Here is a 144179-nt window from a genome sequence, read left to right on the forward strand (position 1 = left end):
ATTACTAAATATAGACGTGGATTTTAACGGCTAGGGTTTTATTGGCTAGGGTTGATATTTGATCCTCTAACAATTTTTAGCCCCTACAATTTGCATTTATGAAGTGTAATCACTTTTTTCCATTTGCTTAAATTCATTATTGCTTTGTTTCAAAATGCAAATGCCTTTTTCGCATTCAAATCACTCAGCTATGCATTTGAATACCCTCTGACATCATCTTATATTCCTTATGACCATCAATATTTTTCAAATAAAGTTTTTCTTGCTATTTGTACATAGGGGTTGTATGTGGTGTAGAGAAGGGGGTGTTTATTATGCCTTGTCAATATTACAACATACCATAACTTCCCATCGACAAACATTACTCAATACATTTTCTTTTTGGGGGTTGACCTGACCCATATATATCTTCTCATCATAAACTCATAATTTATTGGACAGATTTAGTGTTAATTGTATTAAACGATTCACTATGTTAATATATGTTGTTTCTTTTATATAATTTATTGGATAAACATAAAAGGGTGTGGGAATTAGAAATTGTGGGAGGAATAAAATGCGGGATTGTGGCTGCTAAAGTTTTATGAAGTTTGATTAATATCATAAAAAAACAAAGGCAGACCGATCAATAACAATATTTGTTGATATTAGGCATTCTATAGATAGAGAGGGAAAGAAGATGGACAGTATTTACTTAGATAAAGACTTAGTGAAAATCTTCCTTATTTGAGGACTGTGTGGGAAATTTGTATATGAAACAATCACTTCAATTCAATGATTCACTATCCATACAGATCTGGTATTGCTGGTTAGTTTTATAGAAATACAAACGAGTTTAATTGTAATGATCTTAGCAAAGGAAATGGAAGTGCAAAATATGATTCTAGATTAAGAGAAAATAATTTTAATGTTTATACTTAATTATCTAGCTGTTCTAGTTGCTTATTTGTATTAAAAATTAACGAAACTTGTTATACCACTCAACAGGTTTCTTTCAATTGTACATTAGTCTTGTGGCCAGAAAGTTGTTCTGTGATTCTGAAATTCTCATAGTTTACTTTTTTAAATCGGAAACTGGTACATTTGTTATTTAGAAATATTTTAGACTATTAACACAATTTTACGGATTTTTTTATTTTGCTTAGAATTTAGAGGACATTATGTATTTTGTATGGAAATTCAAAGATCTTTCAGAACCTTTAGCGCTGTCTATTTATTGGCATATTTTTTGTAATAATGTATTTTTCCTTAATGTTTCTTTTTACATATCGGAGAAATTTTGGAAGAGAATTTTTAAAATTATTTAGTAAAAAATATTTTGCAGGCTTATCAGAGTGAAGATTTATTATATTAAAGCGTGGTTTTAATAAAACTATTTTTTTTTAACATATCAAAGTGTAGATTTATGAAACATATTTTTAGATAGAAATATTGTCGAATATATATCAGATCGTTGATATATGTTTTAATTATTGTTTGGAAGGTCCATTAATAGCACGGATTTGAAGTTATTCCTGCAAGGTCCATTATATGTTAATATTTTTGGAGGTCAACAATATGTGTTTATGTTTTACAAATATTTTTTATTGAACGTTCATCATAAATGTGGATAATTTGAAAATATTTATTGAAAGTCCATAAGAGGGGCGATTTTTCAAAAAATATTTTTAAGGTAGTTTTTAAAAAGATATTTTTTAATGTATACACGAGATCCGAGCTAATTTTTTAAGGTTACCCCATATTCATTTAAAAAATTATTTCGATATATTATTTTTATCTAATTCTTTATTAAGAGAATGGATTCGTTATAAATATATATTTTTTTTTTAATTTCCAAGCATTGGAAGACCGTAGATTCTTTTCCGATGTTTTTTTTTTCGAGGACTACAAGAACCTTAATTTTTTCAGAATATTGTTTCATGGACATGAAAAGTGATGATTTTTTAAATGTATTTTTTTAAAGAACTAGAAAAGCGTCGATTGTTTAAGAATATTTCATATTCCTACCAAAAAAATATAAATATTGTTCACTGTTTGGGTATAGCTCCTTTATAGATATTCTGATGATACTTGGCGAATTTTACAAATCTAATGAAGTAGACAAACGATTTCTTTAAAGAATATTTTCCATGTTTCTATATAGACCCTTTACAAAGGCCACACCTCATTCCCGGTATGTTCCTAGTTCAATTTTCGCATCATGAGTGTCTGCGTTTGGCAGCAATTTACCGTTGCATATACCTCATATAAATATGCCGATCGATTTTAGCTACTTTGAATGACAAGATCATGGTGCAGGCTATACAAAGTTCTGCCTGGTTGAATTTAACGACTGTGAGAGTCCTTCGGTCACAGCATCGTAGATTTTTGGAAGGACTATTGGAGCCATAAGCGTAGATTTTTAAAGATTATTTTGGAAGGAGCATCAGAGCTATAAGCGTAGATTTTTAAAGATTATTTTGGAAGGAGCATCAGAGCTATAAGCGTAGATTTTTAAAGATTTTTTTGGAAGGAGCATCAGAGCTATTTGCGTAGATTTTTAAAGATTATTTTGGAATGAGCATCAGAGCTATAAGCGTAGATTTTTTAAGATTTTTTTTGGAAGGAGCATCAGAGCTATAAGCGTAGATTTTTAAAGATTATTTTGGAAGGACTGTTGGGGCCATAAGAGCATATTTGTAATTAATTGAGTATTTTTTTAGTTTATACAAAATATGTTTGGATTTGGATTTTTGAGAATATATTTTGAAAGCTAAAGCAGCAACACCTTAAAAGGCAACTTTTAGCATCCTTTGTCAAGATCAATCTACTAAAGGCTTCGATTGAAAAAATAGTATAATTGCTTAAGGTATATCAAAGACATAAGCGTAAATTTTGAAGAGCTCTCAGAGGTTTCCCGCTGAATTTTTGAAAATATTTTTTAAAACATCCTTTGTAAAGATCTATCAAAAATTTTATGAAGGTCTATGAGACCATAGGCTTGGTATTTTTTCTTTACAACTACTATCTACCATAGTCTTCGATTTAAAAAAAATCAAATGTATAGCATCTTTCATCAAGATCTATCAAACTATCGGTTTAGATTTTATATGAATATTGTTTCCAAGTCTATCAGAGCTATATTTATGGACTTTTGAAGTTTTTTTCAAGCCTATAACAATAAGGCTAATATATTTTTCAAGCTCTATTCAAAGCCATAGAGTATTATTTTTCAAGGTATTTACTTTTTCTAGACTCAGATATTTCGGTCATAAATTGTATAGGTTTGCCAGATGTTTTCAGATTTTTTAAGGAGTAGGTTTTTTACGTTTTTATAGTAAATAGATCTTTTAAAGAATAAATTCGAAGTTGAGGTCTGATATTAGTTATTTTAGTACAGAAGAACTCCTTTGAGTTCTTCTATGTAAAGAAGGTCTAAGAGGTATTCTGTGGATAGAAGGTCAATGAGGTCTTCTATGGATTCCACGAACTTTCCTAGGTTTCTCCAGGCAACTTGTGAACTAATTCCTAAATATTGAGGTCGCCTATGAAAAACAAACCTATGACCTCTTCTACAGGAAGGAAATCTATGAGGTCTACTATGGATAAAAGATCTAATATTGTGGGGTCTTTTATTAAAAGGCGACCTCCGACGTCTTCTATGGATAGACTATCTATCAAGTAGAAGATCTATGAAGTTCAAATTTATAGTTGAGGTCTTCTATTGATAGATGACACATGAGACCTTCTTCGTATAGGTAATTTATGAGGTCTTCTATTGATAGGAGACCCCTTCTTTGGAGATAAGACTTTTGAGGTTTTCTATGAATAGGTCTTTTGTGTGGATTTCTATGGATAGAAGAGGTCTATGAGATATTCTAAGAATATATGCGGTAATTCAACGAAGTATTCTAGTTTTTTCAGACACCTTTCATCTTTGAACTATTTTTTTAACTTTTCCCATATTATGAAATCCTAGAGGTCGCACCACTTAGTCTACCTTACAATAGAAAATAAATAATAAAAATGTATGTTTTGTTCCGACTTACCTTCATTAACATGGCCACTCTTTGGTAGCGTTTCAGTTGTTGTTGCTGCCGTTGGAAAATTATTCATTTTTGCACTCATGGAAAAACTGGATGTCAACGAAAAAAAAAAACAATAACAAAAAACGACGACGACAGTCACCTTTTTACAAAGTGCCACAGTCACACTATTAATGCACAATGGGCGCTTATAAACACACGACGACCACGACGAGCGACTCAACGAGAGATTAAAACAGGTTCAAAATTTGTGTGCAGTGTAATAATACCAACAACAACAAAAAACAATAGCAACAAAGTGAACGAACACAAAACCCGATTAAGACAATAAAAGAGTTATGTGTGTTTCGAAGTACGTCGACGAACTGCTCCGTTTGGTGATCGCTGAGCGGTGTTGCAAATTCTCAAGAAACTGGTTGATGAGGAATTAGGCGGCGATACCACCACTTAGGGTGCAAGAGCAGGGTATGTGGTCGCGTCAAGGACGATAACAAAAAACTAGAAGAAAAATTGCAGCTGTCGTCGTTGATGGAATTCGTCGGACTATTGTTGTTGTTGCTCCTAAGAATGCTGATAACCTGGGGAGTTTGTCATCAAAATAGTGGTAATGGTGGCGGTGGTGGTTGGCTCAACGAAAAAATAGTTATTGTTGTCGTTTTTTTGGCACTCCGAGATTGTTGTTGTTGTCAAACCTGTATTTCTGTTGTTTGTTTTGATTTTTTTGTTGTCGCTGACAAAATATTGAGATATTGGATATCTTGTGGCTGGCGGAGTTTGTTATTGTTTTTCGTTTTGGTTCGTTTTTTTTCTGGGTTCTGTTTTGATTCTCGAGGTTTGGTTTTTTCTTCTTTTTTATTGGGGAGCGGTATTGAATTTTTCAATACTTGTTGAAATATATGAATGGATGGAAAAAATTTACCGTAATTTTGTTTGGCCAAAATAGGAAAAAAATGTTTATGTGTATGTTGTTTATTCCTTGAACTTTTTCTCAATTATGGTCTGTGGTTGCGGATGGATGCCTGGAACTGTGTGTTTATGTTGCTTCTATGCGGCTAAGCCAAGAAGAGAAGTAGTAGCATTTCACAGAGAGCTCAATTATCTGTATCTGTGAGAATGTGTAATGCGAATGTCTGTATGTATGCGGTTAGTTAACAGGCCGGTTGGGTCGAGTCGTTGCAGGATGAAAGAGGTTTGGGCCACAAGAAAAATATGTATCAGCTATTCCGCTACCCTGGTCAATGGACGTACATATATCTTAAAAACTTGTCAATGGTATTTCATCACATCAGCAGCAACAAAAAATAAAAATTGTGGTATTTTTTTCCTCTTGTGGTTTCAAAAAAGGGGAACTGCAGCTGAGTTGTTCTGTTTTGCTGAAGTGGCTGATAATAATTGTGATTTCATGCCCGTTTTGTCACAAAACCTGGAAACATTTGTTCGAAATTCTCGTAATGTTTAATCACTTCCAATGGCCATTCGTAATTTTCAGTAGCTACTGGGTAAGGGGCTTCTCATTAAAGCGTACGGCTGGTTGGTTGGATGGTCGGCTGTCTGGAGATGAGCTATTATTGATTGGTTATTCCATACAGGCGGCTGCACTTTTGTTATGCTTCATTTATCAAGCGTTATGCACCAACAACAACACACACGACAATTATGCTTCGTTACGGTGATTTTCACAAAAAACACTTTCAACCCTTAGTTAAGAATTTTTTGAAAATTTTTATTTTTCACTTTAATGGACAAAAAATCAATAGCACGTATATTTCAATTTGCTTTAAAAATCACACTTATATTTTTTGTATTTTAATATTTTTTCACTTGTATTTATTTTCAATATTTCTGTTAAAATTCTTCAACGCTTTCTTTTAACTATTTTTTCAATAATTTTAATTTATCCACTTTTATTTTTAATTTCGTATCGTATTATCGTACTATCGTCATTCCGTTATAATATTTCGAATAATAATTATTATTTGTATTTATTTATTTTTCTTTTTTTCAATTTCTTTCTTCTTCTCCGCTCACGTACGTTTGCATGCTTTCGCTGCTCATTGAAAACAAAATCGGCATTTGAGCTAAGACCGCAATTTGCCGCTGCAACAAGACAACACACATATCTGTGTTTGTTTGCACACACATAAGCAAATGTGTGTTGAGAGAGGGAGAGAGAGCACAAAGTATCTCTCAGATACATTTTATTCTGTAAACATGTATCTCAATATTAGTGTTGTCAATTCCTTGGGAGGAAAAAACGCTAAAATGTTTACTTTTGCAATTTCTACCTGGGGTGTGTTGAAAATGTAACCCAAAACATGGATGGGCAATTCGGGAAAAATAGCGAAGTATTCCCATGGGCAATTGCGTGTTTTTGCTTTGAACAAAACCTGGCCGAATTGTGGGAACTACACCTTTGAAAAAATGTCTCATTTCCCCACACGTAAATCGATATTTTATTAAAACCACAAACTGTTTTATAAATCCCACACATCAAAGATGTGAGTGAATTATAAGTGGTTCTGGCCCCGAAGTGTACATCGCTTTTGTGAAGCAATCGTCACAAAATTACACATTTATGCTCGACGCCAAAAGATGACAGATATATATATATATATATATATTTAGTGGATCTAAAGGGATTACCCCCGTACTTTGTGCGTTGTTTCCCCCGCAACTAGAGAGCAGCCTGTCATGTCCGTCAGCCTGTCCATGTTAAATTGTAAACAAAGTAAGGTCGTATTTACGATCCGAATGAAATGAAATTTGGCACAGCCAATTAATTTGGTTTAAGGACGAACTCTATATACAGTTGCGGTCAAAATAATAGCAGCGCAACCAATAACCAATAGTTGGAAAACGATGAAACACGTTGGGATCGGAAGATTCCTAAATAGTTTTATATGGTGATAATGGATCCTGACAGTATGTGAGACGTCTACAGAACAAAATTTACGATCCCTAAAACAATCAAAGATGGTGGAGCACTTTTGAATCTTTGAGCGTGTTTCTAGTACTGCAGATTTGGACCAAGATATTGGTTTCAATATTCAATTTATGCCGCTCAATGCTGGAAAGTATTATGGTGCTATATGCAGAATATGAAATACATATGAAATATACCCGATTGGCACATAATTTGCCAAAACAGACTGATGTAAGTATAGCCTAACGTGTGTCATATTTTGTTAAAATCGGTTCAAAATATGGCCGATTGGTATACAATTTTGTTAAACGTACCGAAGTTAGTATAGACTAACATGTGGCAAGTTTCGTTGAAATCGGTTCAAATTTTGATATATGTATATTTTCGATCGACTTCGAGTGTCCGACTGAGATTTTGCACTGTGGGATGAGCATACCGAATAGCGATTGTCAAGTTTGCTTTATATCGATATAAATATTCCAATTTCATGTCAGTGGTCCTTCAAAAATGTGACATCTATTATGATGCATCTGTTGAATATACCCAAAATGGTGAAGGGTATCATATAGTCAGCCCAGACCGACTTTACTAATTTTACTGGTTTTGTCAGTCTTTTTTTTTTGTAGTTCCAAAGGTCATAATTATGACCCAAGCATCACAAAATTTTACTAGCGGATCCACGTTTTGAGAATGATTAGTAAATATTTATTTCTGTCAAAAATTGTAATATGATAACATTTATTTTGATGTAAGAGGGCGAAAATGGGAGACACACCAAGATTTGTAAATATGTCACATATTCCAAAATGGTTCAAGAGAATACTAATTTCTCGAAAATTTGACATGCTTGGTATTCAAATCCGAATAAAGTAAAACTTCAGTGGTAGTTGTATAGTATGGTCAGATATATTTAAAACCAGCACATCTACATATGCTGTAAGGGTGTTATAGCTTTGTGCGGCCCCACGAGTTTGTAAAGCCGCGAAATATTGGTCTAGACCCAAGTTTTAGTATACCGATTGTCACATGTCAACTAACTGAGTTGATCTAGACATGTGTGTTCGTCTGTCCGTGTGTCCATTATAACTTGTAAACACAGACCACAGTTATGGAACAACCGTCATGTAATTTTGAATGCAGGACCGGTTGTGGCCAATGATGAACCCTATTGTTTTTTGGCAATGATCCGTTAATATTTAGGGTATGAAATGGACCGTTCTATATACTACAATTATGACCCAAACACCACGAAATTTTACGTGGAGAAGGGGAATGAGCCAAAGAATATGCTTGACTGTTTTTATGTAGATCGATCAATATTCAGTATGTCAAATGGACCAAGACCAAGTTGGTAGTATATTCCTGAGGAGCAGTTCACCTTTAAATTGGTAGCATTTATGCTGAAGTATGAAATACAATTCGGAAAAATATACCTGGGTCGAGAGGGTGTAAATATCGAAAAATATCATCCAAGCATGTAGTTGTGTAGGGTATGATATTGTCGGCACCGTCCGAATATACACCCTCGCTCACTACTTTTTTTAAAAATAAACCAGTGAGCGGAGCAGTATAGTCGGACGGGGCCGACCATACGATACCCTACACAACTACCACAGAACTCTATCTTTCTGCGGATTTTTATTCCGAGCCTGGGTAATATTTCGTGATAGTTGCACTCTCTTGCCCGATTAAAGGTCAACATCACCTCTTCCTTATACTGACACTTCATCCTAAAATAATTATCTGATCATCACCGTTGTTCTTGACCATAACTGGAACCTCATGGAACATTTCAAAGCGATCAGCACTATATTTCCGCCCTCTAGTGTGGTAATGGTTTACTAAACAATATCTGAATACGTAAGTACCTATAAATATTTGCGTGTAACTCCCACATCCAAGTACATACGACAATATAATTGGTATAAATTTAAAGGCCAACCACCCCTCTTGGACATACTATCAACTTATGTCCTTCAGGAGTAAATATATAAGCTATATAATACAAATTTTTTAATTTTTCACACAAATCTGACCGATCTTTTTCAAAACAAGCATGCTTATTCTTTGGCCCAATCCCCTTCTTCATGTACAATTTCGCGATGTTCGGACCATAATTGCGGCCTCTGGAGCGAACAGAAAAACCGACAAAAATTAAGTATTTGGTCCATATCATCCCCTAAATATTAACCGATCTTTACCAAAAACAATAGGGGTCTTCATTGGCCAGAACCCATCCTACATGCAAAATTTCGTGAAGATTGGTCCATAACTGTGGTCTGTATCGTGTTTAGAAATTATAATGGACAGACCGACAGACGGACGGACACACATGTCTAGATCGACTCAGGTAGTCGAGATATGACGATAGGTATACTTAAAGGCGGTATACTTAAGGTTTTACGCTGCTATGTACCCAAATTTTAAGAGCATTTATTTTAGCTGAACAAAAAATTATTATATGCATTTATCGTTTTTAAGCCCTATAAATCGTGCAAATTCAGATGTGCATATAAACATTTAATACTGTAGAATAATCATTGGGTGGAAAATACCTTTTACCAAAAGTGGAAAATATTGGTCCACGTTTTGGGGTACCTGTCAATATTCGGTAGTTGGGACATATTCCCAAGTAGAAAATATTGGCCCACGTTTCGGGTTTCCTGTCATTATTTGGTATTTTCAATGGATAAAAATCTTTCAACGAAAAATGATTACTATTGGTCCAAATTTTAAAGTAGCCCCCTTGTTATATATACATATACTATAGTTCTCACTGGGAGGCAAATTTTTCTTACTAAAATTACCAACATAGTAATAATTAATCAAGTATTTTTTTCAAAATAAAATCACATAATATCACATTGTTGGCATCACTAACTGCAAATATTGCCAATGCATCTCAAAGATACACAAAGAGAGAACATTTAACATACGGTAGCCAGATAAAGTTTGAAACACCCCACCACAGTTTGAAAATCATTGCCTGCCTCCGTAGGGATTTCCATATTATAATTATTGGGATTTCGTTATAAATTGTGGAAGGAAATCCCCCATATAAACCATGGTTAATACGCAATTACATCCTCTTCAAATTCAGGTAGAATTTTGTGGCTACAACCAATGCAACATTAATTAGATGAAATTTCCAAGGGGCAATTTCCATAGAAATATTACCAATAGGATTTTTTCTAAAGAAAATTTTAAATGTGGTACGAGTTAAAGGAAATCAAAATATTGCCTATGAAAATGAACATATACATTCGGGGTTTCTTCGACCAAATTGTTATTTTTTCGCACTAAAATATGATAATTTGTTTCAAAATAAACAAATATACATACTCGCTATTACGGAGGAATATCTTCTCGCTAGAATGTTTGTGAACCAATTCCAAGGATTCCCTTTAAAATAACAACGAATGTGGGAAGTGTAGTTACATGATCGCTTAATTTCAGTGGCTATAATTAAGAGTGAATTAGATGTTATATTCAAATAAAGATAGAGAGAAATCACAATAATTGATATTAAAATTCTGAGTATGGTTGTATTGATGGGTACATTTCATAGTTTGTAAATTACGAATATTTGGTCCTAAACCCATAGTCATATTTTGACTAGCTAAATTGCAATATTTATAATAGAGTTCTGAAACTTTGCACAGACTCCTAGGATTTTTGGTAATGCAAATGGGAAATATCGGTCCAAGTTTGGGTATAGCCCTCATATTTTGATTTTGGACACGTTTTTCAACCGAATTGGCTGTAATTTTGGGTTATTATTGAATAACACATATCCTTAATAATTTTTTTTATATGGGACCACGTTTAGGCGTAGCTTCCAAATATGGCACCCCACAATATCAGGACTTTTTAGAAGTTTTCAATTAAATTGGCTGTAATTTAGTATTTTGGGTTCTTACAACGGCATTACCACATCTCCGCACTAAAAATTATTAAAAAAATTATGTCTTTTGAGAATTTCGAACACGTTTTTCAACCTAATTGACTGAGGATTTGAGGATTATAAACATCTTTACTCACATATTTTTCGATATGTTCAAGGTCATAGCATAACATGAGTTTTCCCCTCGGAGCCCCTCCACTTATTTTAGATATTTAATTGGCATTCTCATGGTGGGTGTAACAAGTTCGGCCAGTTCTAGTCATTACGACTACTTTCGGATTCTGGAATCTTGAGGAGGCTCCGAAGCGCAAATTGCTCTCGCCATCTGACAAAGTTTGTGAGGAGACTTATAGGTCCACCACAACGAGTAATTCAGAAGGTAGATATGTTGTCACCCTTTCTCTTCGACATTAATTCCCACAATATTTGAAATTAGATGAGTCACGTCAGAATGTCTTGAGTCAATATTTTCGAAATGAGATACCCATTTTGAAGTATACCAAAGCACAGACCACATTAGCCCACATGCGACACCTATATTTTTATATAATCATCGATTAATTTTTATAAGATTATATAGACCGCAACAATGACCTCAACATCATGAATTTTAAATAAGCATAGCTGTGACAATCATAAGATGGGTCAATATTTAGAGTGTTATTCGAAAAATTGCCGATGTATGAAAGAGGGATGGTTGACGTTAATTCTGATATCAATTTCATAGTTGTAAGTGGACAGAAATTGGAGATGTACCAAAATTGTTAAAGGGTTCTACATATTCGTATGTATTTTAATATTTTCTTACCACACAAGAGAATTCAAATATCGCGAAATTTAGTCGGACTTGGGATGCAGAATATTAAAGTACAGGATATTATAGAGTCGACTTTTGTTTTTTTTCCTGACTGTTTGTTTTGAACAACTCTAAATTGTCGGAGTCGGAATTCGGTTGAATGAATTCGTTGGAATCGAAAATTACCAGCCGTAAAAGTATAATTTTCAAAAATCAGTTTTAAATGATGCCAACTTCATTAAATGTTTAAACCATTTTAGGTAATGCCAAGTCTGACATGTAATTATCGAAGCCACGCACCATTAAATCTATTAACTCTATATAAAGTTAAAGAGTGTAGATGTCGCTTTGATTCCTATTTTCTGTTCCAGTACTTTTTTATACCATCCACCATAAGGTGGAGGGTATATTAAATTTGTCGTTCCGTTTGCAACAGATCGAGGGTGTATCGGCCCACCTCCCGTATAACGATACTGCAGATTTTTCGGTATTTTAGTATATTAGGATTCGTTTTTTCAAACGGAATCAGCTGTAAATTGATATTTTGGAATATTGGCCGTGATTCTTCGTAGTTCGCACATAACGGTACGCTCCAGTATTCGATATTTTGATGGTTTTGGGCACATGTTTCTATCTAATTGTTTGTAATTTGTAATGTTGGGTTCTGGTATGGTAATAAATCTTTCTATTAAAAATTATCAACATTTGTCAGCTCTTAGGAAAGCCCCCAAAAAGCTACACCACCCCAAAGATCGATATTTTGGGGAGCTTGAGCACATGTTTCAACTAAATTGTGAGCAATTTAGAAAACGTCCATAACAAAAATAATTCACATTAGTCCATGTTTCCCGGTAGCCCCCATATAATAACGTCCATTATTCGGTATCTTGGCGGTTTTAGGTAAGTTATTTAACGGAATGGGTTCCAATTTGATTTTGCAGTTTCTCATTGGATGTCCTCCTAATAATATTTATCAATTTTGTTTCACTTTTTAGGGAATCCCCCATATAACGCTACATCACAAATGTCGATATTTTGGGGAGCTTGGACATGTGATTCAACCAAATTAGCTGAATAAATATTCCGATCGGCTTAAGGAATTTTTAATGCACATCAAGTGTGTGGAGTATAGAATAGATGTAGCAAAAAGTTTTTTGGACATTCACACTGTAAGTATCCAAAATGTACTAAATTTGAAAAAAATAGAAATTTGGAGAAGTTGAGAAGTAGGGTCGATGTGAGGAGGTTATACAAATTAACATTGCCGTCAGAGTGTAGGATAGGATACGTAGTCTTGGAAATTGTTTACTAACTAAATCATACTATAATTGGTACAATTTTGGGTTTTAGGTGATAGAGCTGGAACACTGAAATTTATAAATAAGATTAGTACTGCATTGGAGAATTGAGGTACGTTGGTAGTTTGAGTACTAATGTATACTAAATTTGGTACAATTGGAATTTTAGATGAGCTGGAATCCTGAAATTTTGTGTTAGGATCATTGTAGAGGTGTAGGATACGGGTACGTAGGAAGTTGTGGAAATATCTACTAAATGATACCAAATTTGAAACAAATTGAATTTGGAGAGAACCGATAGAGCTAAAATGGAAATTTGTACTTATGTTTACTAAATTTGATACAATTTGGATTTAGGCGATCAGATAGAGCTAGAATCCTGAAATTTGAAATTAAAATTACTGTTGAAGTGTAAAATTGGGTTATGCGTGTAGTTTTGGAAATGTTACTTACAGGTACTAAATTTGATAGAATTTAATTATTGGGTGAATCGATATAGTTAGAATCCTAAAATTTGGAGTTAGTATCACTGTTGGAGTGTTGGATAGGGGTACGAAGGAAGTTTTGGAAATGTATTATAATGTGTAATAAAGGGCATTACATTTGGTAAAATTTAGATTTAGAGTGAACCGAAAGATCTGGAAACTTAAAATTGGGTTATAAGATTTCCATTGGATTGCATTATGTAGGTATTAATAAAAATTTGTACTTATGATTATTAAGGTAGGTAATTATGAAAATTTATTTTAATGTGTACTAACTGGTATTAAATTTTGAAATTTGGATTTTTTTAAACAAATTTAGTATAGAGCTAGATTCCTGTTGGTATGTAATGTTGTTGGTCAGAATTGGTGTGTAGGTACTAAATGGTACTTAAATTTTAATTATGGTCGGTATTGGTTTTTAAATCGCCAAGGAAGTAAAAGGCATATGCTTGTCTCTAATAATTTTCTGAATGACGATTGCAACCTTTTAAATCTCCTTGACCAGTTTAATGCAGTTTAAACTTAATTAAAATTGTATAAATGTCATCCTTCATACCAAGTTTCGTGAGGAATAGGGATAAGTAAATCGACTTTTTGTATTGAAAAGTCAACTTTTGACCTTTGAGAGATCGCAATGTGGACTTTTCAAGATCGACTTTCGATTTGCTTTATAAATTCTTGGTTTATTACCACAAAACCGAAATTGTCCAAAAATTACACATTCAAAACTTTTTTCATCTGTTGACAACAATTCTTATAAAAATTGGTCGTCTTAATCGATATAGATTAATCCATTTAGAAGTAAAACATGAATCCCAAAATCTAGAACTTTCAGTTCTTCACAAGGGGATCATAAGCCAACCGATTCTCACCAACGCTGAAGTAAAACAAGGATGCCTTCTGTCACTCCTACTATTTACAGTTGTACTTGATGGAATAATGAATGAAGTCTGCTCCCGGAGAAGAGGCATAACATGGAGTCTGTCACGATAGCTCGAAGACTTAGACTCATATGATAAGCAATATGCAGTCAAAAGTAGAAGAACTGGAGAGAGAGTAATCAATTGGCTAACAAAAACGAGAGCAGTATGGAGAAGCTCACATTTATCAAGGAAAACCAATCTTAAAATATTCGAAGCATATATAAAATTGACTCATCTATACGGCAGTGAAACCTTAAACACCATCATGCAAAAGCTACAGGTATTCATAAATAGATGCCTCTGGATCATATGCAGAATATTCTAGCCCAACACCAGACGTAACCAATACAAAAGTAGATAAAACGTAGAAAATCGAGATGGATTGGCGATACCTTATGAAAAAATGTCCATAGCATCGAGGTCGACCAAAAAACACTTGACGGCGAATAGTAATCCAAGAACTAAAATAAAATAACCTTACATGGGAATATACAAAAACAACTAGAGTTGTACAACCTAGTTCACGTTGTGCATCGATATTTCTCGTTCCTTTAAAAAAGGAAGCAGTTCCTTAATGTAATTATTTTGCTTCATATAGTTCCGACTCCTAGATAGTACCTTTGAATCTCTCTCTCTTTCATCTATCTAATCGTTCCTTTTTAAGGAAATATAAATTAAACCGAAATTAACCGAGTAAGATGGCGGTGCTTTGTGAAAGCTCTATGCTCCCAAGAGGAGCAAAAGGAAAAAAGTTTCAACCGAAAATATTGTAATTTGGCATTCCAGGTTCTTATTGAAATAAACTTCTCCCCAGAGTCAATGCTTGTTAATACATACTGAGATCTCGATAACTTTTTGCTATGTTAAATGTTTTTTCCTAGCGTAGTTCGGCCGAGCCGGTAGGTAGTTATCTCGAAGGACCACTTACTTGCTTAGCTAGCATGTGACAGAACATCTGTTCCATAAGCCGAGCTTAAACCAGTAAGGAAAGTAGTAAAATCGGACTGGGCCGACTATATGATACCCTTCACCACTTTGGGTATATTTTACATATGTATCCCAAAAGACGACGCGTTTTGTTATAAATCTGTATCTGAACCGATTTCAGGGAAACTTGCCAGAGACTAATTTATATAACATCAGTACGTTGTGTCAATCGGCCTAGCTATGGATTTTTTCACGAAGCTTAGCAAATTCATGCAAATCGAAAGATATATTGGGTCTTTGGTGCTCCAATTACCTTAAATCGGATGAAACTATAAATGGGATCTATATCTAAATCTGAACCGATTTTCACAAAACTTGGCAGACATCATTCTCGATCTTATTCATAACTCTGCGCCAATTTTCGTGCACATCAAAAGATTTCCAGGGACTTTAGTGGACTATTTACCTAAAATCGGGTGAACTTATATATGGGAGCTATATCTAAATCTGAACCGATTTTCACGAAACTTTGCACATATCACTCTAGACTTAATTTAGTACGTTGTGCCAAATTTCGTGCAAATCGAAAGATAAATAGTGACTTTGGTACACAATTTATCTTAAATCGGACGAAGATATATATGGGAGCTATATCTAAATCTGAACCGATTTTCGCAAAACTTTGCACACATCATTTGTGACCTTATTTATTACGCTGTGTCAAATTTCGTGCAAATCGAAAGATATATAGGGACTTTGGTGCACCATTTACCTTAAATCGGACGAAAATATATATGGGAGCTATATCTAAATCTGAACCGATTTTTCCCAATTTCAATAGGGTTCGTCATAAATGCGAGCTGTACTTTGTTTACAATTTAACATGAACAGACAGACGGACGGACATGCATAAATCGACTTAGAAAGTGATTCTATGCATATTCTCAAAAGGAACCATGGGCCTATCTCGATTATTTTTGCCTGTTACAAACATATGTACAAAGACATAATACCCTGTACCACAGTGTGGTGAAGGGTATAAAAAGATTTCTAAGCGCGTCAGTCTTGCGAGCAGCTCTTCCAATTTGAAAGACCATGTTCCGAAATATCCTCTTCCACTTAATCTTTCCATCTAATTCGTGGACTTCCCCTTCCGCCTGAGCCATCAGTTGGCTCAATTTTAAATGCCTTTTGTGCTGGGGCATCCTCATTCCACAACATGATCTAGCCAACGTAGTTGTGGCAGCTGGATGCGTCTGACAATGCCGATGACCGAAAATAGATCGTTCAATTCATGGTTCATTCGACGGCCATATTCACCGTCAACGCATATCGGGCCATAGATCTTTCGGAGAAATTTTCTCTCAAAAAATTTATGGAACGAAACGGGTATTATCGGTATGGTTATAATTCCACATTAAACTCTTGTTAAATAAATATTTCCCAAAACATCCGGGGGATTTAGAACTTTCTTCTATGGTCAGGTGGATATTTTGGATAACCGAACAAAATATCTTTTGAAATTAAATCATTCTGTGAATGGGTAGAAAATGTTATAAACATTTCAAACAAATTTGAGATGAGCCCCTAACTGCACATAAGCATATTATACTCTAAGTAAACGACATGGACCTTAAACATACTAAAAATTGGGCGCCACTTTTATATGGACCTCATTTCAAAACATGCATTAATATGAAAATTTTCGGGGATTACTTTTTTATCCAACAATAATCATGAATATAAAATTATTCTCATTTCAATTTCAAAATTGGATGATGATAATCTGTAGAGTCTCTTAATGGGTTAAAGCCACATTCTTCTTCCCAACGCAATTCTCATTGAGTAAAACAACTCACCCGAAGCGTTAAATAACTACTCAACGTAAAACAGGTAATGAAGTGAGAAAAACGTCAACACCTAAACCAATTTCAATCTCTCTCAGGAGAGAAAAAAAAATCTCAAGTCAGTTGGAATATGAGCGGTAATGTTGTTCCGCTTATGATCGTTACGCACCGACTTGGTGACGGCGGACTCCGATCTGTCAGAGATGCAGAAAGCAATGGGTGAGTTTTTGTTTTATTAGTTTAGTGTTTAAGTGAACGTAAGGCGGTTGAGTTGTGGATATCGAGTTCGGTTGGGATTTTAGAAGAAACAAATAATAAAACGGCCAATTTCGGAAAAAACACACACACTCAAATTAAAAATAAACAAACCAGTTGTGGTTACAGTGAGAATTTCGAATTTGTTTTTACATAAACAAATAACAATAAAAAATAATAATCATTTTATTTAAAAAAAGTGTTTTTTGTTCAACAAAAAATAATAAAGGCTTAAATGCGCAAAACAAATAACAAAAACCCCCAGTGAAAACCTGTTTTTTTGAGGTATTAACCGGACGGACGGACAGACACAAACACACCACTCACACACAGAGCCATGGTGAAAAGCAGCTAGCAATCCACGAACCAGCCAACCAACCAACCGACCATTCCAACAATAACCAGAAAAATTAGCCACAAACGTTATGAACAACTGGCTGGCGTCTTGGCCAACAAAACAATCTTCAGCCTACAGCAATTACAATAACAACAACAGCAACACCAGTTACACAAAGAAGATTTAAAACACCAAGAGCAACAACAACAGCACACGATCTGTTGAGAGTCAACGTCTACTAACAAACAAGCAATTGGTAGATGACTCATCGACTGACTTCAGACGTCAATTCAGTTGGCCAAAAAACAGTTGAACAATCAAAAGATGTTAATAAATAATTAATATAAATAAAAAATTAATAAATTTCTAATAATAACCGAATTTAATAAAAAAAATCGTGACGTGAAATTGTTACACGTTTGTGTTAAATTAAAAAAATAACTAAAATATTTTACTTTAAAATTCAAACACGTTTCACCATTGTTATTTGTTTTATAATAACAAATATTTGAAAAATTCGACACTTCCTTCAGTATCCAGACAACAACAACAATATTAACAACGGTTACAGAAAATGTTTAATTTTAGCGCCCTAAGAACAACTGCCGCCACAATTTTAACTCTACCCGCCGCCCTCCACAAAACCGTTGACGCCATTGCAATGACAGCCGAATCAGCGGCTGGTACCGACTGTCACGGCCAAGTGTGCCATCCAGTGGAACAATTTTGCTCACACTTTGAAGTTACCTGTGTGAATTGTTCGTCGGCATGCGATCCGCAAGATCTTAACTATAAACCGGTGGAATGCACACGAGAATGTGGTGGTAAGTTAGACACAGACAACTTTTTTTAATAAATATTAAATTTGTAGGTCTTCCGTTAGATAGAATGTTTTCTATTGGGACATCTGTAGATGCCAGACATGGGTCTCTTTTAAATAGAGCGATGAATGGAAGAGCTTCTACAAACGGAATACAGATATTCGAATTTGCAAAAGTCGTCTGTAAAAATTTTTTAGTGTAATGCAATAGAAAAATTACTATAGGTTCCCTTCAGAAGCCCTTTTACATTAGAAATCCTTCATATAGATATTGTGAACATTGAAGGTACCTCACAGTTGTTTATAAGGAACCCATTAATGAAAAAGGCTAAAATCGAACGGCACCGACTATATGATGTTCTACACCAGTATATGCAAGACCTGGTGTTAAGAATAATACTGAAATCGTTGGAAATAATATTTTTTGTCTATGTATAATTCTAATCGGTAGCATTACAAATGAGATCTATATTCAAATCTGATTCTAGACTAAATTCCGTAACTTTTACTAAATTTCTTGTCCATCAGACCGATGAAATTGAACAAAAATACCTTAGAGCTGTATTTATGAAAGATTCTGATTTTCGCTAACTTCAATAGGGTTTTATTTTTCAATCAAATTCAATTTCCAAAATGCATCCTTCGTCTTAATTCGACTCAAAAAGACATTCGAAGTATAACATAAAGTTTCCACCAGAGGAGCTATGAAGGTATATGTTGTATTAAATTTGTCATTCAGTTCAAAACACCTCGAAGTATTCTTCGAAGGCTCTATAAGGAAACACGATATGGATCACACTATCTAATACTACTCCCACGACTTTTTGATATTTGATTTGATATATGTATCAATGTTATGATATAGTTCCATATAATGGCACAGCTCCAGTTCTCATATTTGTTGCAGCACCAAAATATTTGGTATTGGAACATGGTTCTCATATAACGATATCGCCTGTTTTTTTGATATTTTGGGAAAATGTTCCATCTAAAGCAAAAGTCGGACGGCGACAACTATATCATACCCTTCGGCACTTTGGGTACATTGTAGAGTTGGGCAATATAGTTCATTGAGCGGTTCAATCTTGTTCTTGTCCTATACGCAAAAGGAACTTTAGTTCCATAGTTCCTTTTAATTGACTCGTTCATTGGACCATAGATCGTTCGGCCGGTCCATACTATCGTTAATGTTTCTTCTTTTTTGTTTTTTTCCTTATATGCTGTACAACGTTTAATTATTATACGGACTATTTTATTCATCAATAAATGAAAGACACAACTAAATGTTACATTAACTGATTCACATATATGAGCTGGTGAAACGAAATAAACAACGTGAGCAAAAAGAACTGGGAGAACATGAGCAACAAAGAATGACCGGGCAAAATGAACTAAGTGAACGAGAACAAAGAGGAACGAGCGAACAAAATGAACTATCTGAACGACGGGAGCAAAAGGAACTAGGTGAACGAAAGATCCGGACCTAGTTCCAATCGTTCGTGGTTCAGAATAGCTTCATTCCGGAACGACACAGATGTATATAGAACAGACATAGCATTTTTGGAAGACCATTTAAATGGATTCGGACGAAATTAAATGCGATCCACATAGATATTTGAATTAATTTAAATCAACCCATACACATATCATCCTGAAATCTATGAAAAATTGCATGTCAATTGGGCAGACTTGGAATTTTTGGCGAGCATTGGTATTAAATCCAGCAAAATTATGTATGAGAGTTATACGTAAATCTGGACCTATTTGAGCATTCACCATTTGGTATGCAACACAGTGCGATGTAAAGCGAAGAAACATAGGTCTTTTCGGTGCACCATTTGCTTAAAATCGGACTAGAACATATAAGGGGGTTATATTTAATGGTGAACCGATTTCAACAAAACTTAACACGCTTCATTCTAGAGTCAATTTCAAACTTAAAACAAAACATTTTAGGAAGAAACATAGGAACCATGTACATAAAATCAGATCAAAGAATATATTGGAGCTATATCTAAATCTGAACCGATTTCAACAAAACTAAACACAACATTCTATTCTCTTTTCAATACGACATGGAAAATGTCGTCTCCATCGGACAAAATTTGAGAGTTTGTTGCGCCATTTACATAAAATTGGACGATACTATATATGGAAGCTATATCTAAATCTGAACCGATCTCAACAAAACTTCACATACATCAATCTGTACCTATTTCAGTACACTGTGCAAAATTTTGTCGCAATCGTCCAAACATTGGGAGGTTGATGCACCATTTACATAAAATCAGAGGAATATATGTTTATATATATATATATATTTATTTATAGATCTGAACCGATTTTTCCCAATTTAAATAGGGTTCGTACTTGGGTCAATTAAGTGACCTGTGCCAAATTTCATCCAAATCGGATCATAAATGCGACCTGTACTTTGTTAACAAAAATACATGGACGGACGGACATGCATGAAACGACTCAGAAAGTTATTCTATGCATATTCTCAAAAGGAACCATGAGTCTATCTCGTTTCTTTTTGCCTGTTTCAAACATATGCACAAAGACCTGTGTGATGAAAGTTTTATACATTTTTATATAGGTCCAAGTTTTTCCGTTCGTTTTTTGTACTTCATAGGCCGCCAAATGGTGGAGGGTATATTAAATGTGTTATTCCGCATGGGCCACCTCGTAGGAATCATCAAGACCACATTAAGTATATATAGTCTTGATTATAATCTGATAATCTGAAGATTATAATCTGAAAATCTGAAGAACTCTTGAAGATATAGCCGATTTATTGTGTCAGCATCAAGTGACGGCTGAAGGGCGTCTCAAACTTTAAATGCGGTTTTCTCCAAAACATTGGTTTTGCGAATGGCGGACACGATAACTCAAAAACTAATAACCCAATCGAGTGTGTAGCTTTCGTATGGACTAGGATAAAGCCTATCGGTGAAGATCTTCCTTATTTTTTAACTTAACTTTTGGTCAAAAATCGGCGATTTTCTAAATTTTTTTTTTTCAAAGGTCCGCCATTTTGATAATTTTAAAGCGAAGTTAATAATCCTAGTTCATACGAATAATCCCTTAAATGACCGTCTTTTAGAATGACGAAAGATATCGTAATTCTTCAGATAGAGCTCTGAAAATTTGTTGGTATTTTTAAGAGTAGTTTTCGACGGAATATTTTTTATACCATTTTTTTTGGAGGTTGAGACAACAACGCCGAAAATTATCCCTATATGTCTATGTACTGACATTGCGCCCATATAAAGGCCCCACCAAATTGTTGGATATTTTCAGGGTTGTAGCCTCATTTTCTTATTTGACATTTAGGGTTTTGGAGGCTGGCATACATCTGCGATGAGTATTTTTGGTATCAACTCTATTTTAGACAATTTGAATCGATTGTTAAGCGAATGGAGAATTTTAGTGCCAAATTTGGCACTAATTTCGAAATGGTTGTACGCTGAGAGCTGGTAAATATGATATAAATTTGGTAAAAAAATATTACTTTGTGCGGAGTTGAGTTCAAACTGGACACTCAAAAATTATTGTATCCGATTTAAACATGTTCAAAAATGTTGACCCTTTATATGGGAGGTACTACAGGGAATGGGTCTATAAATCTCATTTTAATATTCCAAAACAATTGACAAAGATATCACGGTTTGCAAAGTTTTTACTAAATCAGATTCTCCTTCTTCTTGATTCTCCGCATCATAAGATATTTATACATTTTCGAAACATGTTTTAGTAAAATATTAGGTTATGCAAAGTTTGAGTCCAAACGGAATATCCTTTCCCAAGATAATTTACATTTATTTTTCAGCAAAATGTTCACCTTTTGTAGGGGAGGTAATACAAGGAGTTGTCCGATATTCTTCATTTTCAAACATGATTTAGGGGTAAAAAAAATGTTACGATGTGCAAAATTTGGATTGAATCTACAGTATTTTGATTGAATATAGTGTATATTTTCACTTAGAGAGTTACCCTGCCCCTTATTAATTTCCCAAACAAAAACTAACGGCAACAATTTTATTTATGGACCAACAATTTTATTTTGAGGCTCTCGAGACAATAATTATAATTTGGATTATTATCAACTCTGTATCAAAGTTTTGTAGTTGACTGGGGAACTGCCCAACGAATAAGTTTTGACGATGACTAGACTTATTTAAAAATATTTTCCAGAGCTCAAACTTATGTCGAAGACCTAGTTTAGTAGAGGAAACATTCGATTACTTGCTTCGTGGTGTTTCTACTAGGAACTCCTTTCGATCGATAATCAATCAATATGAACCTTTTTTTTATCAATTGGCTGTTTGTGAGGAATTCAACCAAAAAAAAACTTTTTTTATGGTCAGGCATTCATGCAATATCGAATGTATGCTAATTGAAGAAACGTCCAAGGATGTCTCATCGATGTTCTCTTCTTATGACAATCCACGTCGATAGTTGTGAAAAATTATCGTACGAAAATGTTCACGACTTCATTCGATTTTTTTGCACATTGATTTTTGAAGACACATGGTGGTACGTCAAATTGTCCGTTGGTGCCACATAGACCAGAAATATATGTAGTAGTCATCGTATTAGAATGCCCATGGGACTTCTATAAAATAAAGCCTTATATTGTTTTATAACATAACCTAATTGTTCTCTACCTGTAAATCAAATTTTTGTATTAATACAAGCAACAACAACATCAGTTATAGTTAAAGCTCAAATAAAACTTTCCCATATTTATCCAATCAAAGTTCAGGTGATGCTTATTTGAGTTTTTAGCATCAATTCGATGAAATTTTCTAGAATTTCATTGTAATTGTATTTCTAATTATCAATGACGTCATTTTCATTCATATAACCAGTTGTAAACAAAATTGAATGCAACTGCAAATTAATTTTATTTTACCTGTAATTTTATTGGAACTGGTTTTTGTTTGTATGTTTTAGCCAAGTGTTAGTAATGTTGGTAAATTTGCAATAAGAGTTATCTTCTATGTCAAATACAATGTTTGTATATGCAAATTTTCTATATATATTTTGATAAATTATAAAAAAGAATAAATATTCGAGTCATTAGTTAAATATAGGGGAGATGGTTTAAGGTGGATTTTTAATAATGTGATTAGATTCTTAACATATTAGAATTTTGATTAAATATACGTGTTATAGATTTTATTTTCATAAAATGTTAAAAAATATAGACGGGTAATGCTATGCAAAAAGTTATATACAATGCAAGGATTTATACAAGGTGTACTCAAATTTAGGTTTTAAGTTTTGTTGGTCCGGCTTTTATATAGAAATTGATAATCATTCCTCAAAAATTTGTATATAATTGAATGCCTAATACTTCTTCATTACCAATCTCCCATAAAAATGATTCACTACCTGAATCAATCAAAATACATTAACACTTCAATTGAAAATAATCACAATTATTACCACTCTTGATAATAACAAAAAATATCATCTTCAGAATATAGTATAGACTTCTCTACAGGAAATACTGACCTACGTCAGTTATCGTATCGGTGGGTGGTGACTAACAATAACATCCGCATAATCAGATGACAACAATCTGCTCTGATAAGATTATAGAAAAATATATTCTTACTCGACACTGTTATATCTGCTGATAAAAACAGCAATAGAACTGTGGTTTCAATTTGGTAAAAAAAAACAAAAATAATTTGAAAGCACACAGACGACCAGCTAGTTCTTAGGATCGAAAAACCTCATAGTTTTCTATAAAAAGCAATTAAGAGAAAACCTCAGCATCATTGGTTTCTTCTTCACAAAAAAATTCAAGAGAAATTCAAACCACAACAACATAAAGCCACATAGAAATTTATTTCGATTCGGAAGAAAAGTGGGTGGTACACATTCTGATGGCAGTATTTAGTTCTTTTTGCGGTACATTTTATGTTGAGCATTTTTTTCCACAGCGACCAAATAAGAGCACGTGGTCAGTGGTTGCTTTTTTCATAATGTCTTGCCTCATTGTGGCATATAAAATTAAGTCGAAAAAGTCCGAAGTCTTAGTAAAAATTTTTTTCAAAAATTCAGGCCTTGTAATAGTCGTTGAAAAAATATATTTAAACCAGTAAGGAAAGTTCAAAAGGCGGACGGGGCCGACTGTATCATATAGTCGGCCCCGTCCGCCTTTTGAACCACCACTTTGGGTAAATGCAAGACATGTCAATATATGCAATATCCTGTAGATAGAACGGTCATAGAATCTTTGAAGGACCATTGAGATGGAATCGGGCGAAATTGAATGTGCTATCTATATAAATATTTGAACCAATTGAAAAATTGAATGTCAAACGGACAGACTTGGATTCTTTGGCGTTCCATTTGTATGAAATCGAGTCAAATTTTGTATGGAAGCTATATATTAACACATGGACCTAATATAGTAACCGTTGCATACACAATTTGTTTTCTGTAATCACTATATTCAATTTAATACGAACGAAAATATATGTAAGACCTATATCAAAATCTGAACCAATTTCAACAAACCTTATCACGCATCATTTTTTTCTCAATAGCATTCGCTATGCCAAATTTTACTCAATCGGACAAATATTGGGAGTTTGGTGTATCATTCAAAAAAAAAATCTTATCTTAATCAGAACCGATTTTAACAAAACTTCACAGACATCAAACTGAACATGATTTAGTACTCTGTGAAAAATTTTGTCTCAATTAAACAAATATTGGGAGTATGGTGCATCATTCAAAACAAATTTGACGAAACTATATATGAGAGATATATCTAAATCTGAACCGATTTTAACAAAACTTTGCCGACATCAGTCTTGATCTAAATCTGTACTCTGTGCAAAATTTTGTACCAATTCGACAAATATTGGGAGTTGGTGCATCATTCACATAAAACCGGACGAATCTATATATGGGAACTGTATCTAAATCTGAACCGATTCCAACAAAAATCCACACACATAAGCATAGACCTAATTCAGTGCGCTGTGAAAAATTTTGTCCCAATTAAAAAATCCACGCCTTGTAATAGACCTTAAAAAATCTACGTCTTGTAATAGACCTTAAAAAATCCACGCCTTGTAATAGACCTTAAAAATCCACGTCTTGTAATAGACCTTAAAAAATCCACGCCTTGTAATAGACCTTAAAAAATCCACGGCTTGTAATAGACCTTAAAAAATCCACGCCTTGTAATAGACCTTAAAAAATCCACGCCTTGTAATAGACCTTAAAAAATCCACGCCTTGTAATAGACCCTAAAAAATCCACGCCTTGTAATAGACCTTAAAAAATCCACGCCTTGTAATAGACCTTAAAAAATTCACGCCTATATTTAGTTAAAAAATCCATGCCTATATTTAAGAAAAAAATCACGCCTTGTAGTAGTCCTTAAGAATATATTTAATCTTGAAATTTTTATTTTATTATCCAAAATTGTCACACATTTTTAATTTGTCGCATTTTCTCTCTTTTCAGAATTCCTCAAATTGTTGCCCCTACAAAATGAAATTCATCAGATACAAACACAACAAAGTCTCATCCTATATCTGTTGATATTTTTGCTGATCATTACGTGTCTCCACTATACCTGGGTATGTCTGAAATGGTTGCGACAACAACGATGCTTCCGCCAGGTACTCAAGAAGCTACAATTGAAGAAAGGTCCTTTACCGCCGACAGCGCATGTCAATGGCAAAGATACAACAATACAAAATATGTGTGTCATCAATGAAGTTGAGCGGGCACCGTCACAGATTTACAGTATGACAGGTAAGAGATCGAAGAAGAAGCAAATGTAATCTAAAAATTGATGCTGGACGCCAATTGACTTTAATATTCCATTTTAAAGTGGTTTGGCTGAAATACAATTTATGATATTTTTCCTAAGTGAAAAACTGAGACTAATCTCTTATCTATTTCCGTCTCCTCTTCATCGTTTCTTTCAGGTGTCGAGGGTTCAGTGATGACAATGACAACACCAATTAGCTCACGCCATCCAGCCGAAAATCAAACACCATCACCACAAGCCATTACAAATGAATACTCCTATGACAATCAAGCATTGGCTGTGACGCCAGTGTCGGAAAAGCCAGGAGGTGGTTCGGTGGTATTTTGAACATCTCTACAGTCAGCCAATAGGAATTAAGCAAAGGAATTTCACCACTCTTTACATCACATTTGTTTCGGAAAAAGAAAATGTTAAAAACATTTTTTTCCGATTTACGACCCAAACCTCGTCTGCGGCCCTCACGTACTTAATGCCTTGCTGGGTAACTGCTGACCTTTAAGGATTTATTAAAGCCCTCTCACATAGTCTTCCTGTTAGTCTAGTTTATATATTTTAAATTTGGTGAAAAATCGGTTATATATAGCCCTCCACGATTTATTTTATATTTAGTCCACAATATGAAATTTTTATGATATTATATTATGATTATTGTCAAAACCAACCAACCAAGCAATCCATCCATTTTATCATCACATACATTCATATATATGTATACTAGTGATAGTTATGTAAGTTTGCAATTATCATAAATTATTCTATTTTTTGTAATTTATATTATTAAATATAAGATGATATTTTTAAGAAATACAAAAATATATTTGATCAACTATATATATAAAATAGAAATCATTTTTTTGTTTGCATGTTACCGAAAGACGCAAAAACCGCTGAGCAGATGTTGATAAGATTAGCGCAGTATGCGAGGGCATGTCCTGGGAGTAACATAGGCTAGATAAACTTTTAAAGTTCCGCGTGGATGTAGAGTTATAGCATCAACATACCTTACAATTATCGAACATGTAATATGCTTATATTTTAAGAACGGTTACAGATACCATCTTCAAATTTGCACATAATCCATACAAAAACCAGTAAGGAAAGCAGTAAAGTCGGACTGGGCCGACTATATAACACCCTTCACCACTTTAGGTATATTATACATATATATCATAACATACGTCGCGTCTTTGTTATATATCTATATCTGAACCGATTTAAGGGAAACTTGTCAGAGACTAATTTATATTACTTCAGTACGTTGTGTCAATCGGCCTAGCTATGGATCTTTTCACGAAGCTTAGCAACACCATTCTAGACATAATTCAGTACCCCATACCAAAATTCGTGCAAATCGAAAGACATATAGGGACCTTGGTGCACCAATTACATAAAATCGGACGAAAATGTATACGGGAGCTATATCTAAATCAGAACCGATTTTCACGAAACTTAGCATACGTCATTCTAGACTTAATTCAAAATGCCATGCCAAATTTCGTGCAAATCGAAAGATAGATAGGGACTTTGGTACACCATTTACGTAAAATCGAGCGAAACTATATATGGAAGCTATATCTAAATCTGAACCGATTTTCACGAAACTTGGCACACATCATTTTAGACCTATTTAAGTAGGCTATACCAAATTTCGTGCAAATCGAAAGATATATTCGGAACATTTACATTGAATCGGACGAAACTATATATGGGAGCTATATCTAAATATGAACCGATTTTCCCCAATTTCAATAGGGTTCGTCCTTGGGCCAAATAAGTGACATGTGCCAAATTTCATCCAAATCGGATCATAAATGCGACCTGTACTTTGTTCACAAAAATACATGGACAGACGGACATGCATAAATCGACTCAGAAAGTGATTCTATGCATATTCTCAAAAGGAACCATGGGTCTATCTCGATTATTTTTGGCTGTTACAAACATATGCACAAAGACATAATACCCTGTACCACAGTGTGGTACATTTCCCCATATGTGGTAGCATATGGGAAAATGAAATCTCCATTGCACTTAAATAGTCTACATATAGAGAATAAAAAGTTTAGTTTGAGTTAAAAACCGCTGAACACATTTTACTGAAATTTTTAAAGCACTTCATGCTATCCTATAGATTTGACATAGACTATATACAATTCTAAAATTCCGCGTGGATGTGGATTTATATAGCATCAAAAGTAATAACACATCACAAATAATATACATATTATATTCCCACATGAACATTTACCTGAGTAACTTGGTTACAAATACGATTCATCCCTATAGAAATTTGAGTGATAAAATTTACTCCCAATAACATTAAATTTATCTATACATAGGACATAGAAATATCCAGTTGAGATAAACTTCCAGAATTCTGCGCCAAGCGGACGAAATTAGCGGGGGGAAATTCAAAAAATAACCCACCACGTATCATAAAAACTTTCTTACGGTATTCTTTTAAACATGTTGGTGGTCTGAAAAATAATATATAATTTTATTGTTGTTATCCATTATACCGATATATTGATTTGAAGGTTTTGTTTGTGGCTGATAAAATATTTTTTTTTTTGTTAAGGAATTGAGATAGATTGAAATTTTGCATAGAGTTGTCTTTTGTCTGCAGGCAGATCAAGTACGAGGATGGGCTATATCGGTCCACGTTTAAACATAGCTCCCATAAAAAGGTACCCCCAAATGTTCGGTATTTTGGGGTTCTGAGCGCGTTTTTCAGCTGAATTTGCTGAAATTTGGTACATTGGGTTCTTTTTGGATATCAAATTTATCCACAAAAATGTATAAATATAGGTCCACTTTTTCTGGTAGCCCCCATAATTATTGCACCCCAAAATTTTCAGTATTTTGGGGGTTTTGAGTGTATTTTTTAACCGAATTGGCTGTAATTAAGTACTTGAGTTCTTATTGGGTAGAAAATCACTCCACTAAAAATTATAAATATAGGTCAATTTTTTCGATTAGCTCCAAATTGTTGGTATTTTGGAGTTCATGAACGCGTTTTTCAATCGAATTCCCAGTAATTTGGTATTTTGTAGTCGTATATGGTAACAAATCTCCCTTCCAAATATTATTAACATTCGTCCCATTTTTAAGGTAGTCCCTATATAACCCCCTTTTCTATCAGTCCTCAATTAGGCATAGAAGCTCATATAATTATAACTCCAAGTGTACGGTTATTCCTACACGATGTAATAAATATTGATCCCGCCTTTGGTACAGCCTCCAGAAACCTTCACATTCAAATGTTTTTGCTGCAAAGACAATTTTCAATTTTCATATTGAACCAGCAGCTTCCACTCCGCCCTCGACATAAAGGCATGTGTTTGTTGGTGATGGCCTCATATAACTATGCCCTCTAAATTTCAGTATTTTGGGCATTTTATACATCATGTGTCCATTAAACATTGATAAAATTTGTATTTGGTTTATGGTTTACAACAACAGTTGTTGATATCAGTATACTTTTTGGTATGTTCCATATATTTTTATTTCAAGTAACTATATGGTGGAGGGTATCCAAAGTTCGGTATACTTTTTGGTATGTTCCATATATTTTTATTTCAAGTAACTATATGGGGAGGGTATCCAAAGTTCGGCCCGGCCGAACTTAACTGCTTTTTCACTTGTTTCCCATTAATTCCGACCGTGCTCAGGGCTTGGGGCGTGTTCTTATCAGAAGTAATAGGCCTCAACCAGTTACATGAATATTTAATTGGTAGCTAAATTTTATTATCTATATTCCGATGGTTAAAGTTAGTATAGAGGAAGCTCTTTGAACCTTAGGTGTCATCGGGTTTCCCTCCCTACCTTGCCGACTAAAACGTTGTCAGCCCAAAAAACATTCTTACGATACCCTATCTCAATTTCGTGGAATTATTTAAACATTTGCTTTGAATATTCAAATCATCTATATATTTTATCCTTTTTAAATTGTACTCCAGAAGTATATCGGATACAAAGTAGTCACAGCCTCATCGAAATATTGGTTTTAGACCCCATGTTTATTTGGACCGAATCCGTTTCAGACAATTTGGAGTCGATTTACAAATGCCCGTCCGTATGACTGGCCGGCTAGTGGGCACGATATCTCTCCAAGGGGGTAACCGTTTTCATCCAAACTTTGCACATTGGAATATTTCATTCAAACTTAATTCAAGTTCGATGATATGAAATGTTTGCCCACTCCTTGTGGAAAATTAATTGTATAATACCATGCGAACGGTCCATCCAATTTAAATTCAACTTTGCACAACCTATTATCTTTATCAAGCCTAGATCAAGTTAAAAGATGGGATCAATTAGTTCATTTCTTCTGGTACCTCCCCCACAATCCACATTGTAAATTTTATCAGGATAATGAAATGAAGCATATGTCACATATAGTGCGAATGTGGCTTCTTTATAACTGTGGCAACGTTTTGGATACGTCAGCCTAAAATCCCGACCTTAACCCTTTGGAAAATGTGTGTGCCTACTTGAAAAATGTACCTAAAGGGCAACCAAAAAAAAAATTTCCGAAAATGACTAGTTTCCAGAAGGTATAATTTATTGCCAACTAGTCAAATATGTGCGTGGCCATGATTTCCGAAATTTTTTCGTAAAACATTCAAAAATGTGCGATAATTATTTTTCGATATATATGGGCGATAATTTTGATTATCGATGAATTTTTGTGTTGCCAACCTACATGTGTTAAGTTGACTTTGATGACTTTTTAGTATGGACACCAACCAAATGCACAGATAACCCTAAATTTTCGTAATATCGTCAATTGCCATTGCATAAGTTTAAGGGATTCGATAAATGAGACAAACTCTTGTCGAATCCTATGCCAATAGAAATTATTTAAAAAATTATGGATTATAATGTAATGGTCATCGTAAAAATATATTTTCTATTCCAATTACATTTTTTAAAAGAAGCAATTAGCATTCTTTTCAAGGTCCAAACATGGCGTGGATTTTAATTATTATTAATTTTTCCTCGAAAAAAAATTCTTTACAAAAATTAAGGAAAAATCAAAAGTCGGACGTGGCCGACTATACAAGAGATGCTAATATGTACAATCAGACATATAATTTTTAGAGAACCATTGAAATGGAATGGTGCGAAACTAAATGTGTGATCTACATAGACATTTGAACCAAGTAAAAACTCAATGCATTGTATGTCAATCAGATTCTTTTGTGTACCATTTGTATGAAATCGAGCAAAATAATGTATGTGGAGCTACATGTAAATCAGGGCCTAATTGAGCAACTGTGGTATATACCGTTTGGTATGTTGCAGCACAGAGCGCTGTTCACAATTTTATCTCGCGTATTTGGAACAGACGTAGGCTCCTCGGTGCACCATTTACAAAAAAAAAAAAAAAATATGAGCCCTATCTAAATCTGAACCGATTTTCACAAAACTTCGTATACATCAATGTGGGCCTATTTTAATACGATCTGCAAAATTTTGTCACAATCGAAAAAATTATGGAAAGTTTGGCACACCATTTACCAAAATTCGGACGAAACTATCTGAACCGATTTCAACAGAACTTCATGAATATCAAACAGGACCTAATTCAAAACGCTGCGCAAAATTTTGTCACAATTTACATAAAGTCGGACAAAACTATATATAGGAGCTACATCAAAATCTGAACCTGTACTTTGTTCACAAAAGATACATGGACGGACGGACAGGCGGAAACGCATAAATCGACTCAGAAAATGATTCTATGCATATTCTCAAAAGGAATCATGGGTCTATCTCGATTCCTTTTGCCTGTTACAAACATATGCACAAAGACATAATACCCAGAACCATAATAACCACAAAGTCAGGCGCAATCGAACTTCTCATTGAGGTCGTATCGCTGGTAACGTAAGAACTTCGATTTGTTACAAGAGTCATTTGGGTATGAAAGGTTTTTTTTTGTAAAGAAACAATAAATAACTTCTGGGGAGAATATCCCAACCAAAAACTAAGGGAACTGATGAGGATCAGTGGCGAGATCCGAAACTATCTTCCCTGCCTTACCCCTCGGCGAACAATGTCATAAATTCCATAATAATCCCACGACTTATTTAGGTCATTGAAAAAATATTATTTAATAAACCCACGCCATGTTTATGTCCTTTAAAAAATATTCTTTTATAAATCCACCCAATGACTTTTGTATGCCTTGAAAAATTATAATAAATTATAATAAATCCACGCCTTGTTGAGGCCATTCTGCATAAAAAACACCCAAATTTTGAACCATCGTTAAGTTATTGTCATTATTTATTAATAAGTTATTTGCAGTTCTTAAATCTATGAGTAAATAGAATGTAAATCTTAAATATCGATATGTATAAAATTAAATTATTTTTTTTTTAATTATTAAAAATATTATGGCCACAGAAAATAAAATTACAATAAAAAAATATTTATGGCATGAAACATTAAAATGTAATGGATGATGGCAACGACATGAAATGGCATTTATATATAAAAAATTATTTTAAAAAATGCGTAACTTTTATTTAATATTTATCATATATATTTAAATACTAACTTAGTTAATAAATTATACACAATTTTTCTTAGCACTAAATTTTAAATATAAAAATTAATTATATTAAAAATAATTTGGGTCCAGTTTAGAATTATTTTTATTTGGCATATAACTGGAAATTGTGTAGAGAAACCTTTGGAGGTTTTCCGTTTATGGCAAGTTTGTTAAAAAATAGTAATAAATTAAAAAAATATATATTTATATAGAAAAATATTAAAGGCACTTTTAAAGCACTTGTCTCGTATCTTTTGTTAAGTTCGTTTTTTCTCCGTAAATTAAAAGAAATATATTTTAAAAAATAATTACAACTATTTCCCTCATTAATATCTGTTAACAGAGTGTGTTCAGACCCAATACTGATTACGCCTTAGCAAAGGATTACTAGGTGGCGCTGAAGGCGGTGTCGATGCCGATACCGCTTGGCCACTACTTTGCGGCACACTTGAGTAGCCTGCAAAATCATTAGCCATATCACACGATGAACTCCAGGTATCATTCTCCAGCTGATATGGATTGTAACGCTGTGGCAACATCATTTGCTGTGGATCACATTGATCATCGGTTTCATCCTCATCAGGATCATAGTCGGGGAAATCATGTTTATATGATTCGACAGGTATAATTTTACAATGTGGTATATTACTGAAGCCCGGAAGGGGTGTTGAATTGCCAGTAACGGGCACAGAGTCTGCCTCTGAATTGGCATAATGATGATGATGAGGACTGTGATGGGGATGATGATGTTGAGGACTGACAGAGGTCAAATCTGGTGGACAGGGCAAAGAGGGGGGTTGATCCTTTGAAATATTGGCTTTATGTTTCTTCAAGTAACGGAATTTCAAGACCAACATTATGATCAGGACCAACATCAGCAAAATCAATACAGCACAAATAATGGCTACATAATTTAGCGAGAACCCTGTTGAGGCCTTGGTGACATCTCTGGCCATTTCGTCGACGGGCTTGCGATAAATAATTTTCACTGAAGCCTGGGCCGGTTGTACGGTCTTTATATGCAGCTGATAATCGAAACTGTCATTATCGGCCCGGGTATTTGCCGCCGATTCGTGGGGTATAAAATACACTACACCACTTCGTAATTCCTTAAATGAAAAGGAAGTGGTAGGACGTTCATTTTGGGCATCACTGGATAGACCCGAACTGCGTATTATTTTACGTATCTGTCCTGTGCTGGGTAGACGGGTTATCAGGAATTTCGGATTGAATTTATTCAACTTGAGGGAAAGAGGATTATCCGGCACGAGGAGAGACATCAAACGGATTTTCTCCCCTGCCTGGACTCCTTGCATTGGAATATCAGTGATTTTTATAACCGGCTCCACTTGGACCAGCACATCTACAGTTGCCACATAATTTGTACCCGGCACATATGCACTAACCTGGAACGTATCATTCGAACGATTCAAATCCGTTTGCATATAATTGATCTGACCCATTTCCAAGAGCTGATGATTAAACCGCAATGTGGGCTGATGTTTCAGCACAATAATACCATAGAGAGGAGAATTAGTGATGTTATACGACAACCTTTGGATCTGAGCATTTGTCTTAATGCCAATATTTTCCAATTTCATAACAGCGGTGGTGGCACCCTGCTGGACCGTCACCGGATATTGTTGTGCCGTCGGCACTATCGATATAGGTGCAATTTTGATGGTAAATATTTCATAGGCGGGATTAAATTTCCCATCCGACACCGTGAAGCAAAATGTAGTCGATTGCGGAGTTCCGAAATGTACATAAACTATACGATCGTTGTTTATATCGGCTTGGGTAAATTGGTTGGAATAGGCCAGTAGCTCCTCGGCCACACCATCTTTGGAGATTTTCTTCAATACCCCCAATGTTGGACCGCTCATAATGTCATAGATGATTTCTTCCGGAGGTGTATCCTTATCTTCGGTTACTAAAATGTTGCGGGTTATTGTACGATTTTCACCCTCAACCACTGTCATCTGGGGTTGATGGGTTATCAACTTGAAGGGTTGATCATTAATGGGATTTATGCTAACCGGCACGGTGAGATTGCAGAGGAAAATGTGGCTGCAAAAGGGAGGAAAAAAAATAAAAAAATTCGGTAGGGAAAAGAGAAAAGTCGACGATGCCGTCTATTTGAAAACAGATACTTCTGTAGCAAAAAAATACTGTACTGAGGTCGATTTTTTCTGTAGAAAAAAATCTGACCACAGAACTGAAGTCGAGTTTTTTCTATGGAAAAAAATCGAAAAAGTCCAGTAAAACTAAAGTCGGATTTTTATTCCATAGAAAAAAAACACGCCTCAGGTTCGAGGTCGGATTTTTTGTATAGGAAAAAGTACATCAGAATTGAGGTTTGATTTTTTCCTATGGAAAAATGACCTCAGAACATAGGTCGGATCATTTTTTCTAAATCAAAAAGGACCTCAGAACTTAGCTCGGATCGAATCTCAAAAGCACCTCAGAACTGAGGTCAGATTTCTTTCTATAGCTATAAAGGAGCTCGAACTATTTTTTAAAGCAAAAAAGGACCTCATAAGTTAGATCCGATTTTATCTATAGTAAAAAATACTTCAGAACTATGGTCGGATTTTTTCTATAGAAGAAGCGATCTATGTCGATTTTATATATATATATATATATATAATGACCTCAGAACTTAGGACGAACATCAAAAGCACCTCAGAACTGAGGTTGGTTTTTTCCTTAGAATAAAGGACCTCCGAACTGAAGTCGGACTTCAAAATAACCTCAGAACTGATATTGGACATCAAAAGGATCTTAGAAAAAAGATCTAGAAATGAGGTCGGATTTTTTGCTATAGGAAAAAAGTACCTCAGTTCTGAGGTCCTTTAGGTTCTGACCTCAGTTCTGAGGATTTTTTTCTATAAAAATAAATCGAGCTAATTTTGAGTTATTTTTTATAGAAAAATATCGGCCGCCGTTCTGAGGTCTTTAGGTTCTATAGAAGAAAGCCGTCATAAAATTATTAAAAATTTTTTCTATACAAAAAATATCGATCGCAGTTCTGAGGTGTTTAGTTCCAATAAAAAAATTCGACCTCAGATCACCAAAGGTATTTTTCTTTACTTTTTCTGCATAGAAAAAACTATCGCTGAACTGAAGTCCGATTTTTTATATACCTCACAATTGAAATCCGATTTTTCCTAAAGAAAAATTATTTCTATAGGAAAATATGTCTCAGAGCTAAGGTCGGATCTATTCTCAGTGATTCTACATCTATCTACATTTTATCTTGTACTCACCCCTGTTCCAAATATACCGACATCAAAATGGTATCCTCCAAAGTGTCGGTATGATCATGAATATAGTACACCTTCCGGGTAAAGAAATCACTTGGATGGAATTTTTGGGTAGGCCGGAATTCATGACCCAAACCAATGGTGCCATGGCTAGGCTTCTGAACCGATTCAATAAATAACTCCGGATTATTAATACCAGCTCGGGTCTTAAGATATTCCAACATTTTGGAGAAGTCTAAATTAATTGGCACTGAACCACCTTCATCCACATTCAACTTCGAAACGGGTAAAAATCTCAGCAGACCTCCCGAAGATACCGATATTTCAATATTGAATTTTTGATCCAACAAACGATCACTCCTTTTCGCAATGACATCGAAGTTAAACGAATCATTGATACGAAATTCGATGACAACAGCTGTGTGTTCGTAAAATATATGACCATTATCAATATCGTATTGAGTGAATTCCGACACTTCTCTCGGCTGGCCATTATCCATAATCATATATTCGTTGATAATACGACCCAAGGTGGGGGGTACTGTTATGTTGTATCGAATCTCCCGCTCTTCGTCCGAACAACGGAAATGTAAATGATCGCGTAGAATTTGTTTCTTTGTCAACGGGAAGACATGGAGATTTTCATTTCGTTCTTCAATAATTTCAATGGGTTTGATGGCAATATTCAGAACCTGCTCCGTCGTATTGAACAGACCATCCGTGACCATAAAGGACATTTCATTGCGTCGGGAATTTGAATCGTGTATAAAATAGACCTGTTCATTGTTGATGTCATTTTGGGTGAAGTTTTCGATTTTCGATTCCGGATCACTTTTAAAGGCCAAATAACCACCATAAATGTGATTCACCACAAAGGTGAGATTTTCCGGTGGAGTGTCATAATCACGAGCCACTGAAAAGAGAGAGTAAAATTAATTTAAAATTTTCTATTTCCCAGGTTCTAGGTCTACTTACTCAAATCCGTATAGCGTATTATATACCTCCCTCCATTCCACACCTGCAGTCCCGTGTTGGTTACCACCACCGGCTGTTCATCGTTCACCGGCACCACGGAAAATTCCAAATCGAAGGGCACACTTTCCTTATTCCTTGCCGTTGCAATCAGCGTCATAACATCTGTCGAATTTTCACTACCATTATGGATATAATGTATCGCACCCTGATCCAATTGTTTCTGGGTAAATCTCTTCACTTTCGAATTCGAAGCCATAATATAACCCGCCGAGGGATTGGAGGTGATAATATATTCCAATATTTTACCACGATAATATTCTGAGAAGGGTTGTATATCCGCAGAGGTTAGTTGCACCGTTTTACCCTCCACCACTGATATGGTGTTCGTATGCATATATAACTTTTCGGGGATAATGACTATACGGAGCATAAGGTTCCGCAGCCAGGTGATGCCATTGGTTACATCGAATATAAAATAGTCACTTGATTGATTTACCCCCGCTTGAATGTAGAACATTTTCTCGGTATTGATGGCCGATTGATCGAACACTTTGCAATTGTATTCATCATCGAAGGACATGGATTGCATTTCTAGGTAGCCATGCAGAGGAGAGGCTGTAACAAGGAAGGTTATATCACCGGGGGAGATATTCGGATGGACAACCTGAAATATGCAAAAATATAGAAAAATATAAAAACAGAGCTCCAAACAGGACCTCAGAACTGAGGTCGGATTTTTTATAGAAAAAAGACCTCAGAACTGAGTACGGAAGTTTTCCTATAGCAAAAAAGGACTTCAGAACTGACGTATAATTTTCTTTCTATAAAAACAAACACAGCTCAGAATTAAGGTTTAATTTTTTCTATAGAAAATACACAGCTCAGAACTGAGGTCGGAAAAAAGGACCTCAGCATTAACGGTGGTCGGATTTTTTCAAAAAAAAAAGGACCTCAAAACTGAGGTCGGATTTTTTTCTATAGCAAAAACCTACCTCAAAATTGAGATTGGATTTTTTCTATGCCGAAAAAGGACTTCAGAACTGCGTTCGGAATTTTTCTATAGCAAAAAATAACTCAGAACTAAGGTCGAAATTGTTTTCTATAGGAAAAGAGATCTAGAAATGAAGCCGACTTTTTATAGGAAAAAAGGACCTCACAACTGAGGTCGGACCTTAAAATAACCGCAGGACTGACGTCGAAACTCAAAAGGTCCTCAGAACTGGGGTCCGATTTTTGTCTATACAAAAGGGATCTTAAACTGAGGTTGAATTTGTTTTTATAGCAAAAAAAAAAAAATTAGAACTCGGTCCAGCACCTCAGAATCGTGATTGGATTTTTTTCTATAGCAAAACTGACCTAAAGACTGTGGTCGGATTATTTTCTACAGAAAAAAAACGACCTCAGAACTGAGAAATACGTAGAAAAACGGACCTCAAAACCGAGATCGAATTTTTTCTATAGAAAAAAGACCTCAGAACTGAGGTCGGATTATTTTCTGTAGAAAAATGTACCTCAGAACTGAGGTCGGACTTTTTTTTATAGAAAAAACACATATCAGAAAGGGAAGTCGGATTTTTTCTAAGGAAAAACTTCACCTCAGACAGAGTTCGATTTTTTCCTATATGACCTATTTTCTATTTTTCTAAAGAAAAAATAGACCTCAGAACTGAGGTCGGATTGTTTTCTGTAGAAAAACGGACCTCCGATGTGAGGTCGGATTTTTTATAAAAAAAACACACCTCAAATCTGAGCGAAAAATACCTCAGACCTGATGTCGTTATTTTTTTCTTTTGGGAAAAATAACTCAGACCTGAGGTCAGATTTTTTAGTTGGGTGCTAGTACTCACCTCCAAGACATCACGGGAAATCAGTACGCTTGTCGATTCTTCAACATACAGCGTTTGATTCTTTTTCACCTGCAGCGGTTCCCAATATGCAGAGGGATATATGCGGAACAGAACCTCGCCTTCGGCACTGATGTTTTTAATGTGGACGCGGTATCTAAAAAGAAAAGGAAAATATCATTAAAAATCTCTGCCCATAAAACAAAAAATCTGAAAATTCTACCCTTACCTCAACTTATCCATCGAAGCAATTTCCGTGTTCCAATAGACCAAACGATCCCGTTCAATATCCAAATGGGTGAAGTTGCTTAACGAAGTTAAATTTGATGACTTGTAATGTGAGGACGCCGAAGACGACCCATATGTATCCTCCGTGTATCCTCGTGGTCTCCCCAAATACATTAGTATGCCATAGGTCGGAGGCTTAATTACCTCATAGTAGATCTCATCCAATTTCATATCTAAATTTGTTTCCAAAACAAAATCTTTATTGCGGAGTATTACAAATTTACTCTCCTGAACAATTGTGGCATTACCCGCCAACATTGAAACAAAGGCGTCAGAGGCATGAATTTCCAACAGCCCATCGACATTATGCATTTGATCGCTGACAATAAATGAGGCGGTACCCACATCGGCTCCAGTATGTTGGAACATTATACGCCTATTGGCTATGTCATCTTGGGTAAAACTATCCACATAATGACCAGACTTGTAGAATGCTCCATTATTGCAGGATATGTGCAGGTAGTGGATATTCGAAGTATTTGTATCCACATCGGCATCCAAATACTGCAAGACATCTGAATTCAAGGTTCGTATACCGCCCCGCATAACATGAAATATACGTTCCATAGTACGATATGGAGCATTATCATTATGAAGGCTGATTCTCACATCGATCCGTGAGACAAATTGTAAATCGGTTTCCTCACTTGACAAAATAAGTAAATCGAATAAGTCCTCTGTTGACTCAGTATCATCGTGACAATAATAGATTTCATTGAGAAACATTTGCTCCAGCGTAAATTCGCTGGCCATAATCACTTTGTGGTCCCGTTCATCATAACGACACAGGGTACCGAATTTGGGTTTTTGAGTCACTACGAATCGCAGACTTTCGTAAATATTGAAACGTATTTCAAAATGATTTTTCGTTATCAAAGCTCTTTCACCCTCTTGGACCTTGAGAATTTCTTTGGTTTGATAGGATAACTTATTGACCAGGTCATCTCGTGGGGTAAACATAATTGTCACCTTGCCGATCACATCATCACATTCCGCCACCGAGACAACAAATTCCAGATAATCACGAAAACTGGAGTAGGCCGAATGATGGGTCTTGTAGCGTATGCGATTCTTATCGATATCCAATTGGGTAAATGAATCCATTTCCTTGGCGAATTTCCGAGAGCCCTCCACATAAATGTTGCCATATTTGGTGGGACTAATAATTTTGTAGATGATATTGCGAGGGAAGGTCTCAATGGGCACGGTTTCGTACGACAACACTTCATTGGTCAAAATAAATTCTCTGGATCCATTTATGGCTATCATAGATGGTTTTCGGGAATTTATACGCAAACGCGTAAAGGTAATACGGAAATCAAAGGTTTGGGTGGTCACAAAACCAAAGGAGGCAATAAACTGGAAAAAAGAAAAGAAGGAGAAAAATCAAATAAAAATTGGAATAAAAACATTTCCGAGGAAAAAAATTGACCTCAGTTCTGAGGGTCTTTTATCAATAAAAAATTCGACTTCAGTTCTGAGGGACTTTTTTTATAGAAAAAAATCCGACCTCATTTCCGAGGTCGATCAGTTCTGAGGGACATTTATCTATAGAAAAAAATCCGACATTATTTCCCAGGTCGATCAGACTTTATAGAAAAAATCCGACCTCAGATCTGAGGGACTTTTTTCTATAGAAAAAAAAATCCGACCTCAGTTCTGAGGGACTTTTTCTATAAAAAAAATACGACCTCAGTTCTGAGGGACCTTTTTCTATAGAAAAAATCTGTCTTGAGTTCTGATGTGTTTTTTCCTATAGGAAAAACCTCAACCTGAGTTTTGAGGGATTTTTTCTATAGAAAAAAAATCCGACCTCAGTTCTGAGGGACTTTTTTCTATAGAAAAAAATTCGACCTCAGTTCTGAGGGACTTTTTTCTATAGATAAAAATCCGACCTCAGTTCAGAGGGATTTTTTTCTATAGATAAAAATCCGACCTCAGTTCTGATGGACTTTTTTCTATAGAAAAAAAATCCGACCTCAGTTCTGAGGGACCTTTTTCTATAGAAAAAATCTGTCTTGAGTTCTGATGTGTTTTTTCCTATAGGAAAAACCTCGACCTCAGTTTTGAGACCTGAACTGTAGTAGATTTTTTCTATAGAAAAAAACACATCTCAGAACTATAGTCCGATTTTATGCAGTAAAAAAAATTCTCTCAGAACTGAGGTCGGAATTTTTTCTATAGGATTGTTTTCTTTAGAAAAAAATCCCTCAGAACTGAGGTCGAATTGTTCTTCTATAGAAAAAAGTACCTCAGAATTGGGTCGATTTTTTTCACTAGAAAAAAAGGCCCTCAGAACTGAGGTCGGATTTTTTCAAAAGAAAAAAAGACCCTCAGAACTGAGGTCGGGATTTTTCTTTAGAAAAAAGGCCTTAAGAACTTAGGTCGGCTTTTTCCATAGAAAAAAGGCTCTCAGAACTGAGGTTCAATTTTTTCTATAGAAAAAGAGGCCCTCAGAACTGAGGTCGGATTTTTTCTATAAAAAAGGCCCTCAGAACTGAGGTCGAATTTTTTCTATAAAAAAGGCCCTCTGAACTGAGATCGGGGTTTTTTTTTATAGAAAAAGGCCCTTAGAACTGAGATCGATTTTTTTCTGTTGAAAAAGTCACTGAGACTTGAGGTCAAAGGAATTTTTATTTAAAAAAATCCGACTTCAGTTCAGATTGCTTTGAGTTTATTAAATACCGATTTTATCCCGATCCTTACCTTAAACTCATCATGCCAGGGAAATTCCAAATTATGCAGATAACGTATGTGGCCCAGCTGTAGCTGACTATCACTGAACCAATCCACATTGACCCAGGTGGCATCAACCTGACGCAGCCGTTGTATAGCTCCATACTGAGGCGCCTTTACAATATCATAGCGAATATCGATATTTTCATCGGCAGCATTGGTGCCAATCGATAAATTCGAAGGCGTAAGGAGTAACGAAGATTTGTGGATCATTATCAGACCGGTATTATTCACCAATCGTAATTCCAGAGGGTGAACCGAAACTGATAAAAATACCGTATCACTGGTCTCAATACCATCGGAAACATGCATCAGAAGCTGATAGCTAAACGATTCCGCCGTCGTCGTATTATAGAGGAATGTCACCTTTCCCGTATTAACATCGGCCTGGGAGAAAGTCATGGTCGGACGATTATTGATAATGAAACGTCCAAAGGATTCCTGAGGATTGGTAGAGGGCAAAATGGTATACATCAGCACATTGGGTGGACTGTCAGGATCTTGAATATTAAAAAGATCTACATCCAAATTCTTTTCAATTCCTTCAATGACTCGCAGAATTTTATTTGAGGGTATTTGCAGTTGAGGCGGGTCATTGATCGGCGTGATATTGGCATGCAACATAAAACGATGTTTTCCCAAAATATTTTCCGGCACCTTGTGTATATCGCCATAGATCTGCATATCCAACATGGCATGATCATTGAAATTTTCCGCCCCATTGTGAACATATTTCACCTTGTCTGTGGACAGGTCCACCATATTGAAAGTGCGACATATCACGAAGTTATTTTTCTCTTGGGAGAATTGTAACAATTGACCATAACGGGGCTGTTGTACAACGTGGAAGACAATGGATGACTCAGAGACGCCAGGAGTTTTGCGATAATCCAATAGGGTATCCAAGAAATTCGGTGAGAGAAAAACTGTTCCACCCTCCAGCAGCTGCATGGGGGAAACGTAGAGTAGTTCCAGGGTTGGACTGGTTTCGGTGAAGATCTGGAAAGAGAAAAATAGGGAATATAAAAATATGTCTCTGAGCTACCGATTTTTTTCTATAGAAAAAAAAGTCTCTCAGAATTGAGGTCAGATTTTTTTCTATAGAAAAAAGTATTTTAGATGAACTGAGGTCGAATTTTTTTCCATAGAAAAAGATACCTCAGATGATCTGAGGTCGAATTTTTTCTATAAAAAAAAATAACTCAGATTATCCGAGGTCGATTTTTTTCCTATAGAAAAAAATACGTCTGATGAACTGAGGTCGGACTTTTTCCTAGAAAAAACTGATGCTCCTTTTTTCTATATTTTCTGAGTAGAAAATATTTCCTCCTTACCTTATATGGCCCTTGAAAATCCGCTTTAATACAATACGATTGATCACAATAGCATATAAACTCATCCACCCCATACTGATTACAGTAACCACTCTTCAAACAAGGTTCATGTTCTACGCAGGGATATTTCCAAACACAATTCAAATCCAAATGCTGTGACTTATTGATGTGTGGAAAACCCAAATCTTTGCCGTTTATATGCACGTCCTTCATACAGCCCATAAAACTATTATCATTAATACGCAGACCCTTATGCCAAAGGCGACGTCTCAGTTCCTCCTGCACTCCGCCAACGAAGAAACTCTTCTCCAAACTAATGGTAGCCTTAGTGTCATTATCATGCTGTCCCCGATAAATTTGATCATCTAAAGTGACTTCCGCCATTTCGGCATTATAACGCATCACCAGTTTATGCCATTTACCATCTGCCACGGAATCATTGGAGGTTAACTTGATTTGACTACCCTCTTTGTGAAAGGTAAAAATCAGTAGTTTATTTTCAATTTCCACCAGCACATAATCGAAACCGCCGTTATAGAAAATGACTCCAGTTTCTTCCATCGTACGGAATTGCAGTGATACACTGTAAGAAAAATTTGGTAATTTTAAAAATTGATCTTATGATTAAAAAATGGGTACTCACCTCTCTCCAGCCGGGTGTGATTCCTTGGCCATTAGAGCATAGGAATCGGTATTGAGAAAGCTTATAGCATCCTTAGTGGTTCCATTGAATTCAGCACTACAAGTCCATGAGACTTGTTTACTATCCGTGTGACCTGTACCTTCCTTGGCCCGCTTGATTACGTTGATATTGTTGTAGAAGACCTAGAAGAAATATTAATCGGCATGAGTGGAAGAACATTGAAAAAATAATTTTATATTGAAAATAAAAAATAGGTCTTTCAGAATCAAATATATTACAATAAAAAATTGGACTATCTCTATTGATATATAATAAATTAAAATAGTAAAAGTTAAGTAATCAACAAACTGCTAGTTCTCGGGTTCAAATCCCAGCGGAGCAGAAACAAATCTTTGAAAGTGGTTTTCGAGAATTTGAAAAAGAGGCTTACATAGAGCTCCTTATGAAATGCATCCGAAGTCCATTTACATCTCAACATTCATGGGGATAACACAGACAATTAATGAAAGGAGTATCGCCTCCTAGAGGAGAATGGCAAAATTAAATAACCCAGGATTCAAACCACTTTACAAAATTAAAGGGGCGTTGTTTATTTAGCAAATATATACTTTTAGGTATAAATATATACTAAAGGTATACCTTCTCCCATCGGACCCGCTGACATTCTATGAAGGGACCTCAGCATATCATCAACACATGAGCATAATTAAACCAGTAAGGAAAGTTCAAAAGTCGGACGGGGCCGTCTATATGATACCCTTCACCACTTTGGAAACATGCAAGACATGTTAAAATCTATAATATCCTGTAGATATAACGGTCATAGAATCTTTGGAGGACCATTGAGATGGAATCGGGCGAAATTAAATGTGTTATCTAGATAAATATTTGAACCAATTGAAAAACCCCATACCATTCTGAAATCAATGAAAAATTACATCTCAAACGGACAGACTTGGATTCTTTGTGTGCCATTTGTATAAAATAGAGTCAAATTATGTATGGGAGCTATATATAAATGCATGGACCGAACCGTTGCATACACCATTTGTTTTTTGTAATCACTATATTCAATTTAATACCCTCTGCCAAATTTCGTGTAACTACCATTTACATAAAATCGAACGAAAATATATATAAGACCTATATCAAAATCTGAACCGATTTCAACAAACCTAATCACGCATCATTTTTTTCTCAATAGCAATCAGACAAATATTTGGAGTTTGGTGTATCATTTACCAATAAATCGGACGAAACTATATATGAGAGCTATATCTAAATCTGAACCGATTTTAACTAAACTTCGCAGACATCAGTCTGGACCTAATTAAGAACTCTGCTCCAAATATTGTGTCAATCGGACAAATATTGGGAGTTTGGTGCATCATTCACATAAAATCGAACGAAACTATATATGGGAGCTATATCTAAATCTGAACCGATTTTAACTAAACTTCGCAGACATCAATCGGAATATGATTCAGTACTCTGTGCAAAATTTTGTCTCAATTGGACAAATATTCACAAAAAATCGGACGAAACTATATATGGGAGCTATATCTAAATCTGAATCGATTTCAACAAAACTTCGCATTCATTAGTCTGAACCTAATACAGTACTCTGTGCAAAATTCTGTGTCAATCGGACAAATATTGGGAGTTTAGTGTATCATTCAACCAAAAATCGGACGAAACTATATATGAGAGCTATATCTAAATCTGAACCGATTTTAACAAAACTTCGCAGACATCAGTCTGAACCTAATTCAGAACTCAGAACTCCTTGGGCCAAATAAGTGAACTGTGCCAAAATTCATCCAAATCGGATTATAAATGCGACCAGTATTTTGTCAACAAAATTACATGAACAGACATACAGACGGACATGCGTAAATCGACTCAGAAAGTGATTCTATGTATATTCTAAAAAGTAACCATTCGATTCCTTTTGCCTGTTACAAACATATGCACCAAGACATAATACCCTGTACCACGGTGTGGTGGGTATAAGAAATGAAGAACCAGCGCCTCCCAGAGGAAAATAGTAATACATATAAATAAGAAAGGATTCAAACCACTGCACAAAATAGGCTTACCCCCCGGCAGGCATCCGACGCCCCCAGGAATATAATTAAACAACCTCAGCATCATTATCAAGACATGATGACCCAAAAATGGTCTGAGTAGCGCCACAAAGGGGAAAATAGCAACACTAAATAAGTAAGGACCACAACCTCTGCAAACAGTAAGAGGAGGATACGATTATTAACTTAATCAGAAGTAATTTGGTAATTTATATTTTTGATTCTCATTGAGTTAAAAATCGTCCTACCAAGAATTATCAAGATTCCGGGTAGTGCCCATATATATTGATAGAAAGATTGGACACCTCTTGAGGGTGTGAGAAATCAAATTAGAAGAACGTGCCCCCAAAATACCGAACAAATCTTTTTAGACAATTTTAGATAAAAATCGATGTTTTGATAGAGCCACCGACATATTATCGGTATTATAAAGGTTTTTAACGAATAGTCTTATCGAAGTTGCAATAGTTTGCTTCCTGGTGTATAAAAACATGTTTACAGAAATTATTCGATAAGGTTAATGATTTAAAATATCCCCTACAAATTTCGGTATTTTGAAGTTCCTACCCTAATTTTGTAAGTGCCTAGTTCATTTCGCCTAGTTCCTTTGGTTCCAATCGTGCATCAAGAACTTACCTTCACTGGTAACTCACATATACCAATGACTCACGTATACCATACAAAATAATGTTCGCATAATATAATTCATTTAAGGATACAATATTTGGAGAATATAAGGCTTTGAAGGCTATTCACCGAAAACTTTTTAATTTATTCTCTTGACAGGACCTAACCTCATTATTCTGCTCTAATTAAATTTATTACCTATCATATTACCAATTAACATTGTTATTAAACTTGTAATCGCTAACCACTTACATCTGATATGCATCCTCTAAAACTGGCCAAATCATTCAAATAATCAGGTGAATATTCACCCGGGCCACCCAGCGAAGTGCCAAAGTGAACATTTAATGCTCCCATATCCGCCGGCAATGTTTTTCTTATAATATTGCCATCCACCTGTAAGGTGATATTATTTTCATAGCGTTGGACGGCGACATCATGCCATTCCAAATCGTTGAGCTTCTGTTTTTTCGGTGAACGTAACTGTAATGAAAAAAATGAAAAAAGAAATGAAGATGGTGAAAAAAATGGGAAGCGATTAAAAATCTCAGCATGCGTAATTTATTGAAAAAGAGATAATATAACAAACACACACACACGTGCACAAAAACTACCCATTTGAAATAATGAAATTTAAGATCTAAGGAATTTTTATGGCTTATGAGCTTTCCAGTGGCATCTGGCCATTAAAATAACGCGCTCTACCAAGAGATTTGTAAAGATCCGCACTGGAACATTGGTATGTATAAATAAATATGAAGATGTGTTTGCGATTTGTGTTATCGTGTGATCGCGGTCAGTTAATAACAACCTGCCAACAGAGAAAATGATTTCGAGTTAGCATTGTAAACTTACCTGTACTGTATTGCGTTCTATTTTATAGGTAAAAGTAATGGCAGCTGCCTCCAGCCGCATTAGACAATAATCTGTTCGTCCGGCAGCCATAAATAGAAATGCATTCTCCTGAGCTGTACGAAATTTTACACGTATGTTTGTAGACATTTTCGCCTCTTGCAGTGGCATCGATATGTAGCCATCGCCAAAGAATGAGACTGGAATGAGAAGAGGGGGGAAATTGGCGGAAGGTTAGAAGGTGGAATTAAAAATGAGGAAGGAAAAAATCAATACATATTTTTTAAATATTTGTATGCTACGATTTTTTAAAAATTACAAGTGGTGGATTTCCTACATTTTTTTTCAACGACTAATACAAGGCGTGGATTTTTATGCCCTTCACCATAGTATGGGGGGGGGGGGGGTATATTAATTTTGTTCTTCCGTTTGTAACTTACCGAAATAATTATTTCCGACCCTATCAAGTATATATATTCTTGATCAGCGTAAAATTTTAAGACGATTTAAGCATGTCCGTCAGTCCGTCCGTCTGTCAGTCTGTTGTAATCACTCTAGCGTCTAAACGAATTGAGATAGATTCCCAAAATTTTGCATAGAGTTGTCTTTTGTATGCACGCAGGTCAAGTTCGATGATGGGCTATATCGGTCCACGTTTAGGCATAGCTCCCATATAAGGTACCCCCAAATTTTCGGTATCTTGAGCGCGTTTTTCAACCAAATTCGCTGAAATTTGGTACATTGATTTCCTATTGGGTACCAAATTTCCCCACTAAAAATTATAAATCCACTTTTTTTGGTAGCGCCCATATAAAGGTACCCTCCAATTGGTATTTTGGAGTTCTTGAGCGCGGTTTTCAACCGAATTCGGGATATGGATAGTCCCCATTTAACTCCCTTTTTATACCCTTCTCCACACTGTGGTACAGGGTATTATATCTTTGTGCCTATGTCTGTAACAGGCAAAAGGAAACGAGATAGACACATGGTTCCTTTTGAGAATATGCATAGAATCACCTCGATTTATGCATGTCCGTCCATCCGTCTGTTGGTGTTCAATTGTAAACAAAGTATAGGTCGCATTTATAATCCGATTTGGATGAAATTTGGTACTGCTATTGAAATTGGGGAAAATCGGTGCAGATTAAATATAGCTCCCATATATATTTTCGTCCGATTTTATGTAAATGGTGTACCAAAGTACCTAAATATCGTTCGATTTGCACAAAATTTGGTATAGCGTACTGAATTAAGTCTAGAATGATGTGTGCTAAGTTTCGTGAAAATCGGTTCAAATTTAGATATAGCTCCCATATATATTTTCGTCCGATTTTATGTAAATGGTGCACCAAAGTCCCTATATATTTTTCGATTTGCACGAAATTTGGCACAGCGTACTGAATTAAATCGTAAATGATGTGCGCTATGTTTCGTGAAAATCGGTCCAGATTTAGATATAGCTCTCGTATATAATTTCGTCCGATTTTATGAAAATGGTCCCTATATAACTCTCGATTTGAACGAAATTTTGCATAGTGTATTGAATTGAGTCTTGAATGAAGTGAGTAAAGTTTCGAGAATATCGGTTCAGATATAGATGTAGCTCCCATATATAGTTTCGTCCGATTTTATGTAAATGGTACTCCAAAGTCCCTATATATCATTCGATCGGTTTAGATTTAGTTATAGCTCCCATATATATTTTCGTCCTATTTAGTGTAAATTGATTGACACAACGTACTGAAATTAGTATTCCTTCGAAAATGCGTCCCAAATTGTGAAGGGTATCATATAGTCGGCCTAGTCCGACTTTACTACTTTCCTTACTGGACTATCACATGGCGGGGATTTTTATACCCTGCACAACTATGTTGTCAGGGTATTATAGCTTTGTGCAGCCCCAAAAGTTTGTAACGCAGCGAAATATTGGTCCTAGACCCACTTTTAAGTATACCGATCGTCATATCTCGACTAGCTGAGTCGATCTAGACATGTGTGTCCGTCCGTCTGTCCATTATAATTTGTAAACACGATACAGGCCACAGTTATGAACCAATCTTCACGAAATTTTGCATGTAGGATGGGTTCTGGCCAATGAAGACCCCTATTGTTTTTGGTAAAGATCGGTTAATATTTAGGGGATGAAATGGACCAAATACTTAATTTTTGTCGGTTTTTCTGGTCGTTCCAAAGGCCGCAATTATGACCCAAACATCGCGAATTTTTACATAGAGAAGGGGACCAGGCCAAAGAATAAGCATGCCTATTTTTATACAGATCGGTCAATATTTAGCGGATCAAATGGACCCTGACTTTTGTGTGAAAAATTACAAAATTTGTATTCTATGGAGTATATATTTGCCCTGAAAGACATAGACCCGAAGAGTTGTTGGTATATCCAAGGGCAGTGGTTGACCTTTAAATTGATAACAAATATATGGTCATATGTACTCAGATGTGGGAGTTACACTTAAATATTTACAGGTGCTTATGTATTCATATATTATTTAGTAACCCTTTACCACACTAGAGGGCGGAAATATAGCGCTGATCACTTTAAAATGTTCCATGAAGTTCCGGTTATGGTCAAGGATAACCCTACAATTTACGGTGACGATCAGATAATTATATTGTGATAAAGTGGACCGAAAACGTAATTTTTTGTGTTTTTTCGAGTCGATCTATAGGCCAATGGGAATAAGAAGATCACAACACAAGGGAAGGGAATCTGGACAAGTAATTAGAAGGGCTGTACTGAACGTTAGTAATAATTGTCGGCCTCTAGTTGGTCCAGATGGTTCAAAAATCGCGAAATATAGATCCACAGAAAGTTAATTTTTCGTGAAAGTTGTGTAGGGTATCATATGGTCGGCCCCGTCCGACTATACTGCTCCGCTCACTGGTTTAAAAATACATTTTTTAGGTGGTGGGTTCTCAAAATGCTCCAACATGACTAATTATTACCCATCCCGTTCTATGCTGGAGATCTATCCCATATGACCATAAACATTCTTAAATTATAATTATCACCCCCAAAAACACACAAACAGATCATATCAATTCATTTGTGTTATCATTTGGAAAAAGATCTATCAAAAACCAAACAGAAATACCGCTCTTTATCAAATAAGTTATTACATTTGGTGGTCAGTAAATTGTCGAAATTTTAGACAATGACATTTGTCTCCTCCGATGCTAGTTTTTAATAAACACTAAAGTTTATTGCACCCACAAAAAAAAAGAAGAACAAGAACGAACTCATTTCATAATTCTATTTCGTTGTCGTGTTGTAGATTTGAAATCTAAAGATATCACATCATTTCGGCCCTATGTGGTTGGGATAAAAAAAAACAAACACAAACGACATCATCCAGTGGAGGCAGCCAAAAGATTGTATCACCCAATTAAAAAATCTCCCTCCCCAAAAACCACAACAACAAAAAACTCAAAAACACAAGTAAGTCATTCAAAACCCACCAAAAACACAATAAAACAACAAATAAACAGATTAATTAAACACGGAGACCTCAGACTGCAACAACATACAATACGGGAACAACAAAAACAAGAAGAACAGACGAACTATGTCTGGTCTGATATTATATATGTTTGTTGTTTTTTTTCTTCTAACAAGCATCATAAATAAACTATAACTTAAAATGTTGTAACTGCAACACCAGAACAAAAAAACGTGGCACAAACGTGCAGACGGTCAAATGCCTGAAAATGAGAGGGCAACGTAAATTGTTCAGTTTTCGATTAGGGTCCAATTGAGAGCAGATACAATTTTTTTAGATTTGAATGATTGAAAAAAATTATGTGTTATATATTTTCAATATTAACGAACCGTTAAAATGATTTAAAATAGATTATTCAGACAATTTTGACCTAATATATTGGGCATTGAATGTCAAATTAAATTTTGTGATACTTCGTTCTATTTTTAAAATAAAAAATAAAATTGAAGACAGATATTTTATGAAATGGAGTTTTAAATTCAGTGGTCGGTACAATTTTGAAGGCAAGTTATGTTTGGTATTTGGGTGGTATATATTCTTACTAAAAATATTCAATATATGTTATATATATATATATATATGTTTTTTTTTTATTGGGCTCCCTTTATTTGTTTTATTTTAGAAAAAAAAATTGAAGGTCATCTTCATGATGAAGAGTATAAAAAGTTCCGCCGGGCTAAACTTAACATCGTTTCAGTTGTTATACCCTTCACCACACTGTGGTACAGGGTATTATGTCTTTGTGCATATGTTTGTAACAGGCAAAAGGAAAAGAGATAGACCCATAGCTCCTTTTGAGAATATGCATAGAATCACTTTCTGAGTCGATTTATGCATGTCCGTCCGTTCGTCTTTTGGTGTTAAATTGTAAACAAAGTACAGGTCGCATTTATAACCCGATTTGGATGAAATTTGGCACAGATGAAATTTGGCCCAAGGACGAACTCTATTGAAATTGAAGAAAATAGGTTCAGATTGAAGAAAATTTGGCACAGCGTACTGAATTAGGTCTAACAAGATGTGTTTTGGGTTTCCCGAAAATCGGTCCAGATTTAGATATAGCTACCATATATATTTTCGTCCGATTTAAGGTAAATGGTGTACCAAAGGTCCTATATATCTTTCGATTTGCACGAAATTTGGCACAGCGTACTGAATTAGGTCTAGAATGATGTGTGCTAAGTATCTTGAAAATCGGTCCAGATTTAGATATTGCTCCCATATATATATTCGTCCGATTTTATGTAAATGTTGTACCAAAGTCCCTTAGTATCTTTTGGTTTGCACGAAATTTGTTAGGATTCATCTGTTGAATATACACAAAGCGGTAAAGGGTATCATATAGTCGGCTCCGTCCTACTTTACTACTTTCCTTACAGTTTTTTTTTTTGGTATAACTCCCCATACAACGGTATCCACCGATTTTCGGTATTTTGAGAATTTTGGACACGTTATCAAGATTGAGCTCCCATATAATACCCTTTTTATTTGTTTTAATAAATTTTTACGGCATTGCAAGTACTTCTATAATTGTTGATAATGCAAATGCGATTTATGGTTTGACTGCAATATGATATTTTGTATTTTCATTCCTGTATAGCCTTATATAATGGTAGCACCACTATTAGATACTATGAGAATTAAAATCATATTTTTCTAGCGTATTTTTCGGTATGTCCAATATCCCGTAGATATTTTCAATGTTCGGCCGGGTCAATCTTAACATCGTTTTTGTTGTTTTTATTTTAATAATGTAACATATTTTCTGGCACAAGTTCATTTATTTTCAGAGAAGGGTATAGGGAACATGTCAAAATAATAATCTACCTACACCTCTAAGACCCATAAATTAAAATTTCGTATAAACCTTACCTCTTTCAAAGCCAACTGCTCCAAATCCTGTAAAGGCCCACGAAAAAGATATCGACACATTCCACTAAAAACCGCATTCGACAAGTGTTTAAAGCTATATTTGTATTCAGCATTCCTGCCAAATTAATACAGTTATACAGGATAACTTTAACTGGCACAAGGGTAGCAGTCGTAAAGGACCACTCTGAATCCTTCAATACCGAACGAGAATTCAGACAAGGTAACATTCTATCGTGTCACCTTTTTAACATCCTGCTGATAAGAAATGGTCATACGAGATGCAAATATGAACAGAAATGGCATACTGTATACATACCAACCATCATTTGTTACATGCCTTCGTCGACGACATGTGCCAAACATTGCTAGCGGTAACAGCCACCTTTGAACGAATTAACCTTTTCAGTGTTTTTGTCGAATATATTCGACATTTACAATTTCTCTATTTCTTTGCGATTTTGTTAAGAAGGAGTCCGCAAAAGTGGGAGTGGCTGTAAATGGTATTAACTCACAAGATGTCCATTAGTCTTGGGCTAACTGTGGAACTGGAAAATAACAGCAATTATCGCCATAAATGAAGCAAATGACATCGGTTTTGTGATTTGGATAGTGTTTAAATATTTGGATAGTGTTTTTCAACAGATGCAAAATTCTCCTTAAGATCTACGGACCATCGACGGTAAATATTGCCGTCGAATGAATCATGAGTTGTACCATCTATTCTGGGAAATTTATATAGTCAGACGTAACGATGCGAATGCCCCAGCTTAAAGACATATAAATGCAAAACAAATGGTTCACGCAGAAGGGGAAGCCCACGAACTCGATGGAAAGCCCAAGTGGATGACAACATTACGGAACATCGATTTCAAATTGGCCGACGCTCTTTGAAATCTTTTTTAAGCTCGGCTTATGGAACAAACGTTCTGTCAGAAGCCAGCTAAGTATGTAAGTATATTGACCGATCATTAGATATCAACATAGTCATTCTAATAAGATTGTCATACCCATTTCCGAGTGATTTATGCTATTTGACTTGTAATAGTGACCCCAGAGGGGGCAGACAATAATAACATTCGATCCATTTCATTCCCTAAATATCATCGGATCATCATCGATAATTATAGTCGTCGTCTTTGACCTTAACCGGAAACTCAAGAAAAATTTCCTAACCATGAAATACTAAGTAATACCAGAGTAGGTAGACAGCGGAAATATTTAGTACCTACAACAATATAATTGACATCAATTTAAAGGTCAACAACTCCTTTTGGATATACTGTCAATATCTCGGGTCTCCTTCAGGAGTAAATATATACGCCATAGAATACAATTTGTTTTATTATTTCACACAAAAATCAGGATTTTTTCAACCCGCTTAATATTAAAGAATCCTCATCAAAGCAGCCATGCCTATTATTTGGCCAGATTCCCTGCGTGGTGTAAATTTTCATTATGTTAGGTCATGATTGCAGCCTCTAGAGCGATCAGAAAAATAGACAAAAATAAAGTTTTTGGTCCATGTGATCCTCTAAATCTTAACGGATCATTACCAAAAACAATAGGGGTCTTATTTGACTAGAACACGTCCTACATCAAAAATTTCGTGACGATTGGTGCATAACCGTGACCTGTATCTAGTTTACAAATTGTAATGGACAGGCGAGATATGACGGGATATGGGTATACTATAATAGTAGGGTCTAGGATCAATATTTCGCGGCGTTACAAACTCTTGGGGCCACACAAAGCTATAATACCCTGACAACATAGTTGTGTAGGGTATAAGCACCCTGTATATATGGGAAAGAACGTATAGATGTGTGAGGTCGGCTATACTAAAATACGTTAAGGCGTCTAAATGTTCTAATATTGCTTAGAGTACCCAAATTGTGCCTAAGCTCAGAATATAAATCCGCTGAAATCCGTAGAAATCATTTCAGATTTAGATATAGCTCCCATATATAGTTTCATTCGAATTTATTTAAATGGTGCTGCAAACTCACAACTTTAGCCCGATTGAGACAAAAATTTATCGTACTGAATTAGGTAGAGACAATTCTGCCAATCCTTTCGTAATGCCAAAAATATAGTCCCTTCGGTTGAAAAATGCGCCTAGGACCATTAAAATACATATATAAATCTGTTGGGGCTTATACCCAAAGAGATTTTATATGGCCCTTATACCCAAAGATCGACCGGTATATATAATTTTTGGTAGGAATATTTTATACCCAATGAGAATCAAATATATATATTTAAAGCCAATACTGAAAATTTGGGTTCCGTCATACGGAGACTATACCAAAACGTGAAACAATATTGATAACTGTTGATAGAAAAATGTTGCAAAAATTGGGAACCCAAAATATTAAAACAAACCTGTGAGCGGAGCAGTATAGTCGGACGGGGCCGACCATACGATACCCTACACAACTACCACGTAACTGGAACTTTCTGCGGATTTTTATTCCGAGCCTGGGTAATATTTCTTTATATTTGCACCCTCTTGTCCGATATATTGACATATTTTCCGAATATTACTAATATTCAGTACAGCCGCCCCTCTAATTACTTGTCCAGATTCCCTTCAACAAGGGTGGTGTTGTGATGTTCGATTTATAATTGTGGCCTATAGATCGTCTCGAAAAAATAAAACAAACAAAAAAGTTTTCGGCCCACTTCAACTCGAATTGTTATCTGATCATCACCAAAATCTGTGGGCGTTGTCCTTGACCATAACTGGAACCTCATGGAAAATTTCAAAGCAATCGGTGCTATATTTCCTCCCTTTAGTGTGGTAATGGGTTACTTAATATTATCTGAATACATAAGCACCTGTAAATATTTACGTGTAACTTTCACATCCGAGTACATTCCACAATATAATTGGTATCAATTTAAAGCCCAACCACTCCTCTTGGATATACTATCAACTTCTCGGCTCTATGTCCTTCAGGAGTAAATATATACGCCATAGAATACAAATTTTGTCAGGGTTCATTTGACCCAATCTTTATCAAAACTTGTATGCTTATTATTTGGCCAAATCCTCTTCTCCATGTAAAAATTCGAGATGTTCGGGCCATAATTGCGGCCTCTGGAGCGACCACAAAAACCGACAGAAATTAAGAAATTGGTCCATTTTATCCCCTAAATATTATCCGATCTTTCCCAAAAACAATAGGAGTCTTCATTAACCGAACCGAACCCATCCTACATGCAAAATTTCGTGAAGATTGGTCCATAACTGTGGCCTGTATCGTGTTTACAAAATATAATGGACAGACGGACTCAGCTAGTCGAGATATAACGATCAGTATACTTAAAGGTGGGTCTAGTACCAATATTTCGCGGCGTTACATACTCTTGGGGCTGCACAAAGCTATAATACCCTGACAACATAGATGTGTAGGGTATACTAAATGTCAATTCGATTGAAAAAATTACCCAAAATACCGAAAAAAGAAGGTCTACACCAACATTTGAGTCAATATAGTAATACCTTGCTAAAGCATCACAAGCCGTCGAAATTTGAGGATTCCAGAAGCAGTTGAATTACATTACATAGTAGTGTTGGAGCAATTTTATTCATTCTGCCGTTTTGGACTTATTAAAACTTATTTCAATCAAAACTTTTAAATCCTAACCTCGACATTTACTACTTTCCATGCCTTTTTACAACCCTTTAAGTTCCTAGTAATAATATATGCAGTATCATCTGAATTATTTTTCGTTGGTTCCTTCTATTTACATTAAGAAAGCGACATTGTTTTATTTTTGGAAAAACAATCACAAATTGTGAATTTTCACAATTGTGTTATTTTAGGTGTTCCGTCATATTGTGACCGACATACGCTATGCTATTGCATGTCACAAAATGTGTCAGTTCCGAGAGAGTTGCGTTTACTGTTTCTTAAATGCCTTTTTGTATTATGAGTACAATGTTCTACAAATTAGTTTTTGTTGTGTTTTCTTGCTTTCTTTCTTTCACAACCAGCAAGCACCCACCATTCCGCATATGACACAACAACTACAAACATAACATTCGTTTTATGAAAATGGAGTATGAGGACATATGTTGTCGGAAATTGCCCATGAGGATGTGTGAAATAATCAAAACTGTACTTCAAAAACACAAAATTATATTATCTAATGAAAAACTAAATGTTTGAAGTTGACTTTGAAATAATTTCAATATTGTGAGTGTTTATTCAGCTATTTGAACAGATGAGAGTAGGGAGAGTCGTATGGTTCTTTCCGTATTTGTTTAGGATTGTGTTGCATAAACAGGAACCAGTGAAATTCTACGGGTGGTGTCATTTTCATGGAGTGACGTACTGTGAAGGATTAAAGTTAACTAAATGGTAAATCCTTTGGTAGTTTATTTTTTAATAAAAATCACATGCATACCCTCATAACTTTCCACCTGGCACGTGAGTTTGTGTTAAGGGATTAACAGCTGATAGTAAAGCGTGAGGCATGTGTGTTTGTAAGGGGGTTTAATTCACTTTTACCACCTTCTTTTTGAGGTTATGATTTATGGGATGGGTAGGAGTCATAATTATTCTCTAGCTCGACTTGTTTGTTTGGATGAGGAAGATTTTGAGATTTATTACACATGAACTGATAAAAAATAGAGTTGCGTGATGTCAACTGATTTACTGATAGTCAAAGCCATAACAAAGAGGTTGAAGTTAGAATTTTCTGATTTTTAAGGCGGCTAATTTTTTTGGTATGTAGTTGTGTAAAAAGAAAGGATATATGGAAATTTGTACTATAAGGGTAAGATAAGTACAGACCGACACCTATAATGCATCATTAAAAGAAAGAACATTGAGATTTAGAAAAAGGGCTATAGATATGTATATATAGGGTGGATGTGCAAACGCGCTACTAAGATTTTTATTTTAACAGACGTAGTATTTTAGAAGGACCACGACATCGGGCGAAATTCAATATGTGGTTTGTCTCTATCAGAAAAACTGATTCATATAAAATCGGAGGAAAACATATATGGGAGATAAAGCTAAATCTTAACCGATTTTAACGAAACTTCACGTACGGTAATCTGTACTTAATTCTGTGCGCTGTGCTAAATTTTGTCTCAATCGGACAAATCTTGGCAATTTGATGCACCATACATAGGTCCATGTTTTAACAAAATCTGGTCTATTGCAGAGAAGAAAAATATACCTTCTGGCTGGAAATTCACTTTTTTGAAGCTAAAAGCCGCATTTGTTTCTGAGAAGAAAAATATACCTTCTGGCTGGAAAATTTCAGTACAGGACTTTGTTTTTCTTAGCAGCATTTTTCAACCAAAGTGACTTTAATGTGACATTTAGATTTCTCAGGAGATAAAATGACACCTCCATGAAAATGATCAATATAGAAGTATTGGTCCTCAATATATTGAACTACTTCTATTTAATGGCCTTTATACCCTTCACCACACTGTTTATTGGAAAAACAAAAGTTTTGAACAGCTTGCCAAATTGAGTCTTCAATGACATATGTTAAGCTTCGTTGAAATCGGCTCTGATATAGGTAAAGCTCCCATATATATATATATATATATATAAAGCACAATGCCAAAGAATTGCCTACAAACTGCAACAATTTGGTACCTAAGACTGTCATTAAGAAACCCATGGTACGATCAGGATCACGTAATGCTACTGAGGTGAAAAACACAGCGTATAGGCCAAACCACGTGAGGAAATCGAGATATACAGAAGTCAGAATGAAGTCCGGATATTTTACAAATGGGTAAAACACCAAACCGAAGGCTTTGTTGCGGGCACATCCTCATGTAGAGTGAAGAAGAAAACCTAGTGGCAGATACAGACAGCGTGTTGAGGGTATGGAAGGAGCATTTTACAATGCTTCTGGGATCAAATTAGATATAATGGTATAGATTGTATACTACCTAGCCAAGATGAGGTGAAAGTAGCGATTAGTTGGCTGAAGAATAATAATGGGAAAGCCGAACTATTCAAGACCGGTGGTCAGGCGCTGATCATGAGCATGCACCGATTAGTACAATTTGGCTAGAGGAATGCATGCCCAATGCATCCTGTGCCCCGTACACAAAAAAAGAAGACAAGACAATATGTGGCAACTACAGAAGAATTAGTCTCCTTTGCATTGCATATAAAGTGTTATCCAGCGCGCTGTGCGAACGACATTACACCTATTCGTCGACTATAAATACGCATTCGACATCCCAATCCGCTCAGAAGTGTTTAAAGATATATCTGCGTTCGGCTTTCCTGCAAAATTAATACGGCTGTGCAGGAAAACTTTAACTGGCAAAGGCCTTGACCTTTCAAACCTGATATTTTTAATATCCTGTTGGAAAAGGTCATACGAGATGTACATGTGAACAGAAATATCACTCTGTACACCAAACAGCATATGTTACTTGCCTACACCGACGACATCGACTTTATGGCTGGAACATTGTGAGGGTAAAGCCACCTTTGAACGAATTGAGGAGTCTGCCAAAGTGAGGCTGGCAGTAAATGGCGAGAAGACCAAGCTGAAGGTATCATGTGGAACTTGAACTGTGTGGAACTTAAAAACTACAGCATCGAGTGTTGAACGATTTTATATACCTCAGTACCGCCATAAACAAAACTAATAAAATCAGCTTTGAAATCCGGAGAAGAATAGTGTTGACCAACAGATGGTACTACGGTCTGAGCAAGCAATTCTAAAACAAAACCACCTCTCGCCAGACCAAACTCACACGCTACAAGACGCTGATATTACCCGTGTTGTATGGATCTGAAGGTCTTGGAAAGAATATCGCCGTCAAATGAACCATGAGTTGTATATATATCCTCGGACATAGTCAGACGTATCGAGCTACAGCGATTGGTCATGTTGTGAGAATGGATGCAGATCAAGTAGAAGACAAGATTTCGGAACCTGGCCTTTCAAATTGGAAGAGCTGCGCACAAGCCCGACGCGCCTGTAAATCTTTTTAATCCCGGCTTATGGAACAAATGCCTAAAGTCTGCTAAGTACAGGGTTGCCCATATTCGACGGACCCATGTTTTTTTTTTAATCAAAGAAAAAAATAAAAATTTGGCGGTTGGCAATGTTAATCATTTAATATGTTCCAAGTAGATTTGTTTACATCAATTTTTGAATATGATATCTCTCAAATGGCCGCCTCTGGCGTTGATGACGTATTGTGCCCTTTTTGCTGCATTTTCCATCGTTTTTGCCAACATTTCGGCCGGAATAGTGGATATTTTTTCACGAATGTTGTCCTTGAGCTCTTCTACGGTCCTTGTTAACGTAAACCTTTGACTTCAAATATCCCCACAAGAAGAAGTCAGGCGGCGTCAAATCGGGCGAACGCGGTGGAAACAAATTCTTCGGAAAATCGATTGTTATGCGACTTGTGTGCGGTGGAGCGCTGTCCTGTTGAAACCAGAACTACCTCATACGCTTTCGACGAATAATTGGCATCACAAAATTGGTCATCATGTCGCGATAACGCTCCTGTTTAATGGTAACACCATGGCCATTTTCATTTTGGAAGAAAAACGGCCAAATGGCCGTTTTCGCACTAACGCCGCACCAAACTGTGACTTTTTCGTCATGAAGCGACACTTCTTGAATCTCCTGAGGATTTTCAAAATTGTTTGTCATCTTCGGCCATTTCGATGACTCTTTGGGCCCATTCCAATCGACGAGGCTTGACCGCAGGCAACATTCTTTGCGTCAATTGAATTTTGTACGGGAACAAATTCAAATCTATGCGAATAATCCGTTGTAAAGTGGACCGAGCCATGCCCAACTGCTGAGAACGGCGTTTTTGGCAGCGATATTTTTTTTGTATAAACGCTTAATGGTGTTCTTAGAAGGCGCACTTCTCACATTTTTTTAATGTTTTAAAATCACATTGAGTTTTCACAATTGACTTCTTCCGTTGAATGTAAATTTCAACTATTTCAGAGCACTCGCGTGGCGTGTATTGGTTCATGGTAAAAATCTGCTTGGACTGACGCTTCAAACGCGGTATGTCATTAAGCGATTTGATATCTCTGTCAAAAGTTATGTCTTTGCCAGATGGGTCCGTCGAATATGGGCAACCCTGTACGTAAGTATATTACATTCATTCATTTCGGTTAATAGGATGTTTGATGTGGAAAATGGGATTTATCGTATAGCCCACAGTTAAAGGTTCCCCCTATATTTCTGGAAATTTGGACACGTTTTTCTACCGAATTGGCAATAATTTTCTATTACGTTTTTCAACCGAATCGGGTCTAATTTGATATTTTGGATGCTCATTAGTTGAGTTTTTCATGCCTGGCCTTCACTACAAGTTCTGATTGATTTTAGATATTTAAAATGTCCACATCATGGTGGGTGTAAATATTTTTTGTAAATTTTATTCATGTATTCCTTGTTACAATATTTAAAAAATCTACAACATTTAACAACACTTGATTACTAAATTTGGCTAAAACTTATCTCAAACAGATCAAATTCTAACTGAAAAACATATTTTAATTGCTTAAAAATGTACATTCAGTCAGTAGTCCTAGATTTTCTTATCTGATATTTTGTATATGATTTTGGTTAACAAAGCCAACACAAAAACTCCAAAAAACACCAAATCGCCCACCAGCTATCATTGACCATTCGCTGATTACCTTGATACAATATGCCAACTTCTAATTCGGTTGCACTTTTAAATCTCCATTACAGATTTCACCATAAAAACATAAAACTCTAAATCGAACTCCGAATTCATCTTATCTGCTTTGAAAATCTCAGCACGATTTTGGTTGCTCTGTGAGTGTGCGTTACGCCAAAAATGGTAGGGACACGACGACGACGATGTACAATTGGCAGCAGTTTGTTAATATTGGTGTTTGGCCTGTGGTTGGTTCGCTGATTTCCAATCATTTTCCTGCATGGATTTTCCTTTAGCTTCGTGTGACAAAAATTTACAATGTATTGTTGGCAGTTTTATTTTTGCACTTCTGAAGAAGAAGAAACAATCAACAGCCACTAAAATGAAACATGTTCATGTCCTCAATTTGTACTCAAGAAGATGTGATGCAAAAAAATAATAATGAAAAACACAACAAAGTCGCCGGGCGACAACAACACCAACAGCAAAATACAGACAACATGTTCATTTATGCCAAAAAATAAATTAATTATAAAAATGAGCGACTCCAAGAAATGACTGTACAGGGTAATGGCACAGACCACAAGAAGAAAAAAAAAAAAACAACAAGGAACCATGCACTTGCATTGAACATTTTTTGAGTGATGAGTAGCGCAACCGGCAAGTGCAGGTTGGTGCAACCTTGAGTAGACCATAAGGAAGTTCATTTTTTAAAGATGAGGTTTTCCTTGTTATAAAGTGACTTATGGTAGGACTTCTGGGAATTGGAGACTTACAGAGAATTTTTATACCCTTCACCACACTGTGGTACAGGGTATTATGTCTTTGTGCATATGTTTGTAACAGGCAAAAGGAAACGAGATAGACCCATTGTTCCTTTTGAGAATATGCATCACTTTCTGAGTCGATTTATGCATGTCCGTCCGTCTGTCCATGTTAAATTGTAAACAAAGTACAGGTCGCAGTTATTATCCGAATTGGATGAAATTTGGCACAGATCATCTATTTGGCCCAAGGACGAACCCTATTGAAAAATTGGAAAAATCGGTTCAGATTTAGATATAGCTCCCATATATATTTTCGTCCGATTTAAGGTAAATGGTGCACCAATGTACCTATATATATTTCGATTTGTACCAAATTTGGCATATAAAAAAAATTTCGTGAAAATCGGTTCAGATTTAGATATAGCTCCCATATATTATCGTCCGATTTTATGTAAATGGTGCACCAATGTCCCTATATATAATTTGATGTGCACGAAATTTGGCATAGCGTACTGAGTTGAGTCTAGAATGATGTGTGAAAAGTTTCGTAAAAATCGGTTCAGATTCAGATATAGCTCCCGTATATATATTCGTCCGATTTTATGTAAATGTTGCACCAATGTCCCTATATATCATTCGATTTGCATGAAATTTGGCATAACGTACTGAATTAAGTCTGAAATGATGAGTGGTAAGTTTCGGTAAAATCGGTTCAAATTTAGATGATCCAAAGTCCCTGTATATCCTTGGATTTGCACGAAATTTGGCATAACGTACTAAATGAAGTCTAGAGTGATTTGTGTTAAGTTTCGGAAAAAATCGATTCAGATTTAGATATAGCTCCCATATATATTTTCGTCCGATTTTATGTAAATGGTGCACCAAAGTCTCTATATATCTTTCGATTTGCACGAAATGTGGCATAGAGTAATGAATTGAGTATAGAATCATTCTAGAATTGAGTTTGGAATGATGTTTTGGGAAAATCGGTTCAGATTTCGATATGGTCCAACATATGGATGTGACGTTATTGCGTATCGTTGAAATTGTATTTCGAACGGGTGTCTGAGTGAAATTAAATTTTTAACAGTGCGGCGTACTGAATAGCGTGTATATATTTTGCTATAAATCGTTTTTCATAAATTTGTCCCATGGTACGCAGACTACTCTAAATCTGCCCGAATGAAATTAAATTTATCATAGGTTGGCGAAAGAACATGAACATGTTCCTAACAGTGACATGCAATTGTGAGGAATAGGGCGATACTTTTTAAGATTGGATATATCAAAAATTTTTCTTCAGAGATGTCAATACACAGAAAAAAGATTTAATGAATATTTTTTTTTTTAATTTTATTCATAGTACATTTTCCATATTGTTGATGTACCTCGCTTAGAAAAAATAAAAAAAATATTATAATATTATAATAATAATGGAAAAAACGCTAATTTTTCCAAAAAATGTAAAATGTTCATTGCTATCAAAATTAATTTCCTACTTTGATCTACTTTACTAACATTTGCGCTCATTTTTCCACCACTTATTGTTCGGCAGTGTTTTGATTTTGTCCCCCGCCTCTCCCCTCACTTGATGGTTGTTAGTTTCGCAACGTCTGACTAATGTTTCTTTTACTTTTACTCTCCACTCACTCGATTGTGTGGTTAATTTTGAATTCTATTGTTCCATTATTAAAGACACTGTTACAGACATCTGCATTGTGATATAGAATTCGCATATGTATTTTCTAAATTATTTCGATATAAATGCCAATTATAATATATCAAACAAGTGTTTATACGAGCAACAAGTACAGCCGAATGTTTAGCATTGTATAACAAAGAAGAAAACATAAAACAGAACCAGTAAGGAAAGTAGTAAAGTCGTACTGGACCGACTATATGTTACCCTTTACCACTTATATGTTACCATTTACCACTTTAGATTTTGTACAATGGTTTTTATTGGGTATCGAATTATAAATATCGGTTCACTTTTTCTGGTAGCTCCCATATAACGGTACTCATAATTTTCGGTTCTTGAGCGGAGTTTTCAACCGAATTTGCTGAAATTTGGTACAATGCGTTCTAATTGGATACATCAATCCACATTACGGGAGATTTAGAGTCAAACTATTCGTTCTGCTTTAACACTGAGCGCTGCTCAAAATGTAATCTCAATAGGACACCAGTTCATTATTTGGTGCACAATTAACATGAAGTCAGCCGAACATATATTTATATGGGGATATTTGCCTCTGAACTAATTTTTACAAAACGCAATATTCTATCCTCAATGTAATACCTTAATTTAACCTATACTATCTTTAGAACGTTCTGCAAAATTTGGTGTCCATCCAACAAATATGAAGAGTTTGTACACCATTCACCTAAAAGCAGGCGAAAATATATATGGGAAATTACAAAAATCTTTTAAATTCCTTGAAGCTGAGGTTTGCAAGGTTATAACTCGCGAAATGTGAACATATTGCATATAATTTAAATTCTATTCTATAAAATGAAGTGTTCTTGTCAAAATCTTAAAATATTGGTAATAAATAATAAGTTGCGTGGAAGCTGTGATGGTGCTAATGTAAAAAAATGGGTGAAAATGTGTTGAAGCCAACGAGTTTTTTTGTGTTCGTTCCCGATTTGTGGCTAAACTACACAACGCACGCACATGTAATCAGTGACTAAGTTGCAGAATACCCCATGGACAATATGGTTCTAATGTATGATTTTTCGTTATAATCACTGTTTCCACCCAAAATGGATGCTGACATTTTGAAGCAGGATTTTCCGTGTTTTTTGAATTTTTCTTATAATTAGGATGCGCATCCAGATAATAGAATAAACTAATTATAGGATTGTAGAACTTGTGATTCTGCTTCGTTTAGTGTATATCTCATGAATGTGCTCACCGTAGGTTCTTTGCATCTTCTTTGGGAAAAACTGCAAAAACTTATTTTGACAAATTCGCGTAAATAATCGCGTTTTTTTCGAATTAATTTTACATGCATTTATGCTTGTATTGTCAAATTCGCGAATCTGTGTGGAAATAGGTTAAAAATACACCGATACGCGAATAATATGCGTATTTTATCCAAAATTTATTTTGGAGGCACATTCGCGGTTATTAACCGATCCTTTTAAAATAGGTGTCCTTTTGTGTATTTTCATAGGAGATTACTGAAATCGGATGCGCATAAAAATCGTATGCACGTTGCGTGATTTTTAGCCTTTTTTAGGTGTTTTTCATAGTAAAGTGCATCGAGTGGCACACTTTGACCGCTATATTAAACATCGAAAAATTCATAATTATTGAAAGACATTGATTTGGTTCATACGAAAATCGCATGCGCATCAACTGATTTCAACTAATTCGCGAATTGCAAGCTTTTCAATATTGATCATTTTCATGTATTGTAAGTGCAATATATTTAGCCATTAATGAGGTCGAAACTCTTATCAGATGAATCTACCGATATTTAACAATCATCTAAAAGAATTTGCAGAAGAAAGCGTCGTATTTTTTAGAAGATTAAGGCAAAACCGTATTCTCTTAACCATACTAACAAAATCGAAAATTCAAAAAAAAAAAAAAAAAAAATTGTTTTAATTCAAAAATTAATTTATTTTATTTTCCGATATCTTCATGCTTCTATTTGTTTTTCGCGACTATTAAACCGTATTTCAGTGTGATTTGTCTAGTATGCAAAGAAAACAATAGTGTTTTAGCATTTGTGAAGAAATTCACGAATTACAACGAATAGGAATCCATTTAATTTATATTTGAAATACAATATTTAAAACCGCTATAACTTTTGTGCGCAGCATCCGAATTTCTGAACGCGAACAGATTTCGAATCAGCATATTTTTCTTAACCTATGTACCAAAAATCATAAATGTGCTCGCAAAAAAATTTTCAAAATTTTTTTAAGGAATTTTAAAAGAATTTTGTAATTTCCCATATGGAAGCTATATTTAATTTTAAAGCAAATTCATTAAAACTTGACTCATGTTAGGCTATCCTAACTTCAGCACGTTGTGTAAAATTTTGTGCCAGTCGCCCTAAATTTGATACTTTTGGTGCATTATTTGTCAAAAATCGGAAGAAAAAATATATGGGAGCTATATCTAAATCTGAATCGATTTTAATAAACCTTTGCACACGTTAGCTAACCTTACGTTAGTACGTTATGCAAAATTTCGTGTCAATCGGCCTAAAAATCGTACAAAATATATATGGAAGCTATATCTAAATCTGAACCGATTTTCACCAATTTCAATAGGGTTCGTCCTTGGGGCTAATAAGTGACATGTGCCAAATTTTATCCAAATCGGATTGTAAATGCGACCTGTACTTTGTTCACAAAAAACGCATGGACGGACGGACATACGGATATGCATAACTCGACTCAGAAAGTGATTCCATGCATATTTTCAAAAGGAACCATGGGTATATCTTGTTTCCTTTTGCCTATTACAAACATATACACAAAGTCATAATACCCGGTACCACAGTGGATAAAGGGTATAAATAGAAAAATTTAAATTTAAACAACAAATAATTTCTGTACCATGAAAGGCCAGCCAGTAGAGTAAATGTATCGGTAACCTTATATTTTGAGGGACAACATTAAAACATAGAGCTGTATGGAAACTGTTCTGCGAATATATCGTTCACCCAATAAGTACTAATAACAAATAATGACTTCGATGGAAAAATTCACCAAAAACTTACCAAACGTTGAAAATGGTTAACTTTATAGGGTGAATATTCTAAAACATGCACCTATATCGAAAATCTTCTGCAAATATGTTTTCAGACTTTGGGAACCGGCAATGTCATATTGCCGCCACTTCGGTGTTAAAAAGCCTCTAAAACACTCAAAGAACGTAAAATGTGTAAAGATTGGTCTGGAAATCTTCTCCTCACCCTCTACAAAATGGGATTGCCATAGGAAACCTTCGGTAGGAAAATGTGACAAAAAACCTTGGACTTATATAGAACATTCTCTGAAAGATATTTCTCAGCCTACAAAAACGGAAATGCGAAATTAAATCCTCGTCGGTGGGGAAATGCGGCTTAAACATTGAGAATATCGAAAAGAGAGCAGGAGGATTTTATGGGAGGGATACCCATATTTGCAGGAAATCGGTTGAGAAATGATGCCAAACAATCAAAATATCGAACATGAGGCTGGACATTTATATAGGAACTATGAAAAAGCCTGGACTTTTATTTAAATATTTCCAAAAAGTGAAACTGACACAGACATTCAGACGGGCAGTATAAATCGCCATAGAATTTTATTCTGCTTAAGTAAACGTAGTCGGTAAGTATACACAGCAGATATAAAAAATGAAATCCGGTCGAATGACATCAAGATTTGGACAGTTGATTTTACCTTTCAGATACGTTCTCAACGCAATGAAGCGACGTCATGATCGTACAATATTTCTTGAAATATTGCCTAGAAAACATGGAGTGTCGGAAAAGTAGAGTTGTTCAGCAGTTCTGAAACTTTACGAAGATACATAATTGATTGCCTGTCGTTCCAAACTGGGCTAGATGCAGGAGTTTTCGATTTCAGTGCAGCGGAATTGTTGGCATTTAAAGCACACTCTTTTCTAGTTTAGGCCTCGTCTTATAGGTAGATAATGAAAAACTTTTGAAGGGTGATCATGCTTTAAAATCCATAGCAGGATAGCTATCCCTTATACTGGAGAGAGAATCATTGCTTCTCATCTGTGTTGTTCTTTATGTCTGGGTCATACTTATTGTTTTATACCCTCGGTCACACTGGACATTATAAGATAGACGCATAATTGAAGGACATACATAAAACCATTTTTAGAATATTGGTGACACTAGGTTCTAGTTTTGATATAGCTTCCATATATATGATCCTCTGAGTTTATTTAAATGTTCCATTAAAGACCATACGTTCATTCGATTGACCTGACATTCACTTGAATAGTCTTAAAGTTTATATATGTGGCACCCAACATCACCCATTACTGGCCCTCTCTTTCCAAACAACAAACATCAGTTTGCAACAAAGAATCGATGCGAACAGTAAAACCATGAAGAAGTGTTAAAACGCAGATATGAATATCTTTACAGAAATATCATTCACAACAACGTGCCGCCATGAAGAAAACCCAATAATAAAAAAACAACAACAGCAACAAGAAAAACACTGTAAAAATTGCCGCCAGATGTCCGTCGCAACCGCACACAAACACCATTTGCCGTCTTCAATTCTTTTTTTTTGCAAATAAAATTCCCAAAAAAAGAAAGACTCTGAGCGAAATGCATCACCGCAGCACTAAACGCTTAACGCATTTTTCACGCTTGACATTTGACTTGTAAAAGCGCATTCTCTTCATAGTCATGATAGTAGCGAGCGAATAGTCAATGGTGTTTTGTGTTTTTCTTCTAAAAAATCGATTTGTTTTTTTTATTTGTTGTGCCTGCACCGTGTAAACGTGCAACCAGAACGCATTTGGTGCGGATCACATGCCCCAAACCAAAGGTCTGTCACACTCAAAATATTGTAATTGAATGGTGGGGTTCTGTGTGTGCGCACCCAGACATAAATGAGAAGAAATAGAAAAAAATAAGACAGAGGTGGGGAGTAGAACTAAGGGGAAAATCACAATACCCTCTAAGAGGGAGTGAATATTAAATATGACAACACTCGAAAATTTCGTCGTAAATCCCTCAAAGTTTATATAGTTTTTGATCAGAATAATGAACCATGTACTTCGGGCCCTCCGTGAAAGCCCTCATAAAACAGTACCACTCAATATTCAGTAATTTGGAAAAAGTATAGCCATTTCTTCTATTGTAGTCGAGTATGGAATTTTCCTGTCCTCAACAGGGTATAAATCACGTTGGACCCATGTTTTAAAATGACATCCATGTAAAGGTCCTGCCTCATTTCCGGTATTTTGAAGGTTTTAACCGAGTTTTCCACTATAATTTGACATTCCGGATTGTTTGGATGGTGATAATTGCAGAAAATTGTCATAAGCTCCACCTTAAGGTCCCGCTCGGCATTTTTACGGTTTTAGCAGCATTCACCGACCCAATTGGTTATAGTTGAGCATTGGAAATTTTGAATGTAGGTCCATGTTTGACATATGCTCCATTAAAGGTACCACATCATTTTCGGTATAAGTTGTATTTCTCCATCGATTTGACTGTGAATGGGCATTCGGAGTTCTTGAAGGATGACAAATATCACCGGAGACAATTTTCAACATATGTAGGTCTATTTCCGAAATATGAAATCAGCTGGTTCGATATATTCCTGCTGGCATGTTTGTCAGAATGCAGTAGCGGAGGCAAACTGCCTAAAACTTAGTACCTGCTGTGGTACTTTGCGATGTAACACACCAAACCTGGTTCTGTCAACCTTAGAGTATTTTATAAAATATAGTTTAAACTTAAACCAGCACATCTTCCAGTCTATCTCTGTAAAGTCGCGGAATAAATTTCGATAATTCTCAAATAATAATGTGTTGATTTCAAATTGTCTCATTATTATATCTGCGGTGGAAGTTGAATATTATATGTGCAATGTCGAATTTTCGTCCACCTGGAATAGCGATGATGTTTATCTCAAGTATTGCTTCTGGAGCAGTCTTCTCTTATATTGCAGAATGTCTATGAATATGAGGTATATTCTACAAACTCCGTAAAAGTGTATCAATCATCTCAGAAATATCGGGTGTCTTAGAAGATTTAATGTCGTGAGGTCTGTCTAGGAAAGGAATTATAAAATGTAAGGTTACATAATTTATATAACTGAGCGATGACAGCATTGATGGCTATTGGATGATCTGAGGTCTCTACTTCATAATTGACATTTTTTCACTAATTTTGTATAGCTACAGGCGCACTAACCACTACCCGTGCACCTGCATATTTTCGGGTCTACAATTGTAACATGGTTGTAACCGATTTCTGTCCATAATTTACCATCATTGAATACTTTGTTCGACTACTAACCTAACAACTTCGAGAGCATTCCCTCTTCCTCTTAGGTCACAGAATAAGAAGCATCATGTTTTGGAATAAGTCCTCTTATCTACCTCACATTCTACCAGCTTTTTGGTCGATAAACTTTATACCACTCAACTTTTTCATGGTCTGGGAAATTCGGATGTTTCATACTTTATTATGACGGGTGGTTCGTCAACGGATGTGATGCCGTTACTCTAGAGTAAGACAAACGAAACTATGGACTGCCGAGCTGTCCATCTCACAATTAACCCACTCCGATACCAATGTTGCATATCTGTAGTTGGTCTATACACTTTCAGCGCCGAAGCATACCTTCGGGTCTGCCACTGTAACATCGTTGTATATGACAGTCTCTGCCCAAATTGTCCGGTACCAACATTGAGGATAATACAAGGCTGAAAGGCAGGTAATAATACCACCACAGGAAATAGCCAAAACTAAATAAGCAAGGTCCCAAACCACTGTCCTAAATTCATTGATTGTAATTTCTATGCAACACTAGATGGCGGACCCGGCAAGTTAAAGCAAACCGAAACAATAATCAAGTAAATTGGCGATGCTTTGTGAAAGTCCTATGCTTTTAGGAGAAGTAATAGAATAAAACCAAATATTATGGTGCATAATCAGCGATTAGGGCTAAAAACCGATAGGTCAAGCTTTGGAATCCCAGCTACGAAGAAAACATTCTTCAAAATGAGTTCATAATATAAAAAAGTACATCCTCATCCAGATGAATAGGTATATGTATCGGCATCAACATATCGCTCATTTGTTGCAAGACAGGCATAACTCAAAAAATCGATTTTGCAGAAAATGCGTTTTAAGTTTTCAATTTACTCACACTTTATAATGGAACAGAGGAACTTCTACAGCTTCTCAATTAGAGTGTTTAAGAGATATACATACGAATTTTTTTATACAGCATGGGGTCTATTATAGCGAACAATCGTGCATCATTAAGTCGAAAATCATGTTTTTTTGAGTTATGCCTGTCTTACAGCAAATGAGCGATATGAGGATAGGAAAATAGGAATGGCAGGAGGTAGTGCCACCCAGAGGAAACTGGAAACACTAAATAAGCAAGGAAACATGGACCATGTAGGAAAATATAACGGTCCCATCAGATTTGACATATTTTGAAGATTTTAGCTACATTTTCCAACATATTTGATTGAACTTTGATATTTTGAGTTCTCCGTGGGCAAGACAGCACCAAACTAAAAATGTTCAATATCGGTCCACGTTTTCGTATAGTGTTAATATAAAGGTACCACCCGAATATAGGCATTTTGATAGTTATAGCCACATTTTCCAAAATATGTTACTGTAATTTGGTACACTCAAAAAAAAAAAAAAAAAAATAAAAATAATAAATAAAAGTCAGACCAAAATTATGGATACTTCACGAATCAAATAGAAAAAGCATTTTCGACTCTCAATAATTAACACTGCGTCGTTATGATACACAAATAAAATAATTTATTTAATACTTCAAAAATCAATGAAAAAATATTATTATACAAATATATATAATACATGTATTAATTTTCACATTTATTCCAACAAATCCAACAAATCAAAAACTGATTTCGACAAAGTACTTTTTTTGCAGCATGGTATTTTTCTCTGACCAGTTATATATGGGTCTGAACTTAGGAGTAATCGATTTAGTAAATCAGTATTCGTTGCCACGCGGGTAGTTTTTCTTGTATGATGGAGTCTGAATCGTTTTATATCTTTATTTTTAGCTTCAGCAGCTTCTTCTGAAAGCTCTCCAATCGATACTAATGCGTGGTTAATGACATCAGAACCGTGTACTAAAACTTTATGTACAGAGGGCGGAAGATAGTACCAGGGATAAGTCTCTATCAGTCTCTTTGCAGTTTCGAGTGCGTAGTCGTTAAATTTTACCGGATTAATTTTGTATCCTGATGACATCGCTTGCAATAATGTTGCACATCGAACTATTAGGTCTTTATCAAGACCCGTTATTTCAGCTACCAAATCCGGATTATTGAAAAATCGTCGCGCGGTGTTTCCATCATTTGACGTCCCACTACCACCAGATCTCGGTTTGTCTACCAGTAATCCCATTTTTCTTCTGAACAATGTTTGAATTTCTTTTTTTCTTTTTAACAATTCTATTTTTTCCTCTTCAGATCTGATTTGCCATTTTTTAATGTTCAGTCTATACGAAACATGAAGAAAATATTCAAAAAACCGTATGTATGAGTGTAATGGCGATAATCCAAACTCAAAATTTTCTTCATGTGCGGGTTTTTTCAAACATTTTTCTAAATCATTCATTTCGGTTGGTTTCGCCTCGCATATGTAACATTTTGCAGAAGATGTTTGACTTAGAGCATTGCATACTTTACCATCAACCATAGTTAATTGTAAGTTGTGCTCAACGGATATTTGCATTTCAGATGTATAATATTCTGTGCAGTTTAACATGGTAATTTGCTGGTTAAAATAATTTCTTTCGTGTATAGAAACTTGGTTGGACTCTTTTTTGTTTTGAAATCGAATCGGTCTGCAATAACGAGTTGATGACGGTCGAGGATTTTTCCAAATAACTTTAGAATTTTGTAATTCAGTAGATTTTGTTACCAGTCGAAGAGGTACATATGATGTTACAAATAAACTACTGTCTTGTACACTGTTATTATTATATTTTTGCTTATACTCGCTATGACCCGTGCTACCATCGAATCCCCATTTACCTATCAAAACAAGTTTGTTTACAGATTCACTGGGAATATCTTTCAGCACGTCGCTTTGGAGATCTAATATGCGTGAGGCCGTGTGGTCTAGTAAACTTTGCAAGTCGACTTCAGCATGCGATTCACTTACTGTAATTTTATTGGGATAACTTTTCTTTTTTTCCTTTAGAACCTTCTTATAACCCGGAAACAAATCAAAGGACAGTTTAGAGTTTATAAATTCGCGAATAAGTAAATACTGATGTTTTGATAAATTTGTTTCCAGTATGACTGATAGAACTTCGCTGGTCTTTAATTCCACATAAGAGTGTTTAGGTACAGAATCTGTCTCACGTAAGGCATTAGCAGCGGACTCATCATTTTCTGCCAATTTTGCCAATCTTCGTTGTTTAGTTCTTTTTGAAGATTGGGAATAATCTGATTGTGGACGCCCACGTTTTTTATTTGAGGATGATTCAGGCGTTGTAGTTGTTATAGAAGCGGCTTCTGTCCTTAATGCAATAACTTCTTTGAAGCCTAACCATTCGGAATGATATTTTAAGACGGATGATTTTTTCCGACCGTTTTTCTGCCATAGTACGACTATTTTCTTACAAATGTAATTTACGGATTGCGATAGATCAAAAAACATATCATCTTCACCTTCCATTTCAATACTTGCACGTAGTTCATCGAACACCTCTCGAACTTTTTCAGACTCCTTCCCCTTTTTAGAACACCAAATTTCAAAAACATACATGCGAGAAAAAATGCATTGATAAGATGAACCTATAGCAAAATGTAAATAAAGAAAATAATAATCGCATTTGACAATAATAACAACACTTTTGCTTGTTTACATTTAACAACAACAGCACGTATCCACCAAAAGTTAAATGTTTACACACGACTCTGAGTTAGTATATTACTGCTTAAACACTCATCCGCAAATTTCCGCAAATGAAACCAATTTTTTCGAAATATAGACAAATGTACCAATATTAAAAACCAAACATGACCGGGGGAATCGGGGGGGAACACATTTAAAACTCTACGTAGATTTAACGAAGACGGAAAAAATAACTCCAAAAAGGCGCATGTTTAAATTAGTATTTTAGAAAAACTACACAATAATTTATAAATGTATATATATGTAAAAATCATGTTAATACCATTAACTTTAACCTCCATAATCGTTATATTTAATTTGGTGAACTTATTATTTATATTTTCACTTTTTAAATGTCACTTAATTTTTGTGCTAACTTTCCTTAAGCAACCACACTTCAACTGCACTCACTTCTAATACCTGTATTTCTAAAGTCCCGTTAGAAAACAACAAAAAAACTTTAGAGTAGTTAAATTTGATGGCATTAGCGACAATTTGTTTCGTTACTGATCCAAAATATTGTTTTCGATTTTTTATTTTTGTCGTATGGAGGTAATTCTTTTTTTGAAGTCACTATAAGCACCACAACGATCACGTACGATCATGTACGTGTAATCGTACTGAGTATGTTTATGATAAAAAAATGTCAAAGTTTCCAATGGAGATACCAGATGGCGTCAGACAACACGAGTGGTCCTCATATTTAAAATATATAAATAACATGTATAACCAGTGAGCGGAGCAGTATAGTCGGACGGGGCCGACCATACGATACCCTACACAACTACCACGGAACTCTGACTCTCTACGAACGTTTATTCCGAGTCTGGGTAATATTTCGTGATATTTGCCCCCTCTTGCCGATTAGAGGTCAACAGCACCTCATCCTTACATTTTCGAATACTCCGTACAGCCCTTCTAAATACTAATCCAGATTCCCTTCACGGTGGGTTGTGTTGTGATGTTCGGATTATATTCGACTTGAAAACACACAAAAAATTAAGTTTTCGGTCCATTTCATCCCAATACTATTATCTGATCATCTCCGAAAATTGTAGGCGTTGTCCTTGACCATAACTGGAACTTCATAGAAATTTTAAAAGCGATCAGCGCGATATTTCCGCCCTCTAATGTGGTAATGGGTTAGTAAATAATATCTGAATACGTAAGCACCTGTAAATATTTGAGTGTAACTCCCAGATCTGAGTAGATACATAACTGTATTTGGTATTAATTTAAAGGCCAACCAATCCTCTTGGATATGCTATCAACTCCTCAGGTCTATATCCTTCAGGAGTAAGTATATAAGCCCCAGAATAAAAATGTTGTAATTTTTCACACAAAAGTCAGGGTTAATTTGACCCGCTAAACATTGACCGATTTTTGTCAAACCAGGCATAGTTATTCTTTGGCCCGATCACCTTCTCCATGCAAAAATTCGCGGTGTTTGGATCATAATTGCGGCCTCTGGAGCGACCAGAAAAACCGACAAAAATAAAGTTGTTGGTCCATTTCATCCCCTAAATATTAACCGATCTTTATTAAAAACAATAGGGGTCTTCATTGGGCAGAGCCCACCCTACATGCAAAATTTCATGAAGATTGGTCCATAACTGTGGCCTGTATCGTGTTTACAAATTATAATGGACAGACGGACGGACGGACACACATGTCTAGATCGACTCAGATAGTCGAGATATGGCGATCGGTATACTTAAAGGTGGGTCTAGGACCAATATTTCGCGGCGTTACAAACTCTTGGAGCTGCACAAAGATATAATACCCTGACAACATAGTTGTGTAGGGTATAATAATGGCGCCCAATCTAATCTCCATTTAGCCACGTCTCTGTGCAATTTTAGTCGTTGTATTTTGTATGCAATTTAATTTAGTACAAATACGTAATGTTTACGATTAATTTTAGAGTAGCGTTTTGTTTTTGTCTAAATATTCATTTTATATATTTTTTTATTTTCAATTCTTTTTTCCTCGCTTTTCTTCGACTATTTTCACACTCATGGGTGCGTGACGTCACTTTGATGTGTTAGCAAATGTGCGTTCTTTGTTGTTGTTGTTTGCAGTTGGTGTTTTGCTTTTTTGATAATCACCATTTCGTCAAGACTGGGATGGATGATTCATCCATAGCAGAACGTTGTTGTTCGTTCATTTTGGCCAGACAGACAATTCTTTCTTCTTCTTCGCCACACATGTGAGCGATCACATCTTCGCAAGGCGCTGTTGATATTGGGTATTTTCACTTTTATTTTCTTGGCAAAAGAGTTGCATTATTTTTTGGTTTTGTTGTTGTTTTTTTTTTTATAGATTTTCTTCAGAGTTTGTTGTATTTTAGTTTTAGTCGTTTTTTAAATTTATTTTTGTTTCGTTTTTTTTTTAACTAAAGCCCAAAGTCTAAATGTGTTTTTAGTTTAGTTTATATTTTTTCTTGGCCATTTCTCAATATTCAGAATAGATTTGTTTTCGTTTGGCTTTTAGACGAAAAGGCTTATGGTCAGATGGTTTTCATTTTCAATTGGATTTTTCTGATTTTTGCCTGGGCGTCACTAAGATGTCATGTTTTGTTGTTCATTATATTAAGATTAGACGTTAAATTTTGTAAAATAAAAAAAATAAATAAACGATGTACACAAAATTATTAGGACCGGAAAAGTCTATAGTAATTATTGCAGGCCCAATATATGGAATACACATTTTGCTGCCATTTTCAATATGAGTACATACATTCAAATGTATATGTGTGTATATATGTTCCTATATCGATCTAGCTGAGTCACTCGTTTTCCAATAGTTTTGTTTTCCACGATTTCTTCTCTATTTAAATTTTCTTAGAAAATCATGACCTTTCACAACATTGCCCTCATGGCAATAAATTGCTAATGAGGAACCGAACGACAATTTAATCGCATGGCAACGAAAAGTTCTCGCATTTTTATTGTGACTCAAATGGTAATGTATCTGAAGTTCCGATTCCATTAATTAAAAATATGATAATTTTAGGAAAATTAGAAAAGTAATAAATTTCAGAAAAATATTTGATGAAACATAAGATAAGTGTTTTTTAAATGGAAATCGTTTAAATAAAATGACAAATTTTGTATTTCTGATGAAAGTGTTTCTTTATTCATGAATAATAATTTATGAATGCTAAGTTTTTATACCCTCCACCACGAAATGCAAAACCTCGAAATATTCATCTGAGACTCCATTAAGTACAAGTATAGTTAATCAGCATAAAATTCTAAGTCGTAAGGGCCGTCTGCCTATTGATATTTCGCCACACGGTGGAGGGCCGAACTTGATGAATTTTTTTTATGTTTATATATAAAGTGGTGCCTCAAAACACTGGAATGAATTATATATTGAATGATTGTACTAATCTATTACAACCATGTCAGAAATCGAATATAAGATCGACATAACTGTATACGTTTGCTGAAGATGCGAAGAGACTGATAAGATAATGGAATAAATGGACAATACCAGGCTCACGACAACAAAGAAGCAGTTATCTGGCTACGGTGAACCGGAAAAAATTGCGCCTTTTCGCTGTTGAAAACCAGAAGGATTATTAGGTCTCCGGAAAAGCTGACGAATGCAAAATTTGCAAAGAAGAAAAAGAGCTGGTACAAAACGTAAGTTGAACCAACCAAAAGCTGAAGGAGTCTACCACGAGAATCCATCAACTGAGGGCGACAAACTGGCTCTGAATCGCTGCTTTGGGCACTTTTGAAAAGAACGGTAATCCCAAACGTGCATGTGTCGAAAGCAGCTGGTGAAGAATGTGCAGGGAGGAAAACGAACATTGGAACATTTTTAATGTCAATCTCCGGATATTGCAAACCTTCGAACCCAATTTTTGGGAAATGCTACTTTTCACGACCTAAATGAAACGAGGGAGTGTGAATGGAAAAGACTGACGACTTCTGAGATTTCTTAGAATTGGACCAGAGAAATGTCTATAAGTTTTTATACCCTACACCACACTGTGGTAAAGGGTCATTTCGGATCATAATTGCGGAAGAAGTCTCCTTCCCATCGCATATAAAGTGCTATCCAGCGTATGGACGACTGAAGCCAATGGTCAGTAACTTAATTGGACCACACCAATGCTACTTCAGGCCTGGCAAATTCACCATTAATCAGATGTTACTCTGCGACAAATCCTGGAAAATATCCATAAAAACACATCGACGCATTCCACCTATTCCTCGATTATAAAGTCGCATTCGAAAGCCCTATCCGTTCATAGCTATTTAAAGGCATGTCTGCATTCGGCATTCCTGCAAAAATAATTTTACTAGTACAATGTCAGCAGTTAAGATCGGAAAGAACCTCTCGGAGCCCTTTAATACCAAACGAGGATTCAGGCAAGGTGACAGTTTGTCGTGTGATCTTTTCAAAATCCTACTGGGAAAGGTGAACAGAAATGGCACTCTGTACGCCAAACAACACATGTTACTCGCCTACGCCGATGACATCAACATAATGGGTCGAACATTGTGAGCGGTAACAGCCACCTTTAAACACATTGAGAAGCATTCTGCCAAAGTGGGTCTGGCAGTAAATGGCGAGAAAACCAAGCTGATGGTATCAACGCGCAAGACGTCCAGTAGATTCGGGCCAACTGTGGAACTTAATAACTATACCATCGAGGCAATCAAAAGGAGATGAGTCAGCTCTTGGAGTGTTTGAGAGAAAAATTCTCCGAGAGATGGGGTCGATCTGCGTTGACGGTGAATATCGCCGTCGAATGAAACATGAGCTTACCAGCTATTCTCGGACATCGGCATTGTCAGACGTATCGAGCTGCAGCGACTACGTTGGCTAGGTCCTGTTGTGAGAATGGATGAGAATGCCCCAGCACAAAAGGCATATAAAAGCGAGACTGCTGATGGCTCACGCAGAAGGGGAAGACCGGAATTAAATAAAAAGATCAAGTGGAAGAGAAAATTTCGAAACGTGCTCTTTCAAATTTCAATAGCTGGAACAAGACCGACTCGTCTGGAAATATTTTTAGGCTCTGCTTATGGAACAAATGTTCTGCGACAAGCCAGCTAACAAACAACAACAACAATTGCGGCCTCTAGAGCGACCAGAAAAAGTTTTTGGTTCATTTCATTCCCTAAATATTAACAGATCTTTACCATATATATATATATATATATATTTAAGAATGTCCCCACCTTGTATTACTTCTAAACAATACATTTTAAAAATCTACGCGTATGGTAGTTCTTATAAAATATATTTAAAAAAAATCAGCGGCTATGGTAGTCCTTGAAAATGTCGTTGAAAAAATATATTTAAAAATTCCACGGTTCTTATGTTATATTTATTAAAAAATCATATTGTTGTTGTACAAGTCGTTGATAATAATATTTTTTTTAATTAATTCGAAATTATCATTTAAAAATAAAATATAGAATATATTTTTTTTGGTACTCACCTTTCATGGAATTGATCCCCTGCAGTCTACACACCACCAGCAACAGTATGATTTGTAACAAGGTCATGGTTAGTCTTCGGTTCATAAAAGCCATATTTTCTTCAATATTATTTCTGTATTAAATTATCACAATATTAAGGACACTTTATAAATAATGTTGCCTGGCTAGAGTGCCGGTTAGTCGTCAAAATTTATATTTAAATTTTTGTCACAAAAAATAAATTTTATTTATAGTTTTTACGTTTTACTTCAAATAATCTTGGAGCAGAGATGTTGAAGGGTTTATGATATTGCCGAAAACATCATAGATGCTCCAGCACGACTCCGAGCCATGTCATGCCCAAGAAACAGCTGTATTGTGTCAACATTTCCTTAGTTGGAGGTTTGTTTCAAAAAAATCAAATAATTCACTTTTTCATTGCATTTTGTTGAACATTTTGAAAAATGTTTTTTTTTTTCTTCGGTTTTTAATGTTTATTGAGAGAAATTTATTACACTTTTTATTTTTATTCTTATTTTTGTTATGGTTATAGATGATGTACAATAATTTTGTTTATTTCGGGTTTTTAAAATTTTTTCATTTCTTTTTGATTGTTTCAGAAGACATTTTATTTCCGTTTTTGGTTGTGGCCTCCTCCTTATACGAAAATTATTTTAGTAAGTGTTTATTTTACAAAAACTGAAATGAAAATAGAAAAACATATTTTTTATTAGTTCAAAAAAATATTTGAAAAAGAAAGAAGACGAACAGTCCCCTTATTATACTCTACAGCCCAGTTACTAAGAAACTGTCGTCTAAATAGAAACATTACAGTGGTTTGGTAATCAATATTTCGAAGTGTCTTAAATTTGTCTGATATATATCTATAGGCAGTTAAATTCAATCATCTATTAAATACCAATTTAAAATTATCTTAAATCTATTCAACGTGTGGCCCACAAAATTTCCAATAACAATAAAACTACTAAACTCAATGAATCATAATATTCGAAATTTTCATTTCACATTTGCTGATTGCTGATAGTGTCAACAGAAGAAAAATGAAAGGGTGGAAGTATTTGGGTTTTTATGGCCAATTTCCATTATGTTTTAATTTATGATTAACAAATAGAAATATACTACTAAATTTATTTATGCACATTGTGAAAATCTATATATCCAAAGTCATAAAAAACTTACGAAATTCCCCAAAAAAATATTTTTTAAGTAGTTATTAATCCGCTGGCATTATTAACTTGTCACACATCTACTCTTTACTAATAAACTATATGAAATCGAGTAGAGAGAGATTGAGCGAGAGAATGTCTGCGTTAAAGTGCATTTTTATGACATAAAAATTATGACAAACCAAAATATTTTTTTATTAATTTAATATCACGATGCTGGTGGGTTCGGTTGGTTGATTGCCTGAAAATTGGAGAAACAAATCCATTAAATTTTGTTGGAGAAAATAAAAACAAAATTGTCTTGTAGTCATAAATGCTGTAGCTGTGTATTGATCACATTTCACCAATGTCCCCGAAATAAAAAATAACATAAAGATGCACCTACCGATCCGTAGCATTAACATTTTCAAATGAATATTGTTCGGTGGAGTTTTATTCAGCCCCAACATAAATGTTCCAACAAAATTTTAAAATAAAAATTGAAATCCCCACAAAATAAACATAAATGACAAGGTTTATATGTTGTTGTTTTTATTTTTTCTTCTTGAAAATAAAATAAAAAAAAAACAAACAAATTGAAGAACAAAAATAGACCAAATTAGTAATGCATTACTTTTACATCATGTACAGTGGAGCTGAGAAAATATTTTGTGAAGGAATTTATATTTGGGTTATTATTGTGGGAAAATATTAAATTTGGAAACATTTGATTTTCTAGATCAAAATGATAATACCAGGATCGACATAATTTACAATTTTACAATCTAATTTCATTTTGGGTAATAATTAAATGAGAACTCCGTTTTCGATTTCGAAATTCGGCGGATTTTCAATAACAGGTAACAGGTTGTTGTTCAGAATCAAACAAAATTTCTTCATTTATATACATCTGATTTCCGCATACTGGATCATGTACAACTCCAACGTGTATGGAAAGTCTACATGTTTGGGACTGGTATGAACTCGGTTTTTGAATTTCGCATGAAAAAATACCAAACGACCAATTTTGACGTACAACTATGTTGTGAAATTATTATAAGGCCACAGATGTTTTATATGCAGGTTCGGTGCGACGCCTATAGGTTAATATGTAGGAAATTAACCTTTAATCGTATATCTATTCTATTGTAAATGGGTCTACACATTACCATTGCCACACACCCAAAGTCTGTATTTAGTTTTGCAAAAAGAACCAGCAAAAAGAAAGAAGTAAAGTCGGACGGGGCCGACTATATGATACCCTTCACCACTTTGGGTATATCCAACAGAGGGAATCCTAAGAGACATGTCACACATGTCATTCTGCAACCTATACTAAATTTTGGTCAGATATAGAGTTGTTTCTTACAAAGGGACAAAATTATGTAATTAAATGTAAAGGAAAATATCGAAATCTAAACCGATTTCATCGAAACTTGTCACATGTTAGGTTACACTTATTTCGGTATGTTTTTTTTTGCATTCGGCCAAATTTGGAGTTCTTCATTTACTTACAAATCCAAATTTCGAGCAAATGGAAGGATATATAGGGACTTTGGTGCACCATTTACATAAAATCGGAAGAAAATATATATGGGAGCTATATCTAAATCTGAACCGATTTTCACGAAATTTAACACACATCGTTCTAGGCTTAATTCAGTTCGCTATGCCAAATTTCGTGCAAATCGAAGGATATATAGGGACTTTGGTGCAGAATTTACATAAAATCGGACGAAAATATATATGGAGCTATATCTAAATCTGAACCAATTTTCCTAATTTCAATAGGGTTCGTCCTTGGGCCAAATAAGTGAACTGTGCCAAATTTCATCCAAATCGGTTCACAAATGCGACCTGTACTTTGTTAACAAAAATACATGGACGGACGGACAGACGGACATGCATAAATCGACTTAGAAAGTGATTCTATGCATATTCTCAGAAGAAACCATGTGTCTATCTCCTTTCCTTTTGCCTGTTACAAACATATGCACAAAGACCCTGTACCACAGTGTAGTGAAGGGTATAAAAAGTGCAATGGTAGTTGTGTAGTAACATAGGATCGGTCCATACGACTATACTGCTCCGCGCACTAGGTATTCCCTACACAATTACGCTGTAAGTGTATTATAGCTTTGTGTGAGTTTGTAACGTCGCGAAATATTGTCACTAGACCCACCATTTAGTATTCCGATCGTCATAACTCGACTAGCAGATTCGATCTAGGCATGTATGTCCATCTGTCCTTTATAATTTGTAAACACGATATAGACCACAGTTATGGATCAATCGTCACGGCATTTTGTATGTAGGACCTGTTCTGACCAAAAAAGATCCTCATTGTTTTTGGCAATCATTCGATAATATTGAGGGGATAACAAGGACAAACAGACTGATTTTTTGGTCGCTCTAGAGGCTACACTAATGATTCGAACACCACAAAATTCTACAAGGTGATGGGGATCTAGCCGACGAATCAACATGACTGTTTTGACGAGCCATGTCGACTGTTTTGACGATATATACTCCTGAAGCACATAAACCCGATAACTTATAGTTTATCCAAGAGGTGCGATCGACTTTTAAATTGATACCAATTACATTGATATATGTACTCGGATAGGGGAATTATATAACCATTTAAAGTTTTCTATGTGTTAGGATATTGTTTAGTATTACAATTACCATACTAAAGGACGGAAATGTAGCGGTGATCGCTTTGAAATTTCACAAGCACAAAATATATAATATTCGGTGATGATCAGTTGAAATGAACCAAAAACTTTTTTCTTCGGGTTTTTAGTCATTTTAAGCGCCACAATAATAAGCAGAACATCACAAATTGTCCATGGGGAAGGGAATCTGGCCAACTAATTAGAAGGCCTGTTTTGATAACGATCAACCAAGATCTTTCTGTGTGAAATCATGTTCACGACGGGAAAGCAACATTCGGAAAATATGAAATAGAAACTGTTGACCACTAATGGACCAAGAGGGTGCAAACATCGCAAAATATTGCCCAATTTCGTAGTATACATCCGTAGAAATTTAGAGTAGAAGTTCCTCTGTTCCTGCGTAAATTGAAAATTAAAAAAAAGAAAACGAAAAATTTTCAAAATGCCATAAATGGGACTATTCCTACTTTGGTGGGAATATGCGGTAATAATCTTTAAAATACTGAAAATCGATCGGACACCTTAATGTCAATCAAACTTCTACAAATAGGTTATTATGCTACGAGAACACGGAATGCAAAGTGGGAAAATGTAGCTAAACCTTATAAGGGCCGGGACGTTTCATTATAGATACTTCGAAAACCTTAAAAAATTCCGAAAGGGGGCCGCATTTGAACTTATATAAATAATTTTACCTATCAAGAACATAGAATGCCAAATTACAGCCCATTCGATTGGAAAATGTGGCTATACCTTTAAAATACCGAAAATGGGGCGGTACTGTTTTATGAGAGCTATGTCAAAACATGAACCTATGTTTATAATATTCTCATCATTTCAATCAAATCCGGAAAGCCAAATTACAGAATATGAGGCTAAAACATTTAAATATAAATGGTCCGCACAGGCGAAGATTTTCTTAAGGTAGGACTTTAAAAATTTTGTTCATAAATTGTCAATGCTTATTTCGGTGTTTTGTCGCTAATTGGCTAAAATTTTGTATTTTGGGTTCTGATTAAACATTAAATCTTTATACCACAAAATATCAATATTGGTCTACTTTTCAGTATTTTAGGAAGTTTTGCCTCGCATTCATATATAGGATAGAAAAAATTCCAACCAAAAATTATGGATACTGGCACAAGGGCGAATTTTTATAAATACTTTTTGAGGGACATCTGAGCTATAGTCCGTGGTTTAGTCATTGATTTAGAAAGTAATTAAGGATTACCATTTTATTATTTCCTTGATTTTATATAAATATTTTTTATTAGATGGTGAATATGGAATTGTTCATCAAAGAGATAAGGAAGACTATAGTTTCGGATCTCGCCGCTTATCCTTATAAATTCATTTAGATTTATATGAATTCTCCCTGAAAGCGATTTTACATGAAATTCCTATAAACCTATCAGTTCCAAATTTTTAGGAATTTTGTTGTATTTTTGTACTATTGTCAGCCGAAATTCTACCATAAATAAATTCACCTGAAATGATATCTTTCGATTCGACCCACTGTAAGTTCATGTTGTACTGCATTTGTCACATCACCGCCGAGCGGTGTTGTGTCGCGTATGGAATATATAAAAATGTATTTTTAAAGATTTATGTTTAGAATTGAATTGCAGCGTGTAGTAGCGGCTGTCAGCTTAACAGACAAGTTGTAGAGCTATTTTTGGGGAGTGGTGTTGATAGTGTTCCACAAAATGAAATTCAAACGAAGAAGAATCACATAAATTTACTAACTACTAGTCGTGATTATGCCAAAAAGGGATTTCCCACTAGACGTACTTGGAGGAGGAGTAGGAGACCGTTTAATATAAAAAAAGAGCAGAGGGGAATCAATTCCAACTATTTCCTTTTATCATTTATGCAAAAATAAGTTCAACAAGGAGAACACAAAATTTACGCATAAATTGCATTTGACACCATCTTCGTCGTCGCCGTCGTCATCATCATCATCCTCCTCCTCATGGTATATTCATGTAATGGAACATTTATTTATGCATCTTCATAGAACGTTTTTGATTATGTGACCCCAATAATAGTTCGTGTCTCCCTTGCTGACTTCCAACTACTCCTGAAATGCCATAAATTGTTAACAAAAAGTGAAAAGCCAAGGCATAAATTCGATTATGACATTTATCAAAAGGGGAGGAGGGTGGGACTGTCTCGCTTAGATGAGGCGGGATATTTAGTTTATTTATGTTTCAGTGTTTTTTTTCGGGTGAAGAAAAACTTTAGCAAGATTTATTTAATAGAAATAAATTTTGGGATAAAAAAGTGTTTTCTTTTTGTTTACTGCAAAATTTAGTTGTGAGGAAAACTTAGAATGAAAACATGTATGAATCATATATTTAATATATGTTCAGTTTTTCTGGTAGTGTAATGATATGAGTCAGTATTAATAATTTATCTATCATTTTAAAATGATTTTAAAATTATAATGTATGAAATCATTTATGTTAATTGAAAAAATATTTTCGTAGAAAGAGCTTAGAAGGGCTCGTAGTAATGGGAACGGCAGTATTATTCATACAAAATATATATGTTAATATACTCATACTAAATTTTAGGAGAATTCAATTTTGGTTCATTTTCTTACAAATGGAAAAAAAAACAGTAAGGAAAGTAGTAAAGTCGGGCGGGGCCGACCATATGATACCCTTCACCACTTTGGGTATATTCAACAGATGAATGCTAACAGACGTCGAACTCTGCAACCTATACTAAATTTTTCATTTGTTCAGATATAGGGTTGCTTCTTACAATGGGACAAAATTACAAAAACACGGGAGAAAATGTATATATATATAATAGAAGCTCTATCCAAATCTGAACCGATTTCAAAACTTTCCACATTTCAAAACTTTAGTACGTTGTGCAAAATTTGTGTCAATTTTGTGTAAAATCGGACCAAAATATATATATAGAAGCTATATCAAAATCTGAACCGATTTCAATGAGAATGGTAGAGATTAACTTATATTAACTAAAGTTTATTGTACAAAATTGTGTGGCAATCGGACAAACTTTGGGTCTTTAGTGCACAATTTATATAAAATCGGAAGAAAAAATATATAAGAGCTATATATAAATCTGAACTGATTTTCAGAAAACTTTACACACATCACTCCAGACTCATTTCAGTACACTATGCCAAATTTTTTGCAAATCGAAATATGTATAGGGACTTTGGTACACCATTTACATTAAATCGGACGAAAATATATATGGGAGCTATATGTAAATCCAAACCGATTTTCACGAAACTTAACGTGCACTATTCTAGACTTAATTAAGTATGATATGCCAAATTTCGTGCAAATCGAAAGATATATAGGGACTTTGGTGCACTATTTACCTAAAATCGGACGAAAATATATATGGGAGCTATATCTAAATCTGAACCGATTTTTAGGAAACTTTACACACATATTTCTAGGCCTAATTCTTTACTCTATGCCTAATTTCGGGCAAATGAAAATATATTTAGGGACTTTGGTGCCCCATTTACCTTAAATCGGACGAAAATATATATGGGAGCTATATCTAAATCTGAACCGATTTTTCCCAATTTCAATAGGGTTCGTCCTTGGGCCAATTAAGTGATCTGTGCCAAATTTCATCCCAATCGGATCATAAATGCGACTTGTAATTTGTTAACAAAAATACATATACGGACAGACGATTACTTTTGCCTGTTACAAACATATGCACAAAGACATAATACCCTGTACCACAGTGTGGTGAAGGGTATAAAAATAAATATATTTAGAATCCTTTTAAGAAAAAAATGTGATAAATACTATTCAGGATAACAAGTAAGAAGGGTGTTAACACCGATCATAGGGATATAGACATTTTTTATTGCAATGAAGTTTCCAATCTTGTATCGAACTGCACTAACAAGGACACCTGGACAACTTTTGATGCAACATTTTCTAAATTCCCAAAATATCAAAAAATAAACCAGTCTATAATAAACCATATATTAGGCTTCCACAATATTTGTTTAAAAATTCCTATAGAAACTCTAATTTTGTTTTAATTCACGATTATGTGGGAACTCTAAAAAATATTTTGAAAAATACCACGCTTAAGAATTGATTCTATTTTTTAAATTACAGGCCCTTAGTAGTACCAACAATTATTTCTAAAAAAAATCCAGGAATTTAACTGTCCTTGGAAAGATATTATTACAAAAATGAATAAATGAAATACACTTAAGGGGACCCCCCCATTCTCGGGGTCAAAAATTTTGTTGATATAATTCGAATCGGATGTTTTTAAGAGACCTCGAAAAATATAGGAATTTTAAAGTTACAGAAAAAATATTTTTTAAAATATCTAGCTTCCAATTGTCAACGAAAACATAGTCGGACGGGGTCGACCATACGATACCTTACACAAATACCACGCAACTCTAATTTTCTGCGGATGTTTATTTCGAGTCTGGGAAATATATCGTCATATTTGTACCCTCTTGAACGATTAGAGATCAACAGCATCTCTTCCTTACACTGACATATATTCCGAATATTCCCAATATTCAGTACAGCTCTTACACCAGATAGTTGTCCACATTCTTTTACCATGGGATGTGTTGTGATGTTCGGCTTGTGACCTATAGATCCACTCAGATTTTTATTTATAGACCTTGTCCTTGACCATAACTAGAACCTCTTGGAAAATTTTAAAGCGATCAGCGATATATTTCTGAACTCTAATGTTAATGTTTAACTGTCACATCCGAGTACATACGACAATTCAACTGGTATTAATTTAAAGGTCAACCACTCCTTTTGGATACACTGTCAACTTCTCGGGTCTATGTCTTTCAGGAGTAAATAAATACACCATGGAATACAAATTTTATCATTGTTCACACAATATTCAGGCTCCATTTGATCCGCTAAATAATGACCGATCTTTATCAAAACAGGCATGCTTATTCTCTGGCTCGATCCCCTTCTCGATGTTCGGGCCACAATTGCGGTCTCTGGAGCGACCAGAAAAAACGACAGTATTTGGTCTATTTCTTCCCATAAATATTAACCGATAAATCAATGGCCAGAACCCATCTTACATGCAAAATCTCGCGAAGATTTTGCACACAATATTTTTTGTGGTCTGTATCGTGTTTACAAATTATAATGGACAGATAGACGGACACAAATATCTAGATCGACTCAGCTAGTCAAGATATGACGATCGGTACACTTAAAGGTGGGTCTACACCAATATTTCGCGGCGGCTGCACAAAGCTATAATACCCTGACAACATATTTTTGAAAAAAAAAAATCCACGCCATAAATATTAAAAAAAAAATACATTTTGGTGATACCTGAAAACATATTTTTGAAAGGAAATCCATGCTTTGTAATGGTCTCAAAATTATTCCCCATCTTCGAATTTGAACTATGTTTGGTAGAAATATTACGATGTGCAAAGTTCGTATGATAGCGGCTACTCTCTTCGAGAGTTATCGTGCGTAAATGCGTAAATGGACTCCAAATTGTCTGATACGGATTTGGTCCAAAGAAACATGGGGTTTTAATGAGGCACAATTTTGCCGTATCAAAGTTTATATACCCTCATTGGCCATAGCTGAGGATATAAAAAACCCACACCTTAAAATGGTCCCTAAGACACTACTATTTGAAAATATACACTCATTTGCTGGCCTCTAACTATTCATGAAAATAATGTGTTTTTTTAATATGGACTTGAATTTAATATTTTCTGAAAACAATTTGTTTTATTTATTAGAAATCCGTAATGCCAAGTTACAGAAACTTCGGTGTGGTCATGCAGCTAAAATCTTAAAATACTCCAAATGGGGGATATGGCAAAAAATATTGAACTTTTTTGGTCACCCTTATATGTGGGATACGTCAAAACATGGACCTATATTCATGTTTATGTGTTGCCAAATTACAGCCACTTTGATAGGTGATTGCGGATATACCTTCAAAGTACCATGGGCGGAACCTTAATATCTAGTTCAAAATGGATCCTATATTCAAAATGTTCTGCAAAAATATTGTGTGAAACGTTATATGAGAATTATGTGAAAACATGGTCCTATATCGAACATTTTCTGCAAAGACCTTTGTATGTCAGCCTCTCAAGAAACCGGAATGCCAAATTACAGACTCTTCAGTACGAAAATGCGGCTAAAGCCTTCGATGTGCCGAAAACGTGGATTAATATTTGCAAGGCATAACATCATAGGAGTAGTAATGTGTTTGGAATATTTTTAATTTTAATGCTGCTATCATCGACATCGAATTTCATTCTGATTAATAATACATTTATATTTTATAGTGTTTTCGATTATTTCGAGGCAAAATATAATATATTATTAACCTAATAGTGGATGAAGTAACAAATCAATTTTTTTAAATCGATAATATATAGGAACTTGAAGGGCACATTGGATGTATTCCGAATGTTTCTCGACCTTTTGGAAATGACTGCCTATATAAGGTAACCGCTCAGGTTACCTTTCTTGAATCAATGTTGACCTATGGATTATTTTTTAAGTGAGGGACATTTTTAATAATTCTAGGCCCTGGACAACTTTTGTATAAATTTTCCCCATTGCATTACCTTTTAGACACAACATGTGTTTCCCTCAAAATATTTCCTTATATACTCCCCTCTAATCATTATTTCCTTCTCTTTTTGTCTTCGAGACAACACTGACTGACAATCTCGCTTCAAAATGTGATCTATATTTAGATTGATGGAAGTAATCCATGTTGTTCTTGATGACGATGATGATGATGATGACTATTGTGCCCTCGGCCAGACACCATCATTCGTTTATGTGTTTTGTTTTTATCTTCCTTTGCCCAAGCAGATACATTTGCCCTTTCGTAGAATTAATACTGGTGCAGGGAGAGTTCCCCCCATCATTTCATTTTGATTTCAAATGATCCTATATTTGGAAATGAAGAAAGAAGGAGCAAAAGAAAAGTAGCTAAGGCATGGTTAATGTCGTTTATTTTTTGTGGTTTGCTTGGAGTGTGAAATCGTTTGATGTGCTGATGCTGAAGTTTTTTTGCTGCGCATTTTGTTGTGGCCTGAAATTGTCCGCATTAAAGATATTCGTGGCCAATTAGAAATGCAATGTTAGAATAAATATCCGCAAAAAGTTAGAAATAAGGAAGAGTTTTGCAAGAGTGAACTGCAATTATTATCCAAGAAGTGGCGATATTTTCTTAAGGATTTAAAAGGGGAAAGAGGGGGGACTTTTAGGACGATTAAGGCGGGCGTATTACTTTTAAAATCTATCATTCCAATTTGTTTATTCTACTCAAATACATACATTGTCCATAAAATAAACATGTGTACTCCGTTTTGTGGAATTTCTCATTCTTCCCATTCCACATTGTTTTATGCAAATAAAATCATTGTCCATCATTGTCAGTCCGATTGTCTGGGCACACTCCCACTATCACAATTTCAAAGCAAACAGATAGACGGACAGATATTCCCCCTTGCATAGTCGACTCAATAAAACATAATTTCAATTATTTTTATTATTTTTTAGTTTCATAGTAACATAGATGCCCCTTCCTTTTTTATTCGAATGATGACAATGATCGTAAAATAAAATTGAAACAAAAATCACACTAATTAATAAATTAAAACGCTTTAACTGAATGCGCAAAATCCATAATATGGAGATTTTTTATAGCTTTATGCAACATATGGCGCTAAACTGTTTTCATGATGATCTGATTTTTTCATTTGAAAATTAATAAATAAAATCGGAATAGAACTATAATAAAATATTTAATGGGGGAATAAAAGAAATCTGAAATTACGAAAATGAGTGAAGAAATCTAACGGTGATTACCCGTCACTCTATTGTGAGTAAATGAAAACTATCACCTTGAATAAACAAATTATATTAGAACGTTTAAGCAAATGCCAAGTTGGGACGCAATGACCTATTCCACTAAGAAATTTAATTTGTAGAACATAGACAATTCACAATAAAATGAAAATTAATAAAAATTAATGTTCTATAAATTCTAGAAATCTGGAATATACGTCTTGTAATAAAAAATATAGTATTTTTCAGGACCACCAAATGACGCATAGCTATTCACCGTGTTATCGAATACAAATATCTATAGAAAACCTGTAAAGAAAGTAGAAAAGTCGGTCAAGCCGACTATATGGTATCCTTCACCACTTGGGGTACATACCAGTGATGTCACTAAGATTTTTATTGTAACATACGTAGTATTTCTGATGGACCATGAAATCGGCGGTGTCTTAGAGGATGATAGATGCCGCGAGTTCACCCATAAGAACTATAAAAAATGGGTTGAGGCGTCGGGTTAGTTGCCCACTCTCTGAAAATCCCACCTACTATGAAAAAGCAAAGAAAACCTAACCCCCCTAATGTTGACGACCCTCGCAAACGTATAAAGGACCACGATCTGCGAATCTGCACTTGGAATGTGCGCACGTTGTACAGAACAGGCGCAGTGTTCGCTCTGGTGGATGTACTCAAGAAGTACAAAGGCGATATTATTGCCTTACAGGATATGCGATGGAAAGGGACTGGCGTAAGTAAATCAGATGATTACGCCCTGTCATGAAACGAGACATGAATTTGGCTTCGGATTTATGGTTAACAGGATAATAAAAGACCCCGTCTCCATATTCACTCCAGTTGATGAGCGAATTGCTATAATCCGTATAAAAGCGAAGTTCTTCTACATCAGTCTCATTTGCGCCCATGCTCCGACCAAAGATAAAGATGAACAGACCAAAGACATATTTTACGAGCGCCTAGAAACAGCATATGATCGTTGCCCTAGCCACCACATTAAAATTCTGCTAGGAGATTTTAATGCAAAAATCGGAAGGGAAAATATCTTTGGCCACACCGTCAAAAAATTCAGCCTTCACGAAGAAACATCCGACAAATTCATGAGGTTGATTGACTTCGCGGAAGCAAAAAAACATGGTAGTTAGCAGCACAAGATTCAAGCATCTCGATATACATTTCTGCATTTCTCTCCTCAATACGAGGAGCGAATATCGATTCGGATGTATCAGCAAAGGTGCGATCTAATGTAACACGGAAACACAACGTCGAAAAGCTGCAAACACAACAGGTAGCAGAAGCCTACTCCACTCAACTTACCCACCTGCTTGACGAAAATACTTCTTGTCCCGATAATAGTATAGAAACACAATGACAAATAATTGCCCACTCCCTACAAACTGCAGCAAAAGCAACACTTGGGTACCAAAGACCACCATCAAGACACCCATGGTACGATCAGGAGTGTCGTAATGCTACTGATGTGAAAAACGGAGCGTATAGGGTAACCCTGCAGACAGTAGCAACACGTACTGCAATGGAGAATTATCGGGTGAAGAGGAGAAAGAAGAAACGTATTTTCAGAAAAAAGAAAGAACTAGAAAAACGTGAGTGTGAAGAAATAGAGATGTACAGAATGAAGTCCGAAAATTTTACCAACGAGTAAAACACCAAACCGAAGGCTCTGGTGCAGGCACATCCTCCTGTAGAGATGATGGTGTTCCGAGGTGTTTAAAGTCATGTCTGCGTTTGGCATTCCTGCAAAATTAATTCGGCTATGCAGGATAACTTTAACTGGCATAAGATCAGCAGTTAAAGTCGGAAAGGACCTCTCTTAGCCACCTTTGAACAAATTGAGAAGGAGTCTGCCAAAGTGGGTCTGACAGTAAACGGCGAGAAGACCAAGCTGATGGTATCAAGTCCAGTAGACTCGGACCAACTGTGGAACTTGAGAACTATAGCTTCGGGGTAGTCAAAAATTTTATATACCTTGGTACCACCATAAATAAAACTAATGACATCAGCTTTGAAATTCGGAGAAGGATAGTGTTGGCCAACAGATGCTACTATGGTCTGAGTAAACAACTCAAAAGCAAGGTCACCTCCCGCTTACACTACCCGTGCTATTATATGGATCTGAAGCATGAGTACTTACGCAAGCAGTTGAGGCAGCTCTTAAGGTGTTTGAGAGAAAAATTCTCCGAAAGATCTATGGGCCGATGTGCGTTGATGGTGAATATCGCCGTCGAATGAACCATAAGCTGTACCAGCTACTCTCGGACATCGGCATTGTTAAACATATTGAGCTGCAGCGACTACGTTGGCTAGGTCATGTTGTGAGAATGAATGAAGTTGCCCCAGCCCAAAATGCATATAAAAGCGAACCAGCTGTTGGTTCACGCAGAAGGGGAAACCCACGAATAAGATGGAAAGATCAAGTGGAAGACAACATTGCCGAATATGATCTTTCAAACTGAAAAAAAACTGCGCAAAAGACCGACGCGCCTGGAAATATTTTTTAAGCTCGGCTTATGGAACGAAAGTTCTGCAACAAGCCAGCTGAGTAAAGTAAGTAAACTGTAATTTGGTATTTTCGGTTCTCAGTGGGTGGAAAATCTTCTTACCAAAAATTATCAATATTGATCCACTTTTTATGGTAGGCTCCATGTCATACCCAAATGTCGCAATTTGCGGGAGTTTCGGAACGCGTTTCAACTAAATTGGCTGTTGGTTTATATTTAAGATTTTCATTTAGTTGAAAATCTCCCCACCAAAAATATTTATGCATGACCAAGTCCCAACCAAAACGACTATATAAACTTTGTGATTAGCAGACATTTTCAGCAGTTTTAGCACATTAGGTCGTGAATAGGTGGAAGAAGATCTCGCATTTTTGTGTAGCTCCCAATTGTAATAAGTTTTGGTACAATCCGAATAATGTTTTTCGTTTTTCATTATTAATGCATATTTGCCCTTTAGGGTCAAATTTTCGCATTTAAATGTTTCTCTAAATATTTATGTTTAAAATTTTATTCCCTTGTCTATTTCAAATAAAACATCTAATTATCAAAAATTGAGGGGAATAATAAAATTGCGATTTAGCTGCAAGTCCTTTTTATAGTCCATTCAGGCTATTTATCCATTGAAATAATTATAATTTTACAATAAATTTATCCACAATTTAAATAAAACTTACATTTTATTTTAATTTTTCACAGTAGCAAAAAATAAAGTTGGCACATTTACAATTTCTATGAATCCAAATATGTCATAAATGCATCATCCACATCCGATCACGATGATGATTCAATCACTCATCACTGCGAAAAGTGAATTGTAGTCGCCGTCGTTGTTGCATGCACCAAACAAAAATTCCAATTCAATTTAAATTGAATTCAATTTATTGTTAAGAAAAATAATTATTTCTCATAAAACACCGTCAGGGTTGAATCCAAATCGATATCATAAATATTGAGTTAAACACAGCAAAAACAATACATCTTTACCCTCCACCATCACAGATCACTGATTTCAATAATACGATGATATATATTCAATGGGAGATTTAACATTGACTTGATTTTGAGGGATTTACACAAATTACAACAACAAAAAATCTATTCTCTTGCAACAACAAATAATTATTTATTGCACTACTCCCTCAACTCCACAGAGGTTGCGTTGTGTGGGGGGAGAATTCGATGGAAATCTTGAAGATACCAGAACACCAAATATCCACTTTAGAATGTTGCGTTATATTGTTGCGGGTTATGATCCAATATCCAGCATGAACATGAATAGAATCTTTTCATTTTCATTCAAAATACACATTTTTTCTCTTTTCCTTATTTTGAATTTTTTTCTTTTCTTCGTTCTTCTTCTATTTTTCATAAATTCATTTTCCACATTTTAAAATGTAATTTTTTGTTTTTTTTTTTTTTTTCAAAATTGTAACGCACTTTTATGCACCCGCATTTAAATTTTTATATCCACATTCGCATTGGTTCACTGCCGCGCCGACATGCCGGAACGATGAAGTCGAAGAAGAAGCGAAACAAACGTTATGTCCGACGTTTACTCATAGACTGAAGAAAAATTGGCCTCTTGAAAATTTTGTTCACAACAAACTCCCAACCCACCGAAATCAGCCAAACGGCGGCAGCAGCAACAACAACCAAACAGCAACAATAACAACAAAGTGGATGGTCACAGACAAGGAGGGCGCACCCGCAAGTTACTTTTGCCACACAATTCAATTTCAATTTAGTTGGCGTGCCGGTCGTTGTTGGATTTGGGCCTGTCTCCTCTGTGTGTCAGTGCTTCTGTTCTCATTGTTTGGCTGGCTGCTTGGCTCTCCTCATAAAATTTCCATTTGTTTTTCCTGCTCACACAAGAACAACAACAACAGCAAGACAAATTGTTTTTCTTTTCTTATTTGGGGGGTGTTTTTTAGTGCCCATTGCACAAAACTACAAGGAAAAGAGGAGAATCACATTGTTTGGCTGGTCCCTGTGCCTATGGTCCCTGAGAGTGTTGTGTGTACAAAATAATTCTCTCAGAGTATTTAAGAGCATATTTGAGAACACTGAGAATTATGGGCATTTGATGAGGGGTGATTACAACCACATGAGCCTCGTAAGTGTTTTCTTGAGTGTGTATATTTTTGGGTTATGGCCCAGAGAAAGAGAGGAGGGAGAGTTTGACGAATGCATAATTAATTTAACTTAAGAGGATCCTCCATGTGGATGTCCTCTAAGAATAAACATGGGCAGGCAGACAGACAGACGGACATTGATTAACGGCAACATATGTTGTGGGGTCACATGTTAAGGGTTGCCACCAGAACATGTTAAGGTATTAGATTATTTTTTGGTAATTTTGGAGAAGATCTGTACTGTTGGTTCAGTAAAGTAATATAGGAATAACAATTTATTAGACTGGGAAGCTAACAGTACGCAGGGCATGGCCAATTTATAATCAGAAAAATTGTTAACCATGAAAAATAGTTAATTAGTATAGGCTCTTTATTTTATAATATATTTAACAATTGAGTTCTCATTGGGCGTCGAATCTTCCTACCAAAAATTGTCAATACTGTATATTCATTATATATATTTTGGGGAGTTTGGGCTCATTTCTCAATATCTTTCTACAAAACTGTATCTATATTGGACCAAGTTATATTTAGGAGTTTCATTGGGTTGCACATCTCCTCACCAAAAATTAACAATATTGGCCCATTGATAGTTTTAGCCACCATATAACGGTATCCCCAATTTTCGGCATTTTGATGACATTGGATACACAACGAGAACCGAAAATAATGAATGTCAGCCAGAGCGGTTGAAGACTGATATTTTATAATTTGGGCTACCTTTGGGTTGTAAATCTCCTTGTAAAAACTATGAATATCGGTTCAATATTAGCTATAGCCCCATTTAGTGTTACTACCCCATTTTCGGTATTTTGAGTACTTGGGACACGTTTTCCACCGAATTTAATTTCATTTGACATTTTTGGATTTTATTGGTTGGTAAATCTCCAACCTTAAAATAATAAATATCGGTAGACATTTTGGTATAGCACCCAAAAAAAGGTTCAGATCCAAGGTCCTAGCCCAATATGCCAACCTGAGTATCAGTGGCACTCTATTTCGTTTTCTCCTGGCAACCACTTACCATGGCATAACCTCCATATGAAAGTTCAGATCGAATATAGGTATTTGATATGTCCGCCTCATGGTAGAGAGCATAAGAAGTTAACGACGATTTTACATGTTTAATAAATCAATGTTGAGCGGAGGACATCACTGCACTCCACCTACGTAGGAACTTCCTTATCTCATCCTCAATACAGACATAAACAACCTATGTATAATAGTCAAGGAACTGATTAATTTGCAAAAGAAGGTTTGTTAAGGTTATAGGGTTATTTGCTACGCCTACAGTGGAGTCCAACCAGCGTGCAGTGAATAGTCGGTGTATGGGCACTATAGGTATACTATGACATGGCAACCCTGAACGGGGTATTTTTCTTGATGGCTTGCAACCTGACATTCTTTGCCGAACGAGATATGTCCTGTATATCATATAAGAATAACAGAAGATGACAGTAGTATCCTAATTATCATACCGAAGACCAAACCTCAAAACGTAGTTCGATTCCTTCGGAAAATAAAGTGATTCAAATAATGTACGGTTGTGGCTAAATCGATATTGCCAAACCTGATCAAGAATACTTATGCTTTGTATGAATAATTCGATGAGATATAAACGGAATGACAAAAAGAGTAAAAACGGAGTGAACTCCACTCCACCACCACTCTATTTTTTAAGTCCGGACCTTTAAATTATTATTTTTTAATAGTTTTCGATTCGGATGTTCCAGTGTCGGAACTCATATCCGCAGTTGGAAAGAAGTAAAACAACTACAAAACATAATGTCAAATAATTTGTTTGTTTATAAAGTCTTCAGTATGATGTGCGTCCATTTGCCAGTTGATTTAAAATCGTCGAAATTATACATAGGTGGGGTCTTCAATGTCATTATAAATTGTATGTTAGTAGAATCTTTGTACTCTTATAAAATTAAATACAGCCACAAAGGATGAATAACTAGGCTAGGGACTTTAATATAGTAAAAATTAAGCAAGAATTGTAGGGGCCAGGAATCCCGTTTTTTTTTGGTAAAAAGTCAATTTCTGTTAGAGCCGATAAAACGTTATTTATTTCAAATCTGGGGAATTTAGACAAGTAAAATATTATAACATTGAAGGTCACGGTTTGTAAATGACATGGGATCATAGTCAACATTTCATATTTTTGGAAATATAATTTGTATTTGAAAATGTTATATAACATTGATATGCGTCAAAATCCTAACATGAAATGAGGTCAATTAACCAGAAGGAACTGGTGATTATAATGAAAGTAAAATCAATGATTTGAAATAAAAACCTGTCAAATATGTTTTTTTTTCCAAAAAAAGTTAGTTTCAGAACCTAATACCAAGCAGTGTCAGAGGATATTTTAATGGTTATACCACCAATCGACGTTCTGATATATTCTCTGTCCAGAATTTTTCGACCGTTCATAAAATTAAGAGTTATCGCCGATAATATAAAACCAATAAGGAAGAATTAAAAGTCGGACGGGCCGACTTCACCACTTTGGGTACATACAAAAAAGGAAAATATATGCAATGTCCTACAGATAGAAAAGATGGCATCTGGGGAAATTAAATGTGTAATCTACATAGACATTTTAACTAAAAAATCCCATACACATATCATTCTAAAATCAAAGAATCCAAGTCTGGCAAACGAAGTCTGGCCATTTGTATGAAATCGAACAAAACTATGCATGGGAGCTATATGTAAACATGGTCCTAATTTGCAACATGGACCAACCGTTGCATACTTTTATGCAATTTTAATATTCATCACTCCAAACTCAATTTAATACCCTCTGTCAAATTTCATGTAAATCGAAAAAAACATATATAAGACCTATATCTAAATATGAGCCGATTTCAACAAACCTTAGCACACATCATTCTTGACTCAATAGCATTCGCTGTACAAAATTGTATCCCAAACGGACAAATATTGGGAGTTTGGTGCACCATTTACGAAATCTAATTCCATTTGTTGAAATCTAATTCCGAACCGATTTCAACAAAACTTCGCACACATCAACCAGGACATAATTCAGTACGTTGTTTGGAGTTTGGTGCATCATTCACATACAACCAGACGAAACTATATATAGGTGCTATATCTAAATCTGAACCGATTTCAACAAAACTTCGCATAGATTAGTATGGACCTATTACAATGCGCTGTGCAAAATTTTGCCTCTATCGGACAAATATTAGGAGTTTGGTGCATCATTCACATACAACCAGACGAAACTATATATAGGAGCTATATCTAAATCTGAACCGATTTCAACAAAACTTCGCATAGATAAGTATGAACCTAATTCAATGCGCTGTGCAAAATCTTGCCTCTATCGCAAAAATATTTGGAGTTAAGTGCATCATTCATATAAAATCGGACGAAACTATATATGGTACCTATATCTAAATATGAACCGATTTCATGAATATCGAACAATTTTTGAGTATAGAATAATGGTATATAAAATTACTATATTTTAGCATTACGAGGAACATTTTTAATATAAATCCATGTTTCTATATATCCTCTATATGGAGGTAACGCGTCATTTTATGTATGTTGAAGGCTCTAGCCCAATTTCCCATCCTGATATCTGTTGTTTGGTATTTCGTCTCTTCCTGGCAGCAGTTTACCATGGAAAAACACCCACATAAAATTCGAATCGATTTAGGTATTAACGAAATTAAATTTTTATTATATCCCTCCCCAACAAGGGGATATTTATTTATCGGAGACCCCATCGAGTATATACGTATATTATTGATAATACATAAAATCCATAATGTTTCGTAGAATTTTCGATATTTTGAGGCCAATAGCCGCTTTCCTAGAGAAAAAGCTCTATTTTGACATGCCAGACTTTTGAGGGGGAACTGATCATTCTAGGTCCATGTTTTGGTATCAAACCCATCCATATTAAGGCCCCGCACATTTATCGATATTTGAATATTTTTGACGCATTTTCTAACTGAAATATAAACTTCTTCCCAGAAAATATTCAAAATAGGTCAATGTTTATTTTTGGAAGCCTATCATCATTATACTCATACAAAATTCGGGATATATAATGTAATGGTTTTCAAAGTAAACCAGTTTCTAGCATTATAATGTGCGTGGGGGTAAAACAAGGCAGTTTTATTTTTTTTTTTTAAAGAAGATTGTGAGTTTATCGAAAAAAAGATAATCCCCATATGTGTGATCCAAATGAATGGACAGATCTGCATACTCCTAAAAACATTTTCCATTTTGCTCTTAGTTTGATTTTGAAAGGAAGCACTTCCGCATGATATTTATGATATTTTTTGCAAGTTCGTTCTTTTCTTGTATTTGTTTTCTATGGGAAAGTTTGGGCGTGAATATCAATATTAGATACGAATATTACGATGCGATTGAAATTTCGTTTCCCTTGAAATACCATTTTGCTCTCCTTTATAGCACTCCTCCTTTGCGAAATATCATAATTTTTGAGTTTATTTATCATTCGTTGTATGACATATATTTCATCTGCCAAGATGACAATATCGTCGGCATACATCAAAAGTCTCCAATGGATTCGTGTAGATCATCGAGATATCTGTACTAATAAAAGAGTAAAGTGATTGACTGACTTAACTTTGGTGGTACAAATGGAGTTGGAATCCTGAAATTTGTAACTCATTATACAGGCGGATGGTAGGATTGGGATACGTACGTAGTTTTGAAATTTTTTTACTTATGTATGTCTACGAAAAGTACTAAATCGTACTATAATTGATACAATTTGTATTTCGGAGAACCGATAGAGCTGGAACACAGAAATTTGGAAATACGATTATTGTGGTAGTGTGGTACTGGAGATATGGATGTTGTTTTGGAAATTTGTACTTAAGGTACTAAAACTCGATACAATTTGGGTTTAGAGCTGAAATATTAAACATTTGAAATAAAAAATCCTATTGAAGTGTAGAATTGAAGTATGAAGATAGTTTTGGAAATTTGTACTTATAGGTACTAAATTCGATACAATTTGCATTTAGAACTGAAATAGTAAAAATTTTAAATTACTATTAATATTGGAGTTTAGAATTACAGCCTGTTTTTGTAAAATTCCAAACGAACGAATTCGAGTGACTTACGACCAAACCTTTATTTATGTTTATAAAGGTTTTCTGATTCAAAACAAAAATAAATGACATATTTTTCAAAAGTAACGAGTTTGGTCGTAAGTCACTCGAATTCGTTCGTTTGGAATTTTACAAAAACAGGCCGTTAAAGTATGTAGATATTTATATGAATTCGTACTAATGAGTACTAAATGTTACTAAATTTGATACAACTTGAATTTTTGGTGAAAAAAGCTGGAATCCTGAAAGGCGTTGTCCTTGACCATAACTGGAACCTCATGAAACATTTCAAAGCGATCAGTGCTATATTTCCGCCCTCCAGTGTGGTAATAGGGTACTAAATAATATATGAATAATGAATGCATCCGAGTACCTACGACAATACAATTGGTATCAATTTAAAGGTCAACCACTCCTCTTGGATATACTATCAACTTTTCGGGTCTATGTCCTTCAGTGGTAAATATATACGCTATATAATACAATTTTTGTCATTTTTCACACAAAATTTAGGGTCCATTTGACCCGCTAAATACTGAACGATATTTTTCAAAACAGGCATGCTTATTCTTTGTCCCGATCCCCCATGCAAAAATTCCCTGTGTTTGGGCCATAATTGCGGCCTCTGGAGCGACCAGAAAAACCGATAAAAAAAAAGTTTTTGGTCCATTTCATCCCCTAAATATTAACCGACATTTTCCAAAAACAATAGGGGTCTTCATTGGCCAGAACCGATGCTACATGCAAAGTTTCGTGAAGATTGTTCCATAACTGTGGCCTGTATCGTGTTTACGAATGATAATGGACACACATGTCTAGATCGACTCAGCTAGTCGAGATATGACGATCGGTATGCTTAAAGGTGGGTCTAGGACCAATATTTCGCGGCGTTACAAACTTTTGGGGCTGCACAAAGCTATAATACCCTGACAACAGTTTTGAAAATATTTCGCGGCGTTACAAACTTTTGGGGCTGCACAAAGCTATAATACCCTGACAACAGTTTTGAAAATTTGTACGAAATTTGGATTTTAGGTGAGCCGATATAGGTAGAATCCTAAAATTTGAGTTAGTATCACTGTTACGCTGTTGGTTTGGGGTATGTAGGAAGTTTTGGAGATGTATACCAATGTGTACTAAATGGCACTACATTTGTTACAATTTGGATTTAGAGTGAACCGATAGAACTGTAATTCAGAGTAATTCCCACATTCGCTAACGAAGTAGCAGGTATATGCCAACAATGCAGATAAAAGAGTAGATAGGAATGATTGGTCGAAGAAGGGGTATGTTTTATTTCTGTGCCAGTTCAAATGTATTATTGCCGATAGGTTCAATATGCTATCAGCCGTAGAATAGTTTCTTCTGAATCCAGTTTGATACTCGTTTATCTTTCCATACATTCAAACATTTTCGGCCTGGCCGAACGCTTTTTCACTTGTTTTCTAATGGTTATGAAATAAGTACATATATGAAAAGTTACAAGACTGCAACATAAATTATGTTAATTTCCAGGCCATTAGAAAACTTCGAAATTTGAAACAGAAAATTAAAAAAGAAAAACAATTATTGAAATTTATGTAATATATTTCATTTGGATGACAGTTAGTTACCTAACTGTGTATTATCCGGGCAAGTTGGGTGGTATATACTGGAAATCCAGTACTATTTTGACAACAGTCTACCTGGTGGGCCAGCAATATGATACCAGTACCCGGGTAATGAATGTGTGCTTTGATCAGACATTAATTAATTCAATTTGTTAATTTAAAATTGATAAGCATCGGCGCTTACCTTTACCGCTTACCACATTCGGGTGCTCACTTTGATTAAGGCAATCTTTTGTGACAATATTCACACCTCAAATTGCCCGTATGTTCAATGTGATTTAAATTCAAATTTGTTTGATATCAAATTGAAATGATAGGCAATTCATTTCATCAACTAATTCGATTGTTTTGGGTTTACACCATCGCCATTACCTCATACGGCAAAAATATCCAATTTCGAAGCACTGTGTCGTTGTCCATTGCGCCATTATTAATAGTTCAGGGCACTGTATAAACAACCAAACAGACGAATTGTATCTACGCGTGTGTTTGCACTTTTCGTCATCGACTTCGTCATCGTCACCTCAAAAGTACGGTATTATTGTTCTACGAGGGCGAACGGGGGGAAATATGCAACACATGTTCTTTTGTTGTTGCTATTCTCCGTATTACTTATGGCCCTCGTTTTGCTTTTCGTCGTACTATGTATGTTTGTTGTAAAAATTTCAGATTTGTTTATGTGAAAATGGTCGGTCGGTTGGTCTACTCAACATCGTGTTTGTTTGTTATTTAGCATGCTTGTTGTTGTTGGTTGGTTCGTTCGCTCGTTCTACCATACATACTTATGTACATACATATCAAAATTCATTCGTGCGTTTTCTTCGTTTCGTCGGACGACTGAACCGAATAATGTACGATAGACCATTTTCATTCATTCATGTTGCTTGGAATTGCTCATCTTTTGTGTTTGTTTGTTGTTGTTGCTGTCGATTCTTCTTCTTCGTTCGCACTTACTAATACCCAATATTAGCAGTAGTAAGTAGTTCGTACCCTGACACTGTTCCCCAGCTGTATTCGATGGATAGATGTGATGTGTTGTGTGTTTGGTTTTCTGCATATGGTGTGTGTGTTTGTTTGTACACACACATTATATTTGTATAGTACGCGGGATATATCTACGTATGGATCGGATACTATACTGTGTCATAGATACATGCATGCTGTTTTGTTGCTATTTGTTTGTTTGTTGTATTTTCTTTGGGTTCATAGTGTGTGGATCCAGATATTATTGTGGTTGTTGGCTGGCTGGCCATGATGTTGTTGCTCTCAAGATTTTTGTGTTTGTAAACATATGGGAATTTTGAATAGGCGCCCAGCATTTCTAGTCGAACGATATCTTCGCCTTTGTTTATGACAAATGTTTTGTTGTTGTTTTATTTTTCATTTTGTTGCGTTCGTATGGTTGGTTGCTGCTTATTGGCGCGCTACTTTTATTGTGTACACACATTTATTTGAGTGTATTTTTGCGTTGCCCTCGGCCGAATGTGTGTGCCGTTCTATAGCTACTTCGTACGTTTCAATTACCGGCCTGGTTGACTTTGTCTTTATATGAATCTATTATGTTTTGTTTGTAGACTTGTAGATTTTCTTTCGATTTGTTCCTGTTGTTCGTTTGTTGGTGCGACGAACATGTATGAAATGTTGTTGGTGTGTCATAGAAAAATGTATGTTGTGTACAGTGGATCACATAATAATGTGTAGATGGGATTATGGAAAATAAAGTCCCGTACGGAAAGTACAAAAGTCGGACAATGTACCGGATAACTCCCGTACAATTTAGTATATCACCTACATATATCAGCTTTCTAACCTTAATAGAATTGATGTCGGATTAAAAGTCAAACATCTCATTTCAGACACTGACAACTTTTCCGAATCATGTCTTTCCAGAGTAAACATACACGCCATAATATGAATATTTTGTAATTTTTCACACCTAAGTTTTGGTCTTTTTTCCGCTAAAGCATTCATACATATTCGATCCCTTTACCTGTGATTGTGGCTTCTAGAGCGACCTTTATCGATTCAGCTAATCCAGATATGACTATCGGTACTTAAAGAGGTGGGTTTGGGACGAAAATTTCGTGGCTTGCTGATTACTAATTGACTGACTTAACAATTCATCAACGCCCAGCCGAAACGGCTGAAGCTAGACTCTTGAAATTTTGGGTGAGCGTCTCCCTTCGTCCTAAGGTGACAGATAAGGCTGGGTTTTTGGAAATTCGTACTAGAACGAAACGAAAAGTACTATGATGGTATAATTTGTATTTTGGAGAACCGATAGAGCTAGAACTCTGAAATTTGGATAGAGGGTCATTGATAAAGTGTAGGATAGATGTACCAAAGGGTTTTTGGAAATTCATACTATAAGCATCCGAAAAGTACTAAAATGTACTAAATTTGGTACAATTTCGTAGAATGTGAACGGATTGAGTTAAACAATTCAAACTTGGAATTCGAATCAAGGTTAAGAAGTAGGGTAGATATAAAGGGGTGTTTTTGGAAGTGTGTACTCATGTGTACGAAAAGTACTGATCAGTACAAAATGTGGTTCAATTTGAATGTGGAGAAACCGATGGAGCTGGAATTCAAAAACTAAATTAACGTCAGACAGCATGGTTACTGTTGGAGTGTAGGGTTGGTATGGATGTGTGTTGGGGTATGGATGTGTTTTGGAAATTCAATCTTATGGGTATTAGATTTTACTAAATTTGGTACATTTTGAATTTTTGGTGGACCGATAGATGTTAGATCCTGAAACTTGGAGTGAGGAGCATTGTTGGGGGTAGGATTGGGGTTACTTAGGCAGTTTTGTACATACAAAATTTTGGATTTGGGTGAACCGATAAAGCTAGCACCAAAGTTTTAGAAATATGCTTACTCTTGGGGATTGGGGTATGGATGTTGTTTTGGAAATTCATACATATGGGTAGCAAATGGTACAATTAGAATTTTGGGTGAACCGATAGAGCTGGAATTTTGTAATTTGGAGTTAGGGTCACTGTTGAGGTGGTGAATTGGGCTATGTACGAAGTTTTGGAAATGAATACTTATGTGTACTAAATTGTACTAAATTTGGCACACCTTGGATGTAGGGCCTTTTAAAGCTGGCATACATCTGCGCATAAAATTAACCCTATATTCATGTTTTCCCATAGTCCCCATATAAATGTCCGTCGAATTTTCGATTAGATCGATTCCGAAGATGGGACCATTGGTCCACTCATTCTGGTACATAACCCACAAAGGGTCAAAATTTTGAAATATTGTCAATCCAATAAAGATATTATGGAATCTGCACATCGTAATATTTCTTTCAAATTTAAATCAAGTTCGATGATGGGGTCCGTCGGTCCACTCTGTCCAGTACCTCCCCCACAAAAGGTCAAAATTGTGGATTTTTTAAATCCAATATCGAGCTAATGGAATCTCTGATTTAACTATACATTGCAAATAGAAATAATCTTACCAAAAATAGATTAACTTTGAAAAAAAAAATAAATATTTTAAAAACTTGTACATTTAATTTGAACCGCATTGAATAACGGATTTGATCCATTTTAGGCATATCATAAAATTCTATCAAACCTACATAAAATCCGAAGATGGGCTCTATAGGGCAACCGCTTCTGATAAAAACATTTACATTTTATACAATAAAAAAACACATATAATGCCGTAGACCTCCAAAGTACAAATCACACAGGCTACGAAATTGAGTCTAGAATGATGTATGCTATGTTTCGTGAAAATCGGCTCAGATTAAGATTGTACGATTGACACACAATGTTGTACAATGCACTGAAGTTAATATAAATTAAACTCTGACAAGTTTCGTTTACATTGGTTCAGATTTAGATATATTTTCGTTGGATTTTAGGTAAATGTTGCACAGAGTAACACGAAATTTTGCACAACGTAGCGAATTGAGACTAGAATGACGTTATGCATCTTGTTAAAATTGCTGCAGATGCAGACAGAGCATTCATATATATTTGAAAAGCGTATCTGATTGAGATTAAATTTTGAAGAGAGCGGCCTACCGAATTGGGTGCTTCAAGTTTTCTCTAAATCTTACTTACTATTAAAAATCGGTTCAGATTTATAGCTCTCATATATATTGAGACGAAATTTTAAATATCGAATCGAAATCAAACACAAATTTTGTCCGATTGACATACAATTTTACCCTGCTGCAGCATGACGACTTCCACTTACTCTAAATTGGTGCAGTTTTACATATAGCTTCAATATATAATTTTCGCAGATTTCCCAAAGTCTATCAGATTTGCATTTGCATCGGACAATATTTTTAAATATTGTCCGATTTCACGTCCACAGAAGATATGTTAGAGATATTTATACCCTTCACCACACTGTGGTACAGGGTATTATGTCTTTGTGCATATGTTTGTAACAGGCAAAAATAATCGAGATAGACCCATGGTTCCTTTTTGAAAATATACATAGAATCACTTTCTAAGTCGATTTATGCATGTCCGTCCGTCCGTCTGTCTGTCCACGTTAAATTGTAAACAAAGTACAGGTCGCATTTATAATCCGAATTGGATGAAATTTGGCATAGGTCACATATTCAGCCCAAGGACGAACCCTATTGAAATTGGGAAAAATCGGTTCAGATTTAGATATAGCTCCCATATATATATTTAACCCATTTAATGTAATCGGTCCCTATATACCTTTCGATTTGCACGAAATTTGGTACAACCTAATCATTTAGGTCTAGAATGATGTCTGCCAAGTTTCGTAAAAAATCGGTCCAGATTTAGATATAGCTCCCATATATAGTTTCGTCCGATTTCATGTAAATGGTGCCCCAAAGTCCCTATATATCTCTCGATTTGCACGAAATTTGGTACAGCCTAATCATTTAGGTCCAGAATGATGTCTGCCAAGTTTCGTTAAAATCGGTCCAGATTTAAATAGATATAGCCCTTTTTATTATAGATTGATTTTAAGTAATTGACGCACCATATATATTTTCGCCCGATTTCAAGTAAATTGGGCATCAAACTCCTCATGCTAGTCAGATTGACATCAAAGTTTGCACATCGTACAAAATTGAGCATAAAATTATATAGTTGCGTTTTCTAGAAGTACAGACAACGGATTACCTATTTATATTTGTTTGAAGTCGATTTACATACTTTATGGATAGATCTAGGTAGATTCACATTTAGATAAATATCACATATTTTATTTCATCCAATTTCATGCTAATAGTCCTGTTTAATATACCCATAGTGGTAAAGGGTATCATATAGTCGGTCCCGTCTGACTTTACTACTTTCCTTACTGGTTTTAGATAGTAGTAATTTGTATTGGTCCATTTGGAGTCTTATAGTAAAACATTACGGCTAACAAACCTCAATCAATTCTAGAAAATTGTCCGAAATGGATTTTTCAGTAAGTTGTTTGAGGGTTAAACCATTAAACCGTACAAATTTCGAACAAGGGTACCTTTTCGAACTTTTTTGATTTTTCTAACCATTTCATGTTTAGTGTGGGAGCCACTGTAGTTGAAGCATATGTTCCGTGTCTTATAAAACCTACTTCACTTCAACATTTCTTACTTCTTGCAACAAATGCCCGTCTTGGATCCTCATATAATTAGATTGCTGCAAGTTCATCAATGACAATTTCATAGATCAATTTTCATTATTTTATTGGCCTAACTGTCTACATGACTGACTGAATGAATGACTCTGACTGGCTGTCAGTTTCAATGCAGAGCAAAGTAAACATATCTTAATACTTTGTTAAATGGCAAACATCTTTAAGTGCTCTTTAAAGGGGGAGACAAAAATGCCATAAAAGTAATGATAATTAAATTACACAGAGTTGAGAAAGTAATTTTCCTTTAAGAGGGAAAATAAATTTGAAGTTTGTTTTTTTATTTCTTTGTGGAGATTATTTAAAGTGGATTTATATATCCCCCAAGTACATAAGTGGATATGTCATTCACTATTTTATAAAGAATTTATTATTATTTGTTTTTCTATAGAAAAAGTTTCGTAATTTATGTTGCCTATAAGTATTTGAATCACCAATTGATGCAGGTTATCATTATAGGTTTCATATAAAAATTAGACTGAAGTTTATGTTGTCTTGAAACTCCAAAACTTGATTTAAGGGTTGTTTTGAATGTCTGTACAATTTTAGGGGTAAATTTTGCATTTTCACCACAAAACTTTTATAAATTGTTGTGCGTTTCTTAGTCATTATTATTAGTGACACAAATGACAATCTGTGAATTAGTCATAATAAAATAACTTTGGGTTTATAAATAACAGCTGTGGTGTCCGAGTGGTTAAGGAGATGGACTTGAAATCCATTGGGTTATACCCGCACAGGTTCGAATCCTGTCCACAGCGAATATTAATTTTGCATGCACGTGTGCTCCAATTAATTAATGCAACATAAAAATCATGCAATTTTGAAAATATGCCAATTCTAAGTTTAAGTCCTGAGCAAAACGTAGGTAAAAGTGATAAAGGACGATCTCCCAAAAGAATTTTCACCCCCAGACCATGATGCCCATTTTGTCGCATAGTGTAATTCTAAATGATATTACAGTAAAAAATTAATATTATTTTCAAATTTCTTCGTGCGCATGAATTTCTAATAAAAAATGTATGTCATGTTATGGGTATGTTTCACTTAATAATATACGTGACAAATTTTCAGATAAATATAGAAATTTTTTCTGTAGAGAGTCCACAATTCTGTATAGAAACCACAGGTGGGGAAAGTCACAATTCTAAAATATTCCGAAATATCAAATTACAGCAAATTCTGAATGAACTGAATGAAGTGTTCAAAATCTTTGAAAAACCCAACAATTGGGACTACCTAAATATGAGGCCAATAATAATTTTTAGAAGGGAGATCGGTTTAAAACGTTTCCTAATTTTTTGGGGTACCATTATATGGTGTCTACCCTAAAAAGGACTAATATGGAAAATGTTTTAGAGGAGATATTCTACCAAATTCCCAGTTAAAACCCTGAAAATACCGAAATTTAGGAGGTACCGGTATATCGGTATACCCAAAAAAAAGGGTCTACAATTTATCATTTTTGGTAGGGAGATTTGCTCCAAGTGAGAACACAAATTTTAATAAAAGTACGTAATTTTCGGGATACCATTTTCTACCACTAAGAACACAAAATACTAAATCACAGCTAAGCCAACAGAAGAACGTACTTAAAATGCCAATAAAATGAAAATAGCAACCGAAATTGATATTTATACCCTACATAATTATGTTGTCAGCTTTGTATAACATCAAGAGTTTTAGTATTCCGATCGTCATATCTCGGCTAGCTGAGTCGATCTAGACATGTGTGCCCGTCCGTTTATCTATTATAACTTGTAAACGTGATACATGCCACAGCTATGAACAATAGTCACGAAATTTTGCAAGTAGGATGGTTCTGGCCAAAGAAGACCTCCATTGCATCGTAATTATAGGTTAACATTTATGGGATGAAATGGACCAGAAGCTTTTTTTGTCTATTTTTCTGATCTGAACATCACGAAAGTTTGCACAGAAAAAGGGGTCTGACCGAAGAATAAGCATGACTGTTTTGATGAAGATCGGTTAATATTTAGAGGGTCAAATAGACCCAAAATTTTGTGTGAAGTGTGACAAAATTTATATTCTACGATGTATATGTTTTTTATTCCTGAAGGACATAGACCCAATAACCTTTAAATTGATATAAAATGATTATCTTGTTGTATGTACTTAAGTATTTACAGGGGTCTACCTATTATGATATTATTATACCCTACACAACTATGTTGTCAGGGTATTATAGCTTTGTGCTGCGCCAAAAGTTTGTAACGCTGCGAAATATTGGTCCTAGACCCACCTTTAAGTATACCGATCGTCATATCTCGACTAGCTGAGTCTAGCTAGACATGTGTGTCCTTCCGTCCGTCAGTTCATTATAATTTGTAAACACGATACAGGCCACAGTTATGGCCAATCTTCACGAAATTTTGCATGTAGGATGGGTTCTGTCCAATGAAGACCCCTATTGTTTTTGGAAAAGATCGGTTAATGTTTAGGGGATGAAATGGACCAAAAACTTTATTTTTGTCGGTTTTTCTGGTCGCTCCAGAGGCCGCAATTATGACCCAAACACCTCGAAGGGGATCGGGCCAAAGAATAAGTATGGCTGTTTTGATAAAGATCGGCCAATATTTAGCGGGTCAAATGGACCCAGACTTTTGTGTGAAAAATTACAAAATTTGTATTCTATGGTGTATATATTTGCACCTGAAGGTCCTAGACCCGAGAAGTTGATAGTGTGTTCAAGAGGAGAGGTTGACCTTTAAATTGATACCAATTATATTGTCGTATGTACTCGGATGCGGGACTTACACATTAATATTTACAGGTGCTTACGTATTCATATATTATTTAGTAATCCATTACCACACTAGAGGACGGAAATATAGCGCTGATCGCTTTGAAATTTTCCATGAGGTTCAAGTTATGGTCACCGACAACGCCTATAATTTTCGGTGATGATCAGATAACAATTTTGGGATGAAGTGGACCGAAAACTTATTTTTTGGTGTTTTTTTTCTATAGGCCCAAATTGAAAGCCGAACATTACAACACAACCCACGGTGAAGGGAATCTGGACAAGTGATTAGAAGGGCTGTACTGAATATTTGTAATATTTGTTGACCTCTAGTCGGTCAAGAGGGTTCAAATACCGAGAAATATTGCCCAAGCTTAGAATATAGAACCACAGAAACTTATTGTTTCGTGGAAGTTGTGTAGGGTATCATATGGTCGGCTCCGTCCGACTATACTGCTCCGCTCACTGGTTTAATATTACAATTACAACACTAGAAGGAGGCAATGTCGCGTTAGGAAATTTTACAATTTTCCGGTTATGGTTAAGGACGACGCTTGTAATGTATCATGTATCTAAAACTTAACCTATATAGGGAGACTGGGGTACCTTCAGCATCGGGGCACATTCGGCAATCGCGTTTTCGATATGAAGCTCTCACCGTACATCACTAGCTTCGATACATAGGAATCGAATATCAAAATAAATAACTGTCGCAAAATTTGAAATCTTTGCCTAAAGAACATATTTAGATGCACGGTTTTTTGTATTTTTATTGATGTTTTAGTAATATTTCCATTGCATTTCGTAAGAATTTTGTGTTAAAAACATTTACATTTTTAAGGCAGTATTAATAAAAAATTATTTATCTACAATGTGCATTCTTATAAAAATATTTAAAAATATAATTTTCTAGAGGATTGATAGAAAAAAATGAAAAAAAAAACTATAAAAAGTGCCTTCGGGGTACATTCGGCATTTTAAAGTGGGACACATTCGGCCATATACAGATTGTGCAATATTATTCCCTTAACATGTTTTTTTTTACTTTTTCTATAAAATAATCCTTTAATATGGTTCGCAATTACATATATAAGTCCAAAATTGGATGCATTGACGAAAATGCGATAGAAGATCTTGAGATGTCAACGTCCGCCGCTAAAAAAATATAGCATTTAAAGTCAAACTTTGAGTGGCATATTAAAACAAAATGGAACATTTAGTGGATCTGAATTTCAACCAGACTGATAGCGGTGATAATTACCAGGCTATGACTATGGTGCCGAATGTGCCCCATCAAATGCCGAAGCTACCCCGGGTAGGGGCACATTCGGCGAATTAGACTTTTTTACAAAAGTGTAAATATTTTGAACTAATACTAATTTATTATATCTTTTTGGTACTAGTTTCTATAATTAGGTATCGGAGGACAATAATCAGCCCTAAAGTTTTTATAAATGTTGAATAATTATTGAGATATAGAGCTCTAAACAAAAAGTGCCGAATATGCCCCAGTCTCTCCTACTACAATATTAACATCAGAACATTACAACACACGTGGAAGCGTGATTAGCTAAATAAAAGATACCAGGGTAAGAACGTGGAGCTGTATGCACAATGTGGACCGATATAGCCTATTTCCGAACTTAATGAAGTGATTTTGTTCTAGGAGGTCTAAAAAACCAACCAACATTAATAATTTCCTTACAGAATTTAACGACATATTTACTATAATTACCCTTTCTAAAGCTCCCGAAAAATTATCCTCTTTATTAGTGTAAAGTTTTTAATACGCGTTAATATAAAAAAATTTCAGTTCTGCCATTATCCGGATTCGGAAAACGGAATTTAAATACCGAAAATTTAATTAAAATACTAAGGTACATCTAATTTAGTTAGGATCGAAAATAGGTGGTATGGTAGATGGTATCGGAAGATGTAAATACATCCTTAGAATACCGCAGCCACCTACAACGACATAATTTATTTTAATCGGTATAAATCCAAATTACAAATCTATACATTTTTATTTAGAGTACTGTCTGAAGAAGATCACACAATACCCAGATGATCTGTCGCCCTACAAATAACAGTTATTTCATAATGAAACTCTCCTATTACTTTCATAATTCGTTCGGTGGAGCATCTAATGAGTAGCTATATTTTGTGAACAAGAATATTCTCAACTAGTTGATTGGTCTGTCGACGCTCAATATTTCGGATTACTGATTGAAGGGATGGTCGGAATGTATGTTTAATTACACTGTGCAACAAATTTATTATACCCTTCACCACACTGTGGTACAGGGTATTATGTCTTTGTGCATATGTTTGTAACAGGCAAAAGGCAACGAGATAGACACATGGTTCCTTTTGAGAATATGCATAGAATCACTTTTTAAGTCGATTTATGCATGTCCGTCCGTCCATGTATTTTTGTTAACAAAGTACAGGTCGCATTTATGATCCGATTTGGATGAAATTTGGCACAATTCACTTATTTGGCCCAAGGACGAACCCTATTGAAATTGGGAAAAACCGGTTCAGATTTAGATATAGCTCCCATATATATTTTCGTCCAATTTAAGGTAAATGGTGCACTAAAGTCCCTAAATATCTTTCGATTTGCATGAAAATTTGCCACAGCGTACTGAATTAGGTCTAGAATGATGGGTGTTAAGTTTCCTGAAAATCGGTCCAGATTTAGATATAGCTCCCATATATATTTTCGTCCGATTTTAGGTATATAGCCCCTATATATTCTTCGATTTGCTCGTAATTTGGCATAGCGTACTAAACTAAGTCTGGAGTGATGTGTGCTAAGTTTCGTGAAAATCGGTTAAGATTTAGATATAGCTCCCATATATATTTTCGTCCGATTTAAGGTAAATGGTGCACTAAAGTCCCTAAATATCTTTCGATTTGCATGAAAATTTGCCACAGCGTACTGAATTAGGTCTAGAATGATGGGTGTTAAGTTTCTTGAAAATCGGTCCAGATTTAGATATAGCTCCCATATATATTTTCGTCCGATTTTAGGTATATAGCCCCTATATATTCTTCGATTTGCTCGTAATTTGGCATAGCGTACTAAACTAAGTCTGGAGTGATGTGTGCTAAGTTTCGTGAAAATCGGTTAAGATTTAGATATAGCTCCCATATATATTTTCGTCCGATTTTATGTAAATAGGGCACAAAAGTCCCTATATATCCTTCGATTTGCATGAAATTTGGCAGAGCGTACTGAATTAATTCTAGAACGATGTGTGTTAAATTTCGTAAAAATCGGTACAGATTTAGATATAGCTCCCATATATATTGTCGTTCGATATTAGGTAAATAGTGCACCAAAGTCCCTATATATCCTTCGATTTGCACGAAATTTGGCAAATTTGAATTAAGCCTAGAACGATGTGTGTTAAATTTCGTGAAAATCGGTTCAGATTTAGATATAGCTTCCATATATATTTTCGTCCGATTTTATGTAAATAGTGCACCAAAGTCCCTATATATCCTTCGATTTGCACGAAATTTGGATTTATAAGTATATGAAGAGTTCAAAATATGGCCGAATGCAAAAAACATACTGAAATAAATGTAACCTAACATGTGACAAGTTTTGATGAAATCGGTTTAGATTTCGATATTTTGCTTAACATTTATTACATAATTTTGTCCCATTTTAAGGAGCAACTCTATATCTGACCAAAATTTAGTATAGCTTGCGGAATTAAATGTTTAATTTAATGTTAATTCTTCAAAAATGCGACGTCTGTTAGGATCTGTTGAATATACCCAAAGTGGTGAAGGGTATCATATAGTCGGCCCCGTCCGACTTTACTACTTTCCTTACTGGTTAATTATCATAGGATTTATTTGGAAATATAAACATTCATCATGAATATGTATCCCTCTAAAGCCCTAAAAACTGAAATATTAAGATCGAAAGTCTACTTTATTTCACATAACAAGACGGCTTATTTTATTTTATCTCTGAATTACAAAAGACAAGCAACTCCAACAAATTACAAATCATTTCCGAAATTAGTCAAGGGTAACGAACAAACGAACGTTACATACTATAGGGAAGATGTTTTAATTGAATTGCTTGCATGACAGACATGCGGGACACTCACTAAACTTCAGTGGATGCCCAAATGAGAGGTTTTACTTGGAAATTTGATGGGTCGTCGTCAACGACGAAGGCAAGCCTTCCACACAACAATGCCCACTCAGATGACAGAACTTACCACCCCGACTGACATACGGGCAGTAATTTGTTGGTCATTTACAAAGGGAAATTGAGTTGATAACTCAATGGAAAAGCGTCTGAGGCAGCTGTCTGTCAAATGTCTATTTGTCTCTTTAGGTATGGTTAACCTTTAAAAAAGAGCGTAACAATGTTAAAGCACACACACGCGCACACACCCACCCCTGCCACGCTTTGTATGAATGAAATTCATTTGACATGATCATAATAATGGGAATCAAATAGAATGGTTTGTAAATTCGATTCAGTAATTCCATTCAAATTTGTTTACAATTTGTACATGACAAATTACTCTCTTGTTGTTGTTGTTCGACAATTGAAAGGGAGTTCAAATGGGAACCGTTAAAATAAGAACAAATTGTAACTACTTTTTTAATTAATATTGACAGATGAGATTGAGAGATGTTGCATGGAGGTACCCTGCTGCATCATTATCGATCGTTTACTTTTATGTGGAATTGTATTATTAAATTTGTCATTCCGTTAGCAACACCTGATCAGAATAAAATTTTATATCGATTTAGATATGTCCGTCTGTTAATATTACGATAGAAGTGTTATTTAAATATGGATATTTAAAATCAAGCAAATCAAATTGATCATGTTGTGATAGACAGAAGGCATTCATTCAGTGTGTTAGACGTTCGGTCGATCCCAGGAGCGAATATCGATTCGGACCACTACCTTGTAGCAGCCAAGGTGCGCACTCGTCTTAATGTGGCAGCAAAGGTGCGATCTAACACAACACGGAAACTCGATGTCGAAAAGCTGCAAACACAACAGGCCTACTCCGCTCAACTCACTCACCTGCTTGACGAAAGCACTTCTTGTCCCGATAATTGTATAGAAGCACAATGTCAATGAATTGTCCTCTCCCTACAAACTGCAGCAAAAGCAACAATTGGGTACCAAAAACCACCATCAAGAAACCCATGGTACGATCAGGAGTGTCGTAATGTTACTGATCTGAAAAACTCAGCCTATAGGGCAAACCTGCAGACAGTAGCAACACGTAATGTGATGGAGAACTATCGGGAGAAAAGGAGAGGGGAGTGTTTTCAGAAAAAAGAAGAAAGAACAAGAAAAACGTGAGCGTGAGCAAATCGAGATGTACAGGAGTCAGAATGAAGACCGGAAATTTTACCAGCGAGTAAAACACCAAACCAAAGGTTTTGATGCAGACTCCTTCTCAATTTGTTCAAAGGTGGCTGTTACCGCACGCAATGTTCGACCCATATGACCTTTTCCAGCAGGATGTTAAAAAGATCACACGACAAACTGTCACCTAATCTGAATCCTCGTTCGGTATTGAAGGGCTCCGATAGGTCCTTTCCGCCTTTAACTGCTGACCTTGTGCCACTTAAAGTTATCCTGCATAGCCGTATTAATTTTGCAGGAATGCCGAACGTAGACATGGCTTTAAACACCTCTGAACGGGTAGGGCTGTCGAATGCGGCTTTATAGTCGACGAATAGGTGGTATGTGTCGATGTGTTTTTCGTGGGTTTTTTCCAGGATTTGGCGCAGAGTGAAAAATCTGGTCAATGGTGGATTTACCAGGTCTGAAGTCGAATTCGTATGTTCCAATAATGTCGTTGACCATTGGCTTCAGTCGTTCACACAGCACTCTGGATAGCACTTTATATACGATGGGAAGGGGACTTATTCCTTATTAGTTGGCACATGTCGTCTTGTCTCCTTTTTTGTTCACGGGACACTGGATGCCGAGGTTCCAATCATTGGGCATGCATTCCTCTAGCCAAATTGTACTAATCAGCTGGTGCATGCTTCTGACCAGCATCTGACAACCAGTCTTGAATAGTTCGGCTGGTAACCTGTCGGCTCCTGTTGCTTTATTGTTCTTGAGCCGATTAATTGCTATTATGACGTCATCTTGGCTAGGTGGTATACGCTCTATACCATCATCTTTTATAGGTTCTGGGGTATCTTCTTCACCGCCACTATTTGATACCAGAAGCTTTTCAAAATGCTCCTTCCAGATCCCCAACACGCTGTCTGTATCTGTCACCAGGTTTCCTTCTTCATCCCTACAGCAGGATGTGCCTGCACCAAAACCATCGGTTTGATTTTTTACTCGTTGGTAAAATTTCCGGACTTCTTTCTGACTCCTGTACATTTCGATTTGCTCACGCTCAAGTTGTTCTTGTTCTTTCTTCTTTTTTCTGAAAAAACGTTTCTCCTCCCGATAGTTCTCGATCGCATTACGTGTTGCTACTGTGTGCGGGGTTATCCTATACGTTTCTCCTCCCTCCTTTTCTCCCGATAGTTCCCGATCGCATTACGTGTTGCTACTGTGTACAGGGTTGTCCTATACACTGCGTTACGACATTCCTAATCGTACAATGGGTTTCTTGATGGTGTTTTTGGTACCTAAGTGTTACTTTTGCTGCAGTTTGTAGGGAGTGGGCAATTATTTGCCATTGTGCTTCTATAATATTATCGGGACAAGAAGTGCTTTCGTCAAAAAGGCGGGTAAGTTGAGCGGAGTTGGCCTTGGCTACCTGTTGTGTTTGCAGCTTTTCGACGTCGAGTTTCTGTGTTGTGTTAAATCGCACCTTTGCTGCAACACTAAGACGAGTGCGAACCTTGGCTGCTACAAGGTAGTAGTCGGAATCGATATTTGCCCCTCGTATCAATCGAACGTCTAAAACACTGGTCGAATGCATTCCGACTATTACAACATGACAAATTTGATTTCTCGTAGCTTGATCAGAAGAAATACATGTGACCTTGTGTATATCGAGATTCTTGAATCTGGTGCTGCTAACTACCATGTTTTTTGCTGCCACGAAGTCATTCAACATCATGCGTTGTCGGATGTTTCTTCCTGAAGGCTGAATTTTCCGACGGTGGGGCCAAAGATATTTTCCCTTCCGATGTTTGCATTAAAATCTCCTTACAGAATTTTAATGTCATGGCCAGGACAGCGGTCATACGTTGTTTCTGGGCGCTTGTAAAATATGTCTTTGGTCGGCTCATCTATGTCTTCGGTCGGACGCAAATAAGACAGATGTAGAAGAACTTCGATTTTATACGGATTATAGCAATTCGCTCATCTACTGGAGGGAATCTGGTGATAAGGTCTTTATTTAAAAAATCCACGCCTTGTAATAGTCGTCGAAAAAATATACTTAAAAAATCCACGCCTTGTAATAGTCGTAGAAAAATATATTTAAAAAATCCACGCCTTGTAATAGTCGTCGAAAAAATATATTTAAAAATCCACGCCTTGTTATAGACCATGGAGAAAATAGATTGATAAACTCCACGGCATGGAAGTCCTTGAATAATTTATTTTATTTTTTGATTTTATTTCAGATTTTCATAATAATTAGTGCTAGTGTTTCTAACACTTCAATAGAAATTTCTAACACCCAATGGAAAAAAAATTACATCTTTCATTTCCAACTCCTTCAAAATAAGTATTCCCCAAACATTACAAATATATTGCAAAACAATTTGTTTTCATAATTTCATATTAAAGTCAGATCTATTAACTCAAAATATTACCCAAAATCGGAAGTGTTAATGATTTTCCTGTCATCACTGTCTACAGCCCTCATAGTTATGATGACGATTTTCCACCACCGCCTTCAATCTAATAGTGACTTTAGTCAAAACCCCCAGAAAACAAACCACCAATTTTACCTCCCCAAATTTCCATACCACTTGCAGATTATAGGGTTCTTCATTTATTTTATTACATTTCCCATTTCCATTTGTACATTCAATTAAATAAACAAATTCATTAATACACACGAAGATCCCTACGCCTGTCTGCAGCATGAAAATAAAGAGACATAAATCACTTAAAGTCAAACTCCCCATAGTGGTGTGGTGAAGAGAGAGGGAGCGTGAAAACTATTCAACCATCTGGATATCCATGTGGTGTCTGTTTGTGTGTGGAGGATTGGAAGAAAATTGTAAGAACAACTACCTATCTATTATTACATACATATGTATGTATAGATATCCTTAAACTACCACACATGTAGTGGTATTTTATGGGACTTTAATAAAGCCAAAACCATAAACATGAAATTCGAACATTTATTTTCCAAATGATAAGGGAACAGTTTAAGGACTGTTTCAGATAAATACGGACAAATTTTTTTAATATATTTTTTCAAAGACTTTTACAAGGCGTGGATTTTTTAAATATATATTTTCAACGGAATATTTACTGGAACAGGGGTGGCGTAGGGGATGATAGAAACCAAGCAACGGTTCTGATTGGCTTTAACATGGCGAAGTCCAGGCTTATCTTGGTCCCTCTGTCATATCAATTGTGGACACTGAACTCCACGCGGTGCCACTTGCGGAGCAATTTTCATTACCCGATGAAATAGTGAGCTAATATGTGCCGCGAGTTCACCCATAAGAACTATAGAAAAATGGGTTGAAGCCTTGGGTTAGTTGCCCACTCTCGGAAAACCCAACCCACTATGAAAAAGCAAAGAAAAAGAAAACCAAACCCCCTAATGTTGACGACCCCCGCAAACGTGTAATGGACCACGATCTGCGAATCTGCACTTGGAATGTGCGCACGTTGTGCAGAACAGGCGCAGTGTTCGCTTTGGCGGATGTACTCAAGAAGTACAAACCCGATATAATTGCCTTACAGGAAATGCGATGGAAAGGGACTGGCGTAAGTAAATCAGATGATTAAGCCCTGTCATGAAACGAAACATGAATTTGGCTGCGGTTTTTTTGTTAACAGGAGAATAAAAGACCTCGTCTCCAGATTCACTCCAGTAGATGAGCGAATTGATATAATCCGTATAAAAGCGAAGTTCTTCTACATCAGATTCATTTGCGCCCAGCTCCGACCGAAGATAATGATGAACAGAGCAAAGACATATTTTACGCCTAGATACAGCATATGATCGTTGCCCTGGCTATGACATTAAAATTCTGTTAGGAGATTTTAATGCAAAAATCCGAAGGGAAAATATCTTTGGCCCCACCGTCGGAAAATTCAGCCTCCATAAAGAAACATCAGATTGACTTCGCGGCAGCAAAAGACATGGTAGTTAACAGCACCAGATTCAAGCATCTCGATATACACAAGGCCACTTGGATTTCTACCGATCGAACAAGGAGAAATCAAATCGATCATGTTGTGATAGGCGGAGTGCATTCATCCAGTGTTGTAGACGTCCGATCGATCCGGGGAGCGAATATCGATTCGGACCACTACCTTGTGGCAGCCATCTTAATGTAGCAGCAAAGGTGCGATCTAATGTAACACGAAAATTTGACGTCGAAAAGCTGCAAACACAACAGATAGCAATCCTTGTCCCGATAATAATATAGAAGCATAACGGCAGAGAATTGCCCACTCCCTACAAACTGCAGCAAAAGCAACACTTGAGTAATGCTACTGAAATGAAAAACGCAGCTTATAGGGCAACCCTGCGGACAGTAGCAACACGTAATGCGACGGAGAACTATCAGGAGAAAAGGAGAGAGGAGAAACGTATTTTCAGAAAAAAAGAAGAAAGAGCCAGAAAAACGTGAGCGTGAGCAAATCGAGATGTACAGGAGTCAGAATGAAGTCCGAAAATTCTACCAACGGGTAAAACATCAAACCGCAGGCTTTGGTGCAGGCACATCCTCCTGTAGAGATAAAGTAGGAAACCTGGTGACATATACAGATAGCACGTTGAGGATCTGGAAGAAGCATTTGAAAAACTCCTGGCATTAAATAGTAGCAGTGAAGTGGATACTCCAGAACCAATAATAGATGACGGTATAGAGTGTATACCACCTAGCCAAGATGAAGTCAGAATACCAGTCAATCGGCTGAAGAATAATAAAGCAGCAGGTGCCGAGCCGAACTATTCAAGACTGGTGGTCAGATGCTGCTAAGGAGCACAAGGTGATTAGTACAATTTGGCTAAAATAATGCATGCCCAATGATTGGAACCTCAGCATCTCAGATATGTGCCAACTATAGAGGAATAAGTCTCCTTCCGCATATAAAGTGCTATCGCATATAAAGTGCTATCCAGCGTACTGTGTGAACGACTGAAGCCAATGACATTATTTATATGGTTCAATATGGCTTCAGACCTTGCAAATCCACCATTGACCAGATTTTTCACTCTGCGCCAAATCCTGGAAAAGACCCACGCAAAACACATCGACACATACCACCTATTTGTCGACTATAAAGCCACATTCGACAGCCCTATCCGTTCAGAGGTGTATAAAGCCATGTCTGCCTTTGGCATTCCTGCAAAATTAATTCGGCTATGCATGATAACTTTAACAGGCACCATATCAGCAGTTAAAATCGGAAAAGACCTCTTGGAGCCCATTAATACCGGACGAGGGTTCAGACAAGGTGACAGTTTGTCGTGTGATCTTCTTAACATCCTGCTGGAAAAGGTCATACGAGACGCAAAGGTGAACAGAAATGGCACCCTGTACACCAAACAACACATTTTACTCGCCTACGCCGATGACATCGACATAATGGGTCGAACATTGAGAGCGGTAACAGCCACATTTGAACAAACTGAGAATGAGTGTGCCAAAGTGGGTCTGACAGTAAACAGCGAGAAGACCAAGCTGATGGTATGAACGCGCAAGATGTCCAGTAGACTCGGACCAACTGTGGAACTTGAGAACTACACCTTCGCGGTAGTCAAAGATTTGATATACCTTAGTGCCGCCATAAATAAAACGAATGACATCAGTTTTGAAATTCGGAGAAGGATAGTGATGGCCAACCGATGCAAGGCCACCTCCAGCCAGACCAAACTCACACTCTACAAGACGCTGATACTACCCGTGCTGTTATACGGATCTGAAGCATGGGTACTTACGCAAGCAGATGAGGCAGCTCTTAGAGTATTTGAGAGAAAAATTCTCTGAAAGGTCTATGGGCCGATCTGCGTTGACGGTGAATATCGCCGTCGAATGAACCATGAGTTGTACCAGCTATTCTCGGACATCGACATTGTTAAACGTATTGAGCTGCAGCGACTACGTTGGCTAGGTCATGTTGTGAGAATGGATGAAGATGCCCCAGCCCAGAAGGCATATAAAAGCGAGCCAGCTGATGGTTCACGCAGAAGGGGAAGGCCAATAATACGTCGGAAAGATCAAGTCGAAGACAACATCGCCGAAAATGATCTTTCAAATTGGAAAAACTGCGCAAAAGACCGACACGCCTGGAAATCTATACTAAGCTCGGCTTATGGAACGAAAGTTCTGTCACAAGCCAGCTAAGTAAGTAAGTATTTACTGTAACAGCCCTTAAAATATTTAGAAATAATTTGTACATACCCTAATTGGAAACACATCCTTGTAATGACTGACATAGAAACCCCTAATATTTTACTAACGATCCTTACGAATTAGAAACACATTTCCACCCTTTTTTAAAGAGAAAATTAATAACCCATGAGGAAATGACCATAAAAATGTACTTCAACCACAAAGTCATCACTGACTTAGACACATATCTATGTGCGCACATGCATGCATGTATCGTCAAAGGATGTCAAATTCGGTACGCCCGTTTAACCGCAACGTGGGGTGACCAAAAGGTCCACAAAGTTTTTAATATCTAATAAAATGTTGCAAATGACTTTATTGCACGTTCTCGACATTCAAATGTCCCATTGCGACCTTTTGTTGTCTGCTGTCTGCAAACTGTTGTAAATTATTCCAATAAAGGGAGAGTGCCACCTAATGTCTAAAATGTTAATTTTGTTTGGTTTTGTTTTTATTTTTTTGAAAAAAATGCATACATTTTATTTCAATTTTAACACCCTTTTAAATATGGGCTTGTCCACTGCAATACCTTAAGGTATTCGCCTGCCATTTCTCTTGTTCGAAAAATACACAATTTTCAAATGCATTTGAAAAGGTGGGGAGACAGAATGGAAAACAGACTGCATTTAGGTTAGTCTCCACCTAAGTCAATGGAAATTTTATCGAAATTCTTATTTAGGGTTAGTAATAGCTATCGAATTTCATAATTACAAAAATATTTGACGGAAAATTGTTTTTAAATATAAAAATGTTTTCAAAGAACAAAGAAAGTAAACACACACACACACGCATGCACATCTTGAAATTTAATATTCGGTGATATGCTTGATAAAATTTGGTGGAAAAAATTGGGGGTGGATTTTCTTTTGTCTTTGTCAAAAAGTCATTGACCCAATGTGATGGCTGTCACAGTCAAAAGGTATTCATATTTTCGTGTAAATTGTTTTAATTTTGTGATTTTTAATTTAATGTTTACATGGTTGAAGTGATTTTTGGTGTGAGGGGAGTATTTGAAAATATTGAAGATTTTTTTCCACTGCACACAGAAAAAAAGAAATATTCAATATTCCTGTAATATATCAAATTTTACCAGCAACCAGATATTTATTGTAAGAAAATGTTATGGTTCCCGGGCCAATTTGTGAACCCTAGAGAAAATCAATTTTTTTAATTTAAATTAGGCCATCGTAACCCGTTTCAAAACCGAATTCGACAAGATTTTTTTGAATTGGAGTCTATACTTTTCAACTCTTCGCTTTCGATGAATAAAACATAAAATACCATAATTGGGGTTATACCGGAAATTCCATAGCTTAAATATAGTATATTGAATCTTTTACGACCTTAAAGAAAATATAGCGAATTCTTCTCATCTAGTTAGGATGACGGATTAAATTTTAATATATAAACATATTATCCAATGCCCTGCATATTACATATGAGGCTCCACAAAAATTGGCATGTATTGATGAAAAAACTCGCATGCTTTTGTAAGGAAGGCCATATTGGAGTATGGAATATAAGGGTGTTTATCCGCTTTTCATAACTTTCATCATACTGTGCTACAGGGTATTATGTCTTTGTGCATACGTTTGTAACAGGCAAAAGGATGGCCAAACCATAATAATTTGGTCCGATTTGGTAATAATAATTTTGTGCGATTCATAAAAGTTGTACACAACCGACTCTAAGTTTCTTCTATTGAAATGACATTTGGCAAAAATTTTTGTTTCTCTTATGACTCTTCAAATGTCCGTTAAAAATGCTACAACTGTTAAAATATTATTCTTAATAGCATCTCTTTTATATAACCAAGGTGATATATTAATTTGGAGAAAAGGAAATCCATTATTTTTATATGAACTTTATCTAACATGCTTCGGAATGTCCGATTTGGGCCAAATATGCATTGTTTTGTGATATGATTACTTGTCATTTTAAAGGTAACTTCATAATGACTCTCTCATAGAAGTCTTGCAAGAAAAGAATGATAATCGCTTGGTGCCAAGTCCGAACTGTATGTCGAATGCATTAAAACTTCCGAACCAAGCTCCCGACGTTTCTGGCAAGTCACTGTAGATGTGTGTGGCCAATTCTGGCCGTTTCTGGTCAATTGCTATCTTCAAACGGTTCAGTTGTTGACAGTAGAGATCAGAATTTAGTGTGCATAGCATAACCATCTTGGCCGTTAGTCTTGGTTTGGCTATCGTTTGAGGTGCTTCACCGCTCCTTGACCAAGGGTTATCGTATGTGATCCATTATTCATCTCCAGTCACCATCCGTTTGAGAAATGGGTATATATTATTCCGTTTGGCCAAGGCTTCGCAGATGGAAATTGGACCCATCCTATTTTCTTCTATTAATTGGCGTGGCACCATCATCGAGGTTCTTTTTGAATCCAGCTTTGTGAAAATGGTTTAAAAAAGGTCGATTTTTAGCTCCTGGGCGATGTTACGACTGCTAACATGGCGATCAACTTCGATCGTTTCTCCGATTTTATCGACATTTTCGACAACCGGTCTAATGGATTTCTTTTTTCCCAACCTAATATTTTCCAACAGTAGGCCCAATCCGACTTTACTACTTTCCTTACTGGGTTTGTTTGCGGCTGTTGCAGATTATTTTTAGGATGACAGTCAAAGTCGAATAAAGAATTTGTTTTTAAAACATAAACTGATTCTATTTCGAGTTGTGCGTCTTCTTTGTCCTATGTCAAGACTTGACGTCGTTGTATACCATCTACCATAAGGTGGATCGTATATTCGACCCGTGCAGTAAGGTTGTTACTTTTAACCCTTTGAGCCCCGATTCTTTTCCGCAACGTTAGAACAAATTCCTGTTTACAGATTTAATGCAACTATCCTATGCACAAAATTTGACATCCTTGCATTCGGGTACTGTATATTCTTTCGGAAAAATTAAAATCCAATATCAAGGAAACCAAATGTAAAATCGACAGGAAAAGAGCAATAGATGAAGAAAAGGTAATTGTTTTCCCGATATATTATCATCTACATTGCTTTTACATATTTCCTTTCTCTTTCATCATCTTATTTTTCCTCAGCTGGACCTCGTTTCCGATATTTGTGTGCTACCTGCATAGTTTTGTTGGTATTGACGAACATTTCCTGACAAAATTTAGGATAGAGCTCTGAACATACATTCCTAGTACTTTAACGATATTTGGTATTGCACATATCGACGCCTCCGAAGAATAGTATGCTAAGTCTGAAAAGTGAGTTTTTCAGTAGAAGCTCTCAAAGTATGGAAGTTTCTTATATCTTACGTGTCGTGTTAAGTACATTTTTATACCCTCCACCATAGTATGGAGGGTATATTAATTTTGTCATTCCGTTTGTAACTCATCGAAATTTTCATTTCCGACCCTATAAAGTATATATAAGTATATATATTCTTGATCTGGGTAAAATTCTAAGACGGTCTAGCCATGTCCGTCCGTCTGTCCGTCCGTCTGTTGTAATCACGCTATCTTCTGAAGGAATTGAGATAGGGTGCTGAAATTTTGCATAGGGTTGTCTTTTGTCTGCAGGCAGGTCAAGTTCGAAGATGGGATATATCGGTCCACGTTTAGGTATAGCTCCCATATAACAGTACCTCCCAATTTTCGGTATTTCGGGGTTCTTGATCTCGTTTTTCAACCGAATACGCTGAAAATTGGTACATTGAGATCTTATTGGGTACTAAATGTCTCCACAAAAAATAATAAATATAGGTCCACTTTTTCTGTTAGCCCCTATATAACGGTACCTCCTACTTTTCAGTATTTTGGGGGTTTTGATCGTATTTTTCCACCAAATTGGCTGTAATTTAGTTTTTTGAGTTCTTAATAGGTATCAAATCTCTCTACAAAAAATTATGTATATAGGTACATTTTTTCGGATAGCCCCCATATAAGGGTACCCCCAATTTTCGGTATTTTGGGGTTCTTGAGCGCGTTTTTCAACCGAATACGCTGAAATTTCATACATTGGGTTCTTAATAGGCACAAAATCTCTCCACAAAAATTATAAATATAGGTCAATTTTTTCGGATATCCCCCATATACGGGTACCCCCCAATTTTCGATATTTTGGGGTTCTTGAGCGCGTTTTTCTACCGAATACGCTGAAATTTGGTACATTGAGTTCTTAATAGTTTTCAAATCTCTCCACAGAATATTATGAATATAGGTCAATTTTTTCGGATAGCCCCCATATAAGGATACCCCCAATTTTCGGTATTTTGGGGTTCTTGAGCGCGTTTTTCAACCGAATTTGCTGCAATTTGGTATATTGTAGTCGTATATTTTTGGGGTAGTCCCCATATAACCCCCTTTTTTATATTAAGATAGTTATCTGATTTGTTGCGCGTTTTGGGTTTGGTTCTATGACCCTTTTGTAATCATTTCAACTGCGGAGGATAGAAAGATAAAAAATTAGAACGTAAGGTTCGGTAGTGAAATATAGCCGCATTTAGTCCTAGCCCCTGATTGGAGGTTCTAGAAGGAGTGGACCGATATTCCCCATCTACGAATTTGAACTAAGCTTGGAAGAAATAATAAGATGGGCAAAGTTCGGATGAAATCTAAATTTTCTGAAACGGATTTGGTCCAAAGAAACATGGGGTCTAGTACCAATATTTCGATGAGGCACATTTTCATCGTGTTAAAGTGTATACACCCTCATTAGCCATAAGGCTGAGGGTATAATTATCCTTTAAAAATTTCGAAAATTTGTATTATGGTTTACATAATCCGTTTTTAGAAATGTCGGTATAGGTCCACTTTTTGGTATGTTTCCTATATTTTCATTTATAGTACCTGTCAATATAACTATGGTGGAGGGTATCCAAAGTTCGGCCCGGCCGAACTTACCGCTTTTTCACTTGTTGCTTATACCTTTGGTTTGGATTGGCCAATGATTACCAAAATTTCAGAGAATTTTAATTAAGGACCTTAGTATCTAAAAACGTAAAGAACTTTAAAACATGCTAAGTCGGCTTAGCATACTATGGTTCGGAGGCGTCGATATGATATATCGGTTCATGTTTTTATACCCTTCAGCACACTGTGGTACAGTGTATTATTTCTTTTTGCATATGTTTGCAACAGGCAAAAGGAATTCCTTTTGAGAATATGCATAGAATCACCTTCTAATTCGATTTATGAATGTCCGTCCATTTGTGATTCGAATTAGATGAAATTTGGCACAGCTCATTTATTTGTCCCAAGGACCTATTAAATGGGAAAAATCGGTTCAGATTTAGATACAAGTCCCATATATATTTTCGTCCGATTTAATATTGCTCAACTAGAGCGTCTTTAGTTTGTAATTTCTTTTTATTCTGGAAGCCCTGATCGATATTCTTGATATCCACCTTATGGTTGAGGGTATAACAAGTTCGACCGGCCGAACTTAACAAGATTTTACTTTAATCTGGTTTTATTTTCAAATGACGCAAGCATATCTTTCGAAAATATGACCTATATTTCATTTCGATTTAAACCGCTATTGTTTGTTTCTTTGTAGGCACATTTGTGAAGGTCATGAATTGCAAAAAAAACCTTATCAGTTGAATTCACAAATCAAATCATATTTTATTTAATTTTACATTATTAAAATATTTAAATACATCACCGTATTCAATTATATTAATTACGTAAGTAATTGGGATGAGAGTCGAAATTTATATTTGATGTATAAATAATAAAAAATAAGCAACTAATATTAAATATTTTTTTTACAAATATTCAATCCTCAAAATGACGAAAATCGTAAATAGACCTATCCCCCAAATTTGATGTATAGACGTTTATTATGCATTTTTCCTGATCAAAAATATACAAACTTTTTAGGTTCCGAGGTAAGGGTTACGAAGTTTTAAATATTTTATTTTATTTCTGTTGATAAATTCTAAGATTCCCCACAAAAACATTGTCAAAATTTTGTATACAAATATTTAGCAATGTCAATAAACTTTAATCGGACTAATTGTCTGCATTCCATATATTTTATGGACTACAAAATATGTTTTGAAAAATCCAGATGTCAATTAAACAATGCACACGTACATTGATAAGCAATTTGTTTAAATTGCTGAAAGTCTGGGACTCATTTCATTAAATTATAATTAATATACACATTATATTTATATTTTAGTTACTAATTCACACGTGAAAATTTTTAAATTGAAATTATTTGAAAAAATATTGCATGTGTCGAATTATTAAACGTGTGACAATGTCTAGTTGTCATCCTTGCATGCTTACATTGTTTCGCTAAGTTATATAGGAAGTCTAAATAACAATAGTTTGAGATTAGATAAACAACATATGTGTATGTAAAAAGCAAATAAATTGAAATTGTATATTGATATACTAAAAAAAGAAAACAAAAACAGTAAGGGGAGTAGTTAAATCGGACTGGGTTGACTATATAACACTGAAGGGAACCGTTCCCATTCTCGATTTTAATTTTTCAAGATATTCAATGGGCTGGTAAATCAATACCAATGCTTTGTAAGGTTTGTAACTTTGCACATATATATTTGAAGATTTAAAAGAGAAGGAAAATAATTTACAAAAATTTTTTTGTTTGTTTGTTGTTTTTTTTTTAATTAAAGAAAAGTCCTTATTTTTGATGGCGAGCATGATAACTCCTCACTGGAACTTCGGAATCCAAAAGTTTTTACGGTGTTAAAAAAGGTACATGTCTGGCTCTCGTATGAACTAGGATTATTGACTTTGCTCTAAGATTAACAAAATGTCGGACCTTTGGAAAAATATTATTGGAAAATCGCCGATTTTTGACCACAAAACAAGTTAAAAAATAAGGAAGTACTTCACCGATTGGCTTTAAGCTAGTTCATACGATAGCTATACACTGACAGAGAAACGTGTAAAAATTTGGATCGCCATTCGCAAAACCAATGTTTGGAAAAAAACGCGTTCAAAGCTTGAGAAGCCCTTCAGCCGTCACTTGATGCTGACACAATAAATCGGCTATATCTTCAAGAGTTCTTGAGATTTTCACTTGAAATTTTGTAGAGACATTCTTGAATTACTGTAGATTATTATATCAAAAAATGACACCGAGAATTGGGGGGTCCCCTTAAATATGTGATCTTTATATATAAGTGAACCGACTAACACCAATCCATGCACATGCCTCTCTGCAACCTATGCTAAATTTCATTTCATTCGGGAAGATTTAGAGTCGTTTGCGTACAATGTGACATATTTATGTAAATCGATTTAAAGCAAACATAATACACGATATTCGTATGCCACTGTTCAAATTTTAATCTCAAGCTGACACCCGTTCGAAGTATCTATGGATCTATGTCTGCGTCTGCACCAATTTCAACAAAATACAATAACGTAGTCTCAATTTGACATGGTGTGCAAAATTTCGTATCAATCGGACAAACATTAGGAGTTTGATGCACCATTTACATAAAATCGAATCAAAATAAATATGAGAGCTATATCTAAATCTGAACCGATTTCAACGAAACTTTCCTCAATTCAGTGAGCTATGCCGAATTTCGTGCAAATAGAAGGATATGTAGGGACCTTGGTGCACCATTTACATTGAATCGTACGATTATATATGGGAGCTATATCTAAATTTGAACCGATTTCAACGAAACTTCCCAGAGAATAATTAATGTTACCTTCAGTACATTGTACAAAATTGGGTCTTTAGTGCAGAATTTATAAATCGGAAGAAAAAATATATGGGAGCTATATATAAATCGACTTTTACGAAGCTTAGCACAAATCATTCTAAACTCAATTCAGTGAGCTATGCCAAATTTCGTGCCAACAGAAGGATATGTAGGGACTTTGGTGCACCATTTACATTGAATCGGACGATTATATATGGGAGCTATATCTAAATCTGAACCGATTTCAACGAAACTTTCGAAAGAATAAGTAATATTATCTTCAGTACAATGTACTGTGCCAATTGGGTCATACAAATCTCAACCGATTTTCACGAAACTTAGAATACATCATTCTAGACTTAGATTATCATGCTGTGCCAAATTTCGTGCAAATCGAAAAAATATAGGGACTTTGGTGCACCATTTACATTAAATCGAACTAAAATATATATGGGAGCAATATTTAAATCTGAACCTACTTTCTCGAAACATAACACACATCATTATAGACTTGATTCAGTACGCCATTCCAAAATTCATACAAGTCGAGAGATATATAGGCACTTTGGTGTACCGTTTACAATAAATCGGACGAAAATATATATGGGAGCTATATCAAAATATAAAACGATTTTTTTCATTTCTTCTTCCTTGGGCCAAATAAATGAGATATGCCAAACTTCATCTAATTCGGATCATAAATGCGACCAGTAACCTGTTTACAATTTAAGATGGACAGACAGATGGACGGACACACATAAATCGACTCAGAAAGTAATTATATTAATACGCTCAACATTAACTATGGGTCTACCTCCTTTCATTTATCATGTTAAAAACATATACACAAAGATATAATACCTTGTACCACAGTGTGGCAAAGGGTTTAAAACCTCAGTAAGCGGGGCAGTATAGATGGGCGGTTGAGATCATACAATACACTACACACTTATGACGGAACTTTAACTTTTCCTGATCGTGTTTTCTCGGAGATAGCGTTTACCCCATAGAATGGAAATTGTCAATATTTCACATAAAATTCTTGGTCCATTTGATCCGTTAAATACTGTCCGATCATTATCAAACTTCCCATTTTCTTACTTGGACAGATCCCCTTTCCTGTGTACAATTTTTGATGTTCTGCTCGGCCTCTAGAACGACTGAAAAGCCGACCAAGATCAAGTTTTTGGTTCATTTCATCCCCTAAATATCATCTAAACTTCACCGAAAACTATAGGTGTCGCCCTTGACCATAGAGGGAACTTGATGTGAAATTGCATAGCTATCAGAGAAAAATTATCAAGTCTCTTTTCTTTTGGAGTAAAAATATATGCCATAGAATGTATATCATTGCAAAAAAAATCCCGATTAATTTGACCCTGTAAAGATCGGCCGATCCTTTTCAGTCATGATGGATGTCTTCTTTGACTAGAACCGGGCGTACATGCAAAATTTCATAGCTGGGGCAAAATTTCATAGCTGTACATTGTTTATGAAATATTATAGAAAAATCGACGGACACACATGGCTAGATCGACTTAGTTATGAAGATCGATATAATAAATGGTGGGCCAAAGATCAATATATTTTGGCTTTATATAGTCATGGGGACACACAGCTAATGGAGATAATATGATCGGTATACAAAATAGAGCATCTTGTACCAATAGTTCAAATATCTTGGGAAATCATTAATAATACCCTTACATACATATTTATATAACTATACTTATCTAATTGTCACTAACATAATATACCAACCTGAAACCCGTTAACTATCTTTATGACATGGCAGATAACATCGGTCGTAATGTATAACGTAGTTTTTTACCTAATACAAAGTTTAATAGGTCAGTGATTTATGAATAACAAACAGTTTTCATCAAAACAATTGTTTAATTAACATTTATAGACGACAAACCAATACGTTTTGTTTGCCAATCTAAATAAACATCAATTCCCCATTTTCACTGTCAAGGTCCTAATTGCACGTGCCGTGTGCAAACACACCCACTGTTCAAATAAAATTGTGCGACGCGGTCATAATAAATGATACTGAATTCAGCTATTCAGCGTAATAAAATTACGATCTGATGCAAAAACATTTTATGATTACAGAAGATAAACAGAAATCGTAAGATGCAATGCAATGTAAAGATAACTTTTTTTATTCTTTATGAGAGCATGTAAATATTAATATTTTTGAGACGTATTACGGCTTTATTTTACACTCGGAGAAAAATAATAAGAACAAATATTGGTCATCTGTACGAATACTACCGGTTGTTATAAGAAAACTTATTAGTCTTCTATAAGAAAGCCTAAGAACAAGGCCTATAAGAAGAACTATGGACCTTTTGTGCGACAAGATTTTGGGAAGTGGAAATTTGGTATTGGGGGAAAATGGACATAGGTAAAATTTCGGGAGATATGGCGTGGTATATTATTTTGCTGGCGACCCCATAAATGAAGATACAGTCTGAATTCTTGAGTGTCCTTTTCACAATTATCACAATGACAATGTTGTTTATAAGACGAGGTCCTCAAAGACGGGAAACCGGTATTTATAGGTATTTTCTCAATTAAATCAGATAGATTTAATAAATTCAGTATAAATCCTATATTATGAAAAACTGTCGGATTCGTCTGAAATATATTTACTAAAATCTTATATAGTTATGCAGAATACCCGAAGAAAAATAATTTCTAACCCCAGACCATGACGTCAATTTTGGCTCACAGTGTATATATGAGGGAACCTACTGGTTTTGATAAGAAGACCTAGTGAGTCAATAATAAAACTTTTCGATCAGTTATTGACTGCATTCGGTTTGGTCTTTTGTAATTAAATCAGTTGGTCTTTCTAAAAAAGTCAAAATGTGTTCATCAATAAGAAGACATGTAGATCATATTTCTGAATTAGATATTTTTGTATTCTATAAGAAGTCCTAGGGGTCTTTTATTTCGGTTTTTCATAAGAACATCTTTTGTTCTTCTATAACACAACCGCTTGGTATTCTATAAGAAAATGTATTGTTCTTCTAAAGAATACCTTTTGAACTGTCTGTTTTGACAAACTTTTATTTATTTTCGAATTTCCATGCTACGATTTCCATGGAATTCCCTTAAATAGAAATTCTATTTAATTTTAATTTAACAGTAATTAAATTAATTTAATATAAATACTGAGTTTTTGATACATCTTCCCATATGGGCCCAATTGTCAAACGTGACGACGTCTCATTTGATTGCAATTGCAATAAATCACGTTTTAAACGAACTATCAATGCCAGTGAGGTTATTTTACTTACAAAGTTAACTGTACACAAAATTTTATCCATAATGTATACACTCGAAGAAAAAAATACAAGTACCATTGGTTAATTCTTTATAATCGTATGAACATGTAGTCGTATGAACATGTGTAGCAAAAATATAATTTTGAAATTATCTAAAAAACATCAACAAAAGCTTGGAAATTACAAACAAGTAATAAATCGATTTAATTAATCGCAGGAGCTCTACACAATTGCAATTGTACTTTAACTTTTTGGCGAGCTAATTTCGAGTCTGCACTAAATTCTCGGGTAGCAGAATATGTTGAGTATCAGAACATGCAAAGATTTTATTATAACTCTTACATCGTCTTTGATATATTGATAATTTCTAAGGACTATGTCTTTCGAAGGTAGGTATATACCTCATAGAATGAACATTTTGCATATTTGACACAAATGAATAGGAAACGTTAAGGGATCATCACCAAAACGCCAGGCTTGTTAGTGAACCATATCCATTCGTCGTGTACAATTTTGACCACCAGAGAGATGAGAAAAATATTTAAAAATAATGTTAATATGTTAATATAATTTCCAAACTATTAACATATCATTGATGAAACTGTTGGTGTTGCTTTTAACCAGAACGGATCCTACATGTAATATTTCGTGACGACTGGTCTAAAACAACAGCCTGTACTTTGACTAAAAATGTAATAGACAGACAGGTTCGATGGTCACACATATCTAGATCGAATCGGCTTGTCGAGATATGACGTATACAAAAAGACGAGTCTATTACAAAAATTTCACGGCATTAAAAACCCCTTGAGGCCACACGAACTATTAAAACCCTCACAATATAGCTGTGTGGTTTCTGGAAATGATCATGTACTATTTAGAGGATCAAATGCACCAAAAGTTTTGTCGGGTTTTCTGGTCGCTCTGGGGGCCACAATTATTAGAGGATCTTCGAGTAATGTGGTCTACAATTTTCTTTTTTTGATATTGTCGGCACAACAATGGCAAAACATAAACAGAGAGGAAAACTCAAAAATCGAACGGGGCCGACTATTCGACTTCACCACGTTGGGTATATAAATAAATCCTCCTCAGATTCAGGTTTTATTATAAGGTACAGACAAAAGTGCAGTGAATAACAGTTAACAGTATCCACTAGTTCTTTATACCCTACACCACAATATGGAACAGGGTATTATGTCTTTGTGCATATGTTTGGAAAGGAATCGAGATAGACCCGTGGTCCCTTTGGAGAATATGCAAAGAATCACCTTCAGAGTCGATTTATGCATGTCCGTCTGTCCATGCGTTTGTGCGTCAGTCTGGCCGCCCATGTATTTTTGTGAGCAAAGTACACGTTGTATTATGATTTGATTTGGATGAAATTTGGCACATGCCACTTACTTGGACCAGGGACGAACTCTATTGAAATTGGAGAAATTCGGTTCAAATTTAGATATAGCTCCCATATATAGTTTCGTCGGATTTTATGTAAATGATGAAACAAATACCTAATATTTGTCCGATTGAAACAAACTATTTGCACTGAGTACTGAATTAGGTCCTGATTGATGTATGCGAAGTTTTGTTGGAATCAGTTCAGATTTAGATATAGCTCCCATATATAGTTTCGTCCTATTTTATGTAAATGGTGCACCAAAACCTCGCTATTTGTCCGATGTACAGCGTACTGAATTAGGTACTGATTGATGTATGCAAAGTATTTTTGAAATCGGTTCAAATTTAGATATAGCTCATAATTTTGCATATCGACCGTGAAGTTTTGTTGAAATAGGTTCACATTTTAATATAGCTCCCATATATAGTTTCGTCCCATTTTATGTAAATGGTGCACCATTGATTCTGTTATATTTTCTCGATATTTAGGTATACCCTTCACCACACTTTGGTTCAGGGTATTATGTCTTTGTGCATATGTTTGTAAAAGGCAAAGAGAAAGGAGATAGACACATGGTTCCTTTTGAGAATATGTATTCATAGAATCACTTTCTGACTCGATTAATGCATGTCCGTCTGTTTATGTTAAATTGTAAACAAAGTACAGGACGCATTTATGATGCGAATTGGATGAAATTTGGCACAGCTCATCTATTTGGTCAAGGGACGAACCCTATTGAATTTGGAAAAAATCTAAACTAAACAAAAGTGTGTAAAATTTCGTTGAAATCGGTTCAGATTTAGATATACCTTCTACATATATTTTCGTCCGATTTTATGTCAATAATGAACCAAAGATCAAAAAAAAAAAAAAAAAAAGTGGCCGATAGGCTGAACATTTTGATCAAGTTACTGAAGTTAGTATAGCCTTACGTTTGGCAAGTTTCGTTGAAATCGGTTCATATTTGGATATAGCTCCAAAATATATTTAAGTCAGATTTTAAGTAAAAGTAGCACCTGGGACCAAAATATGGCCGATATCCACAAAACGTACTGAAGTTAGTAAAACCTTCAACGTTTAAATCGGTTCGGATTTGGATATAGCTTCTCATATATATTTTCGTCCGATTTTAAGTAAATGGTACACCAACTCTTTAAGTTTGTCAGATTGACACTAATAATCAAGATATGTTCGATTGAGATTTGCTTTAAATCGATTTACATAATTATGTCTCATTCTCTATCTATTGAAATTAAGATTTTAGTATAAGTTAAAGAACGACATGTTTATGGATTGATCTAAGTCGGTTCACATTTAGATATAGATCACATATTTTAGTCCATCCAATTTCTGTCAAATGGTCTTTCGAAAATACGACGTCTGTGAATGCATCTGTTGAATATACCCCAAAGTGGTGAAGGGTATCATATAGTCGGCCCTGTCCGACTTTACTACTTTCCTTACTGGTATATAATAAAAACGCCATAACTGCATGTTAATCAATGAACTAAATTTTATTCTTTTTTTTATGTGAACATGAACATCTTAATTTAAAATTAATGCAATGAAATAAAAAAATATTTATGTGAATTCAATATACGGCATTATCTCGCTATATTTTACCGATTAAAGGCCAACAGCTCCCCTTTCTAACCCTGACATATTTTCCGAACCTTGATTTCCCGAGGTGAACATTGACCCCATAATGTGAATTTTACAAAGGAATGTTTTTGTTAATTTGACCCACTGAATGTTGAAACCGTCCTTCCAATAAGTTGCCAGATTCCCTTACCATTGTGATGTGATGTTTGGCTTGCAATAGTGGTCTATAGAACGACTTGAAAAACACAAACAAATATTACATTTTCTGTACATTTCATCCTCTAAATACTATCCGATCTTTACCGAAAATTATAACGTTGTCCTTGACCAATCAGCGGGGCATTTCCTAACTCTAGTGAGGAAATTGGAATTCTAAATAATGTCAGAGAACCTACAACAATATAATTGGCATCAACATAAAGGTCAACAATTTCTTTTGGATATACTTTCAACTCATTGGGTCTATGGCCTTTAAGAATAAATCTGGGTTTATTTAATCCGCCAAATATTTACCGATCTTCATCATGCTTGTTCCATGGTCTGATCCCTTTCTCTGTGCAAAAGTTCGTGATGTTCGGGTCATATTTGTGGCCTCTAGAGCGACCATAAAACAGACAAAAAAAGTTATTGGTTCATTTCATCCCCTAAATATTTTTAACGGATCATTACCAAAGCAATAGGGTCTGCTTTGGCCAGAACCCGTCCTAATGCAAATTTTCGTAGCGATTGGTCCATAACAGTGGCCGGCATCGTTTTAACATACTATAATGGGCAGACACACATGTCTAAATCGACTCAGCTAGTCGGTATACTAAACTCTATGGGCCGTTACAAACTCTATGAGCCACACAAAGCTAGAATATCCTGACAACATAGTTGTGTAGGGTATAAATACCGAATATGGGGTATATACCAAAACTTGGGCTGATATATCCCAGTTTCAATACCAAACATCCTGGGAGGACAGTTTTATTTTAAATATTGCCAGCTCTATTGAACTAATTTTTCGTCATTAGTTAGGATCCTCTGAAGCAGATCGGTATATTCATAGGCTATGTACAATATCAGGGTAATAAATTGGATAACCTTTTACGTGTAACCGTAGGGTATTAAGTTGTCAGCTGCATCACCTGGACATTAATGCATTTCTTTCAGATCCCTCTCTTAGGTTTTGCTACAACACATTGTTTTTCTGAGTGTAAACACACACTCAATTAATCACTAATTATTTGTACACATTGTGTTCGCAATTCGAAACATGTTTGCCAAAAAAATGTATAAGCAATTCATAAATTTTAAGGGAGGTCATCAAACTTTTGCAATTCTGAGAATGACGGTAGTACAGTGTCGCTCTGGTGTACACCGTGGAGATACATGAATGGGCATATTTTCGCATTGCGTTTTTCTCCTACTGCCCTGGTTTGGAGTGCAACACTCCAAGTAACATTATTGGGTGTTTACAATCCGGTTCGTTCGTTTACATACCCATCCAATAATCCTGTTTCTTCACAACACTTGGTTGGGAATTTTTTCTCGAAGCAAACAACAAAAAGAAAAAAAGAAGAAAGCAAAGAAAATTTGTTTTTGCAAAGAATATAGGGAAAAAGCACAATGACCATTTGTCTGGGTGCTTTCATTTGTCATGTATGCGATTCAGTAGCGTTTTACATGTGTTTGTAAACAATTGCGGTGAAATAAAAAAACAACAAAAAGCAATTGTGATTGAATGCAATTTTTTTTTCATTTTGTAAAAAAGGCAATTGGTCGCTGGCGAATATACTTAGAGCTCATCGTGGCGCGCAATGCAACGGACGCATTTGACACCTTGAGTCTGCTTTACATTTAATTCGCGGAAAGAATAAAATTTATTTTTTTTAAGAATTTTAATTTCGTTAGAGAGTTAAAAGATTTTCGAATTTGAAAAAAAAACTTTGCCGGTTAAAAAATAAAAAAGGTGGGTGTAGAACACTTAATTGACCTGTGATAAAAATTAAATATTGAATGATTTATTGCAAAGTGTAATTGATTTGTGTGGTAAAATTGAAAAAAAAAAACAAAATTAAAAAATAATATATAAATCCATTGTGTTGAAAATTTATGATAAAGTCGTTATAGAAATAATTATCGTTTATTTACCTGGTGATGTTAACAACCTTTAAGCTACACAAAATGTTGGAATAATGAAAATTTCTGAAAAAAAAGAAATTATAATCATGTGATATATTCCAGCACCCTAACTAAGATTTTTTTATTTTTCTTTGAAAATATTTCAAATAGGACTTGACCTTAACAAAAAAATAGTGAGAAAGTATATGCCGGTATTGCAAACTGATATACGATACGATATATCATTATAAGTAATCGGTCGAAATGTATATGAGAGCTAAATCTAAGCTAATTTAAATATAACAGGAATGTCCCATTACACACACTTCGATGGGTGGGTGGTTAAAAAAACCGAAATAAGGCGGGATCTCTATATGAGAGCTGTGCCAAAACATGGAATAATATCCAAAAATGTCTGCAAAACTATTTGTCATCTTCCAAGAACAGGGAGATCCCACTTTTTTAATTTATTTTTTATTCACCATAAATCCGATATATCAAATGTTGGGTTAAAAATGTATTAATACCGATAAAGAAGTAGAACTTCTCTGTGAGGTTATATCAAAACTCTGACCCATATATACACCGCACAAAATAAGTCTTCCTTCCAGAACCCTTTATACTAAATTACAGACACATCGGTGGGAAAACGCTTACGATGGGAAAACGCTTAGCTTACGTCTTCAAAATACCGAATATTTGATAGTGTGGGTTCTATGGAAGCTATACCAAACCGTAAACTGACATTCAAATTTTTGGTAGAACGATTAGATAACTCATAAACATTTGAAAAATCAAGTTAGAACTAATTCGGTTAAAAAACATGCTCAAACCTTCAAAATACCGAATAATAATTGTACTAACTTTCGGCCAATATTTTTTTTGTAGGGAGATTGGTAGCGAGGTTTTCCAAAAAATAAAATTACAGGTAATTTTGATGACGCACATATACAAGCTTCCCATAATATCGAAATTTGCGTTATATGAAGGATTACTTGGAAAGTGAACTATATTTCATTATTTTAGACACCCCATGAGAACCTAAAAAATCAATTAGGTAAAAACATGAGCCAAAACCTGAAAATACCGAATGGACCAATTTTCATAATTTTTCGTAGGCAGATCCGAATACAAAATGCTAAATTATAGTACCGATATACCCCATTTGCAATACCATCCACCCTAGAAGTAATAGCAATGTCTGAGCAAAATTTCAAAGCTCTATCTCAAATATTCTCTATCGTGATTTCAACAGACAGACAGACAGACAGACAGGCACGCATAAAAATATAAAAAACCAGTAAGGAAAGTAGTAAAGTCGGACTGGGCCGACTATATGATACCCTTCACCACTTTGGGGATATTCTACATATGTATCCTAACAGACGTCGTCTTTTCTAAAGAACATTGACATGAAATGAATGAACTTAAATATGCGATCTTTGTCTATAAGTAAACCATGCCATTCTGCAACCTATTCTAAATTTTGTAAATAGATTTAAAGCACACGCTATTTGTTATGCTTCACTGTTTAAAAGGTATCAATCAGGCACCCATTGATTATTTGGTGTTCAGTCAACATGAATAACTCGAAATTATATATTGAAGCTTATCTGAACCGATTTCAAGCAAACTTGTTAGATATTATTATGTTTAATTAATTTTTGTACGTGTATGGGCCTTTAGTGTACCATTTACTTAAAATCGGACGAAAATATATATAGAAGGTATATGTAAATCTGAGCCAATTTCAAGAAAACTTGACACACGAAAGGTTATAGTAACAGTACATTGTACAAAATTGTGTGCCGATCGGCCAATCTTTGGGTCTTTAGTGCACAATTTAAATTAAATCGGTCGAAAATATATATTGAATCTATATCTAAATCTGAACCGATTTTCAGGAAACTTAGCACGCATCATTCTGGACCTAATTCAGTACTCTATGCCAAATTTCGTGCAAATCGAAAGATCTATAGGGACTTTGGTGCACCATTTACATAAAATCGGACGAATCTCTATATGGGAGCTATATCTAAAACTAGACCGATTTTCACGAAACCTGGCAGACATCACTCTAGGCTCAATTCAGTACGTTATGCCAAATTCCGTGCAAATCGAATGATATATAGGGACTTTGATTCACCATTTATATAAAATCGGACGAAACTATATATGGGAGCTATATCTAAATCCGGACCGATTTTCACGAAACTTGGCACACATCATTCTGGACCTAGTTCATTACGCTGTGCCAAATTTCGTGCAAATCGAAAGATTTATAGGGACTTTGGTACACCATTTACCTTAAATCGGACGAAAATATATATGGGAGCTATATCTAAATCTGAACCGATTTTTCACATTTTCAATAGGGTTCGTCCTTGGGCCAATTAAGTGACCAAATTTCATCCAAATCGGATCATAAATGCGACCTGTACTTTGTTAACAAAAATACATGGACGGGCGGACAGACGGACATGCATAAATCGACTCAGAAAATGATGCTATGCATATTCTCAAAAGGAACCAAAGATAAAATACCCTGTACCACACTGTGGTGAAGGGTATAAATATTAAAAATATAAATAATTGTTTTGTCCAGTGAACGGAGCTGTATAGTCGGACGGTGTCGACCATATGATACCCTACACAACTACCACGAAAATATAACTTATTGCGGTTCTCTATTCTGAGCCTGGACAATATTTCGCGATATTTGTACCCTCTTGACCGATTATAGGTCAGCAGCTCCACTTTCTAAACCCGGCATATTTTCCAAATCTTATTTTCCCGAGGTGAATATTTATGTCATAAAATTAAAAATTTGGTCACTTTAGTTCTTGGTTGATTTGACTCTCGGAATATTGACCGATCAACATCTAAACAGCCGTTCTTAGTATTTGGTCAGATCCCCTTTACCGTGTAAAATATGTGATGTTCTGCATATAATAATGGGCCCTAGAGCGACTAGGAAATCTGACAGAAATAAGTTTTTTACGGCCCCTAAATATCATTTCAACCTCATTGAAAATTATATGGTCGTTTTTGACCATAACAAATTCAGCACGACGTTTCTGCCCTCTAGGTTGGTAATAGTAAACAACGTTTTTGGTCCATTTCATCCCCTTAATATTAATCTATCATTATCAAAAACAACAGGAATTCTCTTTGACTAGAACCGGTCCTATATGACGATTGGTTCATAACTTTAGTCTGTATCGTGTTTGCAAATTATAATGGGCAGACGAACGGACGGACACACATGTCTATATTAATTGAGCTAGACGAAATATGACGATCGGTATACTTAAAGGTGGATCTAGGACCAATATTTCGTGGCGTTACAAACTCTTGGGGCCACATAAGATATGATATATAAATAAACACACATAAAATTCAGATAAATTCAATTCAGAAAAAAGCATGAACATTTTTTTCAAGGCTCATTCACTAAAAATTCGGTCTCTCGGCCTCAATTTTTGCCCCAGTTATATTTTGAACGGTTTCACAACTAAATCCTTCCGCAAAGTAATTGATGGTCATGATAAACTATAAAAGAACACGCATTTTGATAAAAAAAATTCAATTACTTGTAAATGTTGTTCTTTTTTAAGACGATTCATGGTTACATTTTGGGCCAAAGAGAATATTTTTGACAGTGAAACAACGTATGTGAGCTTTTTAAATCTAGCTAAAAAAAATCTACCTTTATAAAATTCAATTCCAGAAAAATTTTAACACCGCTTCAATTTTCTGTTACAAATCTTCAAAACATGATTATTAAAAATATGTATTTATTCATGCGCCTCCTAAATGATATTTGATATAACAACAACTACAACAACAAATCCAGAAATGGCGCATTAATTTTCCATTTTTTGCGGAACCGTATCAAATGTCATCTCAGACACACACTCTCACGCTGCATTGCATTTCTATTAATTTTAAATTCTCTAAAGCGGTCAAATGTAAATTGTGTTATCATTTTCTAGCTTATCACAATATTGTCACATTTGTTTAATTAGACTCAAATGTTTTATAAGTGTTGACTAAACGCTTCCCTCCTCCTCAATTCTTAATACTGCCAATTGTTGATATTTTTTTTACAATTAGCATTTGTTTGACAACAATTGGCAGGCATCCAGCAATTGTACAATTTTCAATGTCACACACTGGTTAATGTAGACAAATGCCAATTGCATTGCGAGCAAAAAAAAAAAAAAAAAAACACATAAATAAATAAATGATGACTATGGAATAAATAATATTGAAATAATAAAAAAACCAATCTAATTATAACAACAATAACCGAAGTTTAATGACCATTTTGCATTATCTGCAAGAACAAAATTGTATTTTTGTTCTATTTGCAACGAAGTATTATTTATAGTTGTGTTGTATATATGTAGGGGCTTATATATAAATTGCGTGAGTATAGATAAGAAATATTGTCGAGATAGTGTACAGATTATGAATGAACAAATAACGTGTGATATTTATACCCTTCACCACACTGTGGTACAGGGTATTATGTCTTTGTGCATATGTTTGTAAGAGGCAAAAATAATCGAGATAGTCCCATGGTTCCTTTTGAGAATATGCATAAAATTCCGTCCGTCCGACTGTCCATGTTAAATTGTAAACAAAGTACAGGTCACATTTATGATCCGAATTGGATGAAATTTGGCACAGCTCATTTGTTTGGCCCAAGGACGAACCCTATTGAAATTGGAAAAATCGGTTCAAATTTAGATATAGCTCCCATATATATTTTCGCCCGATTTAAGGTAAATGGGGTGCCAAAGTCTTTATATATCTTTCGATTTGCACGAAATTTGGTATAGCCTACTGAATTAGATCTAGAATGATGTGTGCTAAGTTTCATGAAAATCGGTTCAGATTTACATATAGCTTCCATATATAGTTTCGCCCGATTTTAGGTAAATGGTGCACCAAAGTCCCTGAAAATCATTTGATTTGCGCGAATTTTGGCGTAGCGTATTGAATTACGTCTAGAATGACGTGTGCTAAGTTTCGTGAATATCGGTTCAGATTTAGATATAGCTCCCATATATAGTTTCGCCCGATTTTATGTAAATGGTCTACCAATGTCCCTATATATCATTCGATTTGCACGAAATTTGGTATAGCCTACTGAATTAGGTCTAGAATGATGTGTGCTATGTTTCGTGAAAATCGGTTCAGATTTAGATATAGCTCTCATATATAGTTTCGCCGATTTTAGGTAAATGGTGCACCAATGTCCCTGAAAATCATTTGGTTTTCACGAAATTTGGTATAGCATCTTGAATTAGGTCTAAAATGATGTGTGCTAAGTTTCGTGAAAATCGGTGGCATAGCGTATTGAATTAAGACTAGAATGACGTATTGAAATTAATATAAATTAATCTCTGGCAAGTTTCCTTCAAATCGGTTCAGATATAGATATATCGTAGCTTCCATATATAATTTCGACATATTTATAGAGATTAAATTTTAAACAGTGCAGCATACCGAATAGCGTGTGTCAAGTTTGTTTTAAATCGATTTACACAAATCTGTCCCACTGTTCGCAAACGACTT

The 144179-nt window shown here is 35.3% G+C and overlaps 2 protein-coding genes and 1 non-coding gene across 3 annotated transcripts; 2 read left to right on the forward strand and 1 right to left on the reverse strand.

The window, feature by feature from the left end:
- Positions 1-18294: 18294 nt before the first annotated feature.
- LOC133337914 (protein grindelwald-like) lies at positions 18295-26677 on the forward strand. The gene is made up of 3 exons (XM_061546116.1): positions 18295-18544; positions 26038-26331; positions 26508-26677. The coding sequence occupies exons 1-3, from the start codon at positions 18295-18297 to the stop codon at positions 26675-26677; spliced, it is 714 nt and encodes a 237-aa protein (XP_061402100.1).
- A 6585-nt stretch (positions 26678-33262) lies between these two features.
- On the reverse strand, positions 33263-73791 carry LOC133337915 (chondroitin sulfate proteoglycan 4-like). Its single transcript, XM_061546117.1, has 11 exons — positions 73143-73791; positions 47568-47764; positions 46965-47195; positions 43999-44180; positions 43356-43938; positions 41992-43020; positions 39227-40644; positions 39001-39154; positions 37154-37817; positions 36182-37091; positions 33263-34982 (listed from the first exon to the last, which is right to left on the reverse strand). The coding sequence occupies exons 1-11, from the start codon at positions 73789-73791 to the stop codon at positions 33263-33265; spliced, it is 7737 nt and encodes a 2578-aa protein (XP_061402101.1).
- A 35069-nt stretch (positions 73792-108860) lies between these two features.
- On the forward strand, positions 108861-108942 carry Trnas-uga (transfer RNA serine (anticodon UGA)). The gene has a single exon. It is a non-coding gene; the product is annotated as a tRNA-Ser (tRNA).
- Positions 108943-144179: the final 35237 nt, after the last annotated feature.

Source organism: Musca vetustissima, unplaced genomic scaffold, assembly GCF_032173495.1.
Source record: "Musca vetustissima isolate MV318-11 ecotype Yass unplaced genomic scaffold, APGP_CSIRO_Mvet_v1 utg6862, whole genome shotgun sequence".
Lineage (NCBI taxonomy): Eukaryota > Metazoa > Arthropoda > Insecta > Diptera > Muscidae > Musca > Musca vetustissima.

Coding starts and splice junctions, on each gene's coding strand:
- LOC133337914 (XM_061546116.1), top strand. CDS start 18,295: ATGTTTAATTTTAGCGCCCTAAGAACAACTGCCGCCACAATTTTAACT. Junction 18,545..26,037: donor ATGCACACGAGAATGTGGTG/GTAAGTTAGACA, acceptor CTCTCTTTTCAG/AATTCCTCAAATTGTTGCCC. Junction 26,332..26,507: donor ACAGATTTACAGTATGACAG/GTAAGAGATCGA, acceptor CGTTTCTTTCAG/GTGTCGAGGGTTCAGTGATG.
- LOC133337915 (XM_061546117.1), bottom strand. CDS start 73,791: ATGGAAGGTGAAGATGATATGTTTTTTGATCTATCGCAATCCGTAAAT. Junction 47,765..73,142: donor AAACAAACTTGTTTTGATAG/GTAAATGGGGAT, acceptor TTCTCATTCCAG/TCTCATTCTTTGGCGATGGC. Junction 37,818..39,000: donor TTTCCCGTGATGTCTTGGAG/GTGAGTACTAGC, acceptor TGCATATTTCAG/GTTGTCCATCCGAATATCTC.